General features: G+C 35.1%; 5 protein-coding genes across 11 annotated transcripts; 1 reads left to right on the top strand and 4 right to left on the bottom strand.

Moving 5' to 3' along the window:
- Nucleotides 1–24,408: 24,408 nt before the first annotated feature.
- LOC120772525 (protein patched) lies at nucleotides 24,409–55,788 on the top strand. The gene is made up of 6 exons (XM_040101189.1): nucleotides 24,409–24,623; nucleotides 51,036–51,589; nucleotides 51,686–53,621; nucleotides 53,697–53,904; nucleotides 54,020–54,291; nucleotides 54,366–55,788. Exons 1-6 carry the CDS (start codon nucleotides 24,486–24,488, stop codon nucleotides 55,359–55,361), a joined length of 4,104 nt encoding a protein of 1,367 aa, XP_039957123.1. The 5' UTR covers nucleotides 24,409–24,485; the 3' UTR covers nucleotides 55,362–55,788.
- Nucleotides 55,789–62,837: 7,049 nt separating this feature from the next.
- LOC120772402 (proton-coupled amino acid transporter-like protein pathetic) lies at nucleotides 62,838–81,917 on the bottom strand. Of its 4 annotated transcripts, none has more exons than XM_040100993.1 (7): nucleotides 81,831–81,917; nucleotides 66,194–66,273; nucleotides 65,898–66,126; nucleotides 64,172–64,293; nucleotides 63,559–64,098; nucleotides 63,242–63,486; nucleotides 62,838–63,167 (listed from the first exon to the last, which is right to left on the bottom strand). In XM_040100993.1, exons 2-7 carry the CDS (start codon nucleotides 66,271–66,273, stop codon nucleotides 63,001–63,003), a joined length of 1,383 nt encoding a protein of 460 aa, XP_039956927.1. In that variant the 5' UTR covers nucleotides 81,831–81,917; the 3' UTR covers nucleotides 62,838–63,000. The 4 variants fall into 4 exon arrangements, with proteins under 4 accessions (XP_039956927.1, XP_039956928.1, XP_039956929.1 ...); XM_040100994.1 differs by having other exon boundaries at nucleotides 81,807–81,865; XM_040100995.1 differs by lacking the exon at nucleotides 81,831–81,917 and adding an exon at nucleotides 67,992–68,026.
- LOC120772401 (proton-coupled amino acid transporter-like protein pathetic) lies at nucleotides 70,258–81,920 on the bottom strand. 2 transcript variants are annotated; one of them, XM_040100991.1, is made up of 7 exons: nucleotides 81,831–81,920; nucleotides 73,758–73,837; nucleotides 73,462–73,690; nucleotides 71,803–71,924; nucleotides 71,194–71,733; nucleotides 70,873–71,117; nucleotides 70,258–70,798 (listed from the first exon to the last, which is right to left on the bottom strand). In XM_040100991.1, the coding sequence occupies exons 2-7, from the start codon at nucleotides 73,835–73,837 to the stop codon at nucleotides 70,632–70,634; spliced, it is 1,383 nt and encodes a 460-aa protein (XP_039956925.1). In that variant the 5' UTR covers nucleotides 81,831–81,920; the 3' UTR covers nucleotides 70,258–70,631. The 2 variants fall into 2 exon arrangements, with proteins under 2 accessions (XP_039956925.1, XP_039956926.1); XM_040100992.1 differs by having other exon boundaries at nucleotides 81,807–81,886.
- A 2,149-nt stretch (nucleotides 81,921–84,069) lies between these two features.
- On the bottom strand, nucleotides 84,070–90,932 carry LOC120771287 (proton-coupled amino acid transporter-like protein pathetic). Of its 2 annotated transcripts, none has more exons than XM_040099218.1 (7): nucleotides 90,784–90,932; nucleotides 86,547–86,611; nucleotides 86,258–86,486; nucleotides 85,285–85,406; nucleotides 84,689–85,228; nucleotides 84,385–84,629; nucleotides 84,070–84,320 (listed from the first exon to the last, which is right to left on the bottom strand). In XM_040099218.1, the coding sequence occupies exons 2-7, from the start codon at nucleotides 86,609–86,611 to the stop codon at nucleotides 84,142–84,144; spliced, it is 1,380 nt and encodes a 459-aa protein (XP_039955152.1). In that variant the 5' UTR covers nucleotides 90,784–90,932; the 3' UTR covers nucleotides 84,070–84,141. The 2 variants fall into 2 exon arrangements, with proteins under 2 accessions (XP_039955152.1, XP_039955151.1); XM_040099217.1 differs by having other exon boundaries at nucleotides 90,795–90,932.
- An 8,241-nt stretch (nucleotides 90,933–99,173) lies between these two features.
- LOC120771911 (proton-coupled amino acid transporter-like protein pathetic) lies at nucleotides 99,174–141,097 on the bottom strand. Of its 2 annotated transcripts, none has more exons than XM_040100197.1 (7): nucleotides 140,779–141,097; nucleotides 105,655–105,734; nucleotides 105,269–105,497; nucleotides 103,190–103,311; nucleotides 102,554–103,093; nucleotides 102,226–102,470; nucleotides 99,174–100,524 (listed from the first exon to the last, which is right to left on the bottom strand). In XM_040100197.1, exons 2-7 carry the CDS (start codon nucleotides 105,732–105,734, stop codon nucleotides 100,355–100,357), a joined length of 1,386 nt encoding a protein of 461 aa, XP_039956131.1. In that variant the 5' UTR covers nucleotides 140,779–141,097; the 3' UTR covers nucleotides 99,174–100,354. The 2 variants fall into 2 exon arrangements, with proteins under 2 accessions (XP_039956131.1, XP_039956132.1); XM_040100198.1 differs by lacking the exon at nucleotides 140,779–141,097 and adding an exon at nucleotides 114,498–114,517.
- Between the last annotated feature and the right edge of the window lie 3,082 nt (nucleotides 141,098–144,179).

The following is a 144,179-nucleotide window of genomic DNA, read 5'->3' as shown; positions in this document are numbered from 1 at the left end:
TGAGTTGAATTAGGTCAATACTTCCCTTAGCTCCCATTTACCTAATATAGATATTTTCGAACTTCCGGGTCAGTTATCTCAATGAAAATCAGAGAGCGTGTTCTTCTTATAACGGTGCATATTTGTACTTAGAAGGAATAAAATCGAGAAAAACCCGCCCTAGACCCCTTATAACTGACAAGCCTGGCCTTATGAAGTTACTTGCCTGGCCTTAATTCGTGCAAGTTTCAAGAGTTTGCAATTTTTGGTTACACCCGAACTTGGTCTTCCCTACCTTAGCCTATATTCGACTGAAGTTTGACCTCTTTATGTCAATTAGTGTCCGGAAATTTGTACCATGGAGAAAATTAAACAAGGTGTTTACTTTATGATTTGTGCTTCCAATCAAATAGTGGCTACAGGATCGTTGAAAGTGTTGCAGAAGTCTTTTTAGGGGTCTACTTGATAACGAACACAAGTACTTGAGTGGCGAAGTCGTGGTCGTTATCAAAAACTTGTTTCATGCAAGTCGCTCATCCATCTCTAAAGATGACGATAACATCGAAAAAGCCTTAAGAGACAGCGTCTCTCATCGTGATGGCATACGATTGCAGAGAGTCTCAACTTCTCGTATATTAACATAGATAGCTGACTTAAAGGTACGTACTATAGATGTCAGATGAAAGCAATGCACTAAACATTCATATGGATTCCACGAAAATGGAGAATGGTGTTGATACGGCGATATACTATCCAGAGTTAGTCATAATATAACTATAATATAAAAGCAGTGGTCTTGCTATTAGAAAAGTCGCGGATCTAGCCTCAAATGCATTTGCAGTTAACATCAGAGTTAATGTCTACGTACACAGCCAAGCAGCAATCATCCTCGTTTCGCACTTCGGTCAAAAGTGTCTTGGAAGACAGGAGAGCAGAGTGGGCAGTGTCGCCAGCAACAAACGACTTCACTTCTACTCGGTAACAGGTCATAAAAGTATCGATGGCAATGAGATAATGGACGAGTGTCAAGAATGATGACGGCTGTCATCGAATATGCATTGTATTTACGACGATCTGGACAAGAGTATGGCAAGGAAGTTTAAAACTTGTTGGAATAATCTATCGAGTTAAAAAAACAAACAAAGTTTCTGCTCACTATGTACATATACATATGTATGTACATATATAATAATATCTTTGTTTGAAGATTAGGATAGGTTAGTCTGATAGATTCATGAATCTCGTATAGACCAATTTTGGTGCTTAGTTCATAAAAAGAAGGCATCCTTCACAATACGAGTACCAGCGCAGAACTGTTCCCGCAGTTTCTTCCGTCAGGAGTGAGCAGAAACTTTGTTTGTTTTTTCAACTCGATAGATTATTCCATTGAGTTTTAACCTTTCTTGCCAAGCTCTTGTCCAGATCGTCGTAAATAAAATTCGTATTCAATGACAGCCGTCATCATTCTTGACACTCGTCCATTATCTCAACAAATTTCCAAAATCATAGCGAGTGATGGGCTACTTCTTATTCATAACTGTTTTGAGTCCCACTTAATCTAACCTCGAAGTATAGATTGACGGCAGAGAACAGTGCTAGCAATAGTTTTAGGCGGAATTCTTAAAGAGAGAAGGCCTTTTAAAAACGAGCTTGGAACGCGGAGCTCCGTACTCAGTCGAGCTAATTTTCTAGAGCTAAAAATCAATCACCACTCATAATTCCCGTCCTGCTGTATGGTGCAGAGTCTTGGATGATGTCACCAACGGATGAGTCGACGTTGCGAGTTTTCGAGAGAAAAGTTCTGAGAAAGATTTATGGTCCTTTGCGCGTTAGCCACGGCGAATACCGCATTCGATGGAACGATGAGCTGTACGAGATATACGACGACATCGACATAGTTCAGCGAATTAAAAGACAGCGGCTACGCTGGCTAGGTCATGTTGTCCGAATGGACGAAAACACTCCAGCTCTGAAAATATTCGACGCAGTACCCGCCGGGGGAAGCAGAGGAAGAGGAAGACCTCCACTCCGTTGGAAGGACCAAGTGGAGAAGAACCTGGCTTCGCTTGGAATATCCAGTTGGCGCCACGTAGCGAAAAGAAGAAACGACTGGCGCGCTGTTGTTAACTCGGCTATAATCGCGTAAGCGGTTTCTACGCCAATTAAGAAGAAGAAGAAGTAAAATCAGATTAGATTAACGTAATCACTGCATAATTAGCATGATGTAGGTATGTACCTATGTATTTGGGTATGTAATTCGGCAAATACTCTAGAGTTCAGCTGCTGCTTAATCGTTTTTGGCGCTTGAGCAACTCCATGGGAAAAGAAAATTACTTAATCGCACAGTGCGAAAGTACACACGCGTATGGGTAAGTGCTAATGTAAGCGACCAACAAGTGTTTACGTTTGACCCGAAACAGAGGTGTTACTGCTGTTACGGCTAATTAAGATTTTTTGACCGCGTTCAAACATTACCGCTTAGCAGCAGCTAGAGACACTAGTCACAAACAAAAAACAATACGTACATATTGTGTGTACATATGTATGTATAGCAAACACAAAAGTGAGACAGAAACAAAAGTAAGAGATTATTTGGAACATCATTATTTAATGGACATACATATGTATGTATGTATATATTAGGGTGGATATAAAAAAATTCTGTTTTTTCGACTGATACTCTGAAAAATTAAATGCTTACAAGAATGGTGTCTTATACTTAAACATTTTTTATAAAGGGTGTTCCATTTCAAGCTTCCCTTCATTTTTAAAGGAAAAACACACAAACTTCAAATTTAATGGAAAATGTTTATTATCATGCGAAAGAACGTTCTTTGGCATTTATTTTTTGAAGATTAACTCTTTCAAATGTTGACCGCGGCTACGTCTCACATGGTCCATTTCTTGAATCCAATTTTCGATGACTCGTTCGGGCATTTAGACTGGTAACTGACGAATGACACGCGTGATGTTTTGCTCCAAGGCTTGAATCGAAGCGGGATTGTCTGCATAGACTTTGGACTTTACATACCCCCAAAGAAAAAAGTGTAACGGTGTGATATCACATGATCTTGATGGCCAAACGACCGGCCCAAACGTGAAATTATCTGCACACCGAAGTGTTCTTCTCAATAAATCCATTGATTGCTGCGTTGTGTGGGAAGTAGCGATCGTGTTGCTGAAACCAAATGTCGCCAAGATCACGAGCTTCAATTTCAGGCATCAAATGGACGGTTATCATGGCGCTATAATAGGCGACAATGACGGTTACGTTCTCACTGGCATCATTTTTGAAGAAATAAGATATAACGATGATTCCACTGGCCCACAAACCACACCGAACCGTTGTTTTTCTGGATGAGATGACAGCTTTGGAATCTCTTCAGGTTGCTCTTCGTCCCAAATGCTGCAATTTTGCTTGTTCGCATATCCATTGAGCCAGAATGGGTATATAGCTGAACAAAATTTGGCTCGAAAACGTCGGAACTTTTTGGAAACTTTCAACAGCCCAAAGAGCGAAGCTTGGGAAGATCGAGCGGCTTCAGTTCTTCCATAAGCTTAATTTTGTGCGCTTTCAATTTAAGAACTCGACGTAAAATGCGCCAAGTCGTTCCATACATCAGTTCGAGTTGCTGCAATATTTTCTTCACTGTGTGCTGGACGTGGTCTATTCGGTCTATTTGAAAAAAGTACCTTTACTTAGATCACCCATTATATAGGTATGTATATATCTTCCTATTAATAGTAAGAGCTCAAACGTGGAGAGTTTTTTCGAAGTATACAGAAAAAAATTTTTCAGAGTATAAAATTAAAAAAAAAAAAAAATTGACCCACCCTAATATATGCACATATGTATACCCATATCTTCATTAAGCCATGTATTAGTGCGTACAATTGCACTTACATAATTGTTGTTTCGGCAATTGTTTGTGTTGCTCTGTTATTTGTGTTGTTGTGCTGCTGTCGGGCTCACCTGGCTGTACATATGTATGTATATATGTTTGTTATTCTTTCTGTTTTTTTTTTTTATTTTTCAAAGCGCTCAAGATCAAAGTGCCGCATTAAGGGGGAGCTACATCGTTGACTTTTTAATCTTCATGCTGGATTATTGACTAAAAATAATAATAACTTCCGCACCTAAGGCGGTGGCAAACTGCTCGCTGCGAGCTGTGTTGGCGAAAAAATACAAAAAAAAAACAATAATAAAATCTAAAAAAAATTAAAAAAATGTGGAAAAGAACGCCGAAAGCCGCAACAATTAATGCACTGACACGACTGTCGTCATGCGCTTGGGGAGGATTCAATTTTCTCACACCTTTTTGCCACAGCCACCACTGGTCTTCAGCAAATCGCATTTTATGCGGTTGCGTATTTTATGCTTTGTTTTTATACTTTCTAGAGACATTTGGGTAGTTTTGTAAGACAAAACTGCAAAGGGAAAAATCGAAAAATTAAACACAAAAAATAACGAAAAGAAGTCATAAAAAATTACAAAAAAAAATAATAAAAAAATACAGAGAAAAATTACAAAAAAAATTACAAAAAAAAACATAAAAAATATAACAATAAACTTACAAAAAATTCTAAAAAATTTAAAAAAAAAATCTTAAAAAAAATCTTTTAAAAAAATACTTAAACAAAAATACAGAAAAAAAACATAAAAAATATAACAATAAACTTACAAAAACTTCGTTAAAAAAATCACAAAATATTCTTTTAAAAAGACTTAAACAAAAATACAAAAAAAAAATAAAAAAATACACAAAAAATCATAATAACTTACAACAAAAAACCTGAGAAAAATGCCTTTTCACCGCCCAGCAAAGTCATTTACCGAAGAAAACTCTGCCATTCCGCAATAACACTTTTTATTTGCGAATTTATATTTCCGTTGAAAAACGTTTTTGATTTTTTAACGGCTATTTAGCACATAAATACGTATGTACATATGTAGTTAAATGTGCACATTAATGAAAACATACAAATTATTTATTGTTATTAGGCTATAAAATAAGACGTTGGCGATCGAGCTAATTTAGCCATGGGTTGCCGTTGGCTATTATTTATACCCACCACGAAGACCACCTAAGTTGTGGTTTACCTAAGTGTAAGTTGTGTCGAAAGCGCCAACAACCACTATTAGCAGCGAGTAAAAATATAACAAAAATAATAACGATAAAAACTGAAAAGAAAACGCAAAAAATAATAATACAAGCGTCCAAATAAGCAAAAAATAATAGCAGTAATAACCGATAGAAGGCACAAGCTACATGCAAACATACTTATTAATTTGAACATGCCATCGCCGAACATACATACATACATACAAATACACTTTCAAACATTTATGAACGACAGTTCGGCGCAGAAAAGTAGCAGTGAGTGAGTAAAAGATGCAACTGAGTGAGTTGAGCACACAACAGCCAGTTCGTGCATTATTGGTTTGAAAATCGGGTACGACGTAATTCAAAATTATAGAAAAAAATTGTTAACTTTATTGTTGGTTATTTATGCCTTGGATAACACACTATGCCAATTTCGGTTAAATATCTGATGAAATAAAAAAAATTTCCATATGAGGACTTGAGTTTGATCGGTCAGTTTGTATGACTGCTATACGGTATAGTGGTCCGATATCGGTTTCGATAATTAAGTAGCTTCTTAAGAAGAAAAAAATTAATGCAAAACTTCAGATCATATCTTAAACACTGGGGGACTAGTTCGGGTAGCTTAGGTTAGGTTAGATGGCGGATGAAAGATCGCAAGTGGATCGCAAGTATGTAGTACTTTGTGAGGTCATAGAAAAGAAAGTCCTGTGTTCGACTATAAATTAGCAAAATGCTTAGTAGCCAATACAAATTTGCACAGAAGCTTAATTTCCATTCCCGCCACCTCGGTGCGATGTCTTAAGGTATGCGCTGACAAGTGTTTTGACTGCCAAACGCGGGACAGTCAAGAAGAAAGTTTTGAATTGTTTCCACCTCATTTTTTTTTATACAGCCTTACATACAGATACCCAGCCTTGCTGTACCGCCGCTCTGCTGACTGAGTGGATGATCACTTCTCTGAAGGAAGCCACACTCCGGAGCAGAAAATATACTCATACCTTAATGGTTGCAACTTCAGCCTAGAAGACACAACAATAGTCAGGAAGTCTGAAACTGGAATTAATAGAGGGCTCCTGACAGTAAAACGCTCCACCAATCTTTCTCCCAAGCTTTGACCCATCCGTGAAGAGCCACTGTCTCTCTACTCCAATGGCTTCCTCCTACCTACAACTCCCTCGCCGGTATATGGGCAGAGAAGAAGCCACCAGAGTTCGATTTGGCGACTGCATGATTCAGACTCGTGTTCGTTTAGAAACCCAGACTCTGAGTCTGATGGAAACTTTCGCAGCCATACACATTGCTGCGTTAGTTCGGGTATATAGTATAGTATACAGACAGTTAGATGGTTCGTCACGCTGATCATTTGGTCATTTATAAAATGTACTACATAATGGTTTAATGGATGTTCTCAGGATCAGATTTTATGGACGAAAACACAAAAAAAAACTCCTCAAAATTATTTCGGATGACCTTAAAATAAAATAGATCGAGACACTCTAAAAATATCAAAATACAATATTGGATATCATTCAGGAATATTTGTCTGTGTGAAAGCTTTGTATGAAGTGGAACTCCCAATCCATATCTGAAAATTTCAGAGCGATTCTGCAATTATCTTAATCCAATCAAGTCGATTCGAGAAAGCCACACTTAGAGTAACAGGCTTGCCGAGAAGCAAAGAATCTACAAGTCTAATAAAAAGAAATTTAATATTTCTCCATGTTTAACCTAAATAGACCATTTCATGAATTACTTCTTGCCATTTTGAAGATAATTTCATAATGCCACTTCCATAGAAATCCTCATTCATATTTGTGACTTGTAGAATTTGGGTTTTGTTCGTCGTGAGAGGACTTTAATTCTCAATTGCCTACTGAGTCCGAAGTAGGACCTGAGCAAGAGTTATTTAGCATTGGATTTTGAGGCTGACGTTGTTGTTGATGTTAATGCTGGTTCTAAGATAGACAAAATTATCTACGACTTCGAATTTATGACTGTTGACAGCGACGTGGAAGCCTTGTCGCGAGTGCGACGACTGTTTGTTTGATGCCAGGAGATATTTCGCCTCCATTAGATGCGGTAGAAAACGAATATGTAAAACTCATAGCGCTTAAATACAGAGATACTAACGAGATTCAAACTTTTATTCACAGTTTAGTCCAATTTAAGTTTGGATTTCCCATTTCCTTTAACCATAAATCGACACGCTGCTATTAATTTGTGCACTAGTGTACATCCATAGACCGCAACTATCAACTAATTTGCGTTTGTTTTATCCAGTAGCCGTAACAACAACTCAAACTGCCGCAAATGCCAACGGTCAAACGTTAACCGCAAGCGGCGCTCAAAACCGCAACACGCAGGCATATCATACTAAAGTGGTCGGCAAAATATACCATATTTACATAACGACAGACAAACACACGAACACAAATATACACATATACGTACATACATATGTAGATGTATCATTCATGCACCAAGTTACACCTCAAGTACACGGCATCGATATTACGGCAATAACGGCCACGACTGCGACCACGACTACAACCACAAAGCCAATGACGACGACGACGATGTTTATAGCGGCGGCGACGAGTATCACCAGTGGCAAGTAGTAATTATTACATTAAATGTGAGACGCCATGGCGCGTTCGTTGTTTGCTGTTGTTATTAGTGTTGTTGTGTTGTTCGCTACCACTTTTGTTGTTGTGCGGTAGTGGTGTGTGGCCCATAGACCCGGAGCTCCGTTGCAGAAAATGCGCATGAATTGTATCTAAGGCACGATGCGGCGTGGTGCGGTTCATGAAGTGGTGGAACGGGGTGGGGTGGTGTGCAATTTGCATATATGTATGGATGTTCGTATGTGTATGTTTGCTTAGAGTGTGTCCGAATGTAAGTGCCGTGTCATTGTATGCCAATAGTCATAGTTGGTTGATCATTGCAAACGAGCGAACTAAAAGAAACCCATTGCAAGACGGCAGTTTAGGGTGGCCAAATGTTTAAAAGGCTCTTCTGATGGCACATGGTGCAAGGACTACACGGAAAATGGTTTGATGGACATTTTACAAGCCAGTAGGAGAAATTGGGTTGCATTGATGAAAATTTTGCAACTGACGATTCCCGATAGCTATAGAGTTGAAATATTTCCTCTTTCCAACCTGGTACTCGTAGTTAGCGGCTAAACACCAGTAAAGTCGAAATATTTTTTTCCTTCCAACTGTGGTAAGTAGGTTTCGGGTAAAGACTAATGATGTGTTCTTAAGTATTTTGGCGCCGATGTCATTCCCTACAGCTAAAAACTTCGGTTAGAGACAAATAAAGTCTTCCAAGATATAGTTCCGTAAGACTTGAAACCAACGCAGAATAACTTTTGCGAACAGGTGCTTCTTCGTACTGATCTGGCAACTGAGAAGTAAAGTCCTCTCTCGATGATCAAGGATCAAACTTTACAAATCACTCATCATCCCGTCCTGCTTTATGGTGTAGAGGCAGGAACGATGACAACATTTGATAAATGGTGCTTTGCACATTGGCAATGACGAATACCACAGTCGATGGAACGATGAGCTCTATGAGATATACGACGACATTGACATATGTACTTCAGCGAATGAAGAGTCCAAATGAATGAAGATACTCTAGCTGGGAGAGTATTCGACGCAGTACCCGGTGGAAATAGAGAAAGTGGAATACCACCACTTCGTTGAAAAGACTAGGTGGAGAAGGATCTGAAAGACCAGGTGAAGAAGGATCTGACTACATTTGGAATCTCCAATTGGCGCCAAACAGTGAAAAGGAAGAACAACTGGAGGGCTGTAGTAAACTCGGCTATAACCGCCTAACCGGTGACTATGCGAATAAACAAGAAGAATATGTTGTTCTGTGAACGGAATTCTTTAAAACTCTATTTCGGAAGGATTAAAATAAGTTAGAAGTCTCGGAAAGTAACACGAACTGCTATTTTTTACGTCATAGATTCACGGCTACGGACTTTAGAACAAGATATGTTTACGTACAGATGGAGTTTCGGTAATATACTCGTATAGCGGTATTTCAAAGTATAAGTAACCGAAGTCCTCACTGTAGGTTGCTAAATCTCAAGAAGTTTGCTCAGAGATTTGTCAACAAGAAGAATTGGTTTGAGGTTCGTTTTCCCAACTTTATTTTTTAATAGGCCTATCTAATCCGGAATCCATTTTAAGAGCGCTACAAGAGTTTGGTTTGGGATATATGTAAATGAAATTCTTTATTCCTGTGAAAGTACACCCGAAGCCATTATGTATGGAACTCGATTTCTTTTGCATGGCCACCACCGGCACGCTTGCAGTAGTCCAGACGCTGAACCCAATTTTCCATGGTTTTCAAGCATAAATCGCCCGATACTGCTGCAATTTCAAGTTCGATATTCGTACGAAGTTCATCAATCGTCTAACGGCGTCAAATCGCACAACCGAGGCGGCCAATTGATTGGGTCATTTCGTTCACCAATCTTGGTTTTCAATAAATCGATTGTGACATTCGCTGTGTGGCTTGTGGCGCCGTCCTGTTGGAACCACATATTGCCCAAGTCCATGTGATCCAATTTGGGCCACAAATATTCGGTTTTCATTGAGCGGTAGCGATTCCCATTCACAGTAACGTGTCGGTCTTGATCATCACAAAGAAGTACGGTCCGGCCCATATCCTTATTAATGACAAATAATATTTATTCGACTTGAAGGTTATGAAAAAGAAAGTGAGAAGGAACGCAAATCAAAATTCAGGACCGTTTTCACTTTGGTTGATTTCAGACCGCCAGTCTGATGGTTAAACAGATTTTCAATTCCAAAATTTTATTTGGAAAAGCCGCATTTCAACACATGAGATCACGACTTTCTACTTTCACGATCTTTAAGAGAAGGTAAAGTCAACTGGTCACCTTGTCTTGACAACACTGTCGCCTCTGCCACTGCAACAGTCAACAGCCCGGAGCTTTTACGCTGGCTATGATCCGCAGTAATAGTATCTAAACAACGGATTGTTGGGAATGGGGAACGCAGCGGCTGGCGGAGACAATGTACGGCTAGAGCTAGATAATGCTCGGTAAATGTCCGTAACGGCAATGGCTATGCGATTGACTGCAATTGCAGTTGTAAACTAGTTTTTCGCCAGTCAAAGCGTACGAGAGAGCGCGGCAGTGAAGGGGAATGGTGGTTGCGATCTGGTGCGCGGAGAGATTATTTGCCATGCGATTGTTTGATTGTTGTTTAATGTTGGCGCTGCAGTTGTTGTGATTGCTATTTTTTGTTGTACCTAGAGTACGCCAAGCAATTGGACACATGCAAAAACAAAAGCAATGAAAAAAAATCGAAAAACTATAAATTAAGACATTATACGATTAAAAACAAACAGCGTCGTTAAAGTCAAAGCAAACTTGCCACCAAAGATTGGCATACGACGTTGGTGGTCGCTGTGCCTCACCGCCGACGATGCAATAAACAAACATACACACACGCATATACCCACATACAAACGATTCACCGACAAACGACGAAGTGTGATATACAGACACACACACACTCATATATGCGCACACAGATCAACTGGGAATGATTGAGCCGAGCGCTCCAACTCGTAGGTGCTGTGAGGGGCGCATGCTTCTCAGCCAGTTTCGCTCGTTAAGCATTTAGACGAGCATTTTGGTGCGATAGCCTCGGCTTTTGGGTGCGTCTGGTGGGTAATAGAGGCGAGTGCTAAGGCAGGGGTTTTTATAACGTGCGCCGTTGTTTGTTGTTGGTTTTGTGGTTTGCAAAGTGATGGCGGTGGTTGTCGTTGTTTTGGTAGGTGCAGCGCGTAGGCACACGCATCATTGGTGGCAATTGTATGAAGTTTATGTTTTTTTGCCATATACATACTTACATACATACGAGTATTTGCCTGCCCTAGGTTTTTGTGTGGGTAAACAATTTTTTGTGCCGGTCGATCCGTACCGGCGACGGTACGTTGAAAGCTTTGGAGCCAGCGGTCGCGCCAAATAGAGCAGCATTTTTTAGATTTTTTGTTTCTTTGGAATTCTTTACTGATTTTGAATATTTTCTTTGGTTTCCTTGTTGACAATTTTTATTTCTTTAGTAGGACCAATACTCATATATTCCATAAAGTAATTTGCAGGCATGATGCTGAGTTGACAGTCCTTGCGGGATAAAAATCCGGGTTCGTTCTGACTACGTAGACACGACTGTCGTGCGAACGGGCGTAGATCTATCTTGGGTTTAATGGTTCTTGGCTACGGTTCGATCTGATATCCCAACGTAAATTCTTCTTCTTCTTAATTGGCGTAGACACCGCTTACGCGATTATAGCCGAGTTAACAACAGCGCGCCAGTCGTTTCTTCTTTTCGCCACGTGGCGCCAGTTGGATATTCCAAGCGAAGCCAGGTCCTTCTCCACTTTGTCCTTCCAACGGAGTGGAGGTCTTCCTCTTCCTCTGCCTCCTCCGGCGGGTATTGCGTCGAATACTTTCAGAGCTGGAGTGTTTTCATCCATCCGGACAACATGACCTAGCCAGAGTAGCCGCTGTCTTTTAATTCGCTGAACTATGTCAATGTCGTCGTATATCTCGTACAGCTCATCGTTCCATCGAATGCGATATTCGCCGTGGCGGACCATAAATCTTTCGCAGAACTTTTCTCTCGAAAACTCGTAACGTCGACTCATCGGTTGCTATCATCGTCCAAGCCTCTGCACCATATAGCAGGACGGGAATTATGAGCGACTTATAGAGTTTAGCTTTTGTTCGTAAGGAGAGGACTTTACTTTTCAATTGCCTACTCAGTCCGAAGTAGCAACTGTTGGCAAGAGCAATCCTGCGATGGATTTCCAGGCTGACATTGTTGGTGGTGTTAATGCTGGTTCCTAAATAGACGAAATTATATACAACTTCAAAGCTATGACTGTCAACAGTGACGTGAGAGCTAAGTCGCGAGTGCGACGACTATTTGTTTGATGACAGGAGGTATTTCGTTTTGCCCTTGGCCATTTCCAGACCCATTTTCTGTGCTTCCTTGTCAAGCCTGGAGAAAGCAGAACTAGGGGCGCGGGTGTTAATGCCGATGATATCAATATCGTCGAATCCAACGTATATTGCATTTGAGGTATCGATAAACGTCTGATCATCAGTTGCTTCTTGATTGGACTTGATATCGAAACAAATTGCCAGCCCTTTCTAGATCCCGAAAGTTAACGCCTAATAAATTAGAGCCTTTCGTTTACCTTTCCAATGCGCAGATGGTTTTCACTGCTCGTCTATTTTAGGTTGCAGTTTTAGGTTCAAGTTTCTGGAAAATCGTGTAACTGAAAAATGCTCTACGGATTATTTTGAACAACTTTGCTTAAGAAAGTATGGATCTAAAACCAGTTTCGACACAGCGATTTAAAAAGAATTTGAATAATCGGTTGAGTGAATCGGTGAATCGGTGAGATATGTTTTTTGCTTTTATAATCTCCACGACTTCGCCTAAAAATCGTAGGTTTGAACCCTGTTTTAGATCCCTAGTCTCTTAGGCAAAGCTGTTTAGAATGATCCGTAGAATATTTCCCCCATACGCGATGTTTCCAATGTTTTGACTCGCTGTAAATCAACCTGCTCTCTTTTCTGCCAAAAATATGGTCTATACAAGGTTGGAGGAACTCATAAAACCCTGTACTACTCAACCTAAGTTCAATATCACTTCATTCAGTTCCTTTGATTTTGGCCGCGCACACTCAAGTATCCACCACAGCTAATTCCTCCAAGTGTATTGGCTTTTCTCGCCTTTCCTGTACTTTCAGGGGGGACTGATAGATAAACTAAATGGAAACCTGGGAAAGTTTATCGAAGTGTATTGGCTTGGCTTTCCTCGCCTTTCCTGTACTTTCAGACCGGACTGACAGATAAACCAAATGGAAACCTGGGAAAGATCTATTACAAACTTTTGGTTCCGAAGCTATATTTTTCTTTAGCTTTCGGGGTTTCGACTTGTTTTGCAGTTATTCGTCTGCTATAGCGTTGGAAGAGCCGAAATCAGACTTTGCAGCTGCTTGACTTGCTTTTGGTTCCGGAACTATATTCGTCTTAGCTCTTGCATTCGGCTTGTACTAGTTCTTCCAGAGCAATACCTTTGTGGATCTTTAGTCCGATCACTTTTATTGCTCATGTGTATGTACTTATGTATGTATGTATGTATTTCAATAAACAAAAACGCTGAAAAGTTGGAGCAAATGCCACCCCACCAACAAACACAATTTCTCGCACGATCTGCTTGTCTAACCACACAAATATTTATGTATGTACATAGAGGCATTGTACATACAGTTGTCTGTCCGTCCTCTCGGGAGCGTGTGCCAAAGCCTGTGCCGCTATTTGCTTTTGCTTTTGAGCGCAACCAGCCGACAACTTTGATGAGTCTTTGCTATCTGTACAGTGCTTTTTTTACGCTTGCTATTACTACTGCCACGAACAACAACAACAACTAGAAGAAGAAAAGCAAAAACTTGCAGATAACATAAACTCTGCGCTTTATATAGTCATTGCAGTTGTTATTATTGTTGTTACCGCTGTTTACGACGCTATCGCGATTGTCAGTGTTGTTGCTGATGCTCTGGTTGTTGTTGTCGTTGGTGGTGTTCCAACTTTGCGTTTTTTGTGATCTTTTAATAGTTCTGTTCTTTTCCGAGTTTTTGTAAATGCCTAGTCTGTTATGTGCAATTGTTGTTGTTGTTGTCACTGCTGTTATTGCAGTTGCACGTTGCATGTTGGTGGGTCCTCATATCTCAGTGTTGCATTTTTTCGCCTTTTGGTGCCGTTGCTGCATATTTTCGTCATTTCGTTTCTCTGCGCCACTTCGCAAGGCAGTTCGTTTGCTTTAGTTTTTGCTTTTTTTTTTTGCTTTTTTGCTCTTGTTGTAATTATAACGTATCTTGTTTTTTGCTATTGCTAGGGAAATGTTGTTATTTGCGTTGATAGTGATTTTTTTATACCTTCCTTTCATAAATCTTGTTTACACAGTTGTTTGTGGTCCAGCTAGAGTAACCGTCTCTTTATCACGTGTTTTCTTGTAATTACTGTTGTTTTTGTTTTTTTTTCTTCTCTTTTAATAGCGGTTACTGTGTTTTTGGCTTATTGGCCTTTAAATATGTTTTTTGTTTTTATTATTACCTTCCTCTCCAAGTGTTATTATTCCTATTAGCGAAGTAGTTGAGGTTAGGTTCGAGCTTAGACGCGGCAAGTTTTAGGTTAATACAAGAATTTTATTAAGCACACAGGTAATACTAATACATAATTTCAATTATATTGCACTCATATTTTTGATCCTGACCGTTTTGGATCTATGGATTTAAGGTTCCAACTGTTGGAAAACATGGATATTTTACAGGAACTCTGAAAAAGAAGAACCTTTATTTTTGGCCGCACCGAAACAATAAAACCCTTAGCAAAATATCTTTATGTTGATTGTGATTGGTCTGTTTGTATGACAGCTAAGTATATACTGTAGAAGTTCGATCTCAACAATTTATTCGGAAATTGTAGTTTTGCTTCGGACAATAAATTATACCGAATTTCCGAAGATATCTTGTCAAATAAAAAGGTTTTCTATACCAGAATTTAATGTTGACAGTTGACTTTATATGGTAACTATATCCCATAAAGATGCGACATCGGTGGTTCCGACAACTGAGCAGCTTCTTGAGAAGAAAAAACAGTGGATAAAACCAGATCAGATTGATATCTCAAAAAACAAACAAACAAAACAAACAAGTGAGAAACAAGTTGGCGTATATAAGTATATATGTACATAAATCGACACAGCACGTCTCTCAGATAATTTATGTATGTATATATTGGGTAACCGAAAAAGTCTTTTCGTTCTTTGTCAATAGATTTCGTTGCAGTCGTATATCTCCAGTGCTACCATGCCGTATAGTGTTGGAAAGGTGAGATTTTAAGCTTCATTTGAGCAAAAAAAATTAAAATTGGGGAAATTGAAAAAAGATTACACCTGTTCAAAAATGAATGAAAATAATGAAGAAAGTTCCTATATTTTGAAATTTTTGTATAAAAAAGAGAAGAATGCCACGCAAGTCACCAATGAAATTTGTGATGTTTACCAAGACGATGCAGTTCGTGTAGCACAACAATGGTTCGCGCGCTTCCGTTCTGAAAATTTCTATGTGAAAGATGCACATCGCTCGGGTCGACCTATCATTGAAAAAGTCGACGAAATTATGGAAAGGTTTAACGATGGCCGTCACATAAGCAGGCATGACGTCGCTAAGGAACTTAACATTCTCCATCAAATGGTTTTAAGTCATTTAAAAAAGGTTGGCTACAAAAAGAAACTCGATGTTTGGGTACCACATGAATTGTCTGCGAAAAATTTAATGGACCGAATTAATATCTGCGATTCTTTGCTGAGACGAATTGAAATCGAACCATTTCTGAAGCGAATGGTAACAGTAGACGAAAAGTGAATCAAATACGACAATAATGTACGACAAAGATCATGACCGTGGTGAAGCTCAACAAATGGTCGCAAAGCCAGGATTGACGACTCGATAGGTTATGCTGAGTGTTTGGTAGGATTGGAAAGGAATTATCCACTATGAGCTGCTACAGGCTGGTCGACCGATTTATTCTACAGATTGAAGCAAGCAATCGAAAAAACGGCCAGAAGTGATCAACAGAAAGAGTTTCGCTTCCATCAGGACAACGCTAGACCACACACATCTTTGTTGACCCGGGAAAACCTGGAGGCGTTCGACTGGGAAGTTTTGATGCATACACCATATAGCCCTGACCTTGCACCAACGGACTACCATTTGTTTCGGTCAATGCAGAACTCCTTTAATGGAGTAAACTTTGCTTGAGGAGACGCCTGTAAAATTACTTGTCGCAGTTTTTCACCGATGGAATAATGTCTCTAGCGGAAAAATGGCTTAAAGTGGTCGACTAAAATGGTACATATTTGGTTCATAATTTATAAATACGGAAAGACTTTTTCGACTACCCAATATTAAATATTCAAACGGAAGGCTGAAGTGCCTAAACTCCGGTTTAATCGGGGGTTTTCTGATATGTAGAGAATTTAGTTGTTTGATCAATCGATGATCACGAGGTTACAATCAATTCCGCTTCAGTAGATCTTCGCAATATAAAATAGACGTATTTTAATACGGAAAGCGATGAGACAGAAACATTCGACCATACGCTGGAAAAATATGTGCTCTAGTTTCGCAATAGCTTTGGCGTTAAATTGGAGCTATCCAAGAAGAACACTGCACTGGCATTGAAATTATGAATATATGGAACTTTATTGAAATCTACATACATACTTACTTACATATATAGAAGTAATTCTGACCAACCTCATCCTCACTTAAAGCACGATATTATTCTAACAATAAAAGAAAAATATTTAACTCGTTTCCAATAGAGACCTCGTTTTGAGCGACTGTCAAATAGCAATCCGTTTGTTTCCAAACTACAAAACGGTTAAACTTTGCCTTCGTGTACCTATCAGCGCAGCCATAACAATGTGAAAGCGGTGTAAGTTCGCCACTCAAATAATTTCAATAAAAAAAATTAATGAAAATAGAATACTATATTACCCATTCGGCTTTCGAGCATTGTGCGATAACAGCAATAAAATTAAACAAATAAAAATTCGAAGGCATCGCCGAGTCAGCTTTATCGTTTCTGTCATTCATCTTAAATATATCGCGCTCATTGAGCACTTTCTCGCAATAAGTGACATTTGGACATTACTCAATGAAATCTTATAAAAAAAGGAAAACAAACAGAGACAAGCGCATGTAGTTTTAACGCGTTGGGTGATAATAACGAGCAATGCAATTAAATTCAGCTCATTCGAAATATAAGAGTTCACAAAAAGGCTTGAAAGTGCATTGCATGCACATTAGGGTGAGCATTTTTTTATTTAATTTTTTTTTAATATAGTTTAATAATTAAATCTATATTTTTTAAGCTTGAGCATTAGAGTGGGCATTGTTTTAGTGTAATAATTGTATCAAAACAATTTTTTTTTTTAAATTGAAAATGAGAAAAATGCAAAAAATAACAAAAAATATGTATTTGATGTGGAAGTTCTTAGTAAGATTATCCTAAAAATTTTCCAAAAATTCAATAATTTATATAACCACTTGTGAGTTCATTTCAGGACAGCAAACAAGCTCCAAATGAGTTCCATCTGTCGAATTTGCATGCAACCTACGACCTAACCTAATCTAATCAGTTGCGAAGTTATTTTATTTGAAAAATATGTTGGTTAAACGCTTGAGATGACTTTTTAAAAGTTTAAAAAGCGCTTTAGGTACGAAAATCTCATTATCTCGCTTAGCATTTGACGTTTTTCGAAGCTAAAGTTTTCAAAATCAACATTTTTTCTTAGTACTAAAAGAAATATTTAATATTTAACTTTTACTGGTGTAAGAGAATTCCTCAAAGTCTGGTTCTTTATTAGCAAATAGCCGTAATGGAAATTACTTTTTAGTTAAGAGGTTTCATGGGTTTACGAGTTTCAAAAAATCGATTTTTTTATTGTTTTATTAAATTCTGTAACACCTGCACAATATTGTCTAAATATTCAAGTTGATCCGAGTAATAGTATCGTAGATACAGTCTTGAGAACTTGTGCGCTCGAGGCTAGGCTAAGTGCGCCGTCTCTAAACGCGTTTTTCTCGAAACTGTGTTTTTGAAGTCGGAAGATTCCTCGAGAACTTCTTAGCCGATCTTCATGAAATTTTACACAGGCAATTTTTTAGTTCCTTAAATATAATTTTAAGTATTCTTAAGCTTTATATCCATTTATGATTTTCAAAAAATATTTTTTTTACTTTTTTTATTTTTTCTGAATATTCTTCGAAAATTTGTAGTCAATCCGCTAAATAGTTTCGGAGATATAGAAGTATTTTTAAGAACTAGTGTAATAGGCTGCCAAAACTTTCAACATATTTTGCTCAAAATCTGGTTTTCAAAGTCAGTGTGGAAAATTTCTTCAAAAAGCTCTTTCTTTGCTGAACCAATCGACTGACATTTTTACACACGACCTTCTCGCTATATTTATCAGATAATAATAGAAGAAAATTGTTTGAAATTAATCTTAATTTTTGGATACTGTCTAAAGTAAAACTTTTTTCAGGAAAAATACTCATTTTCAAAATTTTGACTAACGCTTCGCGCAATACCAATACTTACATATCTATAGAAAATGTTTTTTTTTTTTTTTGAATTTGCGGCCATTTTAAGCAGAAAAATCTACCTCAACGCTAGACAACTTGTTTCGGAATTTTTCCTGGAGATCAAAGGAATCCAAAATTTTTCAAAACGAATCGCCGATTGCTAATTATATTAAATTACGTAAATTAAAATTTATTTATTTAATAAAATGTCAATCAAAAAAAAGGCATTTTTCTAACTTTCTAGAATAAATAACCCCCTAAACTAATAAACCCACACCCTAATGCGTCCATCTACATACATACACTCATACATACATTCCTCGAACAAATGACATTTGACATGACAATGTATTGGTTTGTAAGCATGTGCATATCGGATATTGAATTAACTGAAATTGTATCGTTAAATAAAATCGTAAAATGCCATTTTTTATGTTACAAATTTCAACACAACAACATGACAAAAATTTGTTTACTTTCATGCACGTAAATAAATAACAAACGATAAGAGGCACCACTCGTACCGTGCAATCAGAGTAGCGGCACCACTACGCTGGACCCACCACACACAACGCCAACGAAGGGGGACGCGACGTCGCCATCGTCAACGCTGCCGCTGCCGCTGCCGCCGCTGCCGTAGCCACCATCCACATTGTGAGTGTTGTGCACTGTCCGACTCTCGACCGCTGACTGCCTGCCGACTGTTGATTTTGCCTGCATCAAGTTCGCAAATTTATGATAACCATTTATCAATGCTGCGGCGGATTTCGTTTAGCATTCGGCACTTAGCTCCAACGTCGTCGACGCTGTTGCTCTTGCTACTATCTCCACATATTCAGACGAGTGCATATGTAGGTATGTAGATTTGTTTGTGTTCCAATGAGTGTCTTTCTGTATGCATATGTATGTATGTGTGTGTGCGTGTGTGTGTGTCTCCCTTAATCGGAAGCATTGTGGGTGGTCGCGAACTGTGAGTCGCGAACAAGCAAGTGAGCGAATGAGCCGCCAACCAGTTGGCGACTTCCAACAGACGACCTACAGCGAAGCCGCGCCATTCCTTATGTCCGTCCGTCCGCAAGTTTGTCCGTCCGTCCGCGATTCGTCCATCTACACGTCAAAGCGCTGATATTGAATTGTGAATGACGACATTAACGTCTTTTGTATGCGCTACAAAAGCGGCATTATTATTGTTGTTGTAGTTGTTGCTTCGATTTGACTGGCATGGCGTTGGGTGATGGCGGTGGCACCGGCGGCAGCATAGTATGGTCGACTGATCGCTTCAGCTAGGCGCAGTTCCGCGGCTCACTTGAATTAAGTGATCTGACAGACTGAAAATCTACAAGCGTGCGTGTGTGTGTGTGTGTGTGTGTGTGTGACGCACCCTACTTAAAGACAGCCAAGCTGTTGTGATTATACAATAAATTGTTTTGTAGAAAGGCTTAGAGGGCAGGGCCCGATATCAATAGCAGTAGTACTACTTATGTTTGTGCCACAGGCACAGGCAGGATAGAGGGAAAGCACAAAAAAATGTAGATACGTACATATGTACTTATATAATAAAGGGAGAGAATACGAGAACAGGGCATGGGCAATAAGTATTGGTCGAACGTTGGGATTTCTATTTCAACTGAAAAGGGTACAAATAACATACGGCTTTTTTGGGTGCAATAAAAAAAAGAACAAAAGGATTAAAATATATTTTTTTACAGTCTTCTTCCTTTACCGCGCATCACTCTTTTTCAGTTAGTAATTGGGTAGAAAGAAAAACTGCGTTAAATTTATCTGTTTGGAACAAGATTATAGGGTGTAATATTATGCCAAAGTTTTGACTCTAACCGAAAAGTTGCTGGAGTTTCAAAATGATAATTAAATTATCATATAAATTAATTTTTTTTATGGCGAAAATCTTTATTAAAAATACTTGAAAAAACATTTAACCCCAAGTTTATAATTAAAAATTAAAAAAAAGCATTATTAATCCAAAAATTTTTAATTAAAATACTTATTCTTACTTCCCCAAATTTGAGGTTAGAGATAAAAGTAAAAGTTGTGGTGAAAAGTTCGAACTTGAATATAAATTATATACCAATATACGTTGATGGACCCTGCTTTTTAAACTTTCAAAACACAGCGGCGGCTAACAGAAGATTTCAAGACTAGAGCATATTCTTGTAGAACCCAGAGCAAACTTAAATTATTCAGCCTCCTGAATATCAATGAAAGCATAACCCACGGAGAACCCGATTCCCTAATCAATGACGATGTAACCGGCGTTCCAAAGTGGCGGCGACCAATGGATTGCCGGCCGAGCTATTCAAATACGGCGGCGAAGAACTGATAAGAAACATGTATCAGCTTTTTTTGTAGAATATGATTGGACGAAAGCATGCACGACGATTGGAATTTAAGTGTCCTCTATCCAATATACTAAAAGGAAGACCCCACAATCTGCGCCAACTACAGTGAGATAAGCCACCTCAACATCTCATAAAAGGGCACGTAAAAGGAGGGTCGACATACACCTCCTCTTCGTCGATTTCAAAGCTGCTTTTGACAGCACGAAAAGGAACTGTCTGAATTTGGTATCCGCACAATACTAATATGGCTGTGTAAACTGGCGTTGAGTAATACCAAAAACTCCGTCAGAATGGGGAAGGACCTCTTCGAGCCGTTCTATACCAAACGATGTTTCAAACAAGGCGACTTCTTTCGTGTGCCTTCCTCAATCTACTCCTGGAGAAAATAATTTGAGCTGCAGATCAGGGTAGAGAAGATACAATCTTTTACAAAAGTGTATAGCTCCTGCGGTGCGTCGATGCCATCGATACTATTTGCTATAATAACCGCGCCGTTAGTTCTGCTTTCTCTAGACTGGAAGCGAAGCAAATGGGTTTGGAAGTGAACGAGGGCATGTCGAAATATCTTCTGAGTTCAAACAAACAGTCGTCGCACTCGCGAACTGGCTCCCACGTCACTGTTGACAGTCAGAAACCAGTATTAACACCAACAACAATGCCTCATCGAAATCCAACGCAGAATAACTTTTGCGAACAGGTGCTACTTCAGCCTGAGTGGGCAAATGAGAAGTAAAGTTCTCTCCCGACGAACAAAGACCATCTTGCCGAGGACGACACTTGATAAGTTGACGTTACGAGTTTTCGAGAGAAAGGTTCTGCGGAAGATTTAAAGTCCTTTGACATTGGCAACGGCGATATCGCATTCGATGGAACGACGAGCTGTACGAGTTATACGACGATATTGACAAACATATGTATGTAGTTGAAAGAATTAAGAGACAGCGGTTACGCTGGCTAGGCAATGTCGTACGAATGGATGAGAACACTCCAGCTCTGAAAATATTCGACGCGGTACCCAACGGGAGAAGCAGAAGAAGAGGAAGACCTCCACTCCACTTCGTTTCGAAAGACCAGCTGGAGAAGGACCTTGCTACACTGGGTTTCTCAAATTGGCGCCACACAGCGAAGAGGATGAACGACTGGTGCGTTGTTGTAAACTCGGCTATAACGGCGTAAGCGACATAAGGGAAGAAGAAAATTCTCTTAAATGCATATATTGCTTTGTATTTTATTGAGAATATTAATTATAAAACAAAAAAATATACATACATATATATTTTTTTATTTTCATTATTTTTTATTAATTAAAAGAAAATAATTGTGTTTTTATTTTTTTAAATTTTTTAATACTTTTAATTTATTTTATTCGAAACTAGACCACTGTTCTCTTAATTGAATTTTTAGGCGCTTTCATTTAACCTTATTTTCTTTCAAGGGGTACATTCTTTTGAAATTTTATTGGATTAAGAAATTTATTCATATATTAACTATACAATTTTTAATTTTAAAATATCTTTTTTTCAATAATTTTTAATATTTTTTCACGAAATTGTACCACTGTACTCCTAATTGAATTGTTAAGCGCGTCTTAATAACTTTATTTTCTTTTGGAAACGCGACTGAGACATACCAATGAGATGACTCTGTACAAAAAAATTCAATTGTAACAACAAAGAGCATAACTTTTAATTCTCAGCTCTCGCTTTTCGCGCGCTCGGTTGTACACCTGAAAAGCCTAGAATCGTCTTTGGCAACAGCAACAACTTCAAAACGCTGCTTTTGCGCCAAGCAGTGTTTATAAGAGTACATAAGTATTTTACAAACAAAAAATATATTATTTTTCGTAGAGACAATCAATGCGAGTCCTACGGACATTGAGTAAAAAAGTTTGCTCACCTTTAATTAATGTTTGCCGCACATGATTTTTAACAAACTGCACTATAGTGCTATTTCCGAAAACTGCATTGTTTATGCGCACAACGAGATTCAAGAGAAACGCTGTCTAATAAGAGACCAGAGAGTGCGCACTGGCTTCTGAGAAACACTAACTGGAACACACACACACTCCCAACCACACAAAACAACGACTCAGCGGCGTGCTCAGCACATTTGCCGGATAAAGCGCCAACGGAAATCGAGAGCGCAGTCACACATGCACGCACACACCTACAAGAAAAACATTTGCAATGAGCATGGCTGTGAGCGCCTACGCTGCTCAGTTGAGTAACGGTGAGCGCAGAAATCAAAATGGCCGCATTTGACAGGAAACACATACATGCCAACAAACTGTCGGAGCGGGAGTGTTAACGCTCTTTTGCTTGTTATAATGAGAGTGCATTGGCAAGTGCTTGTGTACGTGAGCGCAACGCTAGCAGCGTTTGTACACAATGTGCGAGATGAGTGCCTGACTTTTTGTATGAATTAATGAAGTTATTTCTGCTTTATCTGCGCTGCCATCGGTAGGTCTGGCGCTGAGCGACAGGCGGTAGACAGCACCAGCAGCACACCAACATTAATAGCAACAACTCTATCTACCACTGCCAGCAGCACAAACAGCAGCAGCAGCAGCAGCAGAATTTCTGGCATTAGAGTGCAGGGCACTCAGCTAATACGCTCAGATTTCATTCGATCCTCGTTGTGGCAGCACGTTGGCAATTCTACGTCGCGTGGTGAAAAGTGTATATTGAATTTTTTTTTCCACAACTTCTACCGAATTGCTTTAGCAGCAAGTCGAAGTAAAGAAATTCGTTGGTGGTCTTTGCGTCAATGTGCACTTTATTTTTGAATCGTACATAACACAACAGTGATTTACTAACGTGTACGTACATGTTATAAAAGTGTATAAAGTAAGAAAACAAAACATAGAGTTCCTTGAAATCCGTACGAGGATCAACAACACAACTGCTGTGAGCTATAAACGACATTCATTGGAATTTTCGTGTGCGACAACGACGCTATTCACTTGACGTGAGCGAAGTGTATGTGAAAGAGGCAAAAAATAAATAAATAAATACAAATTTATATATATGAGAAGTGTAAGAAACGAATTTAAATGCGAATCGAATCAAAAACGTAACAAAAGTAGCGAAAAGCGCGATTAAAGCATAGTGAATATGTAAATAAATGAATGACAGCGAAAAACAACTGCTGAAGATGGCCACACAAATCGCCGCCGAAGATTTGTAGTTGAGCGAGTAATTGAGTTTTTTGTTTTTACACGCGTATACTTATACGTATAGCTTGCATATATAAATATATTTGCATGAAAACAGAAATTAATGAATGAAAACAAACGCGTATGTGCCGATAAATTTGTCAATCGAGTGCGGAAAATCCAAACATATAATATATTACTAAAACGTGCGTAAAGCGTGGCTACTGAAAAACGCTAGGCAAAGCAAAATGCATAAAAAATGTATGTACATAATTTGAATAAATTACTATGCACAGTGTATCAATGAAATAAATATATATATGTATATGCAAACATATATAACAAAAAATAAATACAATTACAATCGCTGCGCCCACAAGTTGCATTAAACGTCACATTTTCACCGATTAACTTTTTCGATATTCCTTTGCAACGCAACGCGCACAGCAGCACGTCAACTGCAGCATAAGGCTCAGCGCATTCGCTGCCACAGCGGCAACATAAGCGTGCATGCGCAGCAAATTTTATGTGTGGCACTTGTGTAGGTGAAGTTGCAAACCGAAAAGCAAAAACAAAAACAAAAAATATCAATAAATCGCTAATCAACATTGCGCACAGGCGACTGTGGTGAAGTATTCATATAAAAAAAAAAACAAAAACCGCCTAAAAATGGTTGCGCCCACCATGGATGGGCTGCCGAGAGTGCCGGACACACATGGCGATGTCGTCGATGAGAAATTATTTTCAGATTTATATGTACGCACCAGTTGGGTGGATGCGCACGTTGCACTCGATCAAATCGATAAGGTGAGTAAATTATCTATTTCCTTTCTAGATAAATATATTGTGGTGAATAGTACTGTTGTCGTTCATTTTTAATGATTTTCGTTGATTTAGGAAAGAATGCCGAATATGTAGCCAAAATTTTACGCAAACAGATCTATGTATATACAGTAAACTGCGCGTGCAAACCGTATCGATAATTTTTATTCTAGATTTAGTGTATTTCAATATAAAATATATGCGGGAATTTTCTATGTTGCCAACTGTGTGTTGAGAACTGAAGAATTGAGACTTCTTGTTAGATTTCTTTATAAGAAAGAAGAAGGCTCTTGGTTATTAGAAAGTATATGCCGAAGAATTATAAAAGAGCCGAGTCTGATTCTAGATTGTCCAGCAATTTGTAGAAGCGGGCTCAAGGCCCTAGGCTCCTTCTACATGGACAGGGATCCTATTACCTCAGTCGCGCCCATGAAACTCCTAGAATTGTTCAGAGTGCTGTACCTTTGTGACCATATGTGACATAGTGGAATAGACCATAGGTCGCAGTGCAAAATCTCAATTATTTTCTATCTATCTATCTATCATAAGTGAAGTGAACGGCTAAAGATAATTAATAACACTTGGATTTAGTGCCACTGAAAAAGTAATACATGATCCTCTGAGTTTCTTAGCCTAAATCGTTCCTAAAAGCTGCATTTTTTTTATAAAACCCAAAGTTAGTCAAAAATACCGTTAACTTATAACCTTGAGTTCCGGACTCACCTATTTTAAACATCCAACCCATACATTTTTTACTAATAGTTATCACTCTATAAAAAATTTCTCTCAATGAACCTAACGGTGGAACCATTTCGTTGATTAAATAATTTCTCATACAATACAAACCCTTATCAGCATCTTAGCAGTGAAGACGCAAATTTATTAATTATTAATTTCATTCCAATTTAAAAGTAGACCGAAAAGATTTTTGGAGAAAAAGCTTTATTTTAATAAAAGAAAGCAATACTCATCCGGAAGATGAATCACAAAGAAGCTGTGCTTGAAATTTCATGCGCCTTCTCTTGTCTTTATTTTTTTTTAATTTTTAATTTTCAATATAAAAGAAAATTCATAAGAATTTTCTAAGAAAAAGCTAATTAATTGTATTTTAGTAAAAATTTATTGTTTTTTTAATTTCAAAAACCGATAATTTTTTATTAAAATTTATTATTTTTTAACTTTCAAAACCGATAAGAATTTTTTCAGAAAAAGCTTATTAATTCCATTTTAATAATTCAGCAAAATTCATAATTTTCTATTTTAAATTTATTATTTTTTAATTTTCAAAAGCGATAAGAATTTTCTTCAGTAAGCAATTTTTATCAGCAAAGCCACACTTTAAAATCAGCTGACTTCTAAACACTGTACATATAACTTAAGCGCTTACTGCTGCTTCCAGTTGTAGGCCTGCTTTTTAACAAGCTAGAAGTAAAGAAAAAGTGAAATTAAAAAAAAAAAAAACAAAAACAGTGCAACATTTCAATCAAAGCGCATCGTTCGCTCCTTAAGCGTTGGCAGCTGCAACAAAAGCAGCAGTTAAGGCAAAAATTGTAAATACGTAAACAAAAGAAACTATGCGATTGCGCATAAATAAAAGCTGCCTTCCTGCCTTCGCTTTCAGCATATTTTATTGTATTATTTTAGTATTTTTTTGCTGATTTTCCTGCGCAGTGCGGAGACAGCTTTTGCTGGCTGAAATGTGCCCAGTAGTGAGTAAAATAGTGTGTCGTAAAAGTCAAGCGCACACTTACAATGAATTTTTCTTAATTTTATTATATAGAAGTACTTGTTTTCATAAAAAAAAAATAAAAAAAAAAAAATAAAAAATTAAAAAAAAATTATAAAAATTAGTAAATGAAATTACAATAAAAAAATTTTTAGAAAAAAAGTTAAAAAAAAAATGATAGTTTAAAAAGAAATGTTTGCCATAACTGAAGACTTTATACATACATATGTATGTACATAAACAGTTACATTTAAATTTCAAGTTTTTAACTAATGAGAGTTACAGCCTAAATAATTTAATAATAATACGTAAAAACATTAAATTATTTATTTATTATAAGAATTTGTTTTTTTTACCAAAAAGCAATTTTTAATTAAAAGCATTTAAAAATAAATAATTTTTGTGTTATTATTATTATTTTTATTAAAAAAAACTAATTCTTGTTACAAATTGAAAAAAAAAATAATAAAGAAAACAAAAAATAAAAAAATAATTTTTAATAACAAATCAAATACAAATTAGTACTAAAATATTATCAAAAAATAAAATAAATATTTACTTTTTAATTTATTATTACTTTCTTTAATTTTTTTTGAATAATTTAATTTTTTTAGTACTAAAATATAATAATAATGTTTAATTAAAATTTTCCTACTTTGAAAAATATTTTAAATGTACTAAAGTGTACTGTGCTGAAATATTGCCGTTACTAAACTTGCTTTTTAAATGTTTAACATAAAACAAATCCGAAGCTTCAATTGATGTCTTTCATTAATAAAAAACTAAAAAAAAGAAAAAAAAAATAATATTTAATAACAAATTAAATAAATAATTGTACTAAAATATTGTCAAAAAATAAAAAAAATATTTATATTTTTGTTTGATATTATTATTTTCTTAATAAAAATTAATAAAATTAATTAATTATTAAAATAGTTAAAACAAATTAAAAAAAATAATAATAATAAATTAAAAAAATATTTTTTTAATATTAATTTATTATTTTTTTCCAATTTTTAAATTTTTTTAATTAAAAATTGTTTTTTGGTAAAAAAAACCAATTCTTGTTAATAAAATATTATCTAAAAATAAAATTAATATTTACTTTTTAATTTATTATTAATTGTTATTGAATAATTGAACTTTTTTTATAACAAAATATAATAATAATGTTTAATTAAAATTTTCATACTTTAAAAGATATTTTAAATGTACTCAAGTGTACTGTGCTGAAATATTGCAGTTACTAGATTTATTTTTTAAATGTTTCAAATCTGAAGCTTCACTTGATGTCTTTCATTAATAAAAAACTAAAAAAAAATCTAAAAATAATTTTTAATAACAAATTAAATAAAAAATTGTACTAAAATATTGTCAAAAAATAAAAAAAATATTTATATTTTTGTTTGATATTATTATTTTCTTAATAAAAATTAATAAAATTAATTAATTAATAAAATAGTTAAAACAAATTAAAAAAAATAATAATAATAATTAAAAAATATTTTTTTATTTAATATTAATTTATTATTTTTTTTCAATTTTTTTAATTAAAAATTGTTTTTTGGTAAAAAAAAACCAATTCTTGTTAATAAAATATTATCAAAAAATAAAATTAATAACTACTTTTTAATTTATTATTAATTGTTATTGAATAATTGAACTTTTCTTAACAACTTTTCTTAATAACAAAATATAATAATAATGTTTAATTAAAATTTTCATACTTTAAAAGATATTTTAAATGTACTCAAGTGTACTGTGCTGAAATATTGCAGTTACTAGATTTATTTTTTAAATGTTTCAAATCTGAAGCTTCACTTGATGTCTTTCATTAATAAAAAACTAAAAAAAAATCTAAAAATAATTTTTAATAACAAATTAAATAAAAAATTGTACTAAAATATTGTCAAAAAATAAAAAAAATATTTATATTTTTGTTTGATATTATTATTTTCTTAATAAAAATTAATAAAATTAATTAATTAATAAAATAGTTAAAACAAATTAAAAAAAAAATAATAATAAATTAAAAATATTTTTTTTTGAAAAATATTAATTTATTATTATTTTTTTTAATTTTTAATTTTTTTTTCATTTCTAATTTTTTTTTTTATTTTTATAAATAAATAATAAATAAATAAATTTAAAATATTATCAAAAAACAAAATTATTTTTTTAATTTAGTGTGCTCTTCCGATCTATTTTTTTAATTTTCCATTTTTTTAACTTTTTTTTTATTTTCTAGACACTAATTTAAATAAAATACAGAAATTTGTTTACCATATTTTTATACATATCATTAAAAAATTAAATTTTATAATAATTATTTGTTACTGAGAAATTAAATCAATGTCAGGCTAGAGAGATAGTAAAATATTAAAAATGTTATATTTTTATAATTATTACTATTATTTGCTAAACTCGCAACAATGTTATACAATTTTCTATCACGCACTTTTGCTTAACACAGTAATCGGACATACTCGCACATATTTCCAAATGTATGTATGAACATTTCTTCACTTACTCACTACAGCAGACTTTGTCGCGTTTTTTAAATATTTTTTGCATTTATTTATTTTTTTGCTTTCCATTTTTTTCTGCTGGCTACATTTCTGTTTCTGTTTACGTTTGCTTTTCGTCATTTGCTGCCAGTTGGCTGCTGGCTTTTGCTTTCGCAGTCTCTCACTCAGTCAGTCAGTCAGCCATCCAGTTAGTCAGTATTGGCAACCAAACAAATCTTTAGCCGTCTACAGTCACACACACACACACACACACACACACACACATAAAGAAACATTTTTTACATTTGCATGTTCGCTTTTAAGCAACTGTGTGGCAGCCCCATGCGCCTGGCACAACATGGGTGGCCAGCATCGTGTCGTCAGTGCCGGCTGCTGCCCGCTAGCTGCACACTAACTCACTCACTGACTGACTAGCTGGTCGCTGGGGCATTGCTTCCGTAGGCTGTGTAAGCCGGCGGTGGCTTGCAGCATGGATTGTCAGTCGGTCGTTGCGGTTTTTGCCGCCTTTACGGATACTCTAAATTTATTTGCGTGCAAGTGTGTGTTTGTGTGTGTTTGTGTGTGTGTGCTTTAACGTTGTTCAGTCGGCGCTCGTGTACTATACAAATAAATATGTTCATACAGCTGTTTGCATATGTTACGGCAACAACAAAAACGAAAAAAATTGAGTTTGCGTGTATTTTGGGCAACATTATTCGTGCGAGTTAAACGACTCACCAACAACAAAAACAACAAATGCACTTAAATTTTACGTTTGCTGCCACTCCAACTGATCGTCAGCGTCATTGTCGTCGTCAGACGATGATCAACCCAACTGCAATAACAACGAATTTAGCTGTTGGCATGCTTGTGGCCCACACATACCACAAAGGCATACATCGATATATGCGCCGATCGTTTGCGCTGTTGTTGCTGTTGCTTTTTGGGAGGGAAATTATACGCTCGCATGCAAAGCAAGCCACACACACACACTTACGACTGGGCACTATGTTTGTGTATGTAATTATGTCTGAAAGCTCATTGAAGATAAACTGAATGGAGCCACCATGAGTGACGGACAACAACAGACTGACTGCAATCACTGCTTGTGGCCCCATGCTCTTGTCAATTGAACGTAGAAAAAATTGCTTACAAAAATAATATGCCAAAATAAAATAATAACAACATACGTAAGTATGTATGTATGTAAGTAGGCACGTTAATGGCTGAGATGCGAATTTTTTGGTTTTTGTATTGATTTTTGTCGGTCAGTTCGTATGGCAGCTATACGATATTGTGGTCCAATCTGTATAGTATATTTGGAGATTATAGGGTTGACTTAGACAATAATTTATGCTAAATTACGTGTCGATATTTTGTCAAATAGAAAAGTTTTTCATACAAAAACTTAATTTTTATCGTTCACTTTGTATGGCAGCTATATGTTTTAATCTTCCGATTTAGAAAAAAATATTTGGATATTATAGCAATAACTTGGGCAATAATTCACGCCAAATTTGGTAAAGATATCTTCTCAAATAAAAAAGTTTTTCATACAAAAACTTAATTTTTATCGTTCACTTTGTTTGACAGCTATAAGCTATAGTTATCCGATCTAACCAATTTCTTCAAAGCTTGTAGCACTATTTCAGACAATAATCTACACCAAATTTCATGAAGATATCTTCTCAAATGAAAAAGTTTTCCATACAAGAACTTAATTTTGATCCTACACTTTATATGACAGCTATATGCTATAGTGTTCCAATAACGCAGATTCCTAGAAATGTGCAGTTTCTTAGAAAGTCAAAGACATGCGCAATATTTCAGATCAATAACTCAGAAACTGATCGTGCCTTCGCTAGTTATATGTGTAAGCGCCTGTAAGTATGCTTGCTCACGTTGTTTTCTGCTTGTTTATTACAAAATCTAAATAAATATATGCATACATATGTCATACAAATGTGTATAGCCCGCATCCTGTAGAGAAAATAACGCAATCTGTTTGATAAATGACGTACTAACTCAGCTGTCAGCGGGTTAGACTGCTACCGCCCGCTAAAGTTGCACAACGGCACACGCGCAAAGGCAGAAATGTGGCAATTATTTGTAGCAGTGTGTATGTACATATGTATGTATTTATACATTTATGAGTATACATGTATGTATATACTTATGTGTAGTTATATACATTTTTTTCATAAAAGCTGTATGTGTCCGTCTGTATGTCCGCATGGTGGGTGCCTATTGCGAATGTATAAACAAAAATTTGATGGAAATACGCAATCATACATATGTGTATGTGTACGTAAACATATTTAATATAAATAACTAAAAGCTACCTGTCGTGTGTGGCAACAAGTTGTTGCTTAATACATCCTTGGAAAATTTAAGTTTCTAAGAAAAAGAGATTATGTGCAGCTATGAATCAAGTTTTACGAAGGATGGAGTTGTCAGATTTGAGAACAAGCAAAGTAATTAACTTCGGCTCTTCGAAGCGCGAGCATTTTTTAATGTATAAAGGAGTATAATGGATCTTTAGCTTGAATTTCATCGATCTGTTTGTATGGCAGCTATATGTTATAGTTGTCTGATCTGAACAATACGTTCGGAGATTATAGTTTTGTTATACACAATAATCTAAACCAAATTTTGTTATGAGATCTTGTCAAATAAAAAAGTGTTCCTTACAAGAACTGGATTTTGATCAATCAGTTTGTATGGCAGCTATATGCTATAGTGGTCTGATGTCAACAATTTGTTAGGAGATTATAGCATTTTCTTTCGCAATAAGATATGCCAAATTTCGTGAAGATATCTGGTCAAATGAAAAAGTTTTCCCTACAAGGACATCCAATACTTGATCGATCAGGTTGTATGGCAGCTATATGCTATAGTGATCTAATGTCAACAATACGTTCGGGAATTATAGCCTTGACTTAGAAAGTAACCTATGTAAAATTCTGTGAAGATACCTTGTCAAATGAAAATGTTCTCCATACAAAGAGTTGATTATTATAATGGTTCAATATCGTTATTTTCACAAATCAGCAGCTTTTTGGGAGAAAAAAAATTTTGTGCCAAATTTCTAAAGTTTACACAGCTTGTAGCATTGATGAATAAAATCTATAATTTATTCGTCGCCTTCCTTTTGGATGTGTTACAAACATTTTGGCAAACTTAGTACACCTTGCTTAATATACGCTTGTTGAGGTATAAAATGAGCCGTGGTCCCGAAATTACTTGCCAACATATGACTTCTTAAAGTTTTAGCTCCGAATCAGCAAAAAAATATACAATATAACTATAACAGACAATTATTTTCAACGAAAAAAAACTTTACGCTCACCAAAAACCCGCTCTTCCAATGTAGCCTAACCTCAAATGTACTGCAGAGGCAGCCAAAACTTATGTTAACTAGGAATTGCGTGGATCAGTGATAGATAGAAAATTGAGGCTTTGCATTGCGATCTATAGTCTATTGTGCCCTCTCCTATATCACATATGCTCACATAGATCTAACATTCTAAAAAATTCCAGGAGTTTGCTGTACGTGACTGAGGTGATATGATTCCTGTTCACGTAGATAGAACCTAGGACCTCGAGTTTGCTTCTACAAATTGCTGGAAAATCTATCTAGAATCAGGTGTTCTACGGTTTCCTCTTCCATGTCGCCCATGTTGGACAAGCGATTTCTGGTTCTGCAGTGTTTAGTATATAGCGCGACAAGGAGGCGGAATTTGTCTTGGGGGAGGTTGATCATTTCTTCAAATCTTGCAAGGTTGTACCCTCCCAGTGAAAGCTGAACGTGGTGCATTCCTGCTGCCTACTGTCAGTGCCGTTCTCTCACCACTCTTTGTGAGTGATAGCACGCTGAAGCTGTGATTCGAGGTCCATCACTTAGTAATCCACTATCACCGAAATTTTAATTCAAAAGTGGTTATAAGGAATGGAAATTTTAGTGTATCTGTTTCATCTTTTAGACATAAGTACCGTTTTCTGAATAGTTTATTTTCATTCATAAATACATATTAGATTCAAAGGCAAAGTTGGCCAAGGCCAAGTCTTGACATGCATTTAAAGAAAACGTATACTACCAAACCGCCTGACGATCGGTTATTTGTAATCAAAATTTGTCATCAGTCCAAAAACTATATTCCAAACTATGCTAGAAATATTTCATGCCGACGCAACCACAACAGCGCACCTGAAACCCCTCTGAAATTAGGTAGTCGAAAAAGTCTTTTCGTATTTTGTCAATAGATGTCGTTGCAGCCGTATATCTCCAGTGCTATCAATCAAAAATATACGAGGCAAAGTGAACTTTAAGCGCCATATTATTATTGAGATTATTAAGTAGAAACGCGGTAAATGCTTCGTGTAAGCGAATTTCACGGAATTTCAAGGAATTTCAGTCTTCTCAGAGTTCGGCCTTCCAAAGTCCTCACAGTTTGCTGCTGAAAATTATTTAACGAAAAGAATTCGTAGACGATAATTTATGGTCTAACATAAATTGTTAGTTTCTTCAAATAAATACAACAACAATTACAGTCATTAAAGCAAACATAATGAAGCAAGAAATATTGACACAAACATGCGCACAACACGCATGCAACGTAGGAGTCTGTGCAAGCGGCTATGACTATGAGAACGTTGAGCGTATATATGTAAATGTGTATGTGTGTGCGTGTGCGTGTTGCCATTATAAGGCGCTTGATTTGACTCATCAACATCAGTTAGGCTAACAGCAATTTAAGCCGCATAGCCGCATTTGCAACAAAACTACACTTATACACATATACATATACATACACACGTATATGTATAGTAGTATGTGTGGTAGTTGACTCAATAGCTTCGATATGTGTGTGTGTGTGTATGTATTTGCGCGCCGCCTTGTCGTAGCACTAATCCCGACATTTTTATCGCCGCACGATTGAGCCATCAAATGCGCGCGCCAGGCGGCCACAACAACGACCTTTGTGGCGTGGCGGCGCGGCGAGTCAACTGTAGCGCTGGCACCGCGGCAACTTAACTGCTTATTGCATGTTGTTACGGTTGTTCTTTGATTGCTTGCATGCATTTGGCGCTCGCTCTAATGACGAAGTCGAAGTCGTAGTCGCTACAATAACAACTACAATAGCTGATATAAGCGCGCACACCACCTACTCGCATTTCCGGTTTTGTATGTTTGTATAATTTTTTTGTTTTGTTTTTTTTTCTTGCATTTTGAGTGAATTTTGACTTGCGTTTCAGGTTCACAGGTTTTTTCTCCATACCTTTTGTGGTTGCTTGCGTGTGTTAGCGTCCGTCATTTCAGGGGACAAGTCAATTTTCAGTCAAAATACAGGCAACAACATTGTAAATAACAACAGCAACAACAACAACCACTTTAATAACAATGACAGCAGGCGAAAGAGCGTATTTCCAGTTTCCGAAAAATCAAAACGGCGCAACAAATGACTACCTTGAGCAGCCAGAGGGGGCAACGTCAACTGACTACCACGAACAAAAACACAAGCAGATAAGAACGCAAAGCAAAAACAAAAACATGAAAATCAAAAACAGAACACAGCAGCGAACAACTAACGAACGGCCGTAGGAATTATGAAGATATTAACTTGGCCACACACATACGAGTACCAATGCCCAGAATCGACAACTGTGCCTTGCCGCCACGAAAGGCATTACGAAATGCCAACAGCGCAGCAGCAACAACCATACAACAATACTAACAACACAAACGCACACAAATTACAGCAAGCCTAAAGTGAAAGATGGAAATATAGAGATTTAGATGGACGGACGGCCGACCGACGACCGATCGCCCCAGCGGCAGTCGCTTATTTGTGCGGTTGTCTGTTGTGCCGCATGTGCCTGTGCGGCGGCCACCGTCTGTGCTGTGCCGTAGCGTGCCGGTAAAAGGCGAACACACACAAATTGTGCCACACAAAAAGAAAAATGCTCGCTCGGCACAGAGCACAAAACGAGTAAAACAAAACACATTGTCGAACTAACGAGTAGTGAACGAGCGCAAGATCAAGCGAGCTCCCAAATACAAACATACACATAGTCACTCATGTGCATATGTATGTATGTATGTATGTATGTATATTGCATGCGGGGAGTTACGAGCAGGCGAGTGGAGCGCGCAGTCACTGGAAAAACAATAACAAGACAAAGCTTTAAACGCGACACAAATCCTTATGCCATATACGAGTGACAAAAGTTTCGGGTTATGCAGAAGATTTGCCGAAAATTTCATCGAAACGCTTGATAAATGTATTGACTACTCGTCGATCGTTAGTAGAACTCGCTATTTTCAATGGACTAACTGGTGTAATAAATTTTTCAACTACTCGCCAATCGTTAGTAAAACTCGCTACTACCAATCTGTGCTGTCATAAATGAAAATAATTTTTAACTGTGGATCTCTGTAGATCCATATATGCCAACTTCTAAGATACGGTATCTAATACTTTCCTACTATTTATATACGGAGCGAAATACCATACATTTTGCTCGGAAATAAAGAAAGAAACCGCTTCAAGTAGAATGACTGCGACTACAAAAGCCTCAAGTTTGATATCTTACTAATGAGAGTTCCCTTCAAGGAAGCAAAGGAAGGCTTTTCTATGGTACGAGAGTTCCCTCAAGGGGGGGTAAAAGAAGCCTTTCTAAAGGTACGTTGAACATGAAGTCGGATTGAATCGTTTTGCGGTTTCTTCACATTTTATTGTTTAACATTTAAGCGAACTCAATCTCATCCTATAGTTTTCTGGTCGAACTTCCCTCTGGAGTCCTCACACTTTTGGTATCTACTCTGCCACTAGTGGATCATAAGATTATGATATGGATTGTCTTGAGCACAGGAATCCAATTGGAGGTCATTCATTGATTTCCATGACTGTCTTTTTAGCATGCTTCCAAGTCTCGATTGACAATGAAAATTGTATATCAGATATTCATTTTCTGCTCGAAATCTTCTCCGACTTTTATACAACAGTTGAAGAGTATTCAAACCTTTTGGGTCGACTTTTTGAAACTATTGGATCTTATGATTAAGATATGAAGTGTCTTGAGGACAGGAACTCAATTGGATATTTGTCATTGATCTCTAAGGATGTCTTCTTAGCATACTTTTAAGACTCGATTGACAACGAAAATGGTATATCAGATATTGATTTTCTGGTCGAACTCTTCGCCGACTTTTATAAAACAGTTGAAGAGTACTCAAACTCTTGGGGTCGATTTTGAAACTCAGTCTTTGGAACTATTGAATCTTAAGATCAGTTTTTCTGGACAGTAACTCAGTCTTTGAAACTATTGAATCTTAAGATCAGTTTTTTTCTGGACAGTAACTCAGTTTTTGGAACTATTGACTCTTAAGATCAATTTTTTCGGGACAGTAACTCAGCCTTTGGAACTATTGAATCTTAAGGTCAGTTTTTCGAGACAGTAACTCAGTCTTTGGAACTATTGAATTTAACTCAGTACTCAGAGATCTTTAGTATAACTCTAACGGACGTCTTCTTGGCTTATTTTCTTAAATAGTATTGCATGTACTAATGAGTTCAACGAACATTCGGTATTTATCTAATGTATGGAGAGTCTTCACAGTTTTGCGATCGACTGTGACACCAAGGGATCTTATGAGCACTTCGACCGGATAGAAACTCAGACGGAGATCTGTCATTGAAAGTTGCATATTCGGAAAAGATTTTTCTTACATTGATTTTGTAGTCACACTCCGACCTCTCCAACTTCTACACAACATATCGAGAGTCCTTACGCTTTTGAGATCAACTCTGTATCTATTGAATCTTATGATTAGTCCTTTGGTTGTTATGATCAGTACTTTCGGTGCAGTAACGCCGTCGAAGAGCTGTTACTGAACTGTGAGGAACGTTTTTTCCGCATAATTCCACAACTCGATTGCCAACGTAAAAGGTATACATATCAATGCAACTAACTGAAATGCCGGAACAAGATATTCAAAACAACAATCATGGTTTCTTAAAAAACTGCCGTTTCGACGCCTAGGCCGACCGCGCTGAGGAGCAAGCTTCACATGCGCGCGACTCTTACATCGTAAGAGTAACACACATACATATGTATAAAGTATTATAAGAAAGTACGAAAGTAGTTAGACACGACGGTGTGTGGCAGCCTATAGGTAGGTAGGTTGGCCGGTCGGTAGATAGGTAGCTAGCCAGGTATGATGCCACACTCAGCGTGCCACCAAATCTTAAACGGCATTGTGTGCTGCTTCGCTTACCTTCTTCGGTGAAGGCAGCCAAGTGCATGTGCCGCAACACTATCTACCTACAACACGCTAAAAGTAAAAATCGAAATAACAACAGCAACAACAATAACAACAGCATATCAGGGCAAAACCCAAAAGCAATAAGAAAAATGACAACAACAACAACAAGTACAACAACGGTAATAGTAAATGCCGCGTTCCGGGGCACCAATGTCGATCGGATCGACAGCAGCGCGGACAATGGCAACAACAACAGTAACAGCAACGACAACGGCACCAACGATACGAAAGCAACGGCAAGGCAGGCATTAATAAAAATAATAACAACAACCACAGCGCAAACGTTGGGGGCAATAAAGACGTGAACAACCGCACAGCGCAATAATAAAGACATTAAACTGTTAAAAAGCAACAGGAGAGTTGATGTTGGCGGCGACCGCCAAGCGGCAAACGAATACCACTTACATGCACACTTGCACATGCATATCTACATGCAACTACGAGTACAATCTGGCAAAGTCAGCAGAAAAGGGAGTCAAGGGAGTCGTGGATGTTGTGACGTTGCCATACGGAAAAAACACGAAAAATAAGAAAATTCGTATAAAGCAGATAGCAAAGCAAACGCTATGGCTGTGTGCATATGTTGTTGTTGTTGTTCTTGTTGTCGATGACGTTAAAAGCCAGCAGAAAAAAGCATGTTTGTAGATTGCAGCAGCTGCGGCCACCGCACGGCAAAGATGTCGTATCTTAATAGCTTTATGTGGGCGCGTTTTAGGAGAAGGTGAACGAAAGCAAGCAAAGAATGTTTGTAACTGAGAAGTCAGCAGAATATTCTAGCGTGTTAGAGGAAATATTTGTAATGTTGTAAGTTCTTTACTTTTTTTGTACGAAAAGTGCGCCGCACTGTTGTTGTCTGTTTGTTTTTATAGCCATTGCGCGTGCAGTATGGCAATGTACACACTGCATGCGCTTAGTGGCAACACTGCTGATCATATTTTGTTTGTCGCTGCGCAGTTTTGAATGCATTAAGGTGCGTAAACAGTGATTTACGGAAGTGCTTTTTGTATGTAAAGGATTTTGTAACACTGTTGAGAATTACAGTTTTTTTTTTATTGAAACAAAAACAAGAAAAAACTTTAATTTTTGCAATGCCTAGTGATAATACACTCAAAAGTCTATTTTTTATAGCAAAAAAGGTTATAAAAAGATTTTTATATTGATTTTGATCAGTCAGTTTGTATGGCAGCTATATGCTTTCGTAGTCCGATTTGAATAATTTGTTAGTGAAATGTAGCACTGCTTTAGGCAGTAATGTAAGCCGACTTTCGTGAGGATATCTTGAAAAACAAAAAAGATTTCCATACAAGTACTTGCTGCCGATCGGTCAGTTTGTATGACAGCTATATCCTATAGTGGTCCGATATGAACAATTTATTATTAGCTGGTAGTGCTGCCTTTGAGAACAATGTGTGCCGACTTTCGTGAAGATACTTCGTCAAATGAAAAAGTTCTCCATACAAGCACTTGTTGCCGATCGGTCAGTTTGTATGGCAGCTATATGCTATATTGGTCCGATTTGAATAATTTGTTAGTAGAGTGTAGCGCTGCCTTTGTGAATAATGTATATCGACTTTCGTGAAGATACCTCGTCAAATGAAAAAGTTCTCCATACGATCACTTGCTGCCGATCCGTCAGTTTGTATGGCAGCTATATCCTATAGTGATCCGATATGAACAGTTTGTTCGTAGATTGTAGCGCTGCTTTAGGCAGTAATGTAAGCCAACTTTCGTGACGATATCTTGAAAAACAAAAAAGTTCTCCATACAAAAACTCGGTTTTAATCGGTCAGTTTGTACGGCAGCTTTACCCTATACTGGTTCGACATATCTGATCTGTATATCACTGGAATCTAAAATATTTGCGACATTTAATAGTTGTAAGCCCTTAATTTCAGCTCCAAGCTTTCAATCACTTCACCACACTAAGCAATTCCCAGCTAATGGCTGTTCGAGGGCAACTGTAAACAATAATTCAGTGCTTAGTTTCGAAAGCTTTGTACTGTACAGTTCTTAACTATGCACTAGATCTTCCACACTGCAGAGAATACTTCATAAAAGACCTCACAATTAATGCCAAAATCGTTTTGTGGACGCTCAAATCTCTTAATCCTTCTGGAAATCCAGCCAGCAACTTCCGAGAATACCGAGAATACCCTTGCGAACTTTTACTCACCTAGCAATAACTGTGTGGTCGTAATCTTCCCTAGGCAGTAGCAACTCAACACATTTACCTTTAAAAATACACACACACAGTACATTGTATATGCATTTTTATTGACCACAAGACCGATCGACGACCGTCCGTACGAATTTACGAATTTGAGCTTCTTAGAAAACACACCGGGCGTTCGTTGCTGCTGTATAGCATCCTGAGCAATAAATTCATATAATACCTGCACGCCGCTATTATAGCTGTTGTAAAGTTGAAAAAGCGCAAAAGAAGATCAAGCGCGCCTTTGCAGGAAATCCGCTTATTTACGAGTACATATAACCGCGTATCGCCGCGTGTGAGCGAAAAATTCAGCTTTTATATGGACCGCCGCTATCATAAACCACAAAAGGCGCAAGCTTAGTTGGTGATCAACATGGATATAAGTACATACATACATATGTATGTATAACAGTGGATATTTACTCTAATATTAGTTGATATGATCAGGAATTTATATGTCATATGATCAAATTTGAACCGGACTGACAAAAAACATACATACATACATATAACCCACTATTACATATTTTTTGACATTTACCTTAATGACTTGCTGATATGATGATGAATAAATATGGCATACTATCTGATCAAATTTGAACCGGACTGCCAACAAAACTATAACAGTGGGTGTGCTCTAATGCCTTGTTGATATGATCATGAATATATGTACATACATATGTGTACATACATACATATATGGCATACCATCTGATCAAATTTGAACCGGACTGACAAAAAATATATTTTAAAACAAATATTTATTACCAGTTCTCATCCAAATTGATTAGTTGGATCTATATATCGTAGTGAAAACTCTTTCTTTGCCATATCCTGACATTTTGACATGATGTTTAATATGAACTCTTAATCAACATTTAAATGATTCTCTTACACGTACTCTTACGCATGATCGTATGCTTTCAATTTGTCGCTCACTTTCATTTTGTGAGATTTTTGAGCGCGCGCACATACACATGCATGTATTTTGATATTTTACATGCACACAACAAATGCTACAACAATTGAGCATAGCATCAGCAGCTGTTTCACGAATACCATACTACACACATTCAAACATACATACATACATGTGTACATATTTTGAGACACTGAAAATTCTTATATGTCAAGCTGGGTGGTCTCATGCTTGTCGTCGTTGTCGTTTGGCAGGCCTGACTGCTTTAAATTGCTTGCTTGCATTGGCATGACAACAACAATAACTCATTCGAAATGCCTATTAAGACCCATGGCGACACACATGCTCAAGTCACACACACACACACGCACACATACAAACACAAAAATACAAAAAGAATATGTATCAAGTACTCCTACACAAAGTACACGGTCTGTTTTGTACTGAATTTCACTATAATCACCACATTTGGTGCATAAATGCGTGCCTATATATATTTGTATGTACATATGTATATATTTGTTTGTTTGGTTGTCTGTCGTTCGATATGGATCTGTCAACAGGCAAATAAAGTTAAATGTGCGTGTCATTTGATAGGCACAGCAATGAAAGTAAAGCAAACAAAAAACGGTGTTTGTCATTAATTTGCATAGTTATCGATAACATAATATAAAAGTTATCGATAGCATAACAAAAATCTGTCGATAACATGATCGATAAACCAAAAAAAATTGTGTTTATTTTCATAAAAACATAACATAAAATTTATCGATAATAAAATCGATAAATGTAAAAAACAATGATTTTGGATATTTCTAAAATAAAAAACCATATGCGATACGTCACAGCAACAACAAGTTATATAATTGAACTCATAGTTATCGAGAACAAAAGCTATCGATATGATAACAAAATAATAATTTGCATGGTTAGCGCTAATACAATATAAAAATTATCGATAACAAATAAAAAAAATATCGATAGTAAATCGATAAACCAAAAATATTTTATGATGTTTACAAAAACATAACATAAAATTAATCGATAATAACATCGATAAACGTGAAAAAGAAATTATTTTGAACATTAAAGAAAATAACCACATGCGGTACTTCACAACAACAAAGAGTTATGTACATATGTATGTATATAGTATGTATGTATATAATTGAACTCAATACAAAAATTTATATCGATAACACATTGCATATGCCATCTCTAGAAAGCGAGCAAACAACTTGTATATGCCCTTAATCATTCATCACGGTTATCGATATTACAATATAAAACTTATCGATAACATAAAATTTTTATCGACAAATCCAAAAATTTTTAACATACATACACATATTTATAGAAACATAAAACAAAATTTATCGATAATAAAATCGATAAACGTGATGAACAATTTATTTTCAATATTATCATAATTTTCATTTCATCTTTCTACAAGGTTTGGCGTTTTGTAGTCAACTTCATAATACCGCATACAACTTAGGCGCAATAAAAGTAGGCTAACGGTCTCACTTGGCAGTGCAATACTATTAGCGAATAATTCATTCTGAGCAAATTCCAAAATTACAAATTTTCTGAATATTCCAATTTCGTTATGTCTATAAGCTCTAGCTAACCAAAATTGTGGGCTCAATTCCTTATTAGACACTAATTAATATCTGATTAGGTAGCACTGATTTAATAGCGTATCAACTTTGTTGAAGGATACCAAATTTGTTGTGAAGTCATTAAAATAAAACGAATCCTTTTTTGGCTTTTATTTCATTTAAATTCAGGAATGCTTTGTTCGTCAAATTTGACGTTTTTGTTTGAGTTAAAAATAAATCAGACCGGATGTAACAATTTTGCTTACTTTATAACTATGTATTAGCTTGCTTTTATTGGTCTTGCTTTGTATTCAAAATAAATTTTTCTTCACGTTTATCGATTTTATTATCGATGAATTTTATGTTAAGTTATTATAAATATAAACAAAAATAATTGTTGTTTTTGTATTTTTCGATTTTGTCATCGATAACTTTTTATGTTATCGATAAATTTCATGTTGTGTTATCGATAACAATGAAAAATAATGCCAATTCAAAATTAAGTTCGCGTATGGATAACTTTTTTATTTGACAAAAGCAACTCTATAATCCTTTATCTTAGTTCAATTTGCAAACTTTCTGACGTCTGACGTCAATTAATGGCGAAAAAACACACGCCGATTTTCAAAGCTATGTACATACATACATACATACATATGTACATAAATATTTTGCGAGACTTGCATAATGAAGAGTTGACCGCACAAACATGCATAAAAAATACAGTTTTTTGTCAACGCGCTAGCTGCTCTCCAACCAGTATATTTATATGTATGTGCATACGTATGTATGTATGTATATACATACAAATGTGTTGGTATGTATGCAGGCGCCCCACCTTCATTAAGGTAGCACAATAACGATAAATGCAGGCATACGTGCGCAAATAGCCCGTAGCAACAGACAACAGGCAACAGCCTTCCTAAATTACCACAAAAATTTATAAGTATATTAGACACTTATAAAAAAAGCCAGAAAAATATTCATTCAATAAAACATGCACGAACGTTAGCGCTGGGCAGTAGCAAACGCCGCCACAAACGGACATACAAAAATGCCGGTAAGCTATAAAATAAAATTTGAACGATTTGGTTTGTGAGTTTGTTTATACCCTAAACAGGGCTACTATTAAGTTTGCCACGAAGTTTTTGGCAACCAGAAAGAAACGTCGAACACCCTGTAAAATACATATGTTTATATGCCAACTAGTCATTCAGTTTTTGAGATATCGATCTGAAATTTTGCACACGTTCCTTTCTTCACAAGAAGTTGCTCATTTGTCGGAATCGCCTATATCCGATCACTATAGCGTTTAGCTGTCATACAAACTGATCGATAAAAATCAAGTTCTTGTATTGGAAACTTTTTTATTTGAGAAGTTATCTTCACGAAATTTGGTTCGAGTTTTTCTTCAAAGTAGCGCTATAATCTCCGAATATATGATTTAGATCGGACTACTGTAGCATATAGCTGTCATACAAACTTATCGATGAAAATGAAGTCCTTGTATGGCGAACTTTTTTATTTAACAAAATATCTTAACGAAATTTGGCATTAAGTATTGACCAAGACAGCGGTATATTTTCTGTACGTCTGGTTCAGATCGGACCACTATATCATATAGCTGTCATACAAACTTATCGATAAAAATGAAGTCCTTGTATGGCAAACTTTTTTATTTGACAAGTTATCTTGACGAAATTTGGTGCGAATTCTTTTTCACAGTAGCGCTATAATCTCCGAATATATGATGCAGATCGGACCACTACAGCATATAGCTGCCATACAAACTGATCGTTGAAAATCAGAAATCATCAGCAAGGTACTCGTATTAAGCCGCCGAATTTAACGTCTATTCTTGTTTATAATTGTTTTTATATTTTTTCTTCACTGCTGCTTCATTAGCGTGGCTGTTGTTATTATTGTTGTTGGTGTTACTATTTTCATTGCTCAATCGCAACTAACAAGAATTCAAAATTTACGCTTAATTGAGTTGTTCGCAAAGCCGATATTAATTACTTGTGTGTAAACACATACCTGAGCTGTGTGATGTGTAGTACGTATAGCCACAGCGACAAAACGTGTGCTGGTACACAAGTTGAAATATATTCACTACAATTGTACATGAACCCATGTGAAACTAATCATTTATCATTTTATAGCGTACGCTGTGTGGGGCATTAAGCTCAGCTACACGCTTATAATTATGCAGCACATACATACATACATATAAATATAGATAAGTTAATTTTTAGAAGGCGCTGTGCGGCGGAGCTTAGAAGCGCTGCTAGTTGGGCTTCATTGATATGTCAAAAACTGTAGAAATATATTTTGCTATTGTTGTTGTTGTTACGTAAGTTGGCTTGTGATAAGTTACCGTTGTTGTTGTTGTAGAAATGTAGAAATATATTGTGTTAATATTGTTGTTGTTACGTAAGTTGGTTTGTGTTACATTACTGTTGTTGTTGTGTCTCTTATGAATGTTTTTGTTGTAGCTAAGACTTATGCTGTTCTTGTACGTAAGATAAATGTTGCTGTTACTATGTCTAACATTAATGTTATTGTAGCTAACTTTAATGTTGTTGTTATCTACAGTATTGATGTTGTTGTTGTATCTAACATGAATGCTGTTGTTAGCTCTACCATTTATTTCGCATCTTACATCAATGCCGTTGTTGTTGTTGTAACTCACATTGTTGTGTTTGTTGTTGTGTCTAGCTTTAATTTTGTTGTTGTATTTAACATAAATGCTATTGTTACATTTGACATGAATATTGCATTTTAAATCAATGGTGTTGTTGTTGTTGTACCTAACATAAAGGTTGTTGTTGTTGTATCTAAGTGCTAATGTTATTCCTGGCATGAATATTATATTTTACAACAATGTTGTTGTTGTTGTTGCACGTAACATCAATGTTGTTGTTGCATCTAACATAAATGTTGTTGTTGTTGTACCTAACATGAATGTTATTGTGGTATCCGACAGAAATTTTGTTGTTGTTTTTGGAATTGTTGTTGTTTCTAACATGCATATTTTTGTTGCATCTGTAATTACTGTTGTTGTTGTAGCGAGTTGCCGACTGCCTGTGCGGTCCAGCTATTCAAACTGACAGCCGACGAGCGCGCGCACATCGATTATACTGCCGTAAAAACACATAAATATGTATGTACATACATATATACATATGTGTGCACATACAACTGCATGTGCTTGTGTGTGTGCTTTTGCCTTTCTAGCGCTTAATTATTTCTAATTATATTTTTTTCTTTTTTATCTACAATTTTTATGCTTTTACTACAGTCCATTAGTTAGGCTGCCAAAACAGTACACATTTCCGTGCATACAAATTTACATCCATGCACATACAATATGTATGTACAAACATAGGTTTAATTATTTGTACATATGTATGTGTTTATGTGTGCGTGTAGTAAGACGCTAGCCAACCAAACAACGCCGGATATCATCATCAGCATTGCCGCTACAGCCGACTGGGTGGTCCACTCGCTACACAAACACACTTACATATGTATATGCATGAGCGCTTTCTTTGCTTTATTGCTTCAGATAATGTTTTTGTTGCTCTCTGTTTTTATTGTTGTTTTTGTATTGTATTATTAGGCGAGTTATAGTGTTATTGCTTTTGATATTTCATTTATTATCATTATTATTTCGGGTTTTTGTCTTTTACTACAGTTATTGTTATTGTTGTTTTTGTTTTTGCTTACGCTTGTCTTTGATTCAATACAACTCATTCAACAGTTAACGAAATAGAAAATGAAAATTACGCGCTTGCTGAACTAAAAGCGAGTAATGCATATTAGAAGCGTGTGAGAGGTGAGGAGAGAAGTGGGAGCTGATTAGAGATGAGGAAAAATCACTGATTTTATTACCCAGTACATGTGGGAATGCTGCACATCTGACCGGACTACACATACTTTTGTATATGCATACATATACATATAAGTACGTGTAGATATGTACATACTTATACGTACATATGTACATACATATATGTATATTTAAAATTTGTAGGACAATCACGTCCCTCTCACAAAAATGGCTTTTCCATTAGCCTGTGTGGCATTTCTAATGGTTTTTAAATTGGCTGATCTTCGTTCTAATGACAAGTGCTTAATTTTTTCTCTTCTTTTTGTTGTTGTGTTTTTTCTTTTTTAGTAACATCTTTGATTATCTGTTTTTATAGTTTCTGCGGATTAGAACATGAGCTTTAAAATAACTAAATTGACTCGAGTCATGGGAAAATAAAACGAAGGAGAAACAAGCAATAAACTAAAAGGTGCCTCATTAGTATCTGAAGCACGTACATTCCGCCATAGATGTGATATACATTGTATATACATATGTACATTTGTGCATACGCTTACATAACCTCCTAAATGGACTGAGCGATCTGTCAATCTTCGACTCACTTGTGAGCTTTTGAAAATGTATTTAAATTGTTTTAAGCTTAGAAGCATTGGAGATTTCGAGTTAATGTTTTTGTCTTTCTACACACATTGCAAACTATTACATCACAGAACCAATCCAACTGGACGATTGTTTTATTGTGAAGCCCTATAACTTATATGGACCCGCAAACTAAGTACCTACTGCCTTGCGAGCTTCCTTTTTTATGCCTTTCGTGTGTAACTATCAGTTAGTCTGGGAAAAGAAGGAGTTAGGCACAAAAACTGAGCTCCTTTAAAAGTCTACTTTATATGTCTTTCATGAGTGACTAGCAGCTAGCCTGAAGTATGGAGTTAGGGACTAAACCTAAGCTCATTCACATGTCTATTTGTCTACTTGGCTCTAACGGATTGGCGGTTTCGTCCGCTATATTATCTAGCAATGGCTACCCCAATGTCCGCAGTCTGAGTGAAGTTCAGAATTTGATATATAACCTTCTCTGAATACCGCTTTGAGATCAAATTCCTAAGTCTTTATCGTTCCAACCCAACTCTCTCTAAAACTCCCAAGCACCTTCGAATAATCAGATCATTGCCCACATTCCAGGTCATCTGAGGTAAAACCGTTTGGTGTAAAAAAATACAGTTCAGCAGAGTAGCTCTTGGGAAGTCTAAACTTCCTACGATCCAATATTATCTAAAACAATTCTTTGGTAAAGCCAGACTGTATATGCTATATCTTGAAATCGACCAATTTGATAGTAGTAATTTGAGAACAAAATCCTAAGTCTTTATCTCTCCAACCCAACTCTCTCTATAACTCCCAACCAGCTTCGAGAAGTCAGAGCGTTATCTACGTTCTGCGTCATCTAAGGGAAAACCTTTGGTTAAAAAAAAAATAGAGTTCAACAGGAGCGTGCTTTCGAATGTCTGCATTTCTTGCAATCAGTCGATATCTCAAACAACATTCTGGCATATCAAGGCGAGGTACCTTTAGTTCGATCAATCTTTTACATATTGCTTAAGCTTGGGGAAGTCTTTAACCTCAATGCATCGCATGGCTGAAGTATTCAGTCACAGAAGATGTCGCTTCAAAAGTTTGAGTTGATGTAGACCGAATATAAACAAAGTTCTCTAATCTATGCATAATACCTTTCATTGGGGGTGCTTTTTTAGGTGGCGGGTCCCAAGCACAGCAAACAACCCTGAGAAGAAATGATTCGCCTCCTCATTTTAGCTCGCCTTCAAACGAATGTTTTTTGGCTACCTAGAGGATACTTGGTCGGAAACCGGTCGAAGTCGTGAGCTGCTCAGAGAACTTCTACACATGGCTCCAACCATTAATGCACCCATATAGAGATGTGATCCATCTATTACTGTGCTATCTATAAACTAACTATATCGACATGCCTTGCAGTTTCGGAAGCCTGTTAGCGGTCGGTAGGTTTTTCAAGAAAGTTGCTCTAAATTTGAGGTTACTAAAATCGCAGTTCTTAGTTCTGCTTGGGACTCTAACCTTTTTAAGCTTTCCTGTTACACATTGAAAAATCGGTTCGGAAAATGAGAAGGAATTTTCAAAGCACCAATTTCCTAATCTGAAAAATAGCATATTTAAACACCATGACTCCTTGTCGATTTTGTCGGAAAACGTTTCTCCTGTTCTAAAAAGAATTATAATAAATACTTTGAGACTCTTTTTCAATTCAGATGCAGAACTCGATGCTAACGAAGAACTCTCGATCGAAGCTAAAGCTGCCAGCTCGTTTCTTTTCTTATTCTTTCCGTTTGTATATCCGTTTGTTCGTAAGTTTGTGGGTTCTGCTTTCTCATAAGTAAATTATCTGCTAACCTGAGTCTGAACAAACCTGACCTCAAAAATGTTTGGTCAATCTTTTACATCTTGCTTAAGCGTTTGCTTGTTGGGAAAGTCTTTAACCTCAATATTGCCTTAATGCCTTCAATCCAACGATCAACCTTCAATCAATATCATATAAAAATACCTGAAGTATTGTGATTTGAAACACAGGGATGCTACTCAAGCACAAAAAATAGTGTAAATAAGTGAAATAGGTCGAAACTTAAAAGAAAAAACAATTAATTTTCGCAAAAACTATACATATGTAGTGATGATGTAAGAGATCGTCAAAATGTATGATGAATTACCGATTTCTTCTAATACATTTCTATATAAAAAAGAAAGAAATGAAGACAATAAAAACTGTCTCTGCCAAAACAAAAGCAGATATTTCCAATTATGCGCATCGTATTTGCTTTGAAAATAAGACGTCTAAGGTGTATGAACGATCGACCACCTAACGATCGTGTCATAGTGCGCACGAACAAAACCAAAAAATTCCTCGTATTAGGGATATAAGCACAAAGCAGCAGAGCAACAGGCACACAGCCTGCATGGAAGACACTTCAGGGTAATTGATTTGTGCGCAGAACGTGCATTGTCCTGCGTAGATATGTCTATTTATATATACGATTGTGTCTTGCAGTGCTGAGCGCATGCGTTTGATGAAAGATCCGGGCGATGACACACCAATCGCACCCCCGACAGTTGCGTGCAATGCATGACAACAACAATACAACAAATAAGAAAACATAAAAGGTGTCTACTAGTTGCTAGGTGCATTTGCAACGAAACGACAAACACAATTAACTCGGACAAAAGCGACGAAGCAACGACAACTTAATTCCACTGAGTACCGCCTAATCTGCGGAACGAAAGGACGATGTCCGCGCGGTGAGTTTGTGCGTAGTGTATGCTTATGTGCGCTCAATACCGAGAAATTGACGGAAAAACAGGCAAAGTACAAAAACAATTAAAACAACAACAACAATTAAACGTTAGAAAATACATACAAATACAACGAAAGGGAGTAGAATTCAACGAATAGACAAAGCGCTGTGGCACCAGCGTCGCTGTAGCTGCTCGAGACTTCAAAGAAATGACGTCTAAGTGGAAAATGGACATATTAGGAATTCTTTGTAGGCGCATCCGCATGCATGTTCGCATGTTGTTTTCCAAACGAAATGTGCCGCCAGCGGGAGCGACTGAAATATTTCGAATTCGGAAAATTGCAACGAAATTAAGACCTCGAATGCGCGCACAGCACGACTTCTATGTTCGTCCGCTGCAACGCAGGCGCTGTGAGGTGAGGTGTTGCGAGTGCTGCAAAGTGTAGTAAAAGATGGGAAAATTAAGTAATCGGTTGGTAGGCAAGCAGGTAATGAATTGCTGCCGAACAACCATACGAAATACATAGAAGCAGTAATTGAAATGTATCTTATATTCTTGAGTCCGGCGCAACATGTGCTGAATAACAATTTTTTTCCATTTTGTGTTCAGGTTCTACATGTTTTTGGTTAAAAAATCAATGGAAGGTGAGGCGGTGCCTGCAAACACCTGCGCTCTTGTACGTTTTTAAGACGAAATATGCGCTCATTTACGGTACTTCGTACTTTTTCAACGATTTCTTGCGGGCTTAAGTTTGATCGAGTTCTATGCCGCTTACCACAGAACGATGTAGCACACTAGGACTGCTAAAGACTTTTCGTTGTGAAGCCGAAGAGCATGACAAATCTACTTAAGCTTTTGATATCCCAAACAAGTTTCAACGATGTTTGTAACATTTAGCAGAAAACGACGACGATATAAATAATTAGTGTGACGATCTGAGTCGATTTAGTCATGACCATCTGCCTGTCTGTACATACGTGAACCTCAGTTTTCGCGATAGCGATGAATTATTAAATCCTCTCCACGTCCTATCTCACCAAAAAGCTGCTCATTTGTCGGAACCACCGATATCGGATATAAGCATATATCTGGCATATACACGGACCGGTTTTAGGCAACCGGCTTAGGCTTCGCATCAGATAGGAATCGTCATTCTACGTGAGCGGTGTACCTACTAAATGACACCCGTTTTTCTGGCATGAATTTTTCCCTTGACTCGTTACTACTTTCGCATTACTTCAGGGCAAGTCCAAGATGGACTTATTACAGGCAAGTTTTTACTCTCCCACTGTCTATGGATGCCTAGGATTTTGTAGCCAGCATCAAGCTATTTGGCTCACCTGCTCGACTTGAATTCTCCGGGACCGGAAAAAATCTACTTCCATGTTCAGTTTTTAGTGCCTAAGAAATATTCTGCATATGACGCAATTTGTTGCCAGTTTTCGTCACTGGTAATCATGTTTTGTACTCGCCTTTTCATATCGAGTTCTTCAAAGTGGATTTTAATGTTCTCTTTCCATCGTCGGCACTTAAAAAAGGTGTGGTTTGCGTCGTCTAGTGGCTGGTCTCCGTAAATGCATGTAAGACTTTCTTTTTTTGCCATGTTGTGGGGGTATTTTTGGAAATAGCCGTGACCGGAGAGTATCTGCTAAGTATAAGTTCACCTCGCCGTATTTCCTACTGTGTTGGATCTCTATATCTATTATTAAATTTGGTGGAACTACTTTCTTTGCGCTCTCTCGTCCACCGATCTTGTCAGAGTTCAATATTATTTGTGCTTTATGTTGGACTTCCAGATGTAACGAACCTTCGATCGTACTGGCTACAAACTCGATATTGCACACGGAATTCGACCGATTGTGACTTACGCTTTACTTATTATATTATAATTTCAAGCCACTTCTTGCTTTTGGAACCTCACTAATTTCTTAATTCTTCTTATATTTACAGGGCAAAGCGCGAGGGAACCGCACCGCTATCTACCTACGTTCAGTATTTCAATCCCATCTCGAATCATTGGGTAGTTCGGTACAAAAGCATGCGGGTAAAATGCTCTTCGTGGCCATACTAGTGTTAAGCACATTTTGTGTGGGACTGAAGAGCGCACAAATCCATTCGAAAGTACACCAATTGTGGATACAAGAAGGTGGCCGCTTAGAATCCGAACTCGCCTATACACAAAAAACGATCGGTGAAGATGAGTTCTCCACGCACCAGCTAATCATACAGACGGCGCAAGATGCGAATGCGTCGGTGCTGCATCCGCAAGCATTGTTGGCGCATCTCGAAGTGTTAAAGAAGGCGACGGCGGTGAAGGTGCATATGTACGATACGGAATGGGGTTTACGTGATATGTGCAATTCGCCGACAACGCCAAGCTTTGAGGGTCACTACTACATCGAACAGATATTTAAGCATTTAATACCGTGTTCGATAATAACGCCGCTGGATTGCTTCTGGGAAGGCAGTCAGCTATTGGGACCGGAATTTCCAGTGCAAATACCGTAAGTAGCGAAGTTAGCATGTGAAACTATAAGTTAGAAACCGCAAACCTCGGTTATAGTACTAATTACTACGTTATTTTTCGATACTTTCCACAGTGGCATTGATAAGCGCATCATGTGGAGCACCATGAATCCGTCGAATCTCGTGCAGACGATGAAACAGCAAATGAGTGATCAGAAAATACCATTCGACTTTGATATGGTGGAGCAGTATATGAAGCGTGCCGGTATTACGGCTGGTTATACGGAGAAGCCGTGTCTGGATCCCAAGAGTGCTGAATGTCCGGAAACGGCGCCGAATAAGGATAGTCAGCAACCACCCGATGTCGGTGCCATACTCACTGGCGGCTGTTATGGCTATGCCACCAAGTATATGCATTGGCCGGAGGAGCTCATTGTCGGCGGTGTACAACGCAATCGCTCCAGTCATTTGCGTAAGGCGAAAGGTCTACAAACGGTGGTGCAACTGATGACCGAGAAAGAAATGTTCGATTTGTGGAATGAAAACTATAAAGTACATCATATCGGTTGGACACAGGAGAAAGCAGCGGAGGTGTTGAATGCGTGGCAGCGTAATTTTTCCAAGGAGGTTGAGACGCTATTGAAAAGCAATCGACGTATATCGAATAAGTATGACATTTATGTGTTTTCATCGGCCACATTGGATGATATACTGGCCAAGTATTCCAATCCAAGTCCGATTAGCATTGTAATTGGCGTAATTGCGACGGTAATCTATGCTTTTTGTACGCTCATACGCTGGAAGGATCCGGTTAAGGGACAGAGTAGTGTTGGTGTAGCGGGCGTGCTGCTGATCGGTTTCTCGACCGCTGCCGGTTTGGGTCTTTGTGCGCTACTGGGTATCGTTTTCAACGCCGCGAGCACGCAAGTTGTACCCTTTCTTGCGCTCGGCTTTGGCGTTGATCACATTTTTATGCTTACCGCTGCTTATGCGGAGAGTAATCGTAAAGAGCAGACGAAATACATATTGAAGAAAGTCGGGCCGAGCATACTCTTCAGCGCTAGCGTCACATCGGGTTCATTCTTTGCAGCCGTTTTCATACCAGTGCCCGCCTTGAAAGTGTTCTGCCTACAAGCTGCTATTGTTATGTGCTTCAATTTAGCTGCTGCGCTACTCGTTTTCCCCGCCATGATTTCTTTAGATTTGCGTCGACGTACTGCCGGCCGTGCGGATATCTTCTGCTGTTGCTTTCCTGTGTGGAAGGAGAAACCGGTAGCGACAGCTGTGTGCAACACGCGTTACAACAACACTAATCGCCGTAACTCTTATGCTGTGAAGAACTGCAACAATCGTTCCACTGCCATGTCGGCACAACAGCCACAACTGAAGCACCAAGAGGAAGCACTACTTTCCTGCGCCGAGAAACGCATGCCATCCTTTTCGCTGTCGAATTTTGCTTTCAAATACTATACGCCATTCTTGTTGCAAAGCTGGGTGAAATTCTTAACAATCAGCACATTCGTTGGTACGTTAGTATTCAGTTTATACGCCTCGACGCGTCTACAAGATGGACTCGATCTGATCGATCTGGTGCCGAAGGACACAAATGAGTTTAAATTTCTTAATGCACAAGCATCGATGTTCGGTTTCTATAGCATGTATGCGGTGACGCAAGGAAATTTTGAATATCCCACCAATCAACGTTTGCTGCATGAGTACCATGAGGCTTTTGTGCGTGTACCACACGTTATTAAGAATGATAATGGCGGTTTGCCCGACTTTTGGCTCTCACTATTCCGTGATTGGTTAATCAACCTGCAACGCATATTTGACCGTGAGTTTAGTGAGGGACGTCTAACGCCCGAAGGCTGGTTGCCCAATGCTACAAGCGATGCTATACTGGCGTACAAATTACTCGTGCAAACCGGTTATGTTGATAACCCTGTAGACAAAAGTGGCGTCACACAAAATCGTTTAGTCGACAGTGAGGGCATAATCAATCCAAAAGCGTTTTACAACTATCTGTCAGCTTGGGCCACTAATGATGTATTCGCCTACGGTGCATCACAGGTAAGTTCAAGCAAAAATGGGTATACATAGTATAGCGGTAAAATAGCTATAATGTTACTGTTTTCCATATTTTAGGGTAAATTGCATCCAGAGCCACGTCACTTTTACCACACTGCCGGTGAATACGATCTCAAAATACCGAAGAGTCTACCACTGGTGTATGCGCAGATGCCTTTCTATTTGCATGGACTGAACTGCACATCGGAAATTAAGACGCTAATTGGACATATACGTGATTTGAGCGTGAAATTTGAGGCGCGCGGTCTACCAAATTATCCATCAGGTAAGCAGGCGGTGTAAATGTTGCATGAATACCTTTATGCTATAATATATGATGATAAAATTTGTTGTGGCAGCATTCATGTAATATTTTTTCTTTTTATTTCTTCAATTTGCAGGCATACCCTTCATATTCTGGGAACAGTACATGACGCTACGCTGGTCACTCGCACTAATACTTTGCATTTCGCTTGTCGCTGCTTTCATGTTGATCTCAATATTGCTGCTTTCTGTTTGGGCTGCCGCTTTGGTCGTCTTCAGCGTCGTCGCATCGTTGATACAAATATTCGGCGCCATGACAATACTCGGCATAAAACTCTCAGCCATCCCTGCAGTGATACTGATATTAAGTGTCGGCATGATTGTCTGTCTTACAGTGCATATTTCACTGGTAAGTTTACAGCAACACTTTAAATTTTGGTTGAACTTGTAGTTAACATTTCATTTCTTTAACGTAAACAATAGGGTTTCATCACTTCCGTGGGTAATCGCGAACGTCGCATACATCTCTCCATGCAAATGTCACTCGGTCCACTTATACACGGCGTACTCACTTCCGCTGTAGCCGTATTTATGCTCTCTACCTCACCCTTCGAATTCGTTATACGTCATTTCTTTTGGTTACTCCTTGTTGTGCTGTGCGTCGGCGCTTGCAATGGACTCGTACTCTTTCCTATTATCTTAAGCATGTGCGGTCCTGAGGCTGAATTGGTGCCACTCGAACATCCAGATCGCATTTCAACACCATCCCCTGTAATGGCGCGTTGCAAACGTGCCAACAAAACGGTGGTGGTGCATGGTGGTCGCTCGTCACGTTCCTGCAGCAAGAATATGCATCATCACAAGGATATCAACATTAATGATCCCTCATTAACGACCATTACCGAAGAGCCACCCTCATGGAAATCCTCCTCATCATCCATACAAATGAATAACGAATGGAATGGCGCCAATATGAATATGAATAATGCGCATTATGCCACAAATGGCGCGCCACAACAAATGAACAATTACAACATGAGTAATTACTATATGCATCGGCAGCAACCGAATTATATGCAGCAGCATCATCACTTTCAGCCAGCACCGTCAGCACCACCGGCACAACAACAGTGTACGCAACAAAACATTTATGGTGCGCCCACATTTCATAAACCAACACATCCAGCACAGCAACAACAACAGCAACATGCGCATCATCAAACGCAGCAGTCGCAGCAGCAGCAGCAGCAGCCAAACCCACCACCAACAACGTCAACACAACACAGCACGCATACGCTTGGTGGGCCACACGAAACGGGTAACTTTCCCGAGTTGCAGAGTATCGTGGTGCAACCGGAAGTCACTGTGGAAACGCACCACTCGGACACGAACACAACAAAAGTAACCGCGACGGCGAACATCAAAGTGGAATTGGTGACGCCAGGTCGCGCGGTGCGTAGCTATAACTTCAGCAGCTAGCGGTCGCGTTTGGTTGAATGTATGTAATAGGCGCTTTAGTGTAACGGGTGCATGTATTTATTTGCTTAGTTAAGTAGTTGTAGTAGTTGTAAAATTAAAGCGGTGCTACATTTTTTCCTTACGCACAAATATCGCTCTGCGTAATGCAGTTAAATAGCACTGGTCGTCAAGTGCACAAAAATCATTAAAATTCATTTTCAAAATAAATGCAGCAGTGCAAGCAAGGAAATGTCAAAGCGCACTTTGAAGTATTTGTGTGGTGCTGCCAGCCAACAGCTGAGTTATGTGTACATAAATGTTAAAACAAACACTGTGAATTCTTAAAGCAAACATTGTGAATACTTTGTTTGGTTTGTTGCAATGTTTGTTTTGCAATGTAAATAATTCACACATAGTTTTATTTAATTTTTTAAAATTAAACTAAAACTACGTTGTACAAACGTATTTAGAAATTGTAAAATGGTGTAAAACAAAATATATTTTTTTGGTATGCAAAATTAACAAAATTAAATTTTTTTCTTTTTAAAACCGGCCAATATTATGTTTGGCTTGTTGCATTAATTGTTTTGCAGTAATAATAATTTATATTTAGTTTTGTTTAATTTTTTTTTTAATTAGACAAACACTTCGGTGTAATAAGAAAAAAATATATAAATTTTGCACTTTGTCAATTATATAATTTTTTTTATCAAATTTTCATTACAAAATAAAATTTTCAAAAATTGAGAAATTCTGTATTAGTTTAAAAAAAAATAGTTTTTTGTTAAATCTTGCATTATTTTTTTAAATATTATTTATAATTAATTGTAACATGCATTTTCTAGTTTTTATTTTTGCGCTTTTTAAATTTTTTATATTTTATTTTTCAATTTTGAAAAGTTTTTTTTATTAAATATTAATCATTAATTTTCAAAAATTCAGAAATTCTTTATCCGTGTCAAAGAAATGATTTTTTTTTTAATTTTTACTTACTTTTGCATTTGTTTTAGTTTTCCAATTTTTTAATACCATTTGTAAATAATTTTCAAAAATTTATAAATTCTGTATCAGTGTCAAAGAAATGTATTTTTTTTAAATTAAACATATTTTTTTTAAAATTATTTATAATTAATTTTCAAAAATTCAGAAATTGTGTAAATAATTTTCAAAAATTTAGAAATTGTGTAGTCGGTGTCAAAGAAATGTTTTTTTTTTTGTTAATTTTGCATATTTTTTAAAATCTTTTTTATAATTAATTTTCAAAAATTTAGAAATTCTTTATCAGTGTCAAAAAAATATTTTTTTTGTAATTAATATATATTTTTTACCTTTGCATTTGTTTTAGGTTTCCAATTTTTTAATACCATTTGTAAATAATTTTCAAAAATTTAGAAATTCTGTATCAGTGTCAAAGAAATGTTTTTTTTGTTAATTTTGCATATTTTTTAAATTCTTTTTTATAATTAATTTCAAAAATTTATAAATTCTGTATCAGTGTCAAAGAAATGTTTTTTTTTTTGTTAATTTTGCATATTTTTTAAAATCTTTTTTATAATTAATTTTCAAAAATTTAGAAATTCTGTAGAAATGTGTGTCAAAGAAATGTATTTTTTTTAAATTAAACATATTTTTTTTAAAATTATTTATAATTAATTTTCAAAAATTCAGAAATTGTGTAGTCAGTGTCAAAGAAATGTTTGTTTGCTAATTTTGCATATTTTTTAAAATCTTTTTTTAATTAATTTTCAAAAATTTAGAAATTCTGTATCAGTGTCAAAGAAATGTTTTTTTGTTAATTTTGCATATTTTTTAAAATCTTTTTTATAATTTCTTTTCAAAAATTCAGAAATTCTGTATCAGTGTCAAAGAAATGTTTTTTTTGTTAATTTTGCATATTTTTTAAAATCTTTTTTATAATTAATTTTCAAAAATTTAGAAATTCCTTATCAGTGTCAAAAAAATGTTTTTTTTTGTTAATTTTGCATATTTTTTAAAACCTTTTTTATAATTAATTTTCAAAAATTTAGAAATTCTGTAGAAATGTGTGTCAAAGAAATTATTTTTTTTTAATTTTGTAATTGTTTTTAATAATTTGTATAATTAAATTTTCAAAAATTTTATAATTTTTTTAGTGACAAAGAAAGTATTTTTCTTATTTTTGCATATTTTTTAAAACCTTTTTTATAATTAATTTTCAAAAATTTAGAAATTCTGTAGAAATGTGTGTCAAAGAAATTATTTTTTTTTTAATTTTGTAATTGTTTTTAATAATTTGTATAATTAAATTTTCAAAAATTTTATAATTTTGTTAGTGACAAAGAAATTATTTTTCTTAAGTTTTGCATTTTTTTGATTTTTGCAGTTTTTTTCAAATGTTTTTTTTTCCTTAATTTTGCGTATTTAAAATTTTTCTTAATATAATTTGTTCTTAATTCTGAATGTTTTTTTTACACCAATGTTTTACTAAATATTTTTGCAAATTTTTATATAACCCACAATTGTTAATGCAGCATTGCACTTTTACTTCAGAAAATGTGTGTTAATTTGTTTTTTGCACAACACTGTAGCCTGCCAATGCATTATAAAACCACAAAATTAACACTTCCCAGTAAAGAGTTGATTATAAAAAAAAATTGTATTAAATTTTTTCATAAAAAATGTGCAGCAACGCCTTAATATGTGTGTTAAATTGTAATTAAAAAGCGATTTTCTGAGTATTATAAGCATTTTGTTAACTATTTAGCTCTTAGGTAATTGCGCGTGTGTAAATAGCGTTACATTGTAAACCAAATAGTATGACATACATTTTAAGTTAATGCAAATTCAAGGCAACAGACAAAACTTAACATAGTGAAAAATAATATAAAACATAATTTTATAGTAAAAAAAATTATAAAACTAATAAAAACGGAAAATACTCATAACTGCTAAAATAAAAAAATAACCGCATGCATGTTGTACCACGTGTTGGGTATAAAATTATAAATTTGATAAAAAAATAAATTTAATAAAAATATAAATTTATTAAAAATAAAAATGTAATTAAAATATAAATTTATTTAAAATATAAACTTAATAAATTATAAACTAGTACAATTCCTAACGACTTACAGCTGCATTTATGCACCAAAATGCACATAACTATTAAAGAAAATGTTTGTAAATATTATAGAAATTAAAATTTATTTAAAACCATATATACTTGTATATAAAAGTATTGCATTTGCCACACAATTGAATGTCTAGAAAATAGCGCTAAAATTACTTAAAAAACGCAAAGTATTCCAGCTTGCTTTATGTTGAGGAAAATTCGCCAATCGCTAGTAGTAGTATTGAAAAACTATTGTAACTGAAGGAGTTGAAAATTGAAAATTTTAAAACATTTATTTATTACTAAATTAAATTTAATTTATAACGTTTTTAGTTTATCAAAAAATATATATATATATATATAAAAAATTTCGAAATTTTTTCAAATTACCTATAGTAATTTATAAATATTTGCTAGTTTGCGCATAAAATTGTATTCACAAAGCAATAGGTGGCACTAAAATTAAACATAACGGCATTACACTTAAGCCAACACAAAATTTACTTAAACAAAATTCCTAACTAGTAATGCTAATACCATAATGTTATATAAATGGCATTTTCGAGTAGCTATCACATACATAGTTTATCGCTAGCTCGCTTGCAAAACAGTGTTTTAGCGATCTACTTACGAACACAAGATTGACTGCGTCGTTTTGTACGACGCTTAGTAGTTAATATTTTGTAAATGTTGTTTTTATTTTTATTCTTTTTATTTTTTGCACATGAAATTCACTTCCAAGTGCATAGTTAATGGTTGTTTACTATTATTAATAATATTATTATTATTTCATAATTTAATTATATTAATTATAAGCAACCCTGTATGTATAACGATTCAAGAGCGAAACGATATTTAATAAATTTGATTAGGTATTTTTTCTAAGTGTAGCACTAAAACAAAATCATTGTATTACGTGTGTTCGAAACAAAAAAGAAAATATAATTGTAAACTTTTTAAAACGAATGTGCTTTGTTTGTGTTAATTATTTGGAGGATTTCTTTACTGGCGTAGAAATCGCCTACGCAGTTATAGTCGAAGAAGAATTTGGAAAATTTAGCAACACAATAACGAGTAGCTCGAAGGCTTTGTGTAATGCAAGCCCTCGCTGATTTATGCTTTTATTTTCCCATTCTAAGGTTCATGCGTGAAATCTTCTTCTAATGGGTTTTTCAATAGGAAGGCCAAAAAAAGTATACTAATAGGGACAGCAAACGATGCCGGGGATGTTCGAGCAAGCAAATAACTGCGGCAATATTGCAACCCTGATGTTTTTTTGCAGATACTCAGCTGATACTTAAACAAATATTTTGCAAATATATTGCGCGGCGTGCAGGTGCATTGAAAAAGTAAAGTTTAAGAAGTCTTAAAACTGAATTTTTAATCAATTTAACAGTGGATAACTTGGTGGATAATTAAACAAAGTTTTTTTCGTAAAAAAGTGGCTTATGACCGAATTTTTAAAGAAGAGGGCAATAGTAAAATCGCAAAACTTCTTAAAACAATTCGATTTTATCCTCCAGATATGCATATATTTATCACATTTTCCGGTGTCTCGTGAAATACAATGATAATAATTTGTTATAAACAAAAATAAGGAGCGATTTCGCTTGCCTCATTTTTTCCATCATAAATTTTGTTGATGCCGATTTTGTCACTTTTGCGCGCAAGAAATGTCAAAATTTGAGTTCCTCGAACGTTTGACATTTGCAAAAGTCGCTACATTTTTGCGTCGAACATGATGCTCTGCAATATTGCCGCAGTGATTGAGACTCGAACATCCCCGCCATCTTTTCCCCATTCTTTTGATACTTCTCTTCAGTAATATTTGCCAATTCATCATGGAAAGATATACGATCCAAGAACGAGTCGAAATTCATAAAATTACTACCGAAATTCGGAGTCAGTTTAAATCATGGTGGTCATAATCGTCCTGTCAGATCAAAAATTAAGCATTAAGTATGGAAAATTTAAATCTACAAACATAGTACAAAATGTTCCCGTGCCAATGAGATAAAGTAGTGCCCATAGTGTTGAGAATATTGCTGCCGCTAGCGCATCAATTGAGGAAGACCCAAATCAGTCTCTCACACGTTGTTTTCAAGCGTTGGCCAAGTCTGTCACGTCGTTATGGCAAATTGTGCGAACAGATCTTGGCCTACATCCTTACAAGATCAAATTGACGCAAGAACTGAAGCCGCTTGACCACCAGAATCGTCGTATGTTCGTAAATTGGACTGAGCAGCAACTTGAAAATGATCCGGACTTTTATCGATAAGTCATATTCAGCGATGAGGCTCATTTCTGGCTGAATGCTTTAGTCAATAAGGAAAATATGAGTCACCATTGCATTCCGAAAACATTACGGTTTGCTGCGGTTTATGGACCGGCGACGTCATTGTGCCGAAATTCTTCCGTGATGATCAAGACCGTTACTGCGAATGGGAATCCCTACCGCTCAGAGATAACCGAATATTTTTGGCCCAAATCGGATGATATGGACTTGCACAATATGTGGTCCCAACAGGAGGACGCCACAAGCCACGTAGTGAATATTACAATCGATTTATTGAAAACCAAGTACATGCTTTTTGCGACATGTCCGAATTCAAAGCATCGGTAACACTTCTTTAAGTTTGCTTTTTCGCGAATATTCCTTTTACATGCTTTATTTCACCCCCAGAAGAGGTTCAGCTCTTTGATTTTCGCGTGGGTGGCCTCGACTATATCCTCCGTCGTTGTAATTTCCTAACCAATCTATTTCCTCTTGATATTCTTATGTACTCCCTGTTTGAGCTCTGCTTAGCTCCAGCGAGATCTCTCCCTTTGCAATCTTTCTTTTTCGCGAAACATTTTCCCAAAGACGCTTAAAGCTCCCTGATGCTTTTTTAGCCTTTTTTAGGACACAGTTTTTGTTATGACTAGAGCATCCGGTTGCGGCGGCTGTGGTGGTTTCTCGTTTTATTTCTTCACCCTCTTACTTTTTGTGCTTTACAGTAGCCCAAGCTTCAGTTTTGCGTGTTTCCTTCCCCCTTTACATCATCCGGACTTTCACCTGCCCCCTCTACTTTGTCTGATTGTGTTGGCCTTCCTTCTCCATGCGATCTTCAGGTATTTTTTGGTGGAGTCTTTTGACTCGCTTGCCTGTCATTACGTAACCTTTTCTGTGTGGCTTCTACAGTAAGACTTGGTTTTGTGAACAAGAAATTTTTAGCTGAGCGTAATGTTTCTGTGCGATCGCATGTGGCTTCGCGATAATAACACATTTTATTACGTCTTGGTAGTCGGAAAGCAGTGTTTCACAGACGTTAACGCAACGCTGTTTTTCGCGTGATTTTGGACCCAAGCGTGCTTTTACTTTCTTAGACCCAAATGAATTTCATTTCCGATACTCCAACGTTGCCAGTAAGATCTCTGACAGTAAATCGTCGGTTGTCAAGCACCAACTTCTTTATTTTATTGACGTGTTGATCATCAGTTGATGTTGATGGCCAATTAAAAAAACCTGTCCTGAACGTGGTTCGTCGTCAACGCGTTCTTCACTCTCTTTAATACTTTGCTCTCATTAAAAACACTTGCTCGCGACAAATAATTATGAACGAAGGCCTTTTCCAACATTCTGAAAGTTCCGACAGCAGAAATTTTATTTCGCGCAATAAATTTAATGGAACTTCTCTCCTGAATTATTTCACTCATCGTAAAAATTGCCGAATGCACTTTATGCACTTCAGAAAGACAGGGCGTATACTAAACATTAATGATTATTTTGTTGTCGCATTTGGCACAGATGTCACTGACAGTCATACTAATTTAGAAATTTAATTTAAAATGTCTTACTATTTTTTGCCCACAATGCTTCCCAAACTAAATATCGTTAACATTGAATAAATTTGGTTGAAATTTCGGGAGTTAAATTTATTTAAATATATTTGAAAGATTTGTGCCAGTTTTTCTTATGAATTAACTTTAAATAGGGGACAGGGGTAGATGTTTGAAAAAAAATAATATTCATTTCAAATCTATTAAAATTTTATTATTCTTGCGATAAATTTGGGTTGCCAACGAAGTTAGTTTGATAAACTGAAAATATTCAATAAAAATTAAAATTATTTTATCAAATAAATATATAAAATTTTTTCAAAATGTCAATGATAGCTTATTTTCATACTTACCGGTTAATTTTCATAAAATGGCAACGCTAAAAAACTAAGCTTATAACCTACATCTTAATACATTTATTGTTACTTGCAACATATTTTTGAGTTGATTATACTTTTGAATCAAAAGCTTAATCTTTTTTGGAAGAATATGCTCTAAAATTAATTACTTTAATAATCGTTGGGTATATATAAACTTAATAACTTTTTATAATTTCATAAATTACAATTTTTAATCACAGTTGCTTAATAGTATAACTTAAGAATAGCATAAAGCGAATTAACACTTTGAAAAATGGTTACTGTCTGGCTACTTTTTAGTACTTACAGAACTTTCATTATAACTGTAATATGGATAACTTACAGTTATGTGGATAATTTTGAGCTTAAACATAAGCCTTAACTTTGTGCATCACTGATAAATTTTAATAATTTCATTTATGCTCGCTACTGAGCCAGCAACGAGCGCGCGTAACGCAAAGGTGCTTAAGAGCAAATTTTTGTACAGTCTCCATTTCCAGAAGCCTAAGCGGTCGGGCCACAAATAAACGGTCTCGCAGACACTTGGCACCAAAAAGCCTGCAATTATATAACACATAATAAATAAAAAATGATTTAAACATTTCACAAAAAGTCCAAACGCGTCAACATACCGAGTATTGAGAGAAAGATGGCGCCCACAAGGCTGATGAACGGTTCCAGACTGGGTATGACTGTGGCCACAACGCCACTAATCAATATAATGGCCGTGCGTATCAGTATCTGAGCGATATTATGATTCTTTTTGTTGATTTTATGGCTAATATTCTTCCAAAGCGTATCAATCGGTACGTAAAATATCAAACCATAAGTGAAGAGCGAAGCAACAGCGATGAGCAGTTTCGCAGTGTCAGCCAAACTAAGCAAAAGTAATTGAAATTTAATTTATAAAATAAATACATAATTTGAAAGCATTTGATTGCATACTTACGGTGTGCCCTCCACTAAATTCAATGTGATACTGCCGCGCACTTCACTACCAAAACGTGCATAACCTAAGAAACCGATGGCCGAATAGAATATCACCACAAGGATCATAGCGCTGTTGAGCACACCGGGGCAGCCAAGGAACTGTTGCGGCTTCTGCATAGCGTTCTCAATGGGCATAACCGAGCCAATACCCTCCATGGCGAAGATGGCTGTGGCAAAGTAGAGTGGTATCTGTTCGGTTCGCGCAATCAGCGGCTTGTCTGCGAACACCAACGGCTCGCTGAACAGATAGTACAGCACTATGCCGAATGTGATCACAATGAATATATTCGCAAATGCAGAGAAAGGCAGTAGCCATTTTAAATTCCTTATCTGACCGATTAATAGGCAAGGTATGACGGTGAATGCAATATAAATCCGCACATCCCAATTCTGACCGGTGTCATAGTTGATCACGTTATGAAATGATGTGGCAATGAATACCATGTAAACGCAAGCGGCCGCAAAATGGGCTGCCATCAGTCCACCATCTACGAAACGTCTGTGAGAAGAGACAAATTGTAATTACAAAATATATTGTAAGTAAATTTTTGTTATTGTACAAAAACACTCACTTTGCAACGACTGACCACGGACGTAGGCATTTTGGACCGCCTTCGAAGACCTTCTCGGTGGTTTCCGAATAACTCAGCGCCGAGATTTTATTGTCTCGACAAATGCTTTGTGAGGTTTTTACCTATAAAAATAAAGAAATCAAAATAGTAAAAATTTGGCTACAAATTTAATATACCCTATTCAGGGTATAATAAAAAAATAAGTTGAGAGCTAAAATTAACGCGTTTCAATACGATTTCACATATAATATTTTGCGCAGTTTAAGTTATTTGCGATAGTTGGCAACTCCACGCCTAGTTATATTTCGTAAACGAAAAATTGTTTATGTATTAGACACACATATACATAGCTAAGCATTTTACATATTTATACAATTTTTCATATTTTGCTCAGTTAACGTATTTTTTAATAGGTGGCAGCTCTATCTTAATTTTTTTTTAAATACAGCACTTCCCTTCAAACTTTGTAGAACTTTTAGTTTTGGCACACAAATTATATACTAATTTGAACCCATTTTAAGTTGTTTGCATTAGGTGGCAACTCTATCTCAACAAATACTTTTAAATAAATTACTTTCTGCGAAACTATGTAATTCCCTTGATTTTTGTAGGCAAATTATAATTTTTAATTAATTTAAGTTTCGTGCATTAGTTGGCAACTCTATCACAAAATAGTTTTAAATAAATTACTTCCCGAAAAAATGTGTACTCCTCTTACTTTTCGCATGCAAATTATAATTTTTAATGAATTTAAGTTTCTTGCATTGGGTGGCAACGCTATGTCAAAATAGTTTTGAAAAAATGACTTCCCGCAAAATTGTTTACTCTTTTGTTTTTTCATGAACTTCATAATTTATATCAAATTTAAGTTTTGTGTGTTAGTTGGCAACTCTATCTCAAATAATACTCTTAAATAAATTACTTTCTGCGAAACTATGTAATCTTCTTACTTTTTGCATGTGAGTTATAATTTTTAATTAATTTAAGTTTCTTGCGTTAGGTGGCAACTCTATTACATAATAGTTTTAAATAAATTACTTCCCGAAAAAATGTGTACTCCTCTTACTTTTCGCATGCTAATTATAGTTTTTAATGAATTTAAGTTTCTTGCATTAGGTGGCAACTCTATGTCAAAATAGTTTTGAAAAGATTACTTCCCGCAAAATTTTTTACTCTTTTATTTTTTCATGAACTTTATAATTTATATTTAATTTAAGTTTTGTGTGTTAGTTGGCAACTCTATCTCAAATAATACTCTTAAATAAATTACTTTCTGCGAAACTATGTAATCTTCTTACTTTTTGCATGCAATATATGTATAACAATTATTAAATTAAATTTTTTTCTTTAAGTGGCAACTCCTTATCCAAATTTCCTAAAATTATAAACTGAAGAATTTAAAAATACCATTCCATTTAACAATTTTGCAATATTTTTCTTAGATGTTTTTAACGATTGTTGGCAACTCTATCATAAAATGGATTTGAATTCATGAGCCTACTGAAAATTTTGGAAGATTTCCTAAAAATTTCAATTTAACAAATATTTTACCACACACAAACATAAAATATGGTTTATGTAATCAGGAAAAAATATTTATCAATTCAGTCTGCGCCCAAAGTTTAAATAGGCCAATTCGAGTCAAATTTGATCTGGAGTGTAGTTAAGACAAAGGCTTTGTTCGAGAATACTATTTCAGTTGCTTAGGAAAAGTATATTTACTTACCAAAATGTGTACACAATGCGTACAAAGCAAGCCCACGATCAGCGTTGCAACCATACTGAAGAGTAAGCCACCATTGTAGAAAGCCATCGGCATGGAGAGTATACCGAAACCTAAAGAACCTTTGAGCAAATGCACAAAAGCGCCAACTGATGATTGACCATTAACTTGATCGCGGTAATGCTCTGGGTTGTATTCATCATCAAGCTGTTTCTTCGCAGTTAGATAAGTTCTAAGAAGCATAGAGGAATGTTTGAAAGATTAAGGACGAAATGTATAAATTAATTTTAGGAGCTTACCTTGAACTGCAGTCATTAAGCGTTAATACAGAGCTTGTGTTCCCATGGAGCGAGGATGTTGAAATTACATTTTCCGTCATCTATAGATTACAGAAGGTTATACATATTTGATTATACTATAATCATATCATATATAAAGAATTTAAAAGCCAAATTCAGTCGATGCTTGTAATGCCAAAAAGGAAACCTCGTAAACCTTAGTATATAACTTAAACCTAAAGTATATAATACTATGACCAAAAAATGTAATGTACTATGACCAATAAAAATGTTGTTCATAATTTTAAAATTCTTAATTTATTCTACAAAATCTACATCGTTCACACAAAATAATCTCCCTTGGCTGCAATACACTGGGCCAATGATTTTTCCAATCCTCGAAACAGTTGTTAAAGTCAATTTCCGGAATAGCCTTCAATTCGAGTAGCGATTCACGTTTAATATCTTTAATTGTCTCAAAAAGTGGTCCCCTAGCGGTCGTTTGAGTTTGCTGAATAGCCAGATGTCACGCGGAGCTAAATCAAGCGAATACGGTGGCTGCTGCACGATATTGATTCAAATTTTGGCGAAAAACGCACGACGAACCAATGCAGTATGCGACGGTGAATTATCGTGGTGTGAAAACCAAGAGTTTTGGACCCATAACTCCGGTCTCTTTTTACGAATAGCTACGCGCAAACGACACATAACACTCAAATAGTATTCCTTGTTGTCAGTTTGGCCGGTGGGAAGGAATTCGGAGTACACCAGACATCGGTAATCGAAGAAAACTGTCAACATAGCCTTGATTTTTGACCTGCTTTGAGGTAGTTTTTTCTGCTTCGCCTCACCTTTGTCACGATATTCGCCCGTTGATTATCTGTCTACGGGTGGTAAGCGTAGATCCAAGACTCATCGCCAGTAATAATACAGTTCATGACAATCTGGAAGTTGAGAATCATAGTTTTATAGACGGTAATGCGACGCTGTTTTTCGAAAAAATTGGCTGATTTTTGAAACCCAAAATGGTTTTCTCTGATCCTTCCGATATTCTAACGATATAGTAAGTAAGATCTCTGACTATTAATCGTCGATTTTCAAGCAGCAATTTCTTTATTTTATTGACGTGTTGATCATCAATTGATGTTGATGGCCGTCCTGGACTTGGTTCGTCGTCATCGTGTTCTCAACCCTCTTTGAATAATTTGTATCAATTAAAAACACTTGCTGGACGTTTCGGCACCAGAAATGCGATTCCGCTTACAAAATTAAATGGAACTTCTTTGTTGAATAATTTCACTTTTAAGCACTGATGATTATTTAGATGTGATATTTGCCACAGATGTCACGGATAGTCATACCAATTTAGTTCAAAATTAAATCTTTTGTTTCACTCCTAAACTGATCATGCATGGGTTCAGGCGCTGATACGGTTTCGTAATAATATTATGGTATTCATTTATTATTTGTTTGAATTTTTCGTATCGAAGAAAGTTGTTTAAACTTCGTTGCACAGTCTAATATTTGATTAAACTCGATTCATACCTATAATTCGCGATAAATTTCGCACAAACGTAGAAAAATTTTTAGATGAAAGCCGTCTCACTGGTAATATCAAAATTGATAAGCCTGATTGACGTTGGATATCAATTTACATGCATTCAAAACCGGTTTTTGAACATTGTAATCAATACTTTATAAATATATTAACGCAAAAAGCAATGAAAATGAACGTTATGCACTAAAAATTAATTTTGCACAATTTTAAGCACAGTTTTTAAAATCTTTCTTTAGAGGCACAGCTGTCTAAGGTGCATACCTATGTATGATGTACTAGTTATTCAATTATTTCTAAAATATATATTATTTTCAATTTTAACACAATTTTTAACTTTAACTTTCGTTAACTGTTCGCTAAAGCCGTTGTCTAAATTCTAAACACCAGTTCCGTGACTCTTTCATTTCAAACTGACTGTGTTGATTTTATTTAATTTGTTTTCAATACTCTTCAAAGAGCAGACGTTCGCAATAAAAATAACAAACACAATATTTTAGCACTTTTGAATTCAGTAATTTTTACAAACATACACTCGTAACAAGATTAAGCCAATGCACTTACAACCTTCGATAAATACAATATTTGTCGATAACCACATTCTGGAGCTACTTATAACCACACAGCACTCGTATGATACTAACAAACTCGAACTAGTGCTTTTAGGAGCAGTGCTGGCACACAAATTAAACTTGCACTAAATGAATGCAGACATATTTGAATCTTTTATATGTACTTAGGCCACATATTCCAATGTTTAGAAAAAAACACTCGAAACTGCCTCCATTTGATATGGCAATCCTTAGGATAGGTATTAATCATTTAATTCAACATAACTCTCAATTTTCACTGAGTTGATGCTGATTATTCGTTATATAGTTCTTCAGGTGCCCAGCCTTACCATAACCATACAATTACTTGGCTGATTCAGTACTTCCTCAAAGACTTCCTTGAAGCCTTCATAAATGTAGAAAATAGTCTCTTTGTGGCATATTTTTTGTTACTTATAGCGAGATCCAAATGCATATAAAATAATTAGTGCTTCAGTTTAAACTACCCGATTTAATTTTGAAGTGTCCAGTAAATCAGGTTTAAGTGTTAGGCGCAACATTGTAGTGCAAATAAACTCGAATACCCTTCACAAAAAGCGATGTCTAGTTTCACCAAAGTCAGACATTATGTCTCGAGTGGTACGTAAATGATAACAAGTTGCCGCCTATATTTTTATTTCGAGTATAGACGAGCCTCTCTGAGTCACTGTTTCATGTCAGAAATGTAATCGAGGGATTAACATTGTCCGTCGGTCATATTTACTAGATTTTGTGGTGGTTGGATAGCAAGTATTTGGTTGTGGTAGGCAAGTTCTATCGATTATAACAATATAAACAGTGATAAGTTGCTTAAATTCTTTCTAAAATGAGGGTAATTAAGTGTAATAACCGTTTGTCAGCGTTGAGGTTGAATTATATGAAGACCGCTGACCTAAAATTTTAACGTTAATTAGCCTTTGCCTAGGTTATAGCATTTTGACATCGTTTGTGTTTCGATTTGACGGATTATAACCATTTACTTCATCAGATGTCATTGTCCATGCCTCCGCACCATATAACAGGACGGGAATAATGAGCGACTTATAGAATTTGGTCTTTATTCCTAGAGAGAGGACTTAACTTTTCAATTACCTACTCATTCCGAAGAAGCACCTCTTGACAAGAGTTATTCTGCGTTAGATTTAAAGGCTGGTTGTTGGTGCTGATACTGGTTCCAAGGTGGACGATAATATCTACGACTTCAAAGTTATGACTGTCAACAGTGACGTGCGAGCCTTCAACAAGACGGCGCCGCTTCTCACACATCGCATCAATTAATGGATTTATTAAGAGAACACTTCGGTGAGCAAATAATTTCACGTTTTGGGCCGGTCGATTCGCCACCAAGACATTGTGATATCACACCGTTAAGTCTATACTTAAATTTAGGCCTTGGAGCAAAATATTAAGCGTGTCATTCGCCAGCTAATAGTCAAAATGCTCGAACGAGTCATCGAAAATTGGACTCAACGCATGGATCATCTGAAACGTAGCCGCGGCCAACATTTGGAAGAGATAATCTTCAAAAAATAAATGCCAAAGAATCTTCTTTCGAATAATAATAAACATTTTCCATTAAATTTGAACTTTCTGTGGTTTTTCTTTAAAAAAGTAGGGAATCTAGAAATGGATCATCCTTTACATATACATTTACATGTACATGTAAATAGAGGGACAGATATAAGATGATAGGTGTTTGAAAAAAATAATTTTATGAAAATCGCCACTCTTAAAAAATCTTTTAAAATCTTATTATTCTTACGGCAAATTAGGGTTGTCAACGAAGTTGGTTTGTAAAATGAAAATATACTTTAAAAAGAAATAAGAAATATTGCACAAAATATATTTAAAAAATTTTCAAAATGTCAATGATAGCATATTTTCATACTTACCGGTTAATTTTCATAATATGGCAGCGCCAAAAATCTAAGCTTTTAATATACATCTTAACGTATTTATTGTTACTTGGAACATATTTTTAAGTTGTTTACGTTTTTGAAACAGCTAAAGTTTAGGCTTAATATTTAATGACATTAACAATCTTACGGTAAATATAAATTTAACAACTTTTTATAATTTCATGAAGATTCTAAAAAGAATCGCTTTGTATTAAAATGCAATAACATGAAAATTACTTTCATAATTTTCAATCACAGCTGCTTAACATAACTTTAACAACAGTATAAAACGAATTAACACTTTGAAAATTTGCTGCTGACTGGCTACTTACAGAACTTTCATTATAACTGTTATATGGATACCTTACAGTTATGTGAATAATTTTGAGCTTAAACATAAGCCTTAACTTTGTGCATCACTGATAAATTTTAATAATTTCATTTATGCTCGCTACTGAGCCAGCAACGAGCGCGCATACCGCAAAGGTGCTTAAGAGCAAATTTTTGTACAGCCTCCATTTCCAGAAGCCCAAGCGGTCGGGCCACAAGTAAACGGTCTCGCAGACACTTGGCACCAAAAAGCCTGCAATTATATAACACATAATAAATAAAAAATGATTTAAACATTTCACAAAAAGTCCAAACGCGTCAACATACCGAGTAATGAGAGAAAGATGGCGCCCACAAGGCTGATGAACGGTTCCAGATTGGGTATGACTGTGGCCACAACGCCACTAATCAATATAATGGCCGTGCGTATCAGTATCTGAGCGATATTATGATTCTTTTTGTTGATTTTATGGCTAATATTCTTCCAAAGCGTATCAAACGGTATGTAGAATACCAAACCATAGGCGAAGAGCGAAGCCACAGCGATTAGCAGTTTTGCAGTGTCAGCCAAACTAAGATGAAGTTAATGAAATTTTGTAATTAAAAAAAATAAATAAATAACTTGGAAGCATTTGATTGCATACTTACGGTGTGCCGTCCACTAAATTCAATGTGATACTGCCGCGCACTTCACTACCAAAACGTGCATAGCCTAAGAAACCGATGACCGAATAGAATATCACCACAAAGATCATAGCGCTGTTGAGCACACCGGGGCAGCCAAGGAACTGTTGCGGCTTCTGCATCGAGTTCTCAATGGGCATAACCGAGCCAATACCCTCCATGGCGAAGATGGCTGTGGCAAAGTAGAGTGGTATCTGTTCGGTTCGCGCAATCAGCGGCTTGTCTGCGAACACCAACGGCTCGCTGAACAAATAGTACAGCACTATGCCGAATGTGATCACAATGAAAATATTCGCAAATGCTGAGAAAGGCACTAGCCATTTTAAATTCCTTATCTGACCGATTAATAGGCAAGGTATAACGGTGAATGCAATATAAATTCGCACATCCCAATTCAGACCGGTGTCATAGTTGATCACGTCGTGAAATGATGTGGCAATAAACACCATGTAAACGCAAGCGGCCGCAAAATAGGTTGCCATCAGTCCACCATCTACGAAACGTCTGTGAGAAGCGTGAAAGTGAAATTTACAAAAAATAAGTAAATTTTTGTTATTGTACAAAAACACTCACTTTGCAACGACTGACCACGGACGTAGGCATTTTGGACCGCCTTCAAAGACCTTCTCGGTGGTTTCCGAAAAACTCAGCGCCGAGATTTTATTGTCTCGACAAATGGTTTGTGAGGTTTTGACCTATAAGAAAAAAAAGTATAATAATAATAGTAATAACTTGGCTGAAAATTAAATATACACTGTCTAGGGTATAATAAGAAAATATTATGAGAGCTAAAAATTAATAAATTAAGCAAAAGACAGAAGATACTTACACCTTTCAATACAATTTCACATATAATATTTTGCTCAGTTTAAGTTATTTGCGATAGGTGGCAACTCTACGCCCAGTTATATTTCGTAAAAGAGCAATTGTTTATGTGATAGATAAACACAATACAATTTTAAATATTTTGCCCAGCTGAAGTTTTTTTCAATAGGTGGCAGCGCTGTTTTAAAATATTTTAAATAAATCATTCCCCTTAAAACTTTGTGGGACTTTTAGTTTTGGCATACAATTTATAATTTGAACTAATTTTAAGTTTTTTACATTAGGTGGCAGCTCTATCTTTAAAGTGTTGTTAAATAAATCCCTTTCTGGAAAACTATGTATGTAATCCTTTTACATTTTTTAAATAATTTAATTTAATTAATTTTAATTTTTAATTGTTGTAAGTTTTTTGCGTTGAGTGGCAACTCTGTTTCAAAAAAAACTTTTAAATAAATCATTTACTGCAAAAACTTGGTACTCCTCTTAATTCTTGCATGCAAATTATAAAATTTAGTTTTTTTTAAGTTACTTGCATTGAGTGGCAACTCTCTTTCAAAAAGTATTTTTAAATAAATCACTTTCTGCAAAACTTTGTAGTCATCTTGCTTTTCGCATTAAATTAAAATTTTTAATTTATTCAAGTTTCTTGTGTTGGGTGGCAACTCTCTCTCAAAAAATACTTTTAAATAATTCACTTTTGTAAAACTATGTAGTCCCCTTACTTATAAATTATAAATTGAAATTATTTAAAGTTTTTTGAATTAGGTGGCAACTCTATCTTAATAAGTATTTTTAAATAAATCACTTTCTGCAAAACTATGTAATTTTGGATGCAAATTATAATTTTTAATAAATTTAAGTTTCTTGCGTTATGTGGCAACTCCTTATCCAAATTTGTTTAAATTATAGACCGAAAAGTTTAAAAAATACTTTCATTAACTTCTTGCTCTTAAAAATTTTGCAATATTTTTCTTAGTTATTTTTAGCGATAGTTGACAACTCTACCGAAAGATTTTCTTAAAAATTTCAATTTAACAAATATTTTACCACACAAACAAACAATGAGTTTTTTAAGCTAGAAAAAAAATTTATCAATTAGATTTGCACCCGCAGTTTAAATAGATCAATCCGAGTCAAATTTGATATTGGACGTAGGTATGATAAAGGCTTTGCTCGAAAAGAGCATTTCAGTTCCTCAGGAAAATTATATTTAATCATTATTATAACTTTGGACCTATACGACAGAAACCAATTTAGGTTTCAGAATCAAGACTAACTTCTCATCTTCTCGTTTTCATCATCTCTTTTGAATACAGAGTTATATATAAGATACTAGATATAAGGGTCCTTCTCGTACATGATATTAACTGTAATATATTGTATACTCTCATAACCACCCTTACTTACCAAAATATGTACGCAATGCGTACAAAGCAAGCCCACAATCAGCGTAGCAACCATACTGAAGAGTAAGCCACCATTGTAGAAAGCCATCGGCATGGAGAGTATACCGAAACCTAAAGAACCTTTAAGCAGATGCACAAAAGCGCCAACTGATGACTGACCATTAACTTGATCGCGATAATGCTCTGGGTTGTATTCATCATCAAGCTGTTTCTTCGCAGTTAGATAAGTTCTAAGAAGCATAGAGGAATGTTTGAAAGATTAAGGACGAAATGTATAAATTAATTTTAGGAGCTTACCTTGAACTGCAGTCATTCAGCGTTAATACAGAGCTTGAGTTTCCATTGTGTGAGGATGTTGAAATTATGTTTTCCGTCATCTATAGATTACAGAAGGTTATTTTTGTTTATAATGATTGATAATATATAAAGAATTAAGAAGACAAATTGAGTGTATGTGATTTTGCGAATTGGAGCAAAAGAAAGCGTTGTCCTCGGCTGCAGCGATTCTATAAAAACTTGACAGTAGTCTGATCTTTGTGAGATAAATTTTTTTTCTTGATTTTCGAGTTCTCAGTTTGTACATACGACATTATTTTATAAGGTCTCCGACGTTTCCTCCTGTGTTACAAATTTCGTGACAGAGTTAATATTCCCAAAAAGATATATTTAAATCAAGTAGTAATTTTCCATGATTATTCACACATATGTCCTAACTTTTATGCATTATTTTGTAAAAGTCATAGAAAAGAGTCTGGGAATAATGTAGAGCTCTTCAATAAAATTAAGTTAAATTTTATGCGATATCTTCTAATTATATGCATTGCTTTATCCTAAAGGTACAAAGCCTTCAAAGACGGTCGAGAGATCGTTGAAGACATGCATCGATCTGGACGATTTCCGACCTTTTCAAGTGATGAAAATATTAAAAAAGTGAAGGATATGGTGTTTGAAAATCGTCAAACAAGTGTTAAAGAGATGGCAAGAGAGCTCATCTCTCACATCTCTCGCGAGTCTACTCGAATGATATCGGTGGATATTTTGGGTATGAAATGCGTTCTTGCTCGACTCGTCCCGATAAACCTGATTTTTTTTTCAAAAAGAGTACCGAAAACAGGTTTCTTTGGACATGTTTGATCGTGCGAATTCCGATCCCACATTCATGGAGAGCATTAAAACTGCCGATGTGACTTGAATCAACAATCATCGGAATGCAAGGAAAAAAACGAGCAGACACCATAAAACTACATACGTCTAAAATCAAGGTGATGATCATTTTTTATTCGATATTCGTGGTTTGGCGCATTATGAATTTGTTCCGAAGGGACATACGGTCAATAAGGAGTTCTATTTGTCAAAAACGGCCTAAATTGTGGAGGATCAATTCATGGATTTTGCACGATGATAATGCACCATCACATCGAGCACGATTGTGAACGCATTCAAAGCAAAAAACGCAATGAATATCATCGATCAACCATTGTATTCACTAGACTTGGCTCCGTGTGATTTTTTCTTGTTCCTCAAACTAGGAATGCCGCTGCGTGGAACCCGTTTTCAGCCGATCGAAGAGAAAAAACAAAATTCGCTGAGGGAGCTGAAAGCCATCCCAAAAAGTGCTTATGAAAAGTTTTTCGACGACTGGGAAAATCGTTGATGGAGAATACTTTGAAGACGACAAAATAAATATTGATGAATAATTAAATGTTTTGCGTTTTATTTCGGTTACTTTTTTGTCACAACATATAATATATATAAATGATCACGAGCTGAGTATATTCATGTTTGTCGGTCTGTCCGTCTGTATATCCTTTCCTTTTTGAAATATAGGTCTGAAATTTTGCACACGTGCTTTTCTTCATTCAACTTCTCATTTGTCGGAACCGCAGATAAGAGATCACAATAGCATATATGTAGCTGTCATAGAAACTGACCCATCGAACTCAAGTCCTTGTATGGAAAAATGTAATATTTGACAAGATATCTTCACAAAATTTGACGTAGATTATTGCTCAAGTTAATGGTGCTAGTACTATAGAATATAGCTGTCATATAACTGACTGTGAACACTATTTATTAATTTGAAAATTTTTATTTCCCCCCTAAACCGTGGTTCCCGATGCTGAATCAGTTTCAGAATAATATTGTCGTATTCATTTATTATGTGTTTGAATTTTTCGTTTTGAAGAAAGTTGCTTAAAATTTATTGCAAAATGTAATCCGTCACACTATTTCGTTTCAACTCGATTCATTCTTATAATTCGCGATAAATTCCGCGCGAACGAAAAAATTGTAAATGAAATCCTTCTCACTGGTTATATCAAAATTGATAAGCCTGATTGACGTTTGGCATCAATTTACATACATTCAAAACCGGTTTTTGAACATTGTAATCAATACTTTATAAATATATTAGCGCAAAAAGTAATGATAACTAACTTTATGCACTAAAAATTAATTTTGCACAATTTTAAGCACAGCTTTTGACACTTTTCGTTAGAGAAACAGCTGTTTAAGTTGCATACCTCTATAAGATGAAGTTATTTAATAACTCTAAATTAAAAATTTTTCAATTTTACCACAATTTTTAAGTTTTCGTTAGCTGTTCGCTTAGCCGTTGTCTAGAATCAGTACACCAGTTTCGTGACTCTTTTATTTCAAACTGACTGTGTAGATTTTATTTAATTTGTTTTCAATACTCTTCAAAGAGCAGACGTTCGCAATAAAAATAACAATCACAAAATTTTAACAATTTTGAATTCAGTAATTTTTACAAACACACACTTGTAACAAGATTAAGCCAATGCACTTACAACCTTCGATAAATACAATATTTGTCGATAACCGCATTCTGGAGCTACTTATAACCACACAGCACTCGTATGATACTAACAAACTCGAACTAGTGCTTTTAGGAGTAGTGCAGGCACACAAATTAAACTTGCACTAAATGAATGTAGACATATTTGGATTTTTTATGTTTACTTAGGTCATATATTCCAATATTTAGAAAAAAAAACACTCGAAACTGCCTCCATTTGATATGGCAATCCTTAGGATAGGTATTAACCATATAATTCAACTTAACTCTCAATTTTCACTGAGTTGATGCTGATGATTCGTTATATAGTTCTTCAGGTGCCCAGGCTTACCATAACCATAAAATTACTTGGCTGATTCAGTACTTCCTCAAAGACTTCCTTGAAGCCTTCATAAATGTAGAAAATAGTCTCTTTCTGCCATATTTTTTGTTACTTAGAGCGAGATCCAAATGCATATAAAATAATTAGTGCTTCAGTTTAAACTTCCCGATTTAATTTTTAAGTGTCCAGTAAATCAGCTTTAAGTGATAGGCGCAACAATGTAGTGCAAATAAGCTCGAATACCCTTCACAAAAAGCGATGTCTAGTTTCACCAAAGTCAGACATTATGTCTCGAGTGGTACGTAAATGATAACAAGTTGCCGCCTATATTTTTATTTCGAGTATAGACGAGCCTCTCTGAGTCACTGTTTCATGTCAGAAATGTAATCGAGGGATTAACATTGTCTGTCGGTCATATTTACTTGATTTTGTGGTGGTTGGATACCAAGTGTTTGGTTGTGGTAGGCAAGTTCTATTGATTATAACAATATCAACAGTGATAAGTTGTTTAAATTCTTTCTAAAATGAGGGTAATTAAGTGTAATAACCGATTGCCACCGTCGAGGTTGAATTACAAGTGGGCCGCTGGCATATCGTCATTAAGTTTGAATAATCTAACAGTTAGCTTTTGCCAAGGATAAAAGCATTGTGACACCGTTTGCTTTCGGATTTGACTGATTATTTTCATTTACTTCTTGAGTTTAGTTAATTACGACTTTAGTATGTGACTTCTGATGTGTAAGAGAAATATTCTAATACTTAAAATTATATGTCTTCTTCTTTCCTGATGTAGTCACCGCTTGTGCGGCCTTATCCGACCTAATAACAGCGCGCCAGTCGTTTTTCCTTTTCGCTAATTGGCGGCTATTCGAGATACCAAGTACAACCATTTCCTTCTTCACCTGATCTCTCCAACGGTCTTCCTCTTCCTCTGCTTCTACCGGCGGGTACTGAATGCTAAACTTTCAAAGCTGGAGTCTTCTCGTCCATTCGGTCCACATGATCTAGCCAGCGTAGCCGCTGCCTTTTAATTCGTTGAACTATGTCAATAACGCAGTGTATCGCATACAGCCATCGTTCCACCGACTGCGGTATTCGCCGTCGCCAATGCGCAAAAGACCATAAATCTTCCGTAAATTTTTTCTCTCGAATACTTCTAAGGTCAACTCATCAGATGTCAATGTTCATGCCTCCGCTACATATTGCAGGACGGGACTTATGGAGTTTGGTTTTTGTTCGTCGCTGACTTTACTTTTCAATTGTCTACTCAGTCCAAGGTAGCACCTGTTGGCAAGATTGATTCTGATTTGGTTTTCAAGGCTGATATTGTTGTTAGTGTTGATACTGGTTCCAAGCTAGGCGCAATTATCTACAATTTCAAAGTTAGGACTGTCAACAGTGACGTCCGAGCCAAGTCGCCAGTGGACGTCTGTTTGTTTGATGACAGGAGGTATTTCGTCTTGTCCTCGTTTAAAACCAGACGCAAACGCTTCGCTTCCTTATCCTGTCTGGAGAAAGAAGAAATAACGGCGCGTTTTTTGGGGCCAATGATATCAATATCATCGGCGTACGCCATCAACTGTACACTCTTATATAATATTGTACCTTTTCCATTTATCTCACCCGCTCGTACTATTTTCTCGAGCAACAGTTTGAAAACAGGGTAGTGAGTCTCCTTGTTTGAAACCTCGCTTGGCATCAAACGGCTCGAAGAGGTCCTTCCATATGCTCAACACCAGCTTACTCAGTCGTATTAGCTCTGCAGGGATACCAAGTTCAGGCATAGCGGCAGTTTCTTTTCGTCCTGTCGAAGGCGGCTTTAAAATCGAGGAAAATGTGGTGTGTGTCGATCTTGCTTTATCGGTCTGAAATCTCACATCACTTTCTCACCAAGAAGCTGCTTATTTTGTCGGAACCTCGCTACAATTCCCGAACAAATTATTCAGATCGGAAACTATAGCATATAGCTGTCATCCAGATTGACCGACTAAAATCAAGATAAAGGTCTTTTGATCCCTCTTTATGCTATAAATGATGCACCTGTGAAGGGTATTATAGCTTTGATGCAGCCGAAGTTAATGTTTTTTTCAACTACCAAAAGAACTATTTCATGCGTTTTACAACACTGCATACAATAAATCAGATAAAAGAAAAACCGCGGTGTAATTGGAAATCGCTGTAGTTTATGTGAGTATGATATATAATTAGTCGAATGCAAATATGATAAGATTCTTGGTTGTCACAGAACAGTAAATTAGCATTCGGAACAAATCTGTTATAATATACTCTGCTAATTGGTAATTACTTGGGTAAGGCAATAATTACGTGATCGTCAAGCGGAATTTCGCGCCGGTTGTAAACATTACTAACACGCATAGGAACGTAGCAACACAAGCATATGTGCATTAGGGAGGGTAAAAAAAAACGGATGGTAACAACACATTTATATGCACATTAGGGAGGGTCAAATAAACTATTGTTGTGTAAAATTGGTTGATAGACACCGAGCTCTCCAAGCTTTTAATTGTAACGGGAAAGTCCTCCACCTTTTTCAATTTTATTTATCATATCTTCTCTTTATCATTCATAAAAACATTAGATTTTTAACACACGCTAATGTACATACATATATACATATTAACAAAAAAATCGTGCATCGAAAAACTTTATTAGTCCAGCATACGATTTTGTCAGTCTTAATTGCTTCACATTAACAATTCGCATTAGTCATTGATGACTCCATTTATAAATCAAACTTGTCCATTTACTTATAATTTTAGGAAATTGGCTTTAATAACCAGATGCAAACAATGACGCTATCAAACGACTATTCGCACAACTGGGCGACTGTGAATAATGCCGGCGAATAATGTCAGTAGCTTGTTATTGTTATTGCAGGAAATGCTTTTGCTGTTAGTTGTTGTGATTGATTAAGTTTTTTTTTATACCCAGAACAGGATGTATTAAGTTTGCCGCGCATTTTGTAATATACAGAAAGAAGCATCGAAGACCCTTTAACATACATAATATATATACTATAAATGATCAGTGTGACTGAATGCATTTAGCCATGTCCTTACTACGAAATTTTGCAAGCATCATTTTCTAGGCAAGAAACTGCTCTTTTATTGGAAGCGCCTATATATAGCTACCATACAATGGAATTTTTTTTTCATTTACCAAATTATCTTCACGAAATTTGGCAGCCGAAGTTAACAACTGTTGCTTGTTTTTTTTTTTTTATTTTGACTTAGCCAAACGCACGTATCTTTGTTTTACGAATTATATTTTATGACTTCTCTCACACGCAAACTTTTATAATCTAAATAAACATAATAATATACGTATGTATGTACATTAGAGAGGGTTGCGTTACAAAAAGCTAAAAAAAACGTGAAAACGCGTACGCGGGAAACGTGCTACGGATCATACTAAACAACTTTTCTTAACTAGACATTTAGATTATGGGTATAAAATTAGTTCAAAGATAGCAATTTTTAAGGCGAAGTTGTTTAGAGATCATACAATTTCGTTCGTCAGTTTTTGAGATATTCGAATGAAATTTAATTCATAAGTGCATTTTGATACTCTATCCATTATTTATAGGTATCGCTCAGAAAAGACAACTATATCACATATTTCCCATACAACCGTTTATTCAGATTCACTTGGCTTTAAAATCTCTTTCTCGTAACCGGTTTAAGCACATAATCTTTACGGCAAAGTGGTTCACAATTATCCGTAGAACATTTTACGGATACGCGATTTTATTGAAAAAAAATCGACCCGCTCTAATGTACATATGCTAATACTGTGTTTAACTTTTTATACTCTTGCAACATGTTCTATTTTGATTTATAATCTTAGTGTAAATGAATATTTTCGGTATTTTAATATCGCTCTTCATTTAATATTGTCACATGATTTATTTTGTTAAGATAGTGTTTTAGCTCATTTAATGTAAAATTAAATTACTACTAGCGTTATTTCACATATCTACATATGCATACGCAGTCCTTTACGCACAAAAAATATTTCACATATTAAATTTATTTTATTTAGAATGAAGGTAATAAAATATTTTTAAAGGCTTTCAGAATAAAACATATATATATACATATATATTTTTTTGAATTGCACTTATTTGAGAAGTTGATGAAAGTTGATGATACTAATTTGTATGCTATATACATATATGCCCTTTAGCTAGCATATTATTATTTTTTTATATTTAAATTCATATATTTATTCAATCGATACAATTATTTGTTTAAAGATAAAAGGTGGAACCAAAATGCCACTATCCTGAAAAGAATAATCAATTACATTATTTTCAACTTTTTGCTTTCAATTCGTTTATAATTTTCGGTTAAAATACCAAAAACTAATATAAAACACTTTTTTTGCAACAATTCAAAAATTACAAAAAAAAAATATTTATAATGTAAAAAGCATTTTAGTGAGAACCCCTAAATAGTTCTATGCAAATCTTAACACAATAACAAAACAGAAAAATATTAACACAGAGTTAAAACTTAAATAAAGAAAATCCATATTTTGGATGCATGTTTATATTTATATTTAAGTATTTGTATTTAAATTCCTTTATTTTCATTTAATTGCTTTACTTTTAGCACAAAATTTTTACTTTTTATTTCATTAGTTTCAATTTATTTAATTTTACTTTACTTTATATTAATTTATTTGAGTTCCCTTATTTTCTTTTTATATTAATATATTTTATTTAGCTTATTTCATATTTATTTATTTCGTAATTTTTTAGCATAAATAATTTTATTTTATTTCTGCTAACATCAAAGAAAAAATAGTAGAAATATCTATTATTAATTTTTTTTACAGCTTTTACACATTTTTAAGTTTTTTTGTTCTGTTTACACTGCAATAATTACATTCCACGCGTGCGTTAAATGCAAATAAAATCCAATGCAAATTAATAACTATTATTTTAATGTATTGTCAACTTAATAGCCTTCAATTAGGCGGTAAAAGATGAAACACTTATTAGTTTACAGTTTTATTGCAATATAAACATTCAACACAATTTAATTATTACGATGTGTGTTAAAACTGCATTGACAGTATAAAAAAATATTTACAAAGTTTCACACATCACTTGTGAAAATTTAATTTACATCCAAAACAAAAACGAAAAAAATACATAAAAGCTTTTTTAAAAAATACTAACGTCTATTTCTTGATCATCACGTACTTTAAACTTTTCAAATACCGCCAAATCGATTGATGTATGTAGTATTAAGGCGTCAACATCTGTTGTATGTACGCAATTTTAATTTCAATATTCTAGATATCACTTGCGACGCGTTATTGTTGCTATCACGTTCGCTAACTCACTGATTTTCGCAAAGCGGTGGTGTTCAAAATTGTGACAATGCTCAAAGCTGCTAAGCTACTAAATAGCAGGTAATAATGTGCTAAGACGCTAGCGAAGGTGTCGCTTTGTAGTGCTGTACAATATGCCATTAAGCTGGGCAGACGTTCTGGAATGGTTATTGCAGCGGGTGAATTATTACATTTTTGTTTTGCTTTTATTGTGTTGTTATTTCATCAGCGCGATATTGGATATTGATGTAGCAATTATGTTGTTATAATTTACTTTGTTATTTAGAATTGTTTTAGTGCAATATATACACAATTAAACACTATATAGGAGTGCCCGGTGCTGAACAATAATTAAATATCACTTTTAACAATTTCTCATACATCGCTATTATCTATGCACGAGGTAGCATCATATGCAAGTTGCGACTCCGATTTGTATGCATTCATATCACCTTCTTATTTAAATCATTTCATTTTAAAAGGTTTAATTTTTGTAAATAATTTCCTGATCACACAAATACATATATGCTTTTTTAACTGATCAATGTTATTTAAATTTGAAGCTTTTGAAGCACTTTTTTTAAGTTTATTATTACCAACTAGGTGTATTTTTAAATGTGCTTAAGGTAGTGCAGCCAAATTGTGTATGTTTATTGCCTATTTATTGTTTTCTTATTTGTTATTTTAGCATTTTTTATGAAATTCCATATTCACACAACGAATTAATTCAATAAAATTAATTACAACAATACTTGACAGGAAGCAGTCAGAAAACATGACGAACATTCACAGTAATGCAGCTCACAATAAATTATAACTAGCGACTTTTCAAACAAAATAATGGAAATAATAATATAATGTTGTATTATTTTTGCAATTTAGCATTTAATAAAAAGCAAGCATATAATTTTGGCGTTTTGTTTAATAATTATAGTTACATTGCATTAAGTATTTTTTAATTGTGAATCTATTGTGAATTATGAAGATGCACGAAAGTTGCAAAGAGGAAACAAATGCATTCGTTCGTTCAAATGCAGCGAAATGGTTGCCTGCCGTTTGAATTGACGATTCAACACGAGCATCATGACATTTAGTGCGGACACAATAAAAGTGAATTGAAGTGAAAAGCGATATTGTGTGGTAATTCAAAGTTGAGATTAATTTGTTATAAAACTATTTAAGTTGGCATTTTTTAATATTTTATATAAGCACTTAGCTAGTATATACAATAGTACTTAGTTCCGACATAAGTTCAGTTACAAGTTCAGACCAGTATAACAAATTAACTATAATACATTTTTTAATGAAGCTAAATTTATTTAATTATGCATACATATATTATATGAGTGATGTAAAAAATTTTAATCGTAATTGTCACTTTTGCTCTCACTGCAGGGCTTTTGATTTGTGTGCTGGATCAGAATCTTGCTGGAAGATTCAATGCTCTTTACCGTTGAGAGTGTATTGCCTGCAAAAACAGCCAGATGGTACACTTAGCCTCAGTTTTATCCCCTTGTGCACATAAATGAAGAGGTGAAATGCCTTTACAGGAGAATTTTTGCATCTTTGGAAGTTTTTTGGTACATTATGACATTGTGCTTAATACAAACTTCTGCAGCATGAAGAATTGGTTTAACCTATATAATGAAAACTTTCACGTCAGCGGAAAAAAATGCTCTTTAATACGATTTCATGCATTTGTAAACTTTGTAACATAATTTATGGCAAGATCAAGTACTTGTATATTGAAATCTGTATCAAACACACTTCTTAGTGGATTAGACAATGTGCATATATAGCAACAACTCTAATCTAAATTCGAGTTGTAATCCACCCGAGCATGTCCGGCTAGTGCATATGATGTACTCCACTAAAATTTAACCAATTATATATTAATTCGTGAGTATCTATCATATTTTTATTTTACATAGTTTAAATTTTTTCTTTTATTGAAATTGATATACAAAGAAAATTAAGGATTCGAGTACCTACCCTTAAATAAAAGAAGTTGTTATGGTCTCGTAATTGTGTTAAATACTTGTATTTTTTTAGTTTATTTCTAAAGTAAAAAATATTTTGTTTCTATAAAAAAAAAAACAATAAAAGACAATTAAAACTCGACTACTTAAACAAATTTAAACTAAATAGTTTTAAATTATAAGTTAATACTTTTCCACATTCTAACTGTCCTTTTTTGTTAGGCTCTTGATAATTTCCTCTATACTAGCGGAAGATCCAGATACTAGCGCAAATATTGCAAATGCACATAATATAATATTCTTATATAGCTTCCATTTGCCCCATCCGAGACGATCTGGCCATAAATAAACTAACTCACAAACGCTGGGCACGAAGATGCCTAAAATTAATATAAAAATTTAATGCTTATTAATCACGAAATGATAAATATGTGTATGGCATACCGAGTATTGAGAAGAATATAGCACCGACAAGATTAATGAAAATTTCCAGACTTGGTAGTGCAAGACAAAAGCCACCACTAATCAGTATTATAACAGTACGTAAAGCTATCTGTATAATATTGTGATTTTTTTTATTGAATTTGTGTGCGATCAATTTCCACAGGATGTCATTGGGCACGTAGAACTGTAAGCCGTAAGTAAACTGTATCGCCACAGCCATCAGTAATTTTGCAGTGTCAGCCAAACTATAATATATTGTAAGTACATACATAATTAATTATAACATTCATATAATGCAACTCACGCATCGCCTTCTTGTAAATTCAATGTAATGCTGCCTTGCACAGCATCACCATAACGCACATAACCTAAAAAGCCGATAACGGCATATAATAATACAACAACGATCATAGATGAATTGAGTACACCAGGACAGCCAAGAAAGTCTTGTGGTTTCTTCATTGCATTTTCCACGGGCATAACTGAGCCGATACCCTCCATAGCGAAGATAACTGTGGAAAAGAAAAGTGGTATCTTTGTGATTCCACCAACTAAGTCCTTGTCGTCGAATACCAATGGTTCGCTAAACAAATAGTACAGCACAATACCGAAAGTGATCAGTATGAAAATATTTGCCATTGCGGAGAATGGCACTAGCCATCTGAGATTTCTTATTTGACCAATCAATAGGCAGGGTATGAGTGTCAGTGCAATATAAGCGCGCACACTCCACTCAAGACCGGTGTCATAGTTGATGACGTCGTGAAATGATTTAGCGATAAACACGATATACACACAAGCGGCGGCGTAATATGTTGCCATTAAACTTGCATCCACAAAAACTCTATGTGAGAGAAATCAATGTGAATATGAGAATTTTTAAAGAAATAATTAACTTACTTTGCAAATTTCGACCACGAACGCAAACGTTTGGGACCATTTTCAAAGGCTTTCTCCACAGTTTCAGCAAATCCCAAAGCAGGCACTTTGATGTCTTTACAGATGCTTTGTGAGGTTTTTACCTGAAATAAAGCGCGAACATAGTGAACTTTAAAACATTTTGAATTACTGTTTGATACATTGAACGCTTATGTTCGAGAAGGATTGCCAATTGTTTCAAATAAATGACATAATTCAAGCTTTTCGGATCCAGATTACCTGCAGACAATTTATTAATTGACTAATAGCCTTGACAGACGGCAGCGTTAATCCGGATTAACTGCGCACTTAATCAGATCAAAATTTGTAGGTGACAGACGGCAGCTATGCGAGTTTGAAACTCTCATAAACAGCTCATTGTCCTTTTTATAATATTTTCAATGAAAATTGATAGAAGATAAACATTACGGTTGTTAGCCGACCAATTTTACCAAACCATTTTTTATTACAAAAGCATATCAACACATTATTTTTAAAAATGCATCATAACATAGAAGTTTTATTGATATTATATTGAGAATTTGATAAACAGCTGTCAGGGTTGCTTGTATTTCATTCACAATAGATGAAAATTGGCCATTTTTAACAATGTTGCCAACGAAAATCTCACAAACTCCCTAAAATTTTGAGAGTTATTTTTGGATTCAGCAACGGAGTTAGCTGTGGTAACTCCTGAATTAATCCCGAAAAATGCAATTGATCTGGTTTAACGCTGCCGTCTGTCAATGCTATAAGGGTCGTTTCCTCAATGTCCGTTTAGCAGTTATCTGTAAGTTAAGTTCTGGTTAACTTAATCAAGACTCCTTCTTTCGGTAAATACCCTTTTTGAACCAAAACTTAACTGACAGATGGTTGCTAACCAGACATTGAGATACCGCCCCTAAATAATAAATGTTTTTCTAATATTTAGTTTTGCCGCATTTCCATAACCTACCAATATGTGCACACAATGCGCACAGAGGAAGCCCACCACCAACGTCGCAATCATACCGAACAGCAAACCGCCCGATTTAAAAGCCATTGGCATGGCCAAAATGCCGCTACCCAATGAGCTTTTAAGGAAATGCGCCATAGCGCCACTTGTCGACTGGCCTTTAGCTTGATCTCTATAATCCGCTGGGTTGTATTCACCATCATCTTCCGATGTTTTCACCAAGTCTGTGCTGAAATTTGTAGTAAGTTATTATATAATTACACAGTTTATTCATTATCTACTATCTAACCGTGAATTGAAATCATTCAGGCTCAACTCTGACTTTGAGGCCTCTTTAGCTTTTGACTCTGTCATCTGTAAAAAATAAAAAGAAATCTTGTTATATATTTTTTAAATGCATTAAACTTTTAGGACATTTTTTTCTTCTTCTTCTTTCTTTGGCTCTGCTAACTTGGCTTTAAGTTGCCTTTATCATTTGCGAGGTCATGCCAGTTGTACATCCCAAATGCACATATGTAGGTCCCTTGCGCGCCATTGCTTTCGTTGTCCATCCTTGGGTCTTCAGTCGAAGGAGCTAATCGCTGGAGAATCCAGCATGCGTCCAATATGATCTAACCAACGAATTCGTTGAATATACATAGTTTATTCACTGAACTAAAGCCATTTCGCCGTAGACTGCACACAGTTCGTGGTTTCAGCTTCTTCGGTACTCATCGTTCACGCGGACGACTCAAAAGATCTTGCTGAGAACAGTTCTCTCAATTCTGTTGACAAGAGTTCGTCACCTTTCCTAATACATATATAGCTGACGACAACAATGACGTAATTTCCAAGACGCGAGGAAAACCTCGTTTGGTACCGAACGGCTTGGAGATGTCTTCCATAATTTTTAAGGAGCTGATCGAACGTCTTAGGAAGGTTTTCCCAGATTTTGACGAATATGGTTGTGCTCAACCTCTTTCGGTATAATCACATGAGTTTCGCAGGGATATTACATATAGACATGTCGTCGAATAGGCAGCTCTTATCAGCGCTGTCGGAAGCATATTTGGAATCAACAAAAGAGAAGTGAGGTCGATCTGTTTGTTGAGGGTTTTCTCCAGAATTTGACGTGTTCTAAAATTTCGTCTCTGGTAGATTTGTTAGCTCTATAACCACACTGAAAAGGTTCAACAATTTTATCCAATGTTCTTAAGTCTTCGAAAGTACTGCGGGGTCTTCCTTTATGTGGAAATTTATTTAATTGACAAAGAAGAAGTGAGGTCGAGCTGTTTGTCGAGGGTTTTCTCCAGAATTTGACGTATTATAAAATTTCGTCTCTGGTAGATTTGTTAGCTCTATAACCACACTAAAAAGGTTCAATAATTTTATCCAATGTACTCAAGTCTTCGAAAGAACTGCGGGGATAGAACGGACAGAGTATAATCACATTCCAATGGGAATGTATTCATCCGACCAACCCATTTAATGACTGGAACATGTGTTTTTTCAGCTTCTCGTCGTCGGTTTTAAATAGCTCAGCCGGTAATCCAACGATAACCGAGTTTTTGTTAAGCCATTTTATAGCTGTTTTCGCCTTATCTTGGAAAACTGAAGCGACGATGACGTTATCACGGTAGGTTGTGACAGCACTTCTTAATAGTGTCGAGACGTATTCCCTTCTAATTACGAGTTCACTCTTGGTTTCTGTTATTCGATTTCTTTACTTGTCCTTACAGAAGCCCCGGGCTGGAAGCCATTTAATAATTGCTCTAATTTCTGGTAAAATTATTGAACTGAGCATGCTGCTACCCAGCAATTCAAGCTCTTTTAGGATAAATCCCAATCGCTTAGTCATTAATATCGTATCGAATGAAAGCTTATCACGAACAGTGAATGTGTCATGTGACAGTTTTCATCTGAAAATGGTCAATAATTTTTCCTAGCCTCCATGTAACTTCACTAGTGGAATAAAATATCTCAATAATATTAACTGGATCGCGGAATGATTCCACATGACTAGTTAATACCCTATTTTTCAGTTTATTTAGACTATCCAAGAAACCAAGAGCCTTAAATAGAGCAATTTCTTCAAACTGGCTAGCATATCTGCCATAAATCTTTTATATTATTAATTTACCAGCGGATAAAGTACTGATAAGATAATTACTTCCTGAGTATCTCCTTTAGTTGTTTACACAATTTCACAGATATGGCCGTGTGAACGTCATTGAGGTTGCTTATCACGTCATAATTGACACTATCTCGATTTGTGTTGAAGAGGTTTAACGGTTTCATTAAGTTTCCATTTTATATACGTAGCGAGATTAAGACTATTCGCACTCTCAATCTCATTTATGGACATATGAATACATGGACATACATGATTCCAAAATATTTGGGAAATTGACCTATTACGGTATAGTTTTCACTTCAACAAGCTTAAAATAACATATACCATCTGATCAAATTTGACTCAGACGGTTCTGGTCTGCGCGCTAAAACCGTATCGATATATTTTGTTGGTCGGGAAATCAATGAATACTCGAATTGTGCGAGGCTTCCATTCACCTCTGTTAATGACGACAACAACCAATTATAATTCTATTGGCATTAGAGAGATGGCAGACGATCTTAAAAAGTATATCTTATAGATCGTATGATTACATTTTGGTTATTCATTCCCCAGCAGAGAAGATTGCGCCAATAGTTCTCTGATTGGGAGTTTCAACGGCGAAATCTACATATTCACTGACAGATCAAAGGGTGAATGTCTAAAATTTAGTCTTTCGGGACAAAATTGTGAGTATAAGAGAAGGTGCTGGAGTGGAAAATAATCAAGTTTTCTTTTACCAAATTCACAGAGTTGCTGGATAAGTTTTAAATTGGTATCAATCCGATAGCACAATGAGTGTAATTATGGCCCCAATGCGGCCGCATGCGGTTCGAGGCTTATGAGCCTCTCTTTTCAGCCAACCAACCTATACTCGTATTCAATTCTATAATCGTAGTAAAATATTTGAATCTTTTTTATAAACGACGTCGAGTACAGGCGGTAAAAGAGATGCAATATAGCTGACGACCCCAAATTCATTAAATGAATTATTACTACCGATGAGATATGGGTTTATGAATATGGTTTCGAAACAGATCGAGGGAATGACGCTCCAAAACTACGCCTAAAACGAAAAAACCAAAATTCGCTGAATGTAGTGAAGTTCAGTCGAGGCTAATAACACCTGTATAGCCTTTATGGAAAATTGGGTCAAACGTTTGCATGCTTGTTGCCAATTTTGATGGCGATGAAGATTGGCATAAAATACCTGAAAATTTCGTTTTTTTAGTCCGTGTCAGATTTGATCAGAAGCTATTTCTGAATATGTCTTGAAAACTGAAGGCCATAACAGTCACGACTTATTACCAGTATATGGATGTATTAAAGATTGGTATTAAAATACTTTTAAATGTATATTTTCTCAGTCCGGGTCAAATTTGATCAAATGGTATTTCTGAATATGTCTGGAAAACTGAAGGCCATCCTAGTGGAGGTTTATAACAAGTGTATATATGTATTAAAAATTGGTATTAAAATGCGTGAAAATGTGTTTTTTTTTATCAGTCCGCGTCAAATTTGATCAGATAGTATTTCTGAATATATCTTGAAAACTGAAAGCCATCCCAGTGGAGGCTAGTAACAAGTTTATAGATATATTAAAGACGGTTATGAAAATACATGAAAATGTAGCTTTTTAATCAGTCCAGGTCAAATTTGATCAGATGGTACTTCTTAATATGTATGTATATCTTGAAAACTGAAGGTCATCCCAGCAAAGGCTTATAACAAGTGTACCTATATATGTATTGAAGATTGGTATTAAAATACCTGAAACTGTGTTATTATTTATTAGTCCGGATCAAATTTGATCAGATGCTATTTCAGAATATTTCTTGAAAACTGAAGTCCATCTCAGTGGAAATTTACAACAAGTGTACATATATATGTGTTGAAGATTGGTATTAAAATACCTGAAAATATTTTTTTTAATCAGTCCGGGTCAAATTTGATCAGCTGATATTTCTTAATATGTATGTATATCTTGAAAACTAGTCCACACCAGTGGAGATTTATAATAAGTGTTTGGAAAATTAGATTAGGCGTTGGCATGCTACTAGAAGCCTATTTTGAAGCCGATAATGAAGATTGGTTTCATTGAAAGTGTAGCTTTTCTTCGTGTCTTTTTAGCGTATGGCGCAAAATAATAAGGAAATCTATTTATTTGACTCATTTCACCGTTCGTATTCGAATTGAATTTCATTTTTTCACGTATCGCCTCTGAAGAAACTGCGAGCTCGTCACAAAATTTAGTTTTTTCATATATTGGCCACATGTTGGCACTTCAAAAAAAAAAAAAATACTTTCTTCACACACCAAATCGATCCGAAATACATTATTTATCTGTTAGCACTAAACTCTTACGTTTCAAAACCGCATTTGTCTACACTTTTTATATATATTTATATTTTAATATATATTTACAAATATATACCTGAAACGTACCGTAATTAAGTGAGAATTATTGTTGATTAGTACTTAATTTTTCGAAAACAATATTCTTTCTCTTCTTTCATTAATATATTTTTCTATTTTGCGATTTTATTTCATGCGACTTCGAAAAACGTAAACCACACGCGCGGATTGACCGACTTCGACTGATTACAAAGTCACTATATCGACAAGTGCATTACCAATTTACCAATAATTGCTGCAAATTTTTTTTCAGGTGCCACTTTAAAACCAATCACTAGAGGCAAGTAAACTTATCATATGTATTATACAATACCGATGACAAAAGGTTTGATAATATAAATCGTAAATGGACATGAGTATACACAGTAAAAAATATTGTTTCATATTTGATACACAATTTATAATTGTACCTTAGTAAAAGTTCATTGCCAAAGGAAAAAGTTTTACATAAATGTGTATGTCCTACAGGGTTTAAACTATGGCGAGTGGCCAATCGAATAAGCCACTCATATAAATCAAATAGATTAGCTTAATCAAATTGAGATAACATGAAAAGAACTTGTAATCGTTCAGCATGGTAGCCACAAATTTTGTTGTATTGAATTCAAACGGATAACGGCATTGTTGTTTTAACCAGAAAATATTTTAGCGAGCAGCATTTCAACATAGCACACAGCAAGGCTATTAACGAAGTTGACTCATGGGTTTTCCAAAATGACTAACTAATACGAGAAGTTTATTGCTTAGTCTGTAGTCAATGTAAACGAAAGTTAACCGTTAAGAACCCAGTTATAAATTTCTAATTAATTTAGTTAACATACTTAAGCTCGTCAGCACACTTTTTACGTGTGTTAGAAAGCAAATAAGCGTGAATTGTGTACAACTTAAGATAATAATATAAAAAATTAGCACATTTAAGTGCACCCACTCGCTGGGGACCCCTTTGAGTGCACATCAAATGTAAATCATACCTGCTTGAGTTCACTCTTCAGCGGAAATTTCTGCTTTAGTGTCCTATAATAACGCATTCATTTATTTAAAATAATGTTAGGTGCTACCGAACTAATTAATTAAATATAAACGCTTCAATTAATGATTTGATTGACAATTGTCTGGTTTATATTTTAATTAAAAGCTCCAATACGCATTAGAACAAGTATCAGTAATGCCCCTGTAGTATGTACCTCGTATACTTAAGTGGCAGATTTTTAATTTATGGCACCTTTGTAGTGGCAGCCATATGTATATATGTATTATCTGATATTTGTACAGGAAGTTAATGGTAAAAATAAAGTTTAAACGTCGTTTAATGAGTATGATTCATACCGGTATGCAAGTAATTTGGTTGTTAAATACTAAAACATAAACATTTTATTGCCTTGATTTACGTCAGTGAAGCGTCTGGTACTAGTTTATTGAATTTGATTCATTACATTACTAGGGCCGTTTTCTCAATGACCGTTACAAGCATGTGTCAGTTAAGTTTTGGTTATCTCAACCAAGGCTACTTTTTTCGGTAAAGTTGAGCGAAACTTAACTGACTGTGGTTACTTACTATTCGTAGATATTGAAAAAAGGGTCTATTAAAGTGTCATACGAAATTATCGAAATTGATCTGGCTTTTTCCAAAGAATTTTCGATTATGAAAGATTTGTAGCTCAGGATTCAGCTAAGACATCGCAATTAAACCTTTTACCAAATAGTGCTAAATAAGTCAACATCAAAGCAGAACCCGCAAATTGTAAAATTTTTAAATATTCGTCAATATTTTTATACTATCGCAACAATGTTGCTAAGGAGAGTATTATAGTTTTGTTCACATAACGGTTGTTTGTAAGTCCTAAAACTAAAAGAGTCAGATATAGGGTTATATATACCAAAGTGATCAGGGTGACGAGTAGAGTCGAAATCCGGATGTCTGTCTGTCCGTCCGTCAGTCTGTCCGTCCGTCTGTCCGTCCGTGCAAGCTGTAACTTGAGTAAAAATTGAGATATCATTATGAAACTTGGTACACGTATTCCTAGGCTCTATAAGAAGGTTAAGTTCGAAGATTGGCAAAATCGGCCAACTGCCACGCCCACAAAATGGCGGAAACCGAAAACCTATAAAGTGTCATAACTAAGCCATAAATAAAGATATTAAAGTGAAATTTGGCACAAAGGATCACATTAGGGAGGGGCATATTTGGACGCAATTTTTTTGGAAAAGTGGGCGTGGCCCCGCCCCCTACTAAGTTTTTTATACATATCTCGGAAAGTACTATAGCTATGTCAACCAAACTCTACAGAGTGGTTTTTTCAGGCATTTCCATATACACTTCAAATATGGAAGAAATCGGATAATAACCACGCCCACCTCCCATACAAAGGTTATGTTGAAAATCACTAAAAGTGCGTTAACCGACTAGCAAAAAACGTCAGAAACACTAAATTTTACGGAAGAAATGGCAGAAGGAAGCTGCACCCAGGCTTTTTTTAAAAATTGAAAATGGGCGTGGCCTCGCCCACTTATGGACCCAAAATCATATAACAGGATCTACTAGACCGATTTCAATGAAATTCGGTATATAATATTTTCCTAACACCCTAATGACATGTACGAAATATGGGTGAAATCGGTTCACAACCACGCCTTCTTCCAATATAAAGCTATTTTGAATTCCATCTGATGCCTTTTCTGTATAATACGAGTATATATGTACATTAGGAACCAATGATGATAGCGGAATAAAACTGTACAAAAATACGGTATTTGAAAAATATGTAAATGACGTATAATGAAATCTCGATTATCACCTTATCATGCGAGAGTATAAAATGTTCGGTGACACCCGAACTTAGCCCTTCCTTACTTGTTTTTTTTTGCCTTTAAAGTAATGCCGCAAAATGTAAATTAAACGCAAAATATTTAATTATTCGTTAATATTTTTTTTTTTTTTGCCTTCAAAGTAATGCCCAACAGATGTAATACCCTTCCGACAACGATTTCGAAACACTTTTCACAAGCACCTTTTCGGATGCCCTTCAGCTTCTTCAGCGAATTTTGCTTTATCTCTTCGATCGACTGAAAACGGTAACCACGGAGCTGCAATTTCAGTTTGGGGAACAAGAAAAAAATCAGACGGAGTCAAATCTGCTGAATACGTTGGTTGATCGATGATATTCATTGAGATTTTGGCTTTAAAATGGGTCATAATCGTGGCTCGATGCGATGGTGCATTATCAACGTGTAAAATCCATCACTTGTTCTTCCGCAATTCCGGACGTATTCGACGGATGTCTCAATATGACCAAATACGAGGGCAGCCATATATATTCTGGCCTAGGGCAACACTAAGTGTTGCCAGGTGCAATCTGACATTTCCTTTGGAAAGTTTGACATTTTTTAGCATAACATCACTCAGAACGTTTTGTCATTTAATCGTGAATTGTTTTATTTACAGGGAATTAAAAAATTCATCTCGGCCAAAAAATGGAATTAACTCGTGAACATTTTCGTGCGATCATTTTTCACAACTTTCGACGTGGATTATCACGACAAGAGCGCATCAATGAACTAAAATTTTTCACTGTGAAAAACTGGTACAACGAATTCAATCGTGGCCGACGCTCGCTCAAAGACGAATTCCGTGAAGGTCGTCCAAAAACAGCCGTTGTGCCAGAAAACATCGATGCCGTACGTGAACTGATAATGCAAGACCGTCATGTAACATACCTTCAGATAGAGGCATGCCTATGCATTTCTCCCACCAGCATACATTCGATATTGCATGAACATCTGGCCGTAAAAATGGTTTGTTCTCGTTGGATCCCGCACAATTTGACAATCGCTCAAAAAAAGGCTCCAAAGACTTCGTTGTATTTACGCTTTCAATACTTTCGAAGTCTGAGTCTACACGGACTGTAGCACTTTTACGTTGCAAAGCAAGTTTTGGCAATAGCACTGCAACTACTCTGAACTGCTCGTTTTACAGCCGAGGTATGGCCGCTGGTGACACAGCAAGTCAACACGCTATGCCCGCCAGTGGTAACAGCCAGTTCTCTCACCGACGATAACTGAATAAATACGCCACGTGCATCAAATTTCCTTGGCAGAAGATGGTGTAAAAATTTAACAATGGACGTGGCATCGTCCAGCTTTAGGTGAATTCCTATATCTCAGAACTTGTTTATCAATTTCAATGAAATTTGCTTTGTGCGGTTATACAGCCATTCCTATTACTCGCTGTTAAAATGGACGAAATCGGACAACAACCACATCTACTTCCCACATAAGACAACTTTCATTTCATCAAAATCTGTCACTGTCAGTATACAAATCAAACGCCAATGAGCATAACAGGATAAAGCTTTGCATAAGTCGTACTCTTAAGGTATTTATTCTTATGTTCAAGAATTGTCGATGTCGTGTAAAACATTTTCAATGATCCAGACAACAAATATCTGGACAACGGTGTATTTGGTTGATTTTATAACGCTTTTATTAGCTTCAACTGGTTTGGTTGTATGTTTGTGTGTATATTGACAAGTATGTTTGTGTGTATATTGACAAAATAATCAACAGTTTGATAGGCAAAAAAATACCCCTAAAACTGTGCATCTAAAAGCTTTAACTTTCCATGCTGTCAAGTCAATGACAAATGTTTTCAAACACATCCTTAAAGAAAGTAAAAATGCCATAGGCGGTTAGTTATAAATATGTTTTAAAAAGCTAAAAAACATAGTTTTAGGGGGTTTTAGGGTATATGAAATTAAAAGTGAAAAATAATTTTTCACATAAACGGATATTGACTGGAACCTATATTTCCAATTCTCGTTGAACTTAGGTAGAGGAGGTTAAAAAGAAAGCGAGTCTATGCCGATCACTTCTAATGCTTGCCTGAAGCGTCTTGTCGCATGTAGTCACAGAAACAATAAATACATTTACGCAAATAGGCTCTCCATTGTCGGACGCTCTTTGTTGTATGAAGGAAGGCGATATAGAATTGCCTTGTCACTTTCTTCTTTATTGCCTGGTTTTGCAGGACTGAGTTTGAAATATCCAGTACGCATACCTTTGGAGAACCTAACGAAGTGGTTGGGTTTAATATTGACCGCCTTAATCAATTTGATGTGAGCTACGAAGCGTTTCGTCCATCTATGAAGTGATGCACAATAAGGAGATTGTGGGTAACACAAAGCACAAATATCTATCCAAGTATGATCCATCGATTTTTGGATCAACCCTACGACTTAAGTTCTCCATGATACTAACCATGTTTTTACACAGTTTCTTATGGTCTAACCACGTGGAAACTGTTAATTTCTTGTACCTAAAGTTAGACGGCGATGACTATACGTACAGAAGAACTTTCCCGCAGCTGTTGCGCTGTGAAATGTTAAACAAAACAAGTAAGGAAGGGCTAAGCTCAGGTATCACCGAACATTTTATACTCTCGCATGATAAGGTGATAATCGAGATTTCATTATCCGTCATTTACATATTTTTCAAATACCGTATTTGAGTAAAGTTTTATTCCGCTATCATCATTGGTTCCTAATGTATATATTATACAGAGAAGGCATCAGATGGAATTCAAAATAGCGTTATATTGGAAGAAGGCGTAGTTGTGAACCGATTTCACCCATATTATGTACATATCATCAGAGTGTTAAGAAAATATTATATACCGAATTTCATTGAAATCGGTCTAGTAGCTCCTGAGATATGGTTTTTGGTCCATAAGTGGGCGAGGCCACGCCCATTTTCAATTTTTAAAAAAAGCCTGGGTGCAGCTTCCTTCTGCAATTTCTTCCGTAAAATTTAGTGTTTCTGACTTTTTTTGTTAGTCGGTTAACGCACTTTTAGTGATTTTCAACATAACCTTTGTATGGGAGGTGGGCGTGGTTATTATCCGATTTCTTCCATTTTGAACTGTATATGGAAATGCCTGATGGAAACGACTCTATAGAGTTTGGTTGACATAGCTATAGTAGTTTCCAAGATATGTACAAAAAACTTAGTAGGGGGCGGGGCTACGCCCACTTTTCCAATAAAATTACGTCCAAATACGCCCCTGCCTAATGCAATCCTTTGCGCCAAATTGCACTTTAATATCTTTATTTATGGCTTAGTTATGACACTTTACAGGTTTTCGGTTTCCGCCATTTTGTGGGCGTGGCAGTAGGCCGATTTTGCCCATCTTCGAACTTAACCTTCTTATGGTGCCAAAAAATACGTGTACCAAGTTTCATCATGATATCTCAATTTTTACTCAAGTTACAGCTTGCACGGACGGACGGACGGACAGAGAGACATCCGGATTTCAACTCTATTCGTCACCCTGATCACTTTGGTATATATAACCCTATATCTGACTCTTTTAGTTTTAGGATTTACAAACAACCGTTATGTGAACAAAACTATAATACTCTCCTTAGCAACTTTGTTGCGAGAGTATAAAAAAAAGGTCCGCAACTTACTTGCATTTATTTATTTTTTAATATCTATACATATAGTTAATATTTATTTAGTAAATAGTGTCATTTTTTATTTTTTACATGCAACAGTTTTTTACAATTAAAGCTATGACCTTGCCATTTTTTAACCTTTTATAACATATTGCTTATTCAATGCGCTGTTATTATTACATTATGTTAAAAGTAAATATAATATGGCTTTTAAGCTTTAACAGAACTTAATTTTTGTCGAGCTTCTTTGTTAAATTTTTATGTACAGCTTGCTCTTAAGCCGCTTATAGTTTTATAAAGGACGGTATTAAAAAATTAATTTTCTTAAGGTTTAGAAAATATTTACATACAAATTTTTATTATTTGTCGGATTTATATAAAGATATAAAATACTTTTGAAAGCATATTATTTGCATTTTATTCTTCATCATTATTTCTTTTTTATAATTTAATTAATAATTAATTGAATAATAACAATTGTACGCCATTTATTTCCTCTTAAGTACTTGTGTACATACTATTCATATACTACTATGTGCAAAAAATAGTAAAGCTCCCTCAAACTATTTTTGTATTAAATCATATTCAATATTATTAAATTATATTAAAAATATTAAATTTTTTTTTCGTTCGTAATTTATTGGACAAGTACTGTACTTTGGCCCTAATACACTTGCGCCAACGTTCTTTCCAATCCTCGAAACAGTTGTTAAAGTCAATTTCGGGAATAGCCTTCAATGCGCGGAGCGATTCACGTTTAAGGTCTTCAATTGACTCAAAACGTTTACCCTGGGGCGACCGTTTGAGTTTGCTGAATACCCAGAACTCACACGGAGCTAAATCAATCGAATACGGTGATTGCGGCACGATATTGGTTGAAAATTTGGCGAAAACGCACGAAGAATCAATGAAGTATGCAGCGGTGCATTATCGTGGTCTTAAACCAAGACCGTCAACACACAATTCCGGCCTCTTTTTACGAATAGCTTCAAGCAAACAACGCATGACACTCAAATAATATTCCTTGTTGGCAGTTTGGTCGGTCGGAAGAAATTCGGCGAGAAAACTGTCAACATAACCTTGATTTTTGATCTACTTTGGCGTGGTTTTCGCGGCTTCGTTTCAGCTTTGCCATATTAGACCGATTCTTCGTCTTTTTCCGAGTCGTAAGCATAGATCCAAGACTCGTCGCCAGTGATAGTACATTTCATGTTATCTTGGTAGTAGCAAAGCATTGTTTCACAGACGTTGACAAGCTGTTTTTCGAACAAATTTTGTGACTTTGGAACGTTTCGTGCTTTCACTTTTCTTAGGACCAAATGATCTTTCAAAATGGTCTTCACTGATCCTACCGATATTCCAACGATGTCAGTAAGATCTCTGACTGTTCGTCGTCGATTTGCAAGCACCAATTCCTTTATTTTATTGATGTGTCATCAGTTGATGTTGATGGGGGTTAAGGGGGTATTCTGGTCTAGAAATTAAAAAAAAATTTAATTTTTTTTTATACATTATTTTCAAAGTCTAACTATTCAGGAATATGTGTGCAAGTGGATTTTTTTATTTCGGAACGATACCCACGATTTCTCAGGTTCTACTGTACCGATTTACTTGAAATTTTTATAGAGTCTTCCTTATAGGCTTGTCTATGGTTGGAACTAACCCCATCACCAATATTTTTATTTTTATTATTTTTAAAAAATTCGAAATAGTCAAAAAAAGTGATTCAAAAAAATTATTTTTTCAGGCAGTCGCCATTTTGTGAAAAAAAAATTTTCCCTCTTTTTCATAATTTTTCATAATTTTTGAAATTTTTTACTTTTTTTAGTTTTTAACTTTTTTCTGTACTCTTCTAAAATTAACAAATAACTAATAAAAAATGTATAGTAAAAATATGAATTGCCTTTTTTTACGACACTTTAAAAATTACCTGAAATTCATGCTTCTAGACCAGAATACCCCCTTAAAGTCTTAATATTTTTTGCCCACAGTAAATATACTTTTTTACAATTTTTTTTTTTTAATTTATTATTGTTAGCTTAAATTAACAGGTGAATAATCCAACTGTTCATAAATGTTTAAAAAACTTATATATTTTCAGTGATTTTGAATTAATAACTACATTGATAAAAGTTAATATCGCATTTGCTTCTTCAAAACAGTTAACGAAAATGCTAAACTAATATTGATGATACAACAAAGTTTCTAAAATAGCAATTATAATAATTATTAATTATATTAACTTTTCTACAAAAAATAAATATAAATAAATTTCTGTTCGACCTAACCTTTGCCTTACGACCTACTACCTGTTTCATGCTTTCATTAGCATTCTTATAATTTTTGACACTTAGCGTGTTAAGGTTGTTAGGACTCTCGCAGAGTTTTTATTATTGACATTTTAGTTACTCGCTGTGATGCTCAAGCGTCTTCGATTCGCCTAGCGTTGTAGAGTAGCGAATCGAACGAACAACAAACTATCGTACAATTTCTAACTATTCGTAAAATTTGTTCAAACTACTTTTCACACATGCGCTCTTGTCTTGGGTTTATTACTTGGTGGATAAATTCTGCTTTATGCGTCAAAAAAACGTTTTAGTAACCACTTAGTTTACTAAAAAACAAATAATAATTGATGTTAAGTCTTAAAAAATAGTATGTGTTTTCATTTGTCTATTGAACTATTCACAATAGTAAAACTGCTCTAAAATATGAAACAAATTGGGAGGCTTGATACTATCTCTTTTACGAATTCAACACGAGAACTTTGTTGTTGCATTTACATGCAATTTTTTGAAAAGAGAGCAACGCACAAGGCATGCAAGCAGTGATATAGCGTCTCAAAGACCACGCCTGAAACAATACAGTCTTTGGCTAGGCTTTTCAGATTAATTTAAACTCCTTTTCGAAACTTGCTATTAACTAAATACTGTCATTAAGCACTAAATTTGCTTAAAAAGCGAATCACGTTCACACATTTAAATCACAGGTACTTAACAATGGATTATTGTATGTACAAACATTAAAATTCCTATTTAAAATTTATGCTTAAAGCACCTTAACTGGCGCTTGTTTGGCACATATACTCCTAAGACTAAACACTTTCAAACTTATACTAAGCACTAGTAATAATCTTAAAACTTATTCCGTGTACAATTTGATGATTTCATGTATACTTGCTGTTGAGCCAGCAACCAGAGCGCATATCGAAAAGGCAGCCAAAAAAATGTTCTTGTAGAGTTTCCATTTGCACCAGCCCAAACGATCGGGCCACAAGTAAACCGTCTCACACACGCTGGGCGCAAAAATGCCTGTGAAAATGTATAGAAAATTATTTTTTTGAAAAAAAATAGAAAAAAAATGTATATAAATATAATATACAATATAAAAAAACATGTAGCCTTCGCCGGTGCATTTTATATAGCATAAAAGGTTATAAATAGATTATTATTCGGGTTTTTATCGGTGTGCTGTATGACAGCTATATGCTATAATAGTCCGATCTAAACAATTTCTTTGGAGAATGTAGCGATGCTTTGGCTCATAATGTACGCCAAATTTCATGATGATACCTTGACAAATACAAAAGTTTTTCATACAAAGACTTGAGTTGGAGCGTTCAGTTTGTATGGCAGCTATATGCTATAGTGGTCCGACATGAAAAATTTCTTCGAAGATTGCCATTATTGCTTTGGACAATAGAGCATGTTAATTTTTTTGAAGATACCTTGAGAAATAAAAGAATATTTCATACAATAACTTGAATTTAATCTATCATTTTGTATGGCATCTATGTATATGCTATGTATAATGGTCCGACATGAATAATTTCTTTGGATACTGCACCATTTGCTTAGGCAATAATCTGTGCCAAATTTCGTCGAAATATCTTGTCAAATAAAAAATGTTCCAAACAAGCACTTGAATCCGATTGTTCAGTTTGTATGATTGTATTGCAGCTATATGCTATAGAGATCCTATATCTACGGATCCGGCAAATGTGTAGCTTCTTGAAGAGAAAAAGGCGTGTGCGAAGTTTCAAATCGATATCTCATAAACTGACGGACTAATTCGCATGTATGTATGTATACAGAAGGACAGATACACGGACGTGGCTAAACCAACTTAGCTCATCACGCTGATTTTTTATATACGTCTGTATGTATGTATATGTAAATATTTTTAAAGGATCTTCGACGTCTCTTTTTGACTGTTAGAAACCTTGTTCCCCCTGCGGGTAGAGATTAGAATTTACCCGTGGTAAGGCATGCCTGTCGTAAAAGGCGACTAAAATCCATATGCACTATGTCTTTCTTTCTGGGCTTGCTTTGAAATGTCAGCATAGTCTATGTCAGAAATAGTGCTACTATAATACTCATCTTGAATTAATTATTATACGCTTTATATTTATTCCGGGTATAAGGCATTTGTTTCACGAGACAAATGTCACCAGTCATTGAGTTCTAGGGGCTCAACTGTTAGTAGCAAAAGCTACAAGGTATTCCAGAGACTTTAACTTGGTACTACAGGGGGCAGTTATCCCATGGAGTTTACTCCAATCTGCTTATTGGGTTAGGCACTTGGTGGAGATTCGTGGTGGCTATGGTTCAAACCTAAAGGCAGGCAGGGTTGAAAAATTCAGTCCAATGTGGAGTCGCATTGCGGCCGGGTGCCGAACCCAAAGTACGGCAGAGGTTTTAGATCGGCCTCGTACCCGAAGAAGGCCCCTAAGGTGTTCCTATCCTCCTGAAACAATTGGAACCAAAGTGTACGTGTAAAATGTATTTATACTTTGGTTCTCCAAGGTATGAGTGCTGAATGCATTTATGCTTTGGGGCGCTGATCATAGCATTGTATTGATCTACGTGCTTCTAGAAAAATAAAACACCGTGAGGTTAGATCTTCGCAGGGAGGTACTTACGTAAATCACAACGGACTTTGTTAGAAACCTTGTGTCCAACTTACTATAACCTGTTCAGGGTATAAAAATGGAAAATGCATATAGAACTTACCCAACAGTGAGAAGAAGATGGCGCCCACCAAACTGATGAATGGTTCCAGATTAGGTATAGCTGCAGCAACACCACCACTAATCAATATAATACCGGTACGTAAAAGTATTTGTGTTCTATTATGATGTTGTTCGTTAAATTTGTGACTAATTTTTTTCCAGAGAATTTCGTTGGGTATGTAGAACTGCAGTCCATAGGTGAACAGTATGGCAACGGCCATCAACAATTTCGCCGTGTCAGCCAAACTACATAAATAAACAAATAAAAGCAGACGTTATAAGTAATTTTCAAATATTATTATATATAGCTGTATGGGTTTGATACTTACGGTACACCTTCCTTTAGATTCAAAGTAATGCTGCCAAGTACATCGCTGCCATAACGTGCATAACCTAAGAAACCGATTACCGCATACAATGACACTACCACAATCATAGCAGTATTGAGCACACCGGGGCAGCCAAGGAATCTTTGTGGGTTCTTCATCGTATTCTCGACGGGCATAACTACGCCAATACCCTCCATGGCGAAGATGACAGTCGCAAAGTAGAGCGGTAGCTGTGTGGCTTTCGCTATCAGCGGTTTATCTTCGAACACCAAAGGCTCGCTGAATAAGTAGTATAACACAATGCCGAATGTGACCACAATGAATATGTTGGCCATAGCTGAAAATGGTACAAGCCATTTTAGATCCCTTATTTGTCCAATTAACAGGCAGGGTATTACAACAATCGCAATATAAATGCGCACATCCCATTTAAGACCGGTGTCATAGTTGATCACGTCGTGAAATGATGTGGCAATGAACACCATGTAAACGCAAGCGGCGGCATAGTATGTGCCCATCAGACCGCCGTCAACGAATTGCCTAGTAAAGAGTGTGAAAGAGGGAGAGATAATGTGAGGTTAATTTTAAAGTAGTCCATTATTAATCAATTAAGAGAATATGGTAGCAAATACTTACTTCGCAAAATTTGACCATGAACGCAAACGTTTTGGTCCGTTTTCGAAAACCTTCTCGGCTGTCTCAGCAAATGACAAGGCAGGTACTCTGATTTCTTTGCAAATATCTTGCGATGTTTTAACCTGCAAGTGAAGATGACATTTATAGTTGCTGTGTAAATAAATAATCGGTCTTCCTATAATAAAGAATACTATAAGTGTAGCTTAAAATATGAAAATGACTACAAAGGGATGTCAAGGGAAGTATAGGAATGGACTATCACGAAGCTTACCCAAATTCCAAGTTAAACGCCTTCACTGCCTATACAATTCACGCGCAAACGACTTTAACTATTCGGCATTCCGACTTGTGGAGAACACACCGCTAACATCTCAGACAGAATCCGAAGTCTGGGATATTCTCAACAAACCCAACGTACCGAATGTACTTATAGGTCACTCGATCATTAGGACTATTGTCCCAACGATCCTGCTACCTACACATCACCTTGTCATCTAGAAGCCTCCTGCTCCTTAGACATACCTTCCTCTTCACATCATTATCGGAAATTCAGTCATTCCGCAGCAACAGCACGCTGTATGATAATCAGGTCAGGAGGGGGTGCACCTCCTAGTCGACCATTAGGACTATTTTCCCAAAGGTTCTGCCACCTATACATGATCCTATCATCTAGAACCCTTCACATCATTATCGGAAATTCAGTCATTCCGCAGCAACAGCACACTGTATGACAATCAGGTCAGGAGGGGGTGCACCTAACATAAGTTAAGACGGTGCGGCACACAGGCTAGCTGCTTCCTACCATACAGCGGCTCCATACACACATTACTTTGCTACAACTTTTAAGGCAAATCGTTAATATGGAAACTAACTTGCAAAATATCCTATTCTGAATGATAAAAAGAAGTATGTATATGGAGAGCATTGGTTCACGTGTTTTGTCCGGTTTCAGTGATAATAATCGCCGGCGTACGATAAAACCTCTGTTTGGTTGGCCCAGTAACAAAGTGTACTGAACTTCGAGTAAATATTTCTTTACGAGTATTTAGTATTATAAAATAGAACTTTATGCATTTATGATTGGAATGTGTTTTTAAATAATGCCACCTTTCAGGTAATCTTAGCAACAAATCATAAAGTGGTGATAAATATTTACTGGCAAAATAAAACTCTTTCGAGGGGGCTAAATCAACTCTGAGACAATAAATATTGCTTTGCTATCAATAAAGTCCAGGTTTTGCTTATGACATGACAAAAAAAAAAAGAATTACGACATGGCAAAACAACAAAACGCGTGCCATAAATGTAGCTATAAAATTAAATGACCGAAATGAACATTTTTGCCGATTTTCGGTAATTTGGAAATTTTTTTTTAAGGAAAACATTTCTTATAGTCTTTACTGATACAATATCTGGCATATAAATCGTGTAGATTAGGCCAATAACGATAATAGATGGGATAAAGAATAATCTTTTTTAAGGAATGTAAGGTCAAGATTGCGACGTGTGGCGTCATCACCGAAATATTTTGAAAAGGTGGCAAGAGTCAAACTTTTATTTTAATTTTAAGCAAAGCTTGCTCTGTTCTCGTTCGTGTAATGCCTTCATTTGTCAGAGGCATTTTGAGAAAATTAGCGGAATAAAAAAGCCGTAAACGGGCTCTGCAGGCTCACTATTGGTTAAAACATCGGTTAATTACCCAATAGCGCTAGCAGAGAATTCGTTTAAAGTTTCTATGAGATTTCAGTTAAAGCTTCTATGAGTTTCTTAACTGATAATCTAACCGAAACCCTTCTGTATGTGTGATCGTTCCCACCTTTCTTACACATAGGGGTTATGAGACAGCACGGCGGGGAGAATGTGTAGTTTCAACACTAAATCTATCAATGTATTAGCGTTTCGGTAGCCCAAACATGCTGGCTCCTAACATTCTTGAGAAGGTTCATGAAATATTTACTTAGTTTGGATTGAAATAGAACTAAAATCTTGGAAATTTGTGCAATTTAATTATTTTCTATAGATTTCTTTTGGCTTTAGTTATGTTAAAATAAATTAAATAATAATGAAAAACATGCTCACCAATATTTGCACACAATGCGTACAAATGAAGCCGACCACCAACGTGGCAATCATGCCGAACAGCAAACCGCCATTGTAGAAAGCCATGGGCATGGCCAGAATACCGGTGCCTAATGAGCTTTTCAATAAATGCGCTAATGCGCCACCTGTCGTTTGACCCTTGACTTGGTCACGATGATCCGCTGGGTTATACTCATCGCCAAGCTGTGCCTTTTCGGTTAGCTGGGTGCTGAAATTTTTAGTAAAGAGTTTCATTTGATTGAAAGAATGTTTTGTTTGTTAAGAAATTTAGAAAAACAGTAATCAAACTGAATCAAGCGTATGAGCGAAATATTTTCTTTTTACAAAATTTGCAAAAATCATCTAAAATATGTTTATTAACTCACCGTGAGTTGAAATCATTCAGTGTAAATACTGAATTTGACTTTTCTTTGGAAGTTGGTATTGAAGTGGTGGAATCCGCCATCTGCAAAATATTGAATAGAAAAAAATTATTAATCAGATAGATTATTAAATTAGATACAATAATTCTTATTTGAATAAAATTGAAGTTATAATAGCTTATATATGTACGTAGCTTCATATTTTAGTTCTAAATATTAAAAAAAAAAATTTTTGTTTAGATTTCTTAAAAAGAGGGCAGCGCAATGACATTTTTTGCGAAATTTGATGGGTTAGTCCTCGAAATATTTTAATACATAGTATGTACAAAAATTATATAGAATTTGTATTAGATATTTTATTTTATTATTATAGATATTTATCTCTGATATGAATGTTAGCCTTTACCTCTCTGGGATGTTCTAAGTTATATGGTTACAGCGAAATCAGCTTAGGAGCTTGTTTTTTAAATCGTCACCATTTATATGAATAAAAATAATAAAATTTTGTTAAATAATATTCAATATGCACTTTTTTCCTAATTTTAATACTTTAAAAGCAAAGCAGCTGATTTTGACAGCTAATGAATACGGGTGGGAAAAAATATTAATTTGAACCACTACTGTGGGCAAAAAATACTAAGACTTTGTTCATACAAGTAATTTTAAAATTCTTAATTTATTCTACAAAATCTATGCGTCCCCTCAATGTAAACTCACTTGGCGCCAATACACTTGTGCCACCGTTTTTTTCCGATCCTCGAAACAGTTTTTAAAGTCAATTTGCGTAATAGTTCTCCGTGCGCGTAGCGATTCACGTTTAATGTCTACAATTGACTCAAAACGGTTTCCACGGAGCGGTTGTTTGAGTTTGCTGAATACGCAGAAGTCACACGGAGCTAAATCAGGCGAATACTGTGGTTGCGGCACGATATTGGTTCAAAATTTGGCGAAGAACTCACGAAGAATCAATGCAGTATGCGACGTTGCATTATCGCGGAGGAAAAATCAAGAGTTGGCGGCCCATAATTACGAGCTCTTTTTACGAATAGCTTCGCGCAAATGACGCATAACAAACAAATAGTATTCCTTGTTGACAGTTTGGCCGGTCGGCAGGAATTCGGAGTGCACCACAACTCGGTAATCGTAGAAAAAAGTCATCATAACCTTGATTTTTGACCTGCTTCGACGTGACTAGGCTCTTCTTTGCCACGATATCTGGCCCATTGATCGTCTGTTTCCGGGTCGTAAGCAGAGATCTAAAACTCATTGTCAGTAATAATATTTTTCATATCGTCCTGGTAGTCGGAAAGCATTGTTTCACAGACGTTAACGAGCTGCTTTTTGAAAAAATATGATATTTTGGAACCAATCGTGCTTTCAATTTTCTTTGGCCCAAATGATCTTGAAAAATGGTTTTCACTAATTCTCCCGATATTCCAACGGTGTCTGTAAGATCTCTGTAAGATAACTGTTAATCGATTCTCAAGCAACAATTCCTTTATTTTATTGATGTGATGATCATCAGTTGATGTTGATCATCAGTTGATGTTGATCATCAGTTGATGTTGATGGTCGTCCTGGACGTGGTTCGTCGTCAACGCGCCCCTCTTTGTGTAGTTTGTACCAATAAAAAACGAAACACATTGTAGCGAAGGTCTTTTCCAACATTCTGAAAGTTTCGGTACACAAAATTTGTTGAATATGTATGTACTTCACAAAGTCAAGCGTTTATTAAACACTAATGTTTATGATTTTTGATGTGGCATTTGACAAAGATGTCACTAATAGTCGTACCAACCTAAAAAAAAAAAATTCGACGAATGGGGTTTCGCGCTAAATTTAAAATTAAAAGTCTTACTATTTTTTGCCCATACTTTAATTTCGACAGTTTCGCATAGTTAAAGCCATAATTTCTTTATCTTTTCAAAGCATTGGCTTATAAAAACTATTTATTGAATTAAAAATTTGTTATTATCGAATTCTTGTTAGACGAATTATATTGTAAGCATGCTTTTCAAAAATAAAAAATGTCTCAGACAACTAAACAATTGCAGTAATTCGATTTTCTTTTTTACTTCATTCAGACTGCGTTATCAGTTTTTCATTCTAATGAATGGCTATTTTATCAAATACCGAGCTATATTTTTTATACTATAAAATGCAATTAATGCCAAAGAAATCATTTATAAATATTAATTGTTTTTGCCCTCGTTTTTTCGAAAACGAAAGTCCAACTGGCGATTTCAATATAAATCCGAAGTAAAGGCATTATTTACCTACAATGAATTTAAGTACAGGTTCAAAATATTAAGCATTTACTTAGATACTGAATAAAATTCGTTAATGACTGCCAACGTGACGCTGATGGGAGGTGGTATTGAAAAATTTTATAAATGAGAAATTTAAACTTAGTACATAGTTAGATATGCAAAGAAATTCACACGCTCTAATTCATTATGATGAATGAGTAACGTATAAGCTTGAGTATTTATACGCAAATACTCGTAGAAAAGCCTAAATTAAATATTTGCTAAACATTTTTAATACTTTAATATTTATTATTTGATAGAAGAGTGAGTATTTCTTGTAATATATTCATATGTAATACTGAAACTCATAACAGTTTTTTCAGGTATTGTGTCTTTCAGAGTTAATTCTGCTTAAGAGAATGGTAGCCAAGTAAAGCTGATACAATTCCACCCACCCAAAGGGTTCTAGATTGTCACGGTGGTTTGGCTTTTGGTGCTTATTATGTTTGAGTTGTGGTTTTCATTCAGGCAATACTTCTTTTCAAGATTGACTTTTTGACAACTCTTACGAGTACTTGATTTATAATCAGTTGATTTTTCATTCATTTCAAAATGAATAGATTTACTCTGTAACAACGTTTGCAAATCGAGTAAGTTTCTTATGAAAAAAAAAAAATATTTTACCCTGTAGTCATATGTTTTAAGAGCGTAATAATGGTTCGATAAGAGCGATTCTTCAACGGCGAAGCTCACTTTTTGTTGTAAGCCATTGTTGAGACGCCCCTAACTCCTCAAATTCACTATTTGATATGGACACAGGGTAACATTGGTGCATATCTCTCGAAAAATGAAGACGGATATAATGTTACTGTCATTAGGGAACGCTATAGAGTCATGATTAATGACTTGTTCGCGCCAGTTTTGGGGTATGTTTATGTGTACGATCTTTGGTTTCAACAAGAGGTCGCTACATGCTATACAAGCAATTGTACACCCAACGAAATAATCAGTCTATTGAAGAAAATTTTTGGTAAACGCATGATATCGCGTCGTGTGCCTGTAGCCTGACCACGAAGATCGTGTGATTTAACCCAGTGTACTATTTTTTGTGGGGTTATCTGAATTTGCTTGTATACGTTGATAAACCTGAGACGTTTGCCGCCTTGGAAGAGTATATTCGGCGCGTTATAGTTGACATGTGTCTCCAATTGCAGTGAAAAGTGTAAAAAAATTGGGCCACTCGGCTGGTATTTGTTAGAGTCAAACTCGGCGATCACTTGTACGAAATCAGTCTTAAAACATAATAATAAACTCTTATCTTTATAATGAAGCTAAATTTTTGTAGACAACATTAAAGGGGTGTTCTTGTCTAGGATTTTGAAAAAATCGATTTTCTTTTGCATATCTTGAAAGTTCAGACTTTCAAAAATATAACCTTGGAAGGATTTTTCAAAATTCGACTTATTTTCGGAGATACAGCCGATTTTGTGACGTGGCGTCCGTGTTCACTAGAATTGTCTCCTAAACTTTGAACGCGTTTTTCTCAAAACTGACATTTTCGGAGCGATACCCACGATTTCTCAGGTTCTACTGGACCGATTTACTATGGTTGGAACTAACCCCATCGCCAAATTTTTATTTTTATTATTTTTAAAAAATTCGATTTAGTCAGAAAAAGTGATCCAGAAAATCTTTTTTTTTTCAGGCAGTCGCCATTTTGTAAAAAAATGTTTTCCCACTTCTCCGTAGTTCCGGCCATTGCGACATTGTTATAGATTAATAATCTTTTTTTTTGGTTTCAGATAACTAGGAGGGTTGAAATCATGGGTATGGTCACGTGGAAAGTTTTAAAGGCCCCCCACTTCGCCAGATCATAATTTTTGAAATTTTTTACTTTTTTTAGTTTTTAATTGTTTTCTGTACTCTTCTAAAATTAACAAATAATTAATATAAAAATGGATAGTAAAAATACCAATTACCTTTTTTTTACGACACTTTAAAAATTACTTGAAATTTATGCTCCTAGACCAGAATACCCCCTAAAATTATACCCGCTTTATGTCTTCTGGAAATCCACAGAACTAAAAGAAACACTCTACCTGAATAAAATGTTGATTGCCAAAGTTTCGAAAATCCTTGTAAGGAGCCGGATATTCAGTGCCTCTCTTAACCTTAGTCAAATCATAATCGTTTCGAATAAAATTTTTCGATTTTTATAGACGCCGTAAACGGTATGCCTGATAAAAATCAAGCGAACCACCTTTTCGCAAGAATTGTTTTGCAATGAAATTGTTTATGACTTTTTTGTCACATTACCGGTAAATCCATCCACACAATTAAGCATTCTGTTAACAGGGCTGTTAACAAGCTCTTATCTAATCGCGTCTTAACAATTCTTTGGACACTTCTGATTGTTGGTTTTGGGCAGCGGCCGGTTGTTAGCGAGCCAAACAAATTTGAGTAGCTGAAGTGGCGCCGATCGAGAAATCTTTATATGCGCTAATAAAGTGACGTATAATTTTTATTTGTATGTGGTGGTAAAGACCTGATTGTTCGATAACCAATATGTGTATGTATACAAATATAAAATGAAATTAAAATTTCCACAACAAACTAGCAAAGGGTGCTTGGTAAATGCTTGTGCTGCTAAATTTTCGTTAAATTGTATTACTTAGCGCAAAATATTTAAGGCGTTTTCATATAAAAGTTAAAAGTTATATGTTTATTTGTTTATTGTATGCATAATATCAAGTTCTAAGTTATTTAAGTTGTTTTTTTTTGCCGTTATTTTATAATCACATGACGCTTTTGATTATAATCACTCTTACGTTAAGTTTACAAGGATAATGGTCATAAATATGCCGAGAAAGTGAAGGGCGATTGTAATTCATTCATTAATATCGAAGTTAATGGCGTATTTTAGCAGATGTTGCCAGGAATTTCTCAGTACACTGAACCACCAGAATCAGCAGTCAGAAGTGTTTGATCGTCTACGAAATATTACGCAGGAGTAATATTCATGGCCAAGAGTTAAAAGTTTTTGATTTTGTGCGAGACTTTGGAATAAAGGGTATCGAACAAACTGGTATAGATCAAGTAGAAGCCATAGGTGCTGTCCCAAAGACTTCAAATACCATGTTAATTAGAAAATTAGAACTTTCTAAAATGCTTTTCAATTGGTAGTAGAGAAATTAGAATTCGGCTACTTTATATTAAAATTAAACAAAATTGTGTTCTGGTCAACAAACAGCATTTGTGTGACTACGAGATCCCTCTGGCACAGCGTGAACCGTAATACGTCCTCCGAACTTAAGTTTGTTAAGCCTATCTCGGCGCAATTGCAGATGTTTGACTGGAGGGGGTTCATACCGGGGAGACTAAATATTCTGTTGGACGTCCTTTGCCAAAGCTGTATAGAGGAAGGCGAGATGGAAACTTGTCACTTCCCGTTCTAGTGGCGGATGTGGCAGACTGATATGGACACACCTTTAGCGAAACTAGCGAAGTTTCTGGAATTAATAGTAACCGCCTCAATAAATTTGTGGTACCCTAACCGTAAGAAATAACACAACCGAAGAAAATTGTAGCCTTTGAAAGCAATGAGGGATTTGAAGTAGGGTTTCATATGTTCACTTCCGAATGATTTACATATTGTTTGATTAATAAGGATCGAGTTAGCAGTGTAACACTTTCGAACTCTTAACCATTTTTCATGATTCGTTCGCGTTCACATACACATAATATTTCTTGTGGTAAATGTTAGTGTACAACAAAGCCAGTGTACTGTGTTTATTGACATTTTAGTGCAATTTTATCACATACGCCATTTTTTACGTCACTTTATCTTTATACATATATACGAGTATATAGATATAGTCTAGACACAACTGAGTTCTCGTAACTCGATATATCATAATTAAATTATTTTAGCACTGCTTGCAAAAAGGTGAATACATTTTTTATATAATCCAATTCTTAAATAATTGCTTAGCTTAGTGCATTTTTAACTGTAAATTTTGTGTAATCGAATAAGTTTGCACGTGCCGTTGCTTGTTCAAGTATGCAAATATTCGAAGTTATCAAATTGCGATGCCAATGAAAAACTGCTTTGATGAATATGCTTGACTTTAGCGAGCAAAATTAAACGTTTAGTAAGGGAAATAAATATCGCACTTTTTTATTTCCTTTTATTTATATACATACATATATGTATAAATTTTTGTTAAATAAATTTTTAGAAAAAAAAAAAAATAAATCTATGTGTTTTTGTTATTATTTTTTTTTTTAATTTATATGATTTTTATAAATACTAATTAAATTTTATAATAATGTTTTATAATTATTTTTTAGAAAAAAAAATTATTATATGTTTTTTATTTTAAATATTTTTTTAAATTTTTTTTAAATTTACATGTTTTTTATAAATAATTTTTATAATTTTGTTTTAAAATAAATTTTTAGCAAAAATTTTTATATCCTTTTATTTATATATACTTCTGTTAAATAGGTTTTTAGAAAAAAAAATAAATCTATGTGTTTTTGCTATTAATATTTAGTTTTAATTTATATGATTTTTATAAATATTAATAAATTTTTATAATTTTGTTTTAAAATAATTTTTGAAAGGAAAAACCAATATATTAGTTTTTTTTTTAATTTAAATCGTTTAAATACTAATTAAATTTTATAATAATGTTTTATAATTATTTTTTAGCGAAAAAAATTATATGTTTTTTATTTTATATTTTTTTATTTTTTTTTAAATTTACATAGACGTGTGCTCTTCCGATCTTTTATAATTTTGTTTTAAAATAAATTTTTAGCAACAAAACAATTTTTTTTTTATATTTTATTTGTTATTATTATTTTTTAATTTATATAACTTTTATGAATAGATATTAATAAATATTTTTTTTATTTTCTTTTGTATTTAATTTATGTAAATATTATTGTTATGAATATATTAATTTGTTTTAATTATTAATCAGTTAATATCATACGCCAGATATACTTATGTATGTGTTGTCAAAATTAATAAAAATTATGAACTCTTGATATTATTAATTCAAGGTTTTGTATAACAAAAAAATATTTTTCGCTCTCAAAAACAAAAAAAACAAAAAAAGAAGATATTTTTACCACTAGTTTTTATTATTATTTTTAATAAGGTTAAAAGTAAATTTTTTAATTTTTTGTAAAAAATTAGCTCAAAATTTTATATTACTAGTTTTTTATTTTTACCTTTAACAAAGTTGAACCAATATTTCTATATTTACATATATTCGAAGAAATTAGTTCCAAATTTTATATAACAAAAAAAGAATGCTTTAATTTTCGACCACTAATTTGTTTTTTTTTTTTTGACCGCAAACAAATTTAAAATTATTTTTTTTTTTAATTTTTTGGAAAAAATTAGTTAAATTTTTTATACAACAATTTTTCGACCAAAAAATTTATTTAAGTATTATTAATTTCTTTTTATTTTATTTAAATATTTACCAGATAATATTATATTCTATATAAATATACATACATATAAAAAGTATATATATTCTATGTAAATTTACATACATACATAGAATATAATATTATCATACGTGGTTTAGAAATTAATAAAACTGATGAACTCCACACATTGTTAATAACATACATGTCTATATGTTATTCAATAAAAATATTTTAGTTTTCTCGCTCACTAAAAAAAATAGTTCTATCACTAGTTTTTTATTTTTATCTTTAAAAAAAGTTAAGCGAATATTAAAAAATTTTTTTTTTGGAAAAATTCCTTAAAAATTTTATATAAAAAAGGTTTTAATTTTTTGTCAAAAAAAAAAAACAAAAACAATTTTAGCACGAAAAAATAGTATAACCACTAATTTCCTTTTTATTTTTTCTTTTACCAAAGTAAAGGGAATATTTTTTTAATTATATATTTCTCCTCCACAACATAAAATTGTTTCACCACTATTTTTTTACTTGTATACTTAATAAAGTTAAACGATTAGTTTTAAAATTAAAAAAACAACATATAATTTAAATTTCTCACATTCAAAAAATTTTTTTACCACGATTTTTTATATTTATAAGAAAAGTATTTTAAATTTTTCGCAAATGAAATAAAACCCATTTTATCACCAAAAAAAATATTTTTATTTTTAACTATACCAAAGTTGAAAGAATGTATTTTTTTTAATTTTCTTAGGTTTTTGAGTTTTTTTTTATTATAAAATTTATTTTGAATTTCACATCCACAAAATAAATCACTAAATTTTATTTTATTTTTTCTTTTCACAAAGTTAAACGTATATTTTTTTTTAATTTTTCGAAAAATTTAGTTGAAACTTTTATTCAACACAAAAAAATTTATAATTTTCATGTACAGAAAAAAATTGTTTTTATAAAAAAAATATTTCATATAAAAAACATTGTTTCATCACTAATTTTGTTTAACTTTCATATTTACCAAAGTTGAACAAAAATTATAAAGGAAATTCGAAAAATATTTTTATAGCAAAAACAAAAAAAAATATTTTTATAACAAAAAAAAATATTTCATATAAAAAAAAATTGTTAAACCACTAATCTAATTTTTTTTACCTTTAACAAAGTTCAAATTAAAAAAAAAATATTTTTGGATGAAATAACTTTCTTCTTGTTTTAATGCGATTTTTAGAAAAATAAACCGCACTCTTGGATTGACCAGTGCCAACTGATTGCTACGTCGCAAATTAATCGTAATAGAGTACGATTTGTAGCACTGTGGCAATAACAATAACTAACCGCTGAATGAATTGACAAGACGTTCGCACGCTTCAAATAAAAAAGTAAAGCAAAAAAAAGCCAAAAGAAACAACAACCTGAAAAAACAACAACATAATCAAATAAAAGTAACATTTATAAGTTAGTACATTAGTTAAAGTATATTGATTGACTACGGGGAACATAAAATAATTAAAACCGCTTAAAATCAATTACTAAAGTCAATTTAACTTATCATATCAAAAAACAAACGAAATAAATTTTGATAAAGCGAAGGAGTAAGAAATCTTATATAAAAACATACATATGTATATATGTACATATACATACATATAGATATATGTCAGTATATAGAGGTATGAGTACAATGTACTGAACAACAAACAATTTTTTATGAATAAACTAACACTAAGGAAAGGTAAATTTCCACTTATGCTCATATACCATATGTTATTTAGATGCATAAATCTTTATATACTCTCACTCATAAATACCTTTCTGGTATATACGATTTTTTGCGCTTTGTGGATTCGTTATGGTTTCTGAAGAATTGCTGTTCCTGTTAATATGGATGCGTAGCAGAATCGCGCCTGATTGAAACATTCCCTGAACTCTCAAAAAATTGAGCTTAGTTCTATAGCTATAATTTAGAACAGAGTTACTGGTAGAGGACAGAAATTATTGAGAAAGTTTCGACAAAGTGAAAACACTCTCTGAAAGTCTGCAAAGAACTTGTTAGTATTATAAGAAAATGATCCAACTTAGATGCTTATTAAGTCGTACTGAATTCAGATACATAATGCACAAAAACAAAAACAAGAAAAACTGTTAACTTTGATTGCATCGAAAGTAGAGTAGTTACAGAGCAGTAACTTGGGCTTGAATCAAACCTCAGACACCTTATTCTCGGTCTTCTGTGCGCCAGAGTGATTTAAACGGAATGGGGCAACGCACGCGGTCGACGAAATGGGAGTTCTTTCTTCTCTTCTATGTAACCTTGTCGTTAATGACGTGCTTAAAAAAACTTAAGGAACGGGGCTGCCGGGTAATTGTCTATGCAGACGATGTATGCTATGGGACTCAGAGAATCTGTGTTCTTAAGAGAACACGTATCTGCACATTTGGATATCCTCAGACAGTTTGACTTCATACTGCATCACTCTGCCTATATACCGACGAAGGAGTTGTACATATATGGGAAGAAGCCGTTGAAGGAGAGGGACAGTAAGCTTCTTTACAGATGGGTCAAAGATTTTGGGGAAGGTTGCCGGACGGGTTTACTGTCAGGCACTCCACACTCCACCTTCAAACTTTCTGATTATTGCAGTGTCTTCCTTGCTATTAAGGAAGCAGCAGATTTATTGCTCCGGAGTGCAGCCTCCTTCAGAGTAGTGACTCAGAGAAGTGACCATTCATTCAGATAGCAGAGCGGCGATACTAGCCTTGAACTCAGTAACAGTGCATGGTTGGTCGAGAAGTGCCAAACTTTGCTATCAATAGCATCCAGTGTGATAAGACTGGTATGGTTGCCAGGCCATACCGGAATCGCAGGAATTTGCAGAGCTAATGAGCTAGCAATGAAAGGTACCCTAGAACCGCTATCGGTTAAATGGGAGCGTATTGGTGTTCCCGTATCCTCTTGTGTTCTACTACTGGGCTTCGCGGGCTACCATCCACTACTGTTCTACCTGAGCTACCACCCGTACTTCGCTAGAGATCTAGTGATTTTTTTGCCCTCAGTAAGGCTAGGCTCTCCCTAGTTGTGGCTCTTTTCACAGGCCATTACCATTTTGGCGTCCAAGTACAAAAACACAGTAAAATAAAAATATGTTTATTTACAATAGTGAAAACGAAAACTTTTTTATCACAGTACTAACATTCTTTCGCAATGCTAACAGTCAATGAGTGTTAGAATTTTATCACCCACGTCAATGTTCTTTAAAGAATGTGTTAAATAAACAAGAACTACATATATCTACGCGTATTATGTACATTTAATGAACGGCGTAAACCTCTATAAACTAGTAACAACCTTGCTAAGCAAATATTTTTATTATCATAATACGTATTTACAAACAAACTATTTTTTGTTATTTTTTAATTAATAATGCTATGTTAGTAATAATCAACGAATAGATAATGTAACTCTTCCAATGTGATTAAGCAATAGTTTGAGTGATTTCGAAACATAAGAACATTACATCTCGAAGTTTTCATGAATACTTCGTATCATAATTTCTAAGCCTTTAAAGATTCCTTCGTCTTTTGTAGCTTCATTTAATTTAGAGCTTCCAATTTTGGTAGTTGTCTTCTGGCTTTACATAATAATTATAATTTTCTGTGAAATTAGTAAATGTAGGCTTCAAAATCTTTTCAAAATCGATTTTTTGCAGCGATAGGACTATAGCGGCATCTAGCGGAATAAATTTTTACAAGCATCACCCAGAAAATATATTTATATTTCAAATAGCAAGATCACATTCTATAAAAGTAGTGTCGTATAGTGGTTTTAACCCACAAATCGATACATAATTAGTATCCCTTAAAAATTTAGGCGAGCTCGGTTCAATGATTTCTCTTGAAGCCTTAGTCAAAACCTGAACTATTCCACAACCATAACTCGTACACTGAATTTTAGCATAAATTTTCATGCTACTGTAGAGGCCCGCTAATCCGGACATGGCCTAATCCGGATTCCACTGTAATCCGGACAGGGTTAAAAAACTCAAAATTTCTATTATGTCCCTTGTAATCCGGACCGACATTCTCTATCCGTATTCTCTAATCCGGATCACGTGTTTATTATTCACTTCATTCGCTTTTATGCTTTATTGGTTTAAGTGTTTTTTTGTTTTTTTGGAACATGTGTATTATTTGTTATAACAAACAAACATAAATTTATAAATATTTTTTCATAATACATAGTTCTGATATGTCTTTGGTAATCCGGATTTCCTTGTATACCGGATAGGGGCCGGTTTTAATTGATCCGGATTAGCGGGCCTCTACTGTACCATAAACCTGTATGAAAAAACTAGATATGGCAACACAGCGCGCTCTTCAAAAAGCAAGTATCCAATGCCGGTTACGAGCGATGAAGACGCCAGCTGCTGCTCCTTAGACTTTCGTCAACAATTTATAAATTTCGTAGGAAATAATAAAAGATCTAGCGAATGGCTTACAATTGGCATGTAATCTAATCATTTGAAGGTGACTTGCCATTTTCAGATTGGAAGGATTCTGTAAGTCATACATATATCAAGTAGCATATTCATTTATAGCTCACTTAAACACGTTTCAAGTTATCGCTCACGCATTTAAACGAGCTTGTCTGCACGTCGACAAATGATATATGCGCGTCATAAATTTTAAATTTTACGAAATATGTGCAGGTATTTAAAAGCGTTTTAATTTCACACAAAAAGTACGCAAGTATGTGGGATAATATATATGTTCTTATCAGATCCTTAATTCCTGGAACTGATTTAAGTGAAATTTTTACTTCATATTTTATTCATTATCGCGATTCATACGATTGAGAGTACGGCATATGAGAGCTGATTAACTTTTTAGTTTACCAAGTTGATAGCCTATTCTATCGTCTTAGTTATAGAAGGTTCTAGCAGGCGGTTCCATTTAGCGGATTAAATGATTACTTTATTGGAACAAACTATTGGAGATCTAGGCACACGATCGTCTAAACCAACTGTCGCTGTTTTGTGATTAAACCCATAAGACTGCGTTTTGTGAGGATACGCCAATTCTTGTGAGGAGTCAATAGCTCAACCGGTCAAATGAAAAGCCTCTGGTTTACCATAGTAAAACCATTTTTTTATTCAACATAGTTGCCTTCAAGGGTTATACACTGATCAAGGCGACACTCCAACTTTTCGATACCATTTTTGCAGTCCATTTGTCTTTTACTTCAAAATAAGCCTCAGTTTCGGCGATCATTTCTTCATTCGACGAAAATTTCTTCCCAGCCAGAATTCGTTTGAGATCTGAGAACAAAAAACAGTCGCTGAGAATGAAATCTGGAGAATACGTTGGATGCGAACACAGTTTGAAGATTTTTCAAAGATTTTTGCCATCGTTTTCACTAACTTGTAATACGATGCATTGTTTTGGAGAGACAGTACTTTCTTTCTCTTCAAATTCGACTGTTTTTCATCGATTTCGTTCTTCGAACGGTCCAACCTCGCTATGCAGTATTCGCTGCGGAAAGTTCTTCATCTTTCAAGGTAGTCACTGAAAATTATTCCATGCGCAACCCAAAATACAGACGCCATAACCTTGCCAGCCGACTGTTTTTCCACGCTTTGAAGCAACTTCATCGTGTGCAGTCCACTCGGATGGTTGTTGAGTGCACTTCGGAGTGTAATGATGGAGCCACTCGCATTTATTACACTGGAACATCTCCAAACACTGCTCCCATTCATCAAGTCTTCTGTGTTTTTAGTCAAAAGTGAGCTCCCACTTTGAACAGAGCTTGCTCATATCCAAATTATCGTGGTTTATATGATCTATGTACATATTCAATTGATATCTTTAGAGTGCCTGCTATCTCAAACAACTTTACTTATAGCATTGACAGACGGCAGCGTTAAACCAGATTAATTGCATTTTTCGGGATTAATTCAGGAGTTACCACAGCTAACTCCGTTGCTGAATCCAAAAATAACTCTCAAAATTTTATGGAGTTTGTGAGATTTTCGTTGGCAACATTGTTAAAAATGGCCAATTTTCATCTATTGTGAATGAAATACAAGCAACCCTGACAGCTGTTTATCAAATTCTCAATGTAATATCAGTAAAACTTCTATGTTATGATGCAGTTTTAAAAATAATGTGTTGATATGCTTTTGTAATAAAAAATGGTTTGGTAAAAATTGGTCGGCTAGCAACCGTAATGTTTATCTTCTATCAATTTTCATTGAAAATATTATAAAAAGGACAATGAGCTGTTTATGAGAGTTTCAAACTCGCATAGCTGCCGTCTGTTACCTACAAATTTTGATCTGATTAAGTGCGTAGTTAATCCGGATTAACGCTGCCGTCTGTCAAGGCTATTACGGTCATCCAATATTATTTTGTGGACTTTTTTGTAGTTTTCGTCGGTAACAAACTCTTTTTGGACGTCCACTGCATTTACCCTCTTCAGTGCTCTTTCGCCACGTCTAAGCTTAAGCTTGATGGTTAATTTGTATCCTTGCTGATTTCTCCAGCATTATCTTCCCTTTCCAGTTTTGTTCTGTAACGCGTTTAGGAATCAGTATATGAGTCATTATACTCGTAGTGTTCTAACAAGTCACCTGACCTGCATCAAACTGAGTCATCGATTTTTGTTATATCTAGTTCTTCAAATTACCAACAGTCTATAAAAAGTCATAAAACTGATACATTGGATATACTGAACATATGTGAATATGTATTTGTAGGGTATTCCATTGATTTACAACGTCCGCCGACAGGCCTAGGTATATAGGATATAGTAAAACAATATCTACAAAGTTTGATAAAAAGAAAACTGATTGTCATTTATTGCTTTTGCTGAAACTTAAACACTTATTAAAGCATTAAACTTTAACACCTTTCAAAAAAATTGACAAAAACTGGTTCATGCCAACATTTTGTGATAAGATTGCGCTCGTTGGCAACTTTTTAGTTTATGGTATGGTCTTAAGAAATGGTCGCCCACTTTTCTGGGTGTAATCTGGTGTTGATATACTGACTCGGTGCGTGATCTGGTTTTGATTTACTGTGTTTATTATTTGTTTGATTTTCTTTCTTAACATTTTTTCAGACATAATTTTATTTTATAACTGTATTGTAAACTGGTTTAGTATGGCTGAAAGCGTGCCAAAAGACGTCATACTCAATATTACCGAATTTAGAAGAAAATTTCAGCTTGAAGAGCATAAGGCTCGAAAAAAAGTATGCGATATTTTGAGTTTTATAGGGTGAAATGTGTGTAATGAATGAGGCTAGTTTACCTAAACTTATGCTAAAAGAACTACTATGAAGCAGGTTCAACTCGAGTTTCTACAATAAACAACATAACGTTTGTAATCGCAAAAACTTTTTCACGAATATTCAAGGAGCTATCGAACCTATTTCCAGCTAAACAACCAAAACTCTTTACAAAAATTGAAATAAATTCAAAGTATTAGCGCGGAAACTAATATAATAGGTTGTCAAAAAAGTCTTGCGGTATTTTCGCTAGTTGGCGCTGAAAGCGCGTAGTTCTAGTTTTATTCGTCGCATCGGGTCATGCTATACCTTTGTGGAAAGCTCATTTCACGCGCTAACACGTGTTTGATTGATTGTCGTTTCTTTTAAGTCGTTCGGGAGTTATAGCGTCGCAAACATGGAGCAAAATAAAGAGAAAATACTGCGTATTTTACAGTACTACTACGATAAAGGCAAAAATGCAGCTCAAGCCGCCAACAAAATTTGTGCAGTTTATGGACCCGATACAGTTTCCATTTCCACCGCACAACGATGTTTTCAACGTTTTCGTTCTGGTGTAGAGGTGGTCGAAGATGCGCCACGCTCCGGAAGGCCTGTCGTCGAAAATTGCGATCAAAACGCTGAATTGGTCGAAAGAGACCGGCATAGTAGCAGCGGTAGCATCGGTCAAGAGCTGGGCATGAGTCATCAAAAATTCATTTCAATTTCAATAAAAATACCGCAAAACTTTTTTGACAACTCATTATACACCCGCTGCAATTCATAAGGCCTTGAGTAGAAAAAAAGTATAGACGATAACTCATACACAAGATTTTCAGTTAGAATTATCAATTGGGCCTTAAAAACCTCATAGCAACTTAAACAAAAACCTCGGGTAGTGCTTTTGGGTAAATAACCGGTGATTTAACCGGTAAGTTGAGGGATTGTTGTCGTGGGACGCTTATACAGCGTTAAAAACCACATAGAAACTTTAACAGAAATCTCTGGTGGTACTTTTATAAGTAACCGGTTACCTAACCGATAGGTGCAGTGTTTGTTGTCACAGGACGATTATACGGCGTTACTTTTTTAAGTCGTGTGAAGTTTGCATTTTGCAATTGTCTCCACGAACAAAACTGAACTTTTTTGTAGAGGTTTTAAGAGTTTCAAGGTTTCGCGCAAGGTACTCCAAGGTATTCAAAAGTTTCCAAAAAGCTACATTTGCGGAAGAATAGTTTCGTTGATAATTTGTTAAAATTTCAGGCTTAGTTGTTTATGTTTTTGTAATTATAAGCTAATTATAAAATAAGAGAAGCGTGATTAAATGACAGATGGTAAATACATTCGAAATAGTAATTTGAAATTAAATCTTGACTTTGGAAAATAATACCCTGACTGAATACAAGTTCGTTGTGCATAGCAATGTGCTATATACGATTTTATACAGAAGGGGCCCAACTTCATTATACAGTAAAACAAATATGTTTTCTAAAGGTCTTAAAATAGCCTCCCTAGCCCTCAATCTCATTAGTCTATAATTTCTGTTGCGAAAGTGCCTTTCTCAAGTTTGAAAGCAAAAAGAAGTCGTCCGAGAGCCTTAAAAAGGTCTTCACGTCCATCGCTGCCACGCTCTAATTGGTCGGATTATGCTACGAATGGCTGTCTCATACATTACACTCTCAAGATGTAGTCTCTTGCAATCGTTTTTTTGTTTTCAAACTAGAAAAATTCACTCGCGGGGCAGAAATTGCGGTCGAGTGAACTACAGTAAACTATGTTGAGTAAGTAAGGACTGTTCTGTACAGTCCTTAGTAATGAGATTAAGTAATAATCGACCGTAAATTTTATAACCATTGCTTACGAGTCAAATTTTGTTCAGCGATGAGGCTCATTTCTGGTTCAATGGCTATGTAAACAAGCACAAATGCTACATTTGGGATGAAGAGCAACCGGAAGAGATTCAAGAGCTGCCATTTCAACCTGAAAAGATTACGGTTTAGTGTGTTTTGTGGGCCGGTGGAAACATGGGTTCATATTTCCTCAAAAATGATACCGGTGAGAACGTAACCATCAATGTAAACCGTTAACACGCTATACATAATAACCGACGATTTGATTGAAGCTCGTGATCTCGGCGACATTTGGTTTCAACAAGACGGTACCACTTCCCACTTATCGCATCAATCAATGGGTTTATTGAGAGAACGCTTCGGTGGCAGATAATTTCACGTTTTGTGCCGGTTGATTTTCCCTTGAGGATAGTCTAAAGTCTATGCGGACAATCCCGCTTCGATTCAGGCGTTGGAGCAAAACATTACATCAAGCGTATAATTCGCTAGTTACCAGTCGAAATGTTCGAACGAGTCATCTAATATTGGACTCAAGAGATGGACCATCTGAGACGTAGCCGCATCCAACATTTGAAACAGATAATCTTTAAAAAATAAAAGCCAAAAAATGTTCTTTCGAATGATAAAAAATATTCACCATTAAATTTGAAGTTTCTGTAATTTTTTCTTTAAAAAGGTAGGGAATAATTTAATCAATAAGGAGATATTCGAAAAAAATTGTATTGCTTTGTGATCGACATTTTTTTAAAATATTCTAGTAAACTTTAAGTCATACAAGTATGTTATATTGAAAACCAAAAATGTAGCAACGAATGTTCAGGCTAAGCGACTTAGCCACATACATTGTATGGGCGATTCAGTGGTTTGATTAATAATTATGATAAATCACTGCAAATAGAAATACCTACACTTTGTGTAAAATTTCCAAAAAAAACCCACTCAATCTTTGTTGACAAACAAACCTTTTGATCAGTGATGTCTTCACTTTCGTCCGTACTTGTTTCGTGGCAAATTGAAAGATAACTAACCCACATAATTAAACGCATATTAAGAAATCTCAATATTTGTTTTTTTATACTAGTTGAAAGCTGCAAAGCATAGCCACTTAAAGACAAAGCCCATACTAGAGGTTTGATCGATTGGCTGCATTTGGCCTCCATTGGCTATCTGCGGTATTGTGTCAATTTATAAGCACCAAAGATAGCAGCGCTGCGTTTAAGTACAGCAAATAATGTTGTCGATACTTAAGACTATTAAAACATAGGCGATTATATTATTTTGTTGCTGTCGCTGTTGTTTTGTTATATATAAGTATATCAGTAAATATATATAAAGGACTATAGAAATCCAGCTGTTGGTCTAATATCTCAATTTGTTTTCACTTTTAATACAAATGAATTGATAATGACGGTTGTTTACCAAATCTAACTGTTATGTACTGCAACTTGCTGACGAAATTCTCACAGGCACATACATACGTATATACACATTTGCGCTGAAATGGCACCTTTATAAAAATGCCAAAAATTGTTGTGCACCAATTTAAATATGATTTGATTGTCAGACACTTGCGTAATTACCAAAATTTTATAATAAGTGGCTCAGGCATCGTAAAGATTACGGCAGCCAGCAACAGAAACAGTGCTTAGTTATGCTAATATTTGGCAATGAGCTCTTTAGATTCTAAGATTGTCAAGTTGTTAAGTTAAGTTAAGATTAAGCAATCTAATAAACAAGTATAGACAGGTGAAAAGAAGTCAAGTACACAGTTATAATTACGGCTAAGTGGTTTTATAATAATGATAAGAGGAGCGATATACTGCGGTTAGCAGAGCATATACATTTTTCTTAAAATATTTGTTGTAAACATAAAGCATTTTTTATACTAGACGCACATAAAAGAAATATGCTATCAAGCTAGATACATATAACGGGGGATACAAGTAGCGGTACCTTTTCCAATCGCCTTTTTTTGACAGATCACGCGTGAGTCGTGCCAAGCTGTCATGTTATTTTTGTTCATTATTGTTTGGCATTTCATCATGGAAAGGCTTACGTCTTACAAATCGTTCAACTTTGTTACGAAAATTCAAATTCTGTAAAGAATGTACAGGGTTTGTCCGGAAAGTAATAAGATTGATTTTCTTTCGTCGCGACTGTACTTCGGAGCGTGGGCGCACCGACTGGATTCGCTAGAGTGTGTTCCTAGCTAACGAACGAGCGGCTGGTCAATTGTCTCTGAGCACGTGGAGAGACAGGACGAACATTTCACGCGACGTGTTGTGTTGTGTTGTTGTGAGTGGTGCGACCCGAAAAGTATAGTATAAATACGCGATTAAATTCCGTGCGACAGAGATGTTTGATATGATCAAGCAAACTTGGTGTGTTTCGGTGGCACCCAACCTTTTTGGAGGGCGTGGAAGAGATCGCTGATGAAGATCGTGTTGAGAGACCGGCGACTTCGACGAACACCGACAAGCATTTTGAAACGGTAGAGGGGAGACAAGCAGCATGCACCTCGGCTCTCAATGCTATTCGGGAGAATGCTTTCCGTGACGCCTTCAATGCTTGGAAATCGCTCTGGCAGTGCTGCATCAACGCAGAAGGTGCCTATTTTGAAAGTTTTTAAAGAGTTGTAACGATTGGTTCAATACATTTTTTTAAATCGACTCAGTCCTATTACTTTCCGGACAAACCCTGTATTTCGTGAGCTTCACTCCACTTATGGTCAACATAATCGGCCTGCTGAGCGCACTATTCGCAGCACCATCAGCCTTCCTGAGACCCAGCATTCAATATTGGATAATATTGAGATAATAATATTCGACGAAGACCGTGGTGAGTCGATTCGGTGGCATTCGTAGCAACTCGGACTGACGTATGGGAGGATTTAAAGGCATTTTACTTCGAGATCTTAAATTGAAGGAGTATAAAATATAGCTTGTGCAAGAACTGAAGCACCTCGACCTTTTCAAACAACAGCGCTCCGCTCAATGAGCTCTTGAAAAGGTTCCAGGAGCTCCGATGTTTTTAGAGCGAAATTTTATTCAGCGATGAGGTCCATTTCTGGCTCAACTGTTACGAAAAAAGTAAATTTGGCACATTTAGAATAAAGAGTAGCTTGAAGAAATTCAGGATCTTCAATTTTATTCAGAAAAAACAACGGTTTGGAGTGGTTTACAGGCCGGTGGAATCATCGGTCCATACTTTCTCAAAAATGATGCCAGTGAGAACGTAACCGTCAATGGCGTCCATTATCACGCCATGATAACCGACTATTTGATGTCTGAAATCGAAGCTCTTGATCTCGTGTAGTGGTTTGTGGGCCGGTGGAGTCAACGGTTCATATTTTTTCAAAAATGATGCCAGTGAGAACGTAACCGCCAATGGCGTCCATTATCACGCCATGATAACCGACTATTTGATTTCTGAAGTCGAAGCTCTTGATCTCGTGGAGTGGTTTGTGGGCCGGTGGAGTCAACGGTTCATATTATTTCAAAAATGATGCCAGTGAGAACGTAACCGTCAATGGCATCCATTATCACGCCATGATAACCGACTATTTGATGTCTGAAATCGAAGCTCTTGATCTCGTGGAGTGGTTTGTGGGCCGGTGGAGTCAACGGTTCATATTTTTTCAAAAATGATGCCAGTGAGAACGTAACCGTCAATGGCGTCCATTATCACGCCATGATAACCGACTATTTGATGTCGGAAATCGAAGCTCGAGATCTCGCCGACATTTCGCTTCAACAAGACGACGCCAAGGAAAACTTCGGTAAGCAGATAATTTCACGTTTTGGTACGGTCGATTGGCCACAAAGATCGTGTGATATCACGCCGTTGCACTTTTCTGTGGGAATATTTTTAGTCTAAGGTCTATGCGGACAGTTTCGCTTCGATTCAGGCCTTGGCGCAAAACATCACGAGTGTCATTCGACAGTTTCCAGTCGAAATACTCGAAAAAGTCATTGAAAATTGGACTCCACGCATGGACCATCGGCGACGTAGCTGCGGTTAATATTCGAAAGAGATAGTTTTCAGAGTAGAAATGCTAAAGAATGATCTTGCGAATGATAATATACATTCTCCATTAAATTTTAAGTTTCTGTGTTTTTTTTTAAATAGTAGGTAACCTCGAAATGGCTCACCCTTTAAAAGATTATCTCATAAGTAATCTTAAGTGATATTGATTCTAATAGTTGCAATAAAATTTAACTTCAATGATTAAAGTGCGATAGGCTTATGTATAAAGCTCATATTTAGGTCTTAAATATCTACATACATACATGTATTACTATTTTTTTATTATTGAAGAAAAAACCTTAAATTACACCAGTTTACACAAAAAAATTTCTTCCAATAATTTTTTAGATTTATTTTTCGAAAGTAGTTAAGCTATAGCACCCTCCACCGGAACAATTTTTTATGGCATCTTGATTTTTAACGATCAGTTTGTATGACAGCTATATGTTATACTGGTCCGATCTAAACAATTTCTTCGGAGATTACACCGTTGTCTTGGATAATGAACCACGTGAAATTTCTTGAAGATATCTCGTATATTTTCCATACAAGGACTGGATTTTGATCGATCAGTTTGTATGACAGCTGTATGCCATACTAATCCGACCTGAACAATTTCTTCATAGCTTCCACCGTAGCCCTGGATAATAATTCATGCATAAAAAGTCCTTTTTTTAATATAGTAACGTTTCAGTCTGCTGGTTTAGCTTAGTTAAGTATCTCTAAACCAGTAATTTTGTAGGATTTCCTAGTAAAGTTAGGAAAATGCTGAATCATGCACTTGCTCTTTTCAATTAAATACACTTCAGACTCATCTACGCTTGCTACCGCTACCGCGACCACAGCCTCTCCAGCACATCATACGATTTTCTGCAGTTACATTCATACACACATACATATACATATATGTACATATGTATATGCAACTGTGTACCTATATTCACTTGCGCATGAAATCATTACTGCGCATGCGTAAAACTAGCTGAGTCGCTGCTTATCGCTAGCAAAATTTCACCGCACGCACAATTGGTTAATACAAGGTGCGTTCCAAAGTAAACAGGACTTTTTAAATCTAGCGCCCCCTGGTGGCGCCATCTATATGTCGACTGGAATCTGCTATATTTATAGATTGATCAGTGAGAATTTCATGACATTTCATCCATTGGAAGTGAAGTTATTGCATTTTGTGTATGTCAGTATGTTTGTGTTATCGGTGCGAAAATGAACTTCGAACAAAGAGCCAACATTAAATTTTGTTTAAAATTGGTAAAACTTTTACCGAAACGTTCCAATTGATGAAACAAGTTTATGGCGATAATTGCCTATCCCGCAGCACAGGGTACGAGTGGTTTCAACGTTTTCAAAGTGGTCGTGAGGACATAAATGACGATCAACATTTGGGCCAATCAAAATCCGTGAACACCGGACATTCCATCGAAACTGTGCGTGAATTCATTAAAAATCAGCCGAAATCATTATTGTAATTCATGGAAATGAAATTGAATATCTCCAAAACATCGATTTATTTTTGACCGAACATTTGGGCTTGTGAAAGGTGTGTGTACGGTTTGTTCCGCACCAATTGACTGACGACCCAAAATTGCTCAGAATCCAACATCCGAAGGATGATTATTTGACCAAAAATCACATTTTAACCATTAACCACTTCACGTATTTACCTGATATTACACCGTGCGACTTCTTCCTTTTCAGAAAAATGCATTTGTCCATGAAAGGAAAGCGTCTGCATACAGACTTAGTGGCCATTCAAAAGGGTTGCCCCGGCATACTGGCATACATACCGGCCAACGAGCTAAAACACTCGTTCGACATGCGTTTGGACCGTGAAAAAAGCTGTATTGAAGCAGAAGGATACTATTTTGAATAAAATAAATTAATTTTGCCGGAAAAAAACATTGGTTCTATTTGTTTTTTAAGTCCTGTTTACTTTGGAACGCACCTTGTAGTGTCGCAAAAGGCGAAAATGTACAACAATGTGCATACATATCTACGTATTTGGGCAGCATAACATTTCTCTCAGCACAAACATACTACACATTTCGGGAATGTTAACTAGGTACCTAGTTGGCGGCAATCAATCACAATTTTACCGGCATTTTTTATTAAATTACGCCAAAGAGATTAAGCGAAATATATTTTAATGTTTTTTGTCATTTTTTTTTGACATTTGATGAACTATGAGAAAATTGCTTTAACTGTCACTGCATCGACAATCAAGCGTCAATACTGGTTGACAGTTGCAGCGTTGTTAGACTCGCGGCTGTCTAATGGGCGTTTCGTAAAAATTACGCGATCGCAAGACAGGAAAGTGGAAAATTTACGTTATCGCTGGCTTTAATATACATATATGTATGTATGTATGGCTATGTACTATATGTATATTTGAATATGAATGCATATAAGTTTATAAGTATACATACATGTATTGGCATGCAAGTACTTGAGTGATTATAATAAAAAGTCCATTGAACTTTCATTGAGTAATTCCAATAATTTTTTTTGAAGCATATCTAAGGATGAAAAACATTTTACTCAGACTTTACAGCAACCATAGGCGCATAGCGTTATGCACATAATTCCCAAACCCAAATAAATTTATTAAAAAAGAAAAAAATATATATTTCGTAGGATTCGAATTTTTACTCCATTTGGGGTTTGACTATTGTATTAATTGGCGCTTATCGTCACCTAAAATGCAAAATAACGTAAAATCACTTTTCATAAAATTACAGGCGAATGAAAAACGATATAATAGGAACCACTCACACTAAAACAAATTTTGAGTTTTGGTTATGAAGTGGTTATATATAGGTTATCACACACTTATGTATATTGAAACAAAATTTTTGAGTTTTGGTTATAAAATGGTTATATATAGGTTATCACACACTTATATTGAAACAAAATTTTTGAGTTTTGGTTATAAAATGGTTATATATTGGTAATATATTGGTTACATATTGGTTATATCTGACAGCGGACGCTGAAAATTTTATACTGCATATACATTACATCTTAAGTGTATCGTAAGCAATAGAAAACGAAATTTACATTTTTTTATGATACGCTGTTTTGCATTTTAGGTGACGGTATGTATGTACATTAGAGTGGGTCGATTTACAGGCAGCCGGAAAACGAAGAAATCAAAAAAAAAACATAAAAAAAATAAGGAAAAGTTGTTCAGAATGATCCGTAGACCATTTCATATGTGATTTTATAGTAAAAAAATCGACCCGCTCTAATGTACATACATATTTTTGTGAAATGGTAATACAGTTGTAAATAAATGTACTGCTAAGTGGCGCTGTATTCAGTTTTCTCTACAAAAAATAATTCTCTATCTGACCTGCATTTATTATTTTCGGAGTATTGACTAGAAAAACAAAGTTTATAAGCTGAAAATTGTCTAAACATATGGCGACAGAGTCGACCCAAATCAAAAGTCGTATATATGGTTCATATACGAAATATCTATTGGAGAAAAAGATTAAGAAAAAACGGTTACTTCAGCGAGTGTAAAAAATCTCTCGTCCGCGACTGTTGTTTGCTTTTCACTGGGTGCGTTTTTTACGTGGCGGGTCCGAAACCCAGCCCACATACCTCGTGAGGGAAGGTTCGCCTTCTCACACCAGCTCTCTTTCAAATGGATGTTCTTTGACTACCCAAAAAAAACTTGGTATAAGGTAGCTTGTTGACCCAGATATAAAAGAATCGTGGTCACTCCCAAGTGAATGGCACTCAGAGAACTTTCCTCACTTACGGGAACTTCTACACATGACTTCATCCTCCTCTTTATCTTGAATTTGATCGGTCAGTTGACATGACGGGTATATACTATAGTAGTCAGATCTGAACAAAATATTCGGAGATTGTAGCAATACCTTAGATAATACCTCATAACAAATTTCGTGAAGAAATCTCGTAAAATTCTAAAGCTTCACATACAAGAACTTCAGTTTGATCGGTCTATTTACATGACAGCTGCTTGTTATGGTTATCTGATCTTAAAGCTATGTTTCGGATAATAATCTCTGCCAAATTTCTTAGAAATATATTTTTAAATAAAAGAGTTTTCCAAACAAGCACTTAATTCCGATCACTTTGTATAGCAGATATATGTTATAATGGTCCGATAACGGCGGTTCTAAGTAGCTTCTTGATGTGAAAAAGAAGTGTGCAAAATTTCAGATCGATAACTCATAAAATTAGTGACTAAGTAGACGGACTCATAACAGTCGTTGTGTTTTTACGTGAGTATTTGCCGACGATGGCCTTACCGCACGGTGCTTAAAAGCACAAAGATCAAAACAATGTGCTATTCAGCGTTCCAATTTTTCCGGTGGAAGGAACACCTTTTCCACATTGGTCGGGTTCGAGGCCGACCTAAAACCACTGCCGTGCTGTGGGTCCGGCACACGGTCGCAGTGCGACTCCACACTGAACTGAATTCCAATCACTGAATCAATTCTACCTGACTTTAGGTTTAAACCACAGTCACCACGAATCTCCACAAAGAGTAGATAGGAGCGAACTTCAAGGACTAACTACTCTCCGTGTTATCAGACTTAAGTCTACTAACTGACCTTGCAATTTTTGCCGCCATCAAACTCAATGGCTGGTAACGTTTGTCGCTTGTACTTCAAATGTCTTTTCGTTAGAAGGAATCCCATTCAAAGTCTATAATGTCAGTTTAAGCTGAGTATTATAGCACTATTTCTGGCAAGATTATGCTGAAACTTCGAGGCAAGCCATAGTGCATATTTGATTTAAGTCTGAGCCAAATTTGTACCAAAGAACGTATATATGTTCCGATTTTACTTGTATGAACTTGAATGAGCATAGTTTTCGTGTTGGCAAGATGAAGTGTCAAAATGAGACTTTAAAAGCGAACAAATAAATTATTATTTTAAAAACTACCTGAAAATTACCAGATTTTATTTTCGAAATACCACACTACTCTTCATTAAAGTGCTATGTTGAATAAACTTATTTAAAAAGTGACTAAAAAAATTCCCTTTTCATAAAAATTGATATTAAAAAAGTAATAATAATTATTTCACAAAATTTTTTTTTATAATATTAAGCACAAAGTTCGTTCGTTGAAATATTTGAAAGTTGCAAAGTGACGTCATTCAAGCATAGTTTTTCGTTTGCGTACGTTTGACTTAAATGCATTTTAACAAATAAATCAAGCAAAGGTAGCCAAATTACGTGATAAACATTAAATCTAGTTTGTTAGCGTATAAATCTATAATTTATTTGTTTACAATTTTTATTCTCAATATTTACACATACGTACGTATAGTATTTATATATAGGCAAACAATTACGTCTACTCTGTTCGAAGGTTTTGTTGTTTTAATTGCAACGTGTTCTAGAATACATTACTGTAAATTAGCTCAAAAAATAGATAAACGAGCGAGGCGTGTTCTAAAAGTAAGTTGACTTTTATTATTTTTGAAGTATTTTTTATTTATTGGTGTATATAAATCATTGTAATCTCTCCTTAGTATGATATAGGCATATAACCTGAAATTATTTCTGTAGCTCCTTTTAATTGTTTTTAGTATTGTAGGCTTCTAATGCTACTGTCTTTATCTGTTTAGTGTTTAGTGGTAGAAACCCTCCGTCTTTAATGAATATCTAGAGCTTTGGTGACAGCACAAAGTCACACAATAGCTGTTGAGCTTCTTCTGCGTTATTGTTAAAAAAACGCATAAGAAAAGTTAACATTTCTAAACGCTTTTTCTCAGAGTCTCACGCTAACTGAGGCATAATTTCGAGGCAATACTTCACTGTACTTACGACCTTATGAGAGTTACTAGTAAAAAAAACAAAGAGTGCAAACCTGAAACATTTGATCACCCGTCTGTTTTTAATCCATATAACGGGTGATCTGAGAAGTGGTACTTTTTTCAATAGCTTCTTTTGACAGAACTCGCGTGAGTCGTGTCAAGCTGTCATGTCATTTTCGTTCAGTATTGTTTGGCATTTCATTGTGAAAAGACTTACGCCTGAGCAACGTTTACAAATCGTTTATCTTTATTACGAAAATTCACGTTCTGTCATGCAAATGTTTCGCGCGCTTCGCTCAACTTATGGTGAACATAATCGGCCTACTGAACGCACTATTCGCAACACCATCGTCAATCTTGAGATCCTGCATTCATTATTGGTTAATATTTGACCGAATAGACCACGCCCAGCATGCACTGAAGAAAATATAACAGCCGTAGCTGAGTATGTACACGAAGACTGCGGATTCGGCGCCATTTGCAGCAACTCATACTAATGTATGGAACGATTTAGCGCCTTTTACGTCGATCTTATACATTATTAAGAGCGTACACTTGTGCAAGAACTGAAGCCGTTCGACCATTCCAAACGACATCGCTTCTCGCTATGGGCTCTTGAAACGTTTCACAAAGATCCGACGTTTTCGAGCCAAATTTTGTTCTGCTCAATGGGCATGCATATTGCGCATTTCTGATGAAGAGCAACCTGAAGAAATTCAAGAACTGTCATATCATCCGCAAAAAACAGTCGCCTAAACACTGGCCAGGTATGGTGCCTGTTTTTCTTTTATAAAATCAGCTGGAAGCCAGCGTCGCGTGAGGTCACTTTATGACTTTTAAATCACATATACTTCATATCTTTCAAATCGCATCGCATCGAGGCGCGAGGCTTTTCTTTTAAATACCCCGTTAGCAGCTAGCTTCCAGTGAGGCCACCCTATGACTTTCAAATATCGTCACATCAAAGCGCGAGAGCCACCTAAATAGTGGCCAGGCTTGGTGTTTTTTCTTCTTTAATAGAGCCTGCTAGCAGCTAGCTTCCAGTGAGACCAGCTTATGACTATTAAATCACATCACATCGAGGCGTGAGAGTCACCAGCTGGCAGCTAGCTTCCCGTGAGATCAACTTTTGTCTTTTAAATTTTTTTTGAAAATAAACAATCCCCATTAAGTTTCAAGTTTATGTTTTTTCTTTAACAAAATTAGGGAAGCTCGAATTAGTCACATTTTAGAATGGTTGAATTTTGCTTTAAAAAAGGTTAATAAGAAAGGATACTTTCATATTTTTTTCGCGCAGATATGAAAGAAAAGAGTTCACAATCCGTCGGATAAAGTGAAATCATAGAGAGCATACGTAATGTAAATTAGAACTATATGTAGATACATATGTATGTATATGCCATAGAAATTCGATATGAACAGTATGTGAGGAGATTGTAGCGCTGTCTTCTAAAATAAGCCGTGACTTAATTTTCATTATTTCGTTAATTGAAAACACCTATTGAGGGTATAATAAGCATGAAACACATTATAATGCCTTTGTGGTCAATTTCACGGTCTCAAATTTAATATTATTGTAACAATTGTACTCTCTTTTATTAATGCATTGTTTATGACATCCGAATAGTTACATAGAATCTTACTTAATATGTCGAGTTTTTGAAATATGACTGCAGTAAAAGTGACAAATATAATTAAAGCGAAAGCAAAGGCAGGAAGTGTCGTGAAGTGCACGACGACGCTCTCATCCACTGAGGGTTTTCCCACAAATTGCACGTTCAACGTGTGCACGTTTTTAAGCGCATTCAAATGAATTGTAAATATTTGTAACGGTTCTATTAAATTATGACTGTTTGTCGAAAAACGAGTGATAACCGAAGCCTGTTGCCTTGTAAATTCTTGTGAGTGATTTATATTGTTATAAGAAATGTAAATTATCGTGAGAATTAATTATGGGAATTGTGCAGGAGAATTTCGTATTGAAAAGTTTGTTCAAACATAGAACTTTTCTCATATTTTCTTATAATAGTTGTACTACAAATACAGTGCTTGATTCTCCTACTTTCTTATATTACTTTAAATGTTTTCGAGTCATCAACAGCTTCATGTTCGTTTAATTACCTAAACGCGTTCGATTGAAGCATTTTTTGTGTTGCCAAAGGAACGGCCATGAACTCTTGTATGGATTACCATATCATTTTTAATACGAGTAGTTATAACATTGAATTTTGTCTAGTTTCGAGTGTAACGAACGCAGTTCTCGAAAACGACAGCCGATGTTCTGTCCTTTTTTTCATGTTCGAAAGAAAGATTATGCGATAGATATCAGCCTATTTATTTAGATTATATAAATGAGTTATATGGATGAGCTTAAACGTTGTCTTCAACTTGTTTATCTATTACTTAACTATTGAAACTATTCTACAGCTGTTTGAAAAAAAAAAGCGTTGAACAAAGCCTTAATGATTTCGTATTTATCGCAAAAACAAAGCTAAGCTCGTAAAAAAATTATGCATGGAGTACATCAAATGCATAACAAATTGAGCTTATGTCATATGTAAACATTCATTTGAGAAATGAGAGCTTGTGTATTATGTTCTTGAATTGACGCTAATTACTATTTATTTCGATTGATTAAGTGACGCGATAAACAAGACATGTGATTTATCTCTGAAAAAACATCTTTCAAGCAGTAGCCTTTGCTACATATAAGTCAGTGTACAGAAATCAGCAACTATCGCAACCAGCATATCGCTATACTTAGCGATAGTCAAACGGCACTAAAAGTGATCTCAGCGGATGAGGTTAAATCGCTTTTAGTGGAGGAGTGTATAGGAGGACTGAACCACATATTAGTGTTCTACCGGGTACAGCTAATTTGGGTGCCGGAGCATAAAAGGGTAGCCGGCAACGAGCTGACCGACGAACGAGTGTGGAGAGAACAGCATTGGCAGCAGGCAGCAAGAATGCGCTATGCTAAGCTACTTCTGGGAGGGTACAAACTTGCAAAATTTATGAAAATGAACAACCTCCCCAGAGACAAATTCCGTCTCCTTTTCGCGCTCTATACAGGGCGCTGCAGGCTCAGGAAGCACTTGGCCAAAATGGGTATAGTCTCTTATGCACACTGCCAGTTCTGCGACATGAAAAAGGAAACTCCGGAACATCTGATTCTGAATTCCCCAGCAATTTACAGAAGCAGGCTCAATGCCCTAGGTTCCATCTACCTGGGCAGGGATTACATCACCACAGTCGCGCCCAGCAGGCTCCTGGAATTGTTCAGGTTGCTGGACCTTTGTGAATCGATGTGATATAGGAGAGGACACTATAGACCATAGGTCGCAATGCAAAGCCTTAATTTTCCTATTTATCTATCCTATCTATTTAATGGCACCGTCGCGTTTACTCCTACTATGCAAATGGTTTCCGGGAGATGCGTTAGAACTCGAATGATCTCATATTTATTTTTAAATGAAAGCAACACTAATGATTCATACGCCTACTTTAAGTAATTATAGTTTGTAGTGTGCTAGAAGCAACAGGTTTAAGAATTAAAACTACTTGAAATGCGGTCGTGACATCTGGAACAAGATAATAGCTCGTATTCCTAGAACTACAGGTATCAGTTGCGTGATGTATGGAAGTTAAATAAATAAATATGAAAATATTTACATACTAAAGGACGGCGAGAAATACTATGATTACTAAAACTTTCTAAGAAGCCTGTAAAGCAATAGAAAAACTTATGACAAGAATATAATATTTGAAAAAGTCCATGTAAAATAATAATTAAGAACGAGTTAAACAAAAAAATAGAAAAAAATTAATAGAAAATTTTGCAAGGCAATTTCGTTTGTAGTATAAATAATTATATGTGACCTGGTCTACGGAAAGGGGGCTTAGGTGTCAAAAAAAAGGAGAACCATTAATGAGTTAACGAGAAACTGACGATTATTTTTAACAGCTTTTCCCAGAAAACTAGTTTTCGCACGTTAGCTCCCTTTTCGTAGACCAGGTCACATATACATATGTTCTTTTCTTTGGACAATTTCCGTATTGTTTTTCACATAATATGCTTCCTGTACGCATTGCACAAAAATACTTTTGTTTAGCTAATCGATCGTGCCACTACCTAAGGTCTATTGTGCGCTCTCCTAAGTCACCACGACTCACTTATGTAGTCCCAACATAAACTGCTAGGTGTTATTAAGTCAATGTGATTCCTATTTGGAAACATGGATGCAATGAGCTTTATCATGCGCCTACAGACTGCTGTCGGGTCAATTAGCAGGTGTTCTGGAGTTTCAGGCTTCAGGTCGCAGAACCGGTAATTTACACAAGAAGATAGGCCCATGTTATATAAGTGCTTCTTGAGCTTGCAAGGGCAAATGTAGAATGCGACAAGTAGCCTGAGTTTTTCCCTTGGGATCACATATTTTATACTTTTAAGGTTGTAACCACCCAGTAGCAACTTGACATGGCGCATGCCTTGAAGTTGTTGCTAATACCTCTCCCTGCCCACTTCAACTTCGTAGAAGCTTCTACCATGTTGATGGCTACTGCGGAACGGACGAGCTGATCAGCCATTACATTCTCAGTTATACCTTTGCGACTGGGCACACAGTTAAATTACACTTGGTTGCGATGTGATAGACTATTCAGCCGTTCTTCACACCACTGCACCAATTACGATGTGATGTCTCTCGCAGAGATAATAACCCATGGCATGTTGGCGGAAGATATCTCATCAAATGAAATTAAGTAACTCTCCATACAAGCATTTGATTTCAATCGTTCAGTTTGTATGTCCGCTATTTGCTATAGTGTTCCGACATTGGTTCCTACAAATGAACAGCTTCTTGGAGAGAAAAGCACGTGTGAGGTGTGAGTACCATGGACTTGGTTAACTTCTTCTCGTAATTAAGCATGGAAGAGAGTAAGTGTGCCTCAAATGACACAATTTGTTAAGAAATATTTTCAATAACATCGTAATCATCAGAAATTTAATTTTTATACCCTAAACAGCCGGAGGATGGAGTCATGTGTAGAAGTTCACGCAAGTGAGGAAAGTTCTCTGATCGCCATTCACTTGGGAGTGGCCAGCAACGATTCTTTTAAATATGACTCAAGCAGCTCACGAATTTCGGTCTTTAACCAAGTATCCTCTGGGTAGCCTTAGAACATCCGTTTGAAGGCGAGCTAAAGTGAGAAGGTGAAACATCCCCTCCGCAGGGTTGTGCCTTGAGTTTGGGAGCCGCCACGTAAAAAAAAACACCCCCAATGAAAAGAAGCAACAAGCCTCGGATGAGAGACCCCCCTTTTGATGGCGACCATGGCAAACGAAATAAGGACTACGATTTAAGGGCATGCACCTGGAATGTCCGGTCCCTTAATTGGGAAGGTGCCGCTGCCCAGCTGGTTGATGTCCTCGTGAAAATAAAGGCTGACATCACAGCCGTCCAAGAAATGCGATGGACGGGACAAGGACAGAGACGAGTAGGTCCTTGTGGCATTTACTACAGTGGCCATATAAAGGAGCGCAAGTTTGGTGTGGGATTCGTGGTGGCCACGAAGTTTATAACATTTAGAAGGATGACGATTTAAGTCGATTTAGCTATGTTCGTCTGTCCTTCTATACGCGAACTGCAATCTCAATTTTCCAATTTTTGACATTTTTCACAGTACCATCCCTCGCTAAGAAGCTGCTCGTGTTTCGATTACTCTCGAATATATACTTATTAATGTATTAACTCTTTTTACCTTTATTGTAAGCATTTTCATTTCATTTTCGCTGTCACACATTATTACTGAACTAAATTGCAATGTTTGTAGAAGATTTGCACTTAAACAACAATTAAAGTAAAACAAATAGTACAGCCGGAGAACGCGCTAATAAAAAGGTTGTATTAAATCATTAAAACAAGATATACGATTTTCACTATAAAATACTTTATTCTCATTATATTATAGCCCAGCGTATGTGCAGTAGTGCTGCCAGATTGTCAGATTTTTCCAAATTTGGCGGATTTTTCGTGATTCGTTTTCTGTTTGGACCTCCATTTGACTAAAGAGAACGTTTGGGTTTATATGGCATATATTTTTATATTAATAAAGGATCAATACTTCCTTTTACCCTTTACCTCTGACTTATAGATTTTTATTTTGATCTAAAGAACACAAACTCGAAAGTGAGTATTAGATATCGTCACCTAAAATGCAAAATAACGTAACATCACGTTTAATAAGTTTACAGGTGAAGGAGAAATCATATAGCAGACACCACTCATATTCAAACGGTTTAAGTTCTGGTTATAAAATGGTTATATATTGGTTAGCATACACTCATATTGAAACAGAACTTGAGTTTTGGTTATATATTGGTTATTCTAACTGTCAGTGATTGTCGATTTATTTTTGTTTTTTTTGTTTTGATGATACGCTGTTTTGCATTTTAGGTGAATATTTTCTTTGCAGATGTGACATTAAAAATTACTGCATTCTGACTATTTTTTCATCAATGAATTTTTCTTCTTTTATTTTTCTCTTGCACTGACGTCGCTTTACATAGAAACTATGTGATGTCGGATCTTTCCAAACTTTTGAACGCTCTGCCTAACACTTTCCTCTCAAAGCGCCGTTTTAGAATGCGGCAGATCTGGCAGCACCAGTCCTTTGTATTGTAAAATGACGTTGTAAATTTTGTTGCCGCTTTCATAAATATTTAGTTTTTGCAAATACTCTTTGTTGTTGTGCGAATGTTATTGCTTTCATGATACTGCTTTTGTTTCTAGTTTAGCCTTAGTTGCTATATGCCTATTATTACAAATTATTAGACAAAACAAACACGCAAAATTTTATAATTACGCTACTAACCGTCGCCTTTGGGGTAAATTATATGAATATTGTCACAAAATATTTGTTTTTGTAATATTGTCACTTATTATTTATTTGCGTATATTTTTTGTCTAAAATAATTTTTTTCCAATTTAATTATGGAAAATGTAGTTTTTTTTTAATTTTGCGTTTATTTAAATAAACATACACATATACATATAAATTATTTGTTTTTATTTATTTTGATAATTTAATTTCTACAATTTTTTTTATTGCAATATTTTCACTTAATGTTTGTTTATAAATATCTTTCGTTAAAAATAAAATATTTTTTTTCTAATTTAATTTAATTTATAGTTTTTTTTAATTATATATAATTTTTAATTTAATTATAGAAAATATAGTTTTTTAAATTATATATAAATTATTTTTTTTTATTTTATATAATTTATAAATTTTTTATTGCAATAGTTTCACTTAAAATTTGTTTACATGTAAGTATTTTTTATTCAAAATTTAATTAAGGAAAATGTATTATTTTTTTATTTATACATAATTATTTTTTTTTATAAATTTTGATAATTTATTTTCTATTTTTTTGTTTGTTGTAATATTTTCACTTAAAATTTGTTTACATGTAAGTATTTTTTATTCAAAATTATTTTTTTTCCTAATTTAATTAAGGAAAATTTTTTATTATTTTATTTTTTTTAATCTGGATAATTTATTTTCTAATGTTTCGTTTATTGCTATATTTTCACTTATTATTTGTTTATAACTATTTTTTGTTCAAAATTAACTTTTTTTTTAATTTATTATTTATACTATATATATTTGTATATGTATATATAAATTATTATTTTTATAAATTTTGATAATTTAGTTTATACAATTTTTTATTGCAATATTTTCACTTATTATTTGTTTATAACTATTTTTTGTTCAAAATTAATTTTTTTTTCTAATTTAATTAAGGAAAATTTATTTTTTTTTAATTTATATATAATTATTATTTTTATAAATTTTGATAATTTAGCTTTATACAATTTTTTATTGCAATATTTTCACTTATTATTTGTTTATAAATGATTTTTGTTTAAAATTAATTTTTTTTATTTTATTATGGAAAATTAATTTTTTTTTTAATTTATGCATAATTATATATAAATTATTATTTTTATAAATTTTGATAATTTAGTTTATAAAATTTTTTATTTCAATATTTTCACTTTTTATTTGTTTACAAATATTTTTTTAAAATTATTATTATTTTTTTAATTTAATTATGGAAATTATAGTTTTTTAATTTATGCATAATTATGCATAAATTATTATTTTTATTTAATTTCTAAAATTATTTTATTGTAATATTACCACTTATTATCTGTTGATTTTTGTTAAAAATTAATTTTTTTTCAAATTTAATAATGAAAAAAATATATATATTTATTTTAATTTATATATAATTATATATCATATAATTTTTTGTTGTTGTATATTTTGATAATTTAATTTATAATTTTTTTTTGCTGTAATATTGTCACTTTTAATTTGTTTGTATGTATTTTTTGCCTAAAATTAATTTTTTTCTAATTTAATTATAGAAAATTAGAAATAATTATCCAATTATTAAAATTTTTTTACCTTTTTATATGCGTTAAAATCGCGCACTCACAAGCACACACTCACACGCGCGTGAATTGTCACAATTTAATTCACTACCGAAAAAGGTTGGTTAGCTGTGGTTTTGCCTTCTACAAGAGTTCGTCCTCTTGCAGTTATTGTCGCTGATCGCCAGCCTTATATGTCTGGTATACTAAGCGTACGCGCGCTTGCCTTTCTGGCCAGTTTTGAATTTGTTGTTTTTTATAAAGTTAACTTATTGGATATTAATTCGAGTGCTGGGTCGTGCGCGCGTTGTCGTGGCGTGTTGTTGCTGGTAGCGCGATCGTTTTCCGACTGATATCAGTACAACGGTGTTGGCGAAAATTATGACTACCGCTCTCCAAGCTATGAAGCTGCTAAGTTTCATGCGTTAAGCGTCAATCGGCGTTGAGTTTATGCTGCCACCAAAGGTGCCGCCAGCGCTGCGGCACATTAGCGCTAACGCTTACGCGGCCGAAAATGGTGATTGTTGTGTGGTGGGCTGCTGCAGTAGCCGATGAGTGTATGATGTATTTCGGGCTATGAAGGCTAGTTAATTGTGTGTTGTAGACACACCAGCATACATACATAGTTTTACGTATAAATAATGCGTATGTGCATACCATACATAACCACAGCGTGAGCAGGTTAACAATGACGCGTAGAGTTTTGGGAAGCTTTATGAGGTTTTCGTTTGGCGCACAGTGTTTTAATGGTTGGAAAATATAAATTTTACATTTTTATGGCATGAAAAGAGTATACTAAGTTTACCCCAAATTTGTAGGAAGCGTTAGAGACCCTATAAAATTTATACATATATGTGACCTGGTCTACGAAAAGGGAGCTAACGTGCGAAAACTAGTTTTCTGGGAAAAGCTGGTAAAAATAATCGTCAGTTTCTCGTTATCTCATTAATTGTTCTCCTTTTTTTTGAAACCCCCTTTCCGTAGACCAGTCGATTTAGCCATGTCTAGCTGTCGGTCTGTACGTCTTAACGCTAATTAGTCCTTCAGTTTTCACGATATTCATCTGAAATTTTCCACACCTTTTTTTCTCGCCAAGCAGTTGTCAGTTGTCGGAACTGCCAATATCGGATAACTTTAGCATATAGCTGTCCTACAAACTGAACGATCGGAAACAAGTTCTTGTATAAGAAGCTTTTTTATTTGACGAGATAACTCCATGAAATTTGGCATGGGTTATTAGCCAAGGCTATAGTACAATCTCCGAAGAAACTGTACTGATCGGACTTCTATAGCATATAGCTACCATACAAACTGACTGATCAAAATTAAGTTCATGCAGAGGAAATATTTTTAGTTGACGAGATAACTGCATGAAATTCGACATAAGCTAATGTCGAACTTAACGCTAAAGAATTTGAAGACATTTTTTCAGATCGGACCACTATAACATATAGCTGTCATACAAACTGACTGCTCGGAATCTAGTTCTTATATGGAAAACTTCTTTATTTGACGAGATATCTTAAAGAAATTTGGCATAGCATAATATTTTAAACAACGGTATAATCAGCGAAGAAATATTTCAAATCGGAACAATATAGCATATAGCTGCCATACAAATTGATTAATCAGAATCAAGTTCTTGTATGGAATGGTTTGTATTTATGAAAGGTATTATGGCTTCGATGTGTAAGTTAACGTTTTTTCTTGTTACCTGATAGAACAGCAGAACTTTTCTTGTTGCTTGATAGAACAGCAGACCTTTCCCATAGATCGGAGAAAGGTGGCGAAGCCCACTAATCAATCGCTTATTTCTTACTCAAAAATTTATTATTTCGACATCAAAAATCTTAAATTATACAAGTATGGTTAATGGAGATATTAAACATTATATTTTATGCTTCAATTTATTTCATTAACTTAGTAATATTCTCTTCACTTAATAAAAAGAAATCAATAATAATCAATAATGTCTGCGTACCACATACCATACATGTATGTGTACATGTGTTCATTATTTATTGCTCCCTTATGTTTCAATAATTTTTTTTTTCATTTTTTTTTCATTAGTATTATCAGATTAGTGTCTTAAAAGGATATTTTTTTTAAATTTGTTCAAAAGTTATTAAGAATCACAGCATTTGAATCAATCAATGAATTATGATACAGCACAGTGTCAATGTCACTCATACGCAGCGTCGTACTATCGAACTGCGGAATGTTAGCATCTATGGTATTGAACATATAGAACTGAACACATAAATTTTATTGAACCAACTTTTTTGTGTAGTCATTTTGTTAGTAAGTCATAATAATCAGTAATAGTCATCTTATTAGTGAATTATATATGCATTATATTATAGCCCTATCGCCACCGTGATGCGATATTAACACAATTTTCAACAAAATTTGTTTTGCAATTTTTTACATAAAACTTATAGATATATGTATGTGTTTACATATTAAACAAAATTATTAAAAATTAAAACAATTAAATGCATAATATGTTAATTAACACACAAAACTATGCATGCCATGATTAAATCATATATATCAGCCAACTATCATTTGATTCTAGGCACATTTTGATTACGGTGTTAATAACCTCTCAGTTTTTGAGATATCGATCTGAAATTTTGTATATGTCATTTTCATCCCAAGGAGCTGCTCACTAGTCGGAACCGTCAATATCGGTTCACTACATCATATAGCTACCATACAAACCCAACAATTGGTATAAAGTATTTGTATGGAAAACTTTGTCGTTTGATGATATATCTTCAAGAAATTTGGCATGCATTCTTGAAAAAATAATTGGTGCAATCTTCAAAGAAATTTGTTTGGATCGGACCGCTATATAGTATAGCTGCCATACAAACTGAACGAACAAAATTAAGTTCTTGTATGGAAAACTTTTTTATTTGAAGAGATATTTTCATGAAATTTGGCATGAATTATTTTCCATTACAACGCTACAACATTTGAAGAAATTATTCAGATTTCACTACTATATCATATAGCTGCCATACAAACTGAACGATCAAAATTAAGTTCGTGTATGGAAAACTATTTTATTTGACGAGATATCTTCACGAAATTTGACATGAATTGTTATACAAGATGGCGTTATAACATTTGAAAAAATTATTCAGATCGCACTACTATATCATATAGCTGCCATACAAACTGAACGATTAAAATGCAGTTCTTGTATGGAAACCTATTTTATTTGAGGAGATTTTTTAACAAAAATTCGTTGCGAATTATTCTCCAAGCCAACGCTGCAATATTTAAAAAAAAATTTTACATCGAACCTTTATATCTAGTAACTGCCATACAAACTGAACAAACAAAATCAACTTTTTGTACAAAAACTTATTTACTTGTGAACAGTATTCCAGCTTCGGTACAACCAAAGTTCACAAATTTTTGTTG

Source organism: Bactrocera tryoni, chromosome 3, assembly GCF_016617805.1.
Source record: "Bactrocera tryoni isolate S06 chromosome 3, CSIRO_BtryS06_freeze2, whole genome shotgun sequence".
NCBI classification, from domain to species: domain Eukaryota; kingdom Metazoa; phylum Arthropoda; class Insecta; order Diptera; family Tephritidae; genus Bactrocera; species Bactrocera tryoni.
Note: the sequence above shows the minus strand (reverse complement) of the source record. Positions and strands in the feature narration are given on the sequence as shown.

Excerpts from the sequence above, each read along its gene's own strand:
- LOC120772525 (XM_040101189.1), top strand. The coding sequence starts at position 24,486 with ATGGTTGCGCCCACCATGGATGGGCTGCCGAGAGTGCCGGACACACAT. Across the intron at positions 51,590-51,685 it reads GAATTTCCAGTGCAAATACC|TGGCATTGATAAGCGCATCA; the intron begins GTAAGTAGCGAA and ends TACTTTCCACAG. Across the intron at positions 53,622-53,696 it reads TCGCCTACGGTGCATCACAG|GGTAAATTGCATCCAGAGCC; the intron begins GTAAGTTCAAGC and ends TCCATATTTTAG.
- LOC120772402 (XM_040100993.1), bottom strand. The coding sequence starts at position 66,273 with ATGACGGAAAATGTAATTTCAACATCCTCGCTCCATGGGAACACAAGC. Across the intron at positions 63,487-63,558 it reads AATTTAGTGGAGGGCACACC|TTTGGCTGACACTGCGAAAC; the intron begins GTAAGTATGCAA and ends ACTTTTGCTTAG. Across the intron at positions 63,168-63,241 it reads CATCTTTCTCTCAATACTCG|GCTTTTTGGTGCCAAGTGTC; the intron begins GTATGTTGACGC and ends ATATAATTGCAG.
- LOC120772401 (XM_040100991.1), bottom strand. The coding sequence starts at position 73,837 with ATGACGGAAAACATAATTTCAACATCCTCACACAATGGAAACTCAAGC. Across the intron at positions 71,925-73,461 it reads CGCATTGCGTACATATTTTG|GTCAAAACCTCACAAACCAT; the intron begins GTAAGTAAGGGT and ends TTTTTCTTATAG. Across the intron at positions 71,118-71,193 it reads AATTTAGTGGACGGCACACC|TTTGGCTGACACTGCAAAAC; the intron begins GTAAGTATGCAA and ends ACTTCATCTTAG.
- LOC120771287 (XM_040099218.1), bottom strand. The coding sequence starts at position 86,611 with ATGACAGAGTCAAAAGCTAAAGAGGCCTCAAAGTCAGAGTTGAGCCTG. Across the intron at positions 85,407-86,257 it reads CGCATTGTGTGCACATATTG|GTAAAAACCTCACAAAGCAT; the intron begins GTAGGTTATGGA and ends GCTTTATTTCAG. Across the intron at positions 84,321-84,384 it reads TATATTCTTCTCAATACTCG|GCATCTTCGTGCCCAGCGTT; the intron begins GTATGCCATACA and ends TATTAATTTTAG.
- LOC120771911 (XM_040100197.1), bottom strand. The coding sequence starts at position 105,734 with ATGGCGGATTCCACCACTTCAATACCAACTTCCAAAGAAAAGTCAAAT. Across the intron at positions 102,471-102,553 it reads AATCTAAAGGAAGGTGTACC|TTTGGCTGACACGGCGAAAT; the intron begins GTAAGTATCAAA and ends TTATTTATGTAG. Across the intron at positions 100,525-102,225 it reads CATCTTCTTCTCACTGTTGG|GCATTTTTGCGCCCAGCGTG; the intron begins GTAAGTTCTATA and ends ACATTTTCACAG.